Below are 139,839 nucleotides of genomic sequence, written 5' to 3'. Positions count from 1 at the left end.
TCTGCAACTGAGGCATGTGCCCTGAGCAGGAATCAAACTGGGATCTCCTGATTCATAGGTTGACACTCAACCACTGAGCCACACCAGCTGGACAGGGCCCTGGTATTATTTAGAATATTATTCCAGCCCTAACCGGTTTGCCTCAGTGGATAGAGCATCAGCCTGTGAACTGGAAGGTCCCAGGTTCGATTCTGATCAAAGGGATGTACCTTGGTTGTGGGCACATCCCCAGTAGGTGTGCAGGAGGCAGCTAATCGATGTTTCTCATTGATGTTTCTAACTCTCTATCCCTCTCCCTTCCTCTCTGTAAAACAATCAAAAAAGTATTTAAAAAAAAATATTATTCTAGCTGCTCTAACAAAGACTGCAAAGAATAACAAACAAGATAGTTTCTCCCTCTGATTTAACAGTCCAGGGATAAAAAAAATAAAAAAAAGTCCAGGGTGAACTGGGGACACATGGTGTCAAGGCCTCAGGCCTCCACGCGCTGCGCAGGGTAAGGATGGCCAATGGCCACCACACAGCTCCGCTTGCGGAGGGCACGCTTCCATCCACGGGTGTCGCTCAGGAGTTGTCCGCTTACTCACGCTGGCAGGACTTAGTCACGCAGCATGTACAGCCGAAGGAGAGGTTCTTCTTGGGAGCCTTGTATCTATAATAGTTAAATTGTGGGTGTTCTGGTATGCTGAGAGAGGACAGAATGGATATTTGAAGGAAATTAGCAGCTTCCACCACAGCTTTTGTTAAAAACACTTGCCTCGCTCACTGCCTGGAGTATCCTCTGTTGCATCTCATTAGCACACGTCAATCACCGTGAACACCTTTGATGAAAGATGATTATATTGCAGTAATTCTGAAAAATGGTTCCCTGGGGGTGCGCTGCTGGCGACACACACACAAATACTGCTGCCCTTTGCCCTTGTACCCACACTCCCCGGTGGAGCTGATTGCAGACTCGCTCAGTTTGCTATGCCAGTCGGCCAAGGTGTACCTTTGAGACACCGCCAGGGACTTGGCATGCCCTCTTTGCCAAGTATCAAAGGTTTGCCAAGCCTCTGATTTGGGGGGTATGCCCGTGCCTCTGCGGGAGCGCCAGGGACTGTCCGGGTGGCTGAGGCCTCTCCACGTGGTCCCTCATCCTCCAGGAAGGCAGCAGCGGCTTGCTCGCCTGATGGTGGAAAGGTTACCAGCAGCAAGAAAAGTGCTGCACACCATTTTACTTCCCTCATGCTACCTGATAATCTGCCAATTAGGAATTCTTTTAGATTCTTTTAGCATTCCCCAGGGCTATCCTCATTCATCCCTTAGTAAAAAAAATAGAAGTAATCTGCTTCCAAAAACAGCCAATCAGGGAAATGTCGAAGTTGCTTGGACAGAGTGGGAGGTGGAAGAGATGAGTTTGGACAAGTGGGACTGTGGGAGGAGGTGGAGCTGGCCAAGGTGGGCAGGAACCCCTGTGGGTGGGGAGTGGCTACGGAGAAGGCAGAGCTGGTGGAAGGGAGGTGGGAAACGGTCCGTGAGGCTAGCAACCAGGACAGGAGCTTCCTTCAGCATTGCCTCTTGGTTCTGTTTGCCGCTCTGGCTCAGCGGATTCTTCACCTATTGCATCAGGGCTGTCAGAGGAGCTAAGACTCAACTCCTGACTCTGGGCCAGGTAGCGCTGGCGAAGTCACATGTCTTCCAAGACCCAGTAACCGCTTCTGTACAAAGGGAGTAATCCTCCTACCATACTTCCCTTCCCAACACTGTTGTAAAATGAAGTGCAACATCGAGTGTGAGAACTTTCTGTGTGGAACATAACAGACAGAAGCTATCATCGACAGACTGGGGGAGCTCCCTGCGTCTGTGTGCAGCTGGTATAGGCCTGGGCTGTCCCAGAGGCACTGATTGAGTTGAGAAAGGCTCACAGGTCTGGGCCAGTGGGAGCCCCCTGATTCAAAGGTCATTCCTTCAGCAAACAGAGTCTAGTGAAGGCCACAGAGTCTGGTGGGAGGGGTTAGGCTCCTGCTCAACAGGGGTAGGGCCTGGGCTTTCAGAGCAGACACCTGTCCGGAGAGGCAGAGAAGGAGAAGGACAGGTGTCAGGTATATAATCAGAGAAACGCCCTGGGCTGGGCCACTGGAAGTGTGGGATCTCTAGGCTGCCTTTGAAGGAAGGAGCTCAGGACATCCCAGCTCAGAGCTTTTGACAGAGACCCAAGAACCGTGGCAAGGACTGGTTTTGTCTTGGATTGCAGGAAGCCGAATAGCCATCCCACCGAATCTCTCTCTGCTTTAGACCTGGTTTGAGCTGGTGAGCTCACATTCAAACGGCTTGGCTTTCTGACCTGGCCAGTGTGGCTTTGTTGGTTGAGTGTCATCCCATGCACCAAGAGGTTGCCGGTTTGATTCCCAGTCAGGGCACGTACTTGGGTTGCAGGCTTGATCTCCAATAGGGAGCATGCAGGAGGCAGCTGGTCAATGATTTTCTCTCATCAATGTTCCTCTCTTTCTTTCTCTCTCTCTCTCTCTCTCTCTCTCTCTCTCTCTCTCTCTCTCTCTCTCTCTCCTCCTCTCTCTCTCTCTCTCTTCCTCCCTCTCTCTCTCTCTCTCTCTCTCTCTCTCTCTCTCCCCTTCTGAAGCAGGAATTTTAGGGGCACATAGGCAGACTTAGGGATTTTTTAGAATTGGGGTCTATAGAAAAGCGCAGGGCTGGGAGAAGGTACATTTCCATGAGACAAGGAAGCCAGGTGCAGTTACATCTCCATAAGACAAGGAGGCAGCAACAGGTATATTTCCAAAGACAAGGGAACTGGAAGTAGCCAAGAAAGGTCCATCAAAGTAAAGAGAAGGAAGCCCTTCATTCATTCAGGAGAGGAAGAAAGCCCAAAGAAAATAGGGGAACAATAAGGAAGGAGTGGGGAGAACTCACACATCCCACGGGAGGTTTGACCTTTGAGCCCAGGAGTTACTATGGTAACTAGTCTAAGGGGCTAGTGAGGAATCAGAGGGATATCAGGCACCAGGATCTGCGGCCTTTATCAGCCACAGGGAAAGGGACTCAGTGGGACCCTTCCCCCTCCCTACCTGGGAGTCCGTTCTGTGGGACTCTCCCCTCTCCCTGGGCGGGAGGCTGTACTTGTTCTTTGATAAATCACCACCTTTACTGTGCCACTTTCTGTCCGTGGCTTCATTCTTCGATTCCTGCAGACAAAGAAACTGGGCCAGTCCAAAAATTCGGTATCACTTCCCTTCTTTCTCTAAATTCAGTAAAAAAAAAAAAAAAAAAAAAAAATAAAAAACAAACAAACAAACAAACAACCCAAATGGCTTGGCTTTCAGCTGTGAGTAATCCCCTGGGTGAACTAAGGAGACATTCTCTCCTATTTAGTGTGTCGTTGGAGCGTGCTACTGACATGAGGACTTTTGACTGTGGGGTAGGAAGGTGAGCTTCGCTCCCAGTCTCAGTGCCTCCGAGAAGCTTTGCCTGTGTCCTTTTTGGGGTCTAGACGGTACATTGCCTTATCTTCTCCGGGGATAGTATGAGGGGACCATGTCTCAGGGAGGCGCCCTGCTCTAGTTTATGCTGCAATTGAGAGACTCAGATGTTAACTTTATACTATATCTCTCAATATTAACAGCTTTCATTTAAAAAATATAGCAAGTGCTTATAAGAACAATCAAGATGATTCACTGAAGATTTTTCTTAATTGCTGCAGGGTAATGATCTGCTCCGGCTTGAGGCATTAGGCATGATCATAGCCATGTTTCACTGGCGTTTTAAATCCAGACTCCTGATACCCAAAGCAGTGATCAAATGGTTTTAAACCTCTAAAAATGGAGGTGGTGTGGGGCGGGGGAGGAACCTCTAAAGAAGTGCCAAGGATTTCTCTGTAGTTTGTGGACTGGAGGCCCTGCTGCAATGACTCAAATTTTTATTCCCCTCGACAGACCAAGATGTTTCCTCCCCGCTGCCTCCTCAGGCTCAGCGTCCACGTAAACAGCAAACCCTTCCAGCTTTTCCTGTGAACAAACATAAGCTCAGGGCCTCCAGCCTCATTCCCCACTTGTGTGTATGTATATATATATATATATATATATATATATATATATATATATATATATATGTATATATATATATATATATATATATATATATATTTTTTACCTCTGTGGGATCACACTGCCTCCTTTCCTCCTCGAGGGGTTTCCTTTTATTCTTGCCCACTGGAAGCACAGGGCCCGGCTGGCTGCAGCTGGGCCAGCCTCCCCAGGAGCTCTCCCAGTGCCCCCAGATCTCCCACACCACAGAGATTTCACAGCCTGTGTGTGCGCCTCCGCGGTCCTGCGCTTCATAAACAGCCTGGTCAGCCTCCGCACCCCCTCCGCGCCCCCAACAGGATGCCGCTCCGTGAAACGCTTTCTCTGAAGTAGGGGAGGGCCTAATTGTGCCCTCTGAGTTACCTAAACCACTTGAAGGGCTTGCATTTTTAGCAGCTCCGAGAAACAAAAGGGGCTTTGTAACTGGACAAACATCGCCTGCAGCGGAGTTCCTCTGGCTGACCTTTGTCACTGAGCAGCCCGGTGCCCGCAGCCTGGGCTCCTCCTCAGACAGTCCCCACGGGTTTGCTGTGCCCTGCACTTTGGGGCTGTAAATGGACTTCCAAGGTCTATTTCTGCTTTATTTCTTTTTCTTGTGTGTCTCCCTTAATAACAAAGAAGTTTTTTTTATGACGGTTCTCACCACAAAGTCAAATTCACTTTTCCCTCTTTGTGTGTGTGTGTGTGTGTGTGTGTGTGTCCCCGGTTAAATGTCTGTTTCGCTCCCTGAATGAAAGCCCTATGAGGTCAGAACCTTGTCTAGATGATCCAAGTTCTCCGTCTCTTCTGCATCTAGTGAGCTGCCTGGCACATAGTATGGGGTCAGTAAGTGTTTGTTGAATAAGCAGATAAATGGATGCTTTGTGGAGGTTTTGGCTTCTTTTTGTTTGTGTCTGGGAGGAAAAAAAATTCCTCTACCTTCTTAGGTTCTTTGACTGGGACCTGTGGATTAAACTGGGGGGGGAGGGGGGGAGGGAATTAATAGGAAAGAAAGAACACAAATGTATTTGATGTTACTATTTTGTATGCACACAGAGTTCTTCATAAAAATGGAGATCCAAAGAAGTGGTTAAGCTTTAGGTTCACTCAACCACTGAGCCACACTGGCCAGGCAAGTAACTTGTCTTTCTTAATCATCAAGACTTATATTGAGTTCATAGTCCTTTTGATGCACAAGTATCATTACCCAAGCAACTTTGCCTGTTTCTTGCTCTATCACTGCCTTTAAAAGCCAGAGAATAAAACTCTCTTATTTCTACCAATATAATATAGCTTAGGGGAAAAACCCCACCACTTCTCTGTATATGCACCTATAAAGTAGTTTCCCTGAGACTGGGTAAAAAAATTTATAAATGGGCATTTTTCTAACCGGAAAGATTCTTTTGGTGAAAAAGGGAAGAGGTTTATTTAGGTGCTGTTCACCTGAGAACATGGGGGACTCTTGCCCAGAGCACATTCCCACATCTCAATGCAGGCAGACATTTTTATAAGGAGGGAGAGGGGAAGCAGAACAAAGAGATCGGGGGAGAGGGTTTGAATTTACGTCCATTTCAGTGAGGACCTCAAAACTGGCCAAGAGATGTTCTGGTGTGCATCATCGTGGTCTTTGTCACCGGGTTCTGCCCTCGGTCACACTGTTCCTGCATCGCCTGCAGACTCGTGAGTCCTTGCCCCCCTTGCAGGTAATGGCACTGAACTTGGCCCAAACCTCACTGTTGGTAAGTCACAGGAGAACAATCTGAATCTAGTGAGCACGGTGCCCAAATCCATGCCCTCAACACTTGCAAACTTTGCCTTTGAGCTCACAAATGTACCGTCTTCAATCGAGCACCCCTTCTCCCAGGACTCCTGAGAACAGCACCGCCCCTTGCCCGGGCTGAGTTTGACTTGAAAATGCAGAGTTCTTGTCGTGCTAATGGGTGAGTGGCATGCATTTCCACAGACTGGATATTGTAGGGGGGGAGGAACTTCTCCTCCACCTTCTCAGGTTCTTAGGGCCGTGAATTAAATGGACAAAAGGCAGATTAACAGGAGAAAGTGTACTTAGATTGTGTTGATGTTAATCCTTTTATACATCTGAGGGACTTTACAGTAAAAAGGTGAAACCCCTAAAGAAGCAGTTATATTTGGAGGATTGTATAGCTAACTGCATAGGAGAAAGGGAGAAAAGAAAACACGTCTGGGAAAACAGATGACCTTCAGGGAAGATAAATGGTCCTTAGGGGACCGGTGGAGGGATGCTAGCCCTGACAGTGTCTGTGTGGGTGTGATTAGATCGGAGTTCTTCTCAGAGAGATTTATGACAACGAAGCTTTTCTGGGAGGCTCTGCTTCTAGGTAGATAAGGAATTTCAGGGACTCAAATGCCTTCAACTCAAAGTAATTCTTGGACCAAAATGGCATATGTTGGGATGTCAGAGTGTGGTCCTTTTAGTATGCCTGACTGAGTACTAAGTTTTCAAGGGACCTAATAAGTGTATATGAAGATAATCTTACTGGTAAGCAGATCCCTCGTAGGGAGGTTGCATCTTTGTGGAGGTAAAGTGTGGAGACGTTCCTGTGGGGACGGAAGGTAGGTGTCCAGTCTGGGGAGGCACAAGGTCAGGGGAGGGGCAAAGGGCAGGCTCTGAGAGGTCAGGGCAGGAGGAGGGAGGGCAGAGAGACAGCTCAAGGCTGGACAGTGCTCCCATGGGAACACTTCTCATCGCCAGGAAATGGACACGTTCAGGAACTTGTACGAGGTCTTCTGAGGAAACTGATGGAGGAGGTGATGTCCGGGGACCCGCACCAACAGACACAGACTTGGCAGCACAGGCACGAGGAAGGAAAAAAATGGGGACACCAGAACGTATTTTTTGCTCAAAAAGAACGTATTTTTCTATTTAAATTAAACAGGAAAATACGTTCTTTTTGAGCAAAAACTAAAAACTAAAAATGCACGTGATGGTTAATTTTGTGTCCACTTAGCTGGGCTAAGGGATGCCAAGCTACCTGGTACATACTCCCGGGTGTGTCCTGAAGGTGTCTTGGGAAGAGATGCACATTTGAATCAGCGGACTGAGTGAAGATCACCCTCCGGGTGCGGTGGGCATCCAGTCGCTGGGGCTCAACAGAGCAGACAGGGCAGAGGAGTGAGACGGCTTTCTCTGAGCGGTGACAGCCCCTTCTCCGGCCCCTGGGCCCTGGTTCTCAGGCCTCTGGGCCTGACCGCGCGGCACCACTGGCTTTCCTGTTCTCTAGCCGTGCAGACAGCACAAGCCGGGATTTAACCTCCGTAACGTGTAAGCCAGCTCCCGTGATAAATCTCCTCACCCTGTGGTTGGTTACTTCGGAAAAATCGAACACAATGCACTGGGCCATATGCCGTAATAAATTCCAAAGGGAATAATATCAGTCAGATTATGTTATCAGACCATAATTGCCAATAACATGAGAAGTCCGTAACAGAAGAAAACCTTAAACAGTTTCCATGCTGGAAACCAAATAACATCACTGAAGAAACTTCAGATTTAGAAAGAACTCGTCAATTTAAAAAGAGCCTCAAGTTAAGGATTTGGATCCGAGTGACAGGGGAGGCGAGGCATCACAGATGTGCACCCTCAGGGACTGAGGCGGGGTTAATCCAAACCTCGGAGATGCAAGGAGGCCAAAGCGGGCAGGAGGGTGCGGACACTGGAACTGGCCTGTGGCTGGAGAATTCTGGGGCCTGAGTCTCAGTATTTGACCTCCAGTAATGCTGCGACGTCTTTAATGAGCATGTGCACATCGAGATGCTTGGAGTGTCCACACTTTTCTTCAAGGACATGTTTTGTGAATTTCCACGGGGGTGGCCCCCAGGCTCCTGGGATGGTTCCGGTTTATGCCTGCTGCCTTGGCGAAATTATCAATGGCACCATCTTTTACTCCTTGACGTGTCATGGTGTGGATGAGAAAGGATGCCATTACCGTCATGGTCAGTTACCACTTAAGCTGGCCATGACCTGGAGGTGTTGCTATTTTGAGATAAGTGATGTATTTGTAAAATTATTAATTTGTTAATGTATTTTTATTTTTATTTATTTTTATTTTTTTTAAAGAATTTATTTATTTATTTTATTTTATTTTTTATATATATTTTATTGATTTTTCATAGAGAGGAAGGTAGAGAGATAGAGAGCTAGAAACGTCGATGACAGAGAAACATCGACCAGCTGCCTCTTGCACACACCCTGCTGGGGATGTGCCCGCAGCAACCCAGGTACATGCCCTTGACCGGAATCGAACCCGGGACCTTTCAGTCCGCAGGCCGACGCTCTACCACTGAGCCAAACCGGTTTCGGCTGTTAATGTATTTTTATTGATTTCAGAAAGGAAGGGAGAGGGAGAGAAAGTTAGAAACATCAATGATGAGAGAGCATCATTGATCACTTGCCTCCTGCATGGCCCCTACTGGGAATTGAGCCCACAACCCAGGCATGTGCCCTTTACTGGAATCAAACCTGGGACTCTTCAGTCTGAAGTCTGATGCTCTAGCCACTGAGCCAAACCAGCAAGGGCAGTTTGTAAAATTATTATTACGATTTTGTTTTGGTAGTTGTTTTGTTCTGAAGTAATTGCTTCATTTTTTACAATTTTGATTGATTTATTCCTCTCCTTTAATTCTTTGTTATCCAGCTTCCCCTTCCCATGGGAGAGTCGGAATGGCAGGCAAACTGTGAGGGACTTTGTCTCTCCAAATGGAGTGAGTTCAAACAAAGTTTGAGCCCTCTTTCTGTGAGGCCACCTCCCTGCTGTGAGGCCGGCTTCCTGCTTCAGTGCATTTTCATTTCTGAGCCAGAAAAGAACACAGCTTAAGATTCTCAACACAATGTTCCACCGAGAAACGTCTTTTCTTTGATGTGGATGCGGTCTTTGTACTTTCACCCAGGTGCAGAACTGCGAGGATTACCAAGCGGAACAGACTGACCTGACCCATCATCTAGCGCTTGAGCCTCCTGTTTTTGGAGCCCACAGTATAGTGGTTTGAGGACCTCTGCCTCCGGTTTGGGAGCACAGACGCTGCCGGATCTCCGGAGATGTCCTCGGTCTGTGGTCTGCCTGAAGCAGGCACCACTGAGGTCACGTCAGAGGAAATGTCGGCTTGAAATGCGCTCTGTCCTCCCTCAATGAACAATCCCACTTCTGCCCTGTATTCATGAGGGTGTAGACCAGTGGTTGTCAAACTGCGGCTCATGAGCCACATGCAGCTCGAGAGCCGCGGTTTGCTGCTCTGTTGACTAATGAGTTTGCCAACTACTGACCTAGACTCTAGATTCCAATAATTGCAGGCTGTGATTAAGCCCCTATCCTAGTGGTCAGCAAACTCATTAGTCAACAGAGCAACAAACTGCGGCTTGAGAACCACAGTTTGCCGACCACTGGTGTAGACCATTAACCACTCTGAAATAGGCATGACCAGTGTATTGTGGGAACCGTGAGGGCCAGACCTGCTCATGACCTCGGAGCGAAGGAGAAGCCAGGGTGCAGCCTGACCCGGCTGCACACAGCGCAGCGTTGCTTCCTCTCTGTCTGTAACGCACGGACTCGGAATTTGCTTGCGGGGAGCGTTCCTTTGCATGCCTAAAGCACCTCGTGATTTACAGCCAGAGCCAGCCTGGATTTAACAACTACTCTGTGGTGAGTGAGTGACATTAGGTTCCCACACCCAGGGATTGTAATTCAGGACATCTGAGGGGAGTTCCGAATCTGTTTCCACAAACGTCTATCTTCCTAGGACTTGGAGGTGGGCATTCCTTGGGCCACACTGCTTTGGGGGAAGGTGGGGGCCAATGCCTTTAACCCCATTGCCAGTTAATCCCTGGGAAGCTGGCACTGTGGTCGGAAGGGCCGTCAGGGAGTTCCTCCCCGCGCTGGGCCTGAGGCCTGAGGCCGGTCAGGCTCAGGAAGAAGGGCAGACAGAGCCGTTCCGTAGGGCAGGCCTGCTCTCCTCCTCGGCCAGGGTCACCGGGGGAGCAGGGTGCGTGACCACCTGGAGGCCGGTGGAGCTGAAATCCTTGGGAAGAAGAGCAGCTAAGGTTCAGGTGCTCCCCCCTGGGCCAGCGTCCTGTCCCAGCGGGTTCACCCAGGCCTCATTCAGGGACTGCTGGGTCTAGTGACACTGCTTGGTGCTGGACTCATCATGGGGGCCACGTACCAAGAACTAATATCATGAAACTTGAAATAAAAGTGTTTATGGGATCCTGCATCCTTCATGGAAACCAAGGCCATGGGAGGAAAAACCATGTTCAATGCTTGTTCATTTGCTCACCCCAGTGGCGAGGTTTAGACGTGTATGCATGTGTGTGTGTGTGTGTGTGTATATATATATATATATGTGTGTGTGTGTGTGTATGTGTATATATATATGTGCGTGTGTGTGTATATGTGTGTGTATGTGTGTGTATATGTGTGTGTATGTGTGTGTGTGTATGTGTGTGTGTGTGTGTGTGTGTGTGTGGTGTATGAAGAACAGCCACGTGGGAGCGCCCACATTTGAAAGGAAGCAGAAGCGTCTAAAGCAAGTTCCTTCCCAAAGTCAGTCCTGGCTGCTTGGCCTCCAGAAAATGACTTCGCTGTCTCAGACGCGGTGTGTGAAGCTGGAAGCAGAGGGCGGGAGGGACATGTTTGGTCCTTTATAAACGTCATGGGTTGACTTATTAATATTTACTCAAAAGCCAGGAAGTCTTTTATGGTCTTCCTGGCAGGACCCGAACAAAAGACTGTAAAAATATTGATTTAGAAACGGACACACCTCCCACTTTTCCAGGAAGACCATGTTCCCGGTTCTGTGCGTCCACCTCCGTGGCAGGTGCAGTCACGTGGGAACACTTACCTGGCAGCCTTTCACACAGATCCAGTCAAGCCATGACGCTTGTTGGTTTCTGAGAAAACGCAGCTCCCGGTGCCATTACCACTTTATGGTTTTATGCCCTTTTATAGCCTTTATGCCCTTTCATATGCATCCCCACGTCCCCAGACAACATGTAGCAAACTTTTACCTGCATTTAGGCTCCACGTGAAAACGGAAGCATCTAGTTCTGATTGGACCCTGAGCTGTTCTTTTCTTCCCTGGTGAAATCAGGGGAGGATGTGTTTCCAGATCCTCCTTCCGGAGACTGTCACTGGATGTAAAGTGTGGATTCCCACCCCATTTAACACTCTGCCCTCAAAAGGAGAATGAATCGGTGGCGCAGAGAGGTTTGCAGTGGCTTGGATAATCACCAAACTCATCACACCTTCGGAGACTTGTTTTTGTATCATTTGGTCTTTGAAATTAATCATTATTCCTGACACTGAGAGAACAAGGGAAAAGATCAGGAGGCCTGGGTGGGCTCAAGCCCCTCAGAGAGCCCATCTACAGTGTTATTTTCTCATAAAACTTCATCCCAAAATCCATTTGGGCAGTAGGATCAATACCGTCACGAGCCTGCAAGATAGACCTGCCTTAAGCTGAATTTCATGGTGCAGCGTTAGAGAAAATAGTGTTCGAGGAGACCACCAATATCATATTCTACTCACCGATCATTCAGAAGGACAGGGAATACAATGGAAAATCTCTCCTAAGGTTCCCAAGAGCTAAAAGCAGTGACAGCTAAAGGATGTGTCTGTTGACCCAACGCTTAGCCATTTCTTTACAAGATGGCCAGTAGGATTCTGGGCGGGGGAGGCATTGGAGCCCGGATGGAGGCCGAGTTCCTGGGCTCCAGCCCGAGAGGTGACTGTTGTACCGGGAGACGCGGGTAGAAATCACCTTGTGTTGAATTGCAAGTTAATCCCTCTCTCTCCTTGTTATTTAATTTTCTTTCCTCCAGGGTGACTTCAGGATTTACGTAGCATTTTATTCAGTTCATCAGCCACTTGGCTTTGCTTGTGCAATCAGTACTCGCCTCCCATTTCCCTCTGTCAGTAAACTCCCTTTCCGGAACACGAGTCTGGCAAACAAATGTTGTCACAATATGCTGGTCTGTGAAGCCGACAGCACATCCTCGCTCAATTTACCCAGGTCACCTGAGTCAGGGCCCCAGCATCGCCATGTGGCTGCTGTTCTGATTTCTTAGTTTATCAATAAATGGCTTTATTTCCTACAGGTGACTTTACCTCTTAAATGGAAAGCTGCCACAGAATTAAAGACCAGGGGCAGGGGGGAGGGGAGTGCCCTGGAGGAAATGCAGAGAGCTCAGGCACCACCGTTCTCTCCTGAAACATCAGTGTGATCTAATGCCAAGCCGAGGTTCACCTCCCTCCCCCAGCTGACCAGCTCTGACTGATCCATCACTGACTGTTCACTAAATAAGTAGCATTTGAACAGGTCCAATGCTGATGGGGAGGCAGGCTGGAACTTGTGAATAGCGCCTCTCTCTCTCTCTCTCTCTCTCTCTCTCTCTCTCTCTCTCTCTCTCTCTCTCTCTCTCTGGAAGTGCAGCTGGAAGGTCTAGAATCCTGGCTCTGCATTCAATCTGAAACAACCCATTGAAAAAAAAGTTAAAAAATATTTTTATTGATTTTTTTTACAGAGATGAAGGGAGAGGGATAGAGAGTTAGAAGGATCAATGAGAGAGAATCATCGATCAGCTGCCTCCTGCACAACCCCCATTGGGGATGTGCCCGCAACCAAGGTACATGCCTTTGACCTGAATTGAACCCAGGACCCTTCAGTCTGTAGGTCGACGCTCTATCCACTGAGTCAAACCAGTCAGAGCAACCCATTGGAAATTTAATCTTTAAATAAATAGAGAATAAATGTTGAAGATCATGACGTTTCGCTCTGGATGCACCCGCTCGGACTTCCCTTCACCGGGCTGCCCTGGCCGAGTGCCTGACCCGCACCTCCTTCCGTGGGGGAGGGGCTGAGGTGGGAAGCTGGGCCGCAGGGCGGGTCTGCAGCAGGGAAGGACGCCTCCTGGGTGCTCTCATATATTTTTTTAAAAAACTTTATTGATTATGGTCTCACATAATTGTCCTCATCCCCCCATTCCCATCCCAACTCCTCCCCACATATGCCCCCAACCCCTGTTGTTCATGGCCACTGGCCAGGCCCTTATGTATGCACACAAGTCCTTTGGTTGATCTCTCCCCTTTACCCCCACGCTCCCTACTTTCCCTCTGAGGCTTGAGAGTCTGGTCGCTGCTTCTCTTTCTCTGAGTCTGTTTTTGTTCATCAGTCTATGTTGTTCATTATTTCCTCTAGATGTGTGAGATCATGTGATCCAAGAAATACCCTTGTTAAGAACCTAAACTGCAACAAGCCATAATGGTTATGCTGAGAGGCAAATGAATCAGTCTGTAGTGAGTTCCTTTCTGGGCCAACAGTTCTTTTGAGTCCCAATTTCAATGTCAAATAGTTCCTTATATGTACATGTCAGCCATGATATTTCAGATCTGGTTGGTGGACAAATGGTGGTGATGCAGGTCCGACCGTCTCTGGTTTGGTCCTGGGCATCCTTCAGCAACTCGCAGCTGCTGTCTGCTGGTATGGCGAGGCGGCGTCGTCAGCGTCTTCCATCTCTGAACTATTTCTCTTCTGTCTTCATGGCTGGAGCTGGGTGCTCTCATATTCACAGAGGACACCCAGGGCCTCTGGGCAGGGCTGGAGGGCGGGGGCCCCCAACTCCTGGGGCCACTGGGGCCCATCGGACAGGGTGGTGGCAGAGTGTGCAAGTCCCCAGACTCCGGGGAGGGCTGCCGTCTCCCCACTCCCAATGAACCCCTGGGGCGGGGGCTGCCGCTGAGCGCAGGGTGAGCACAGAGAGGATCCCTAAGGCTTCTTGATCCCTAAGGCCGTGCACCTGCCAGCACCTGGGCGCGAGGGATGCTGGGAACCTGGGGCGGCGGTGGAGCTGCTGGGGGTGTGCAGGGGTGTGTGTGTGTGTGTCGGCGGGCGGGGGTGCAGACGGGTTCCACGCGGCTTGCGGAGGTCGGGAACGCCAGGGTGCACACCGCGAATGTGGGACGTTGATCTCTGTACTGTCAGGTAAGGACGAGAACGCTTTTTTTTTTTTTTTTTTTTTTGCATGAAGTGTGTTGCGTCGGGTTAGACAGAAACAGAGTTGCGTTTCTTGTCTGAGAGTTCACATGTGCATAGAAAGGGGTCTATGGCAGCCGCGTGGCCAGCTGGGAAGCTTTATCTCCCAGCCCCACGCCTCGCCCCAGGGCCACACTCGGCTTCGTGGCCCAGATCCTGGCAGCCGCATCGTTGCCAGCGCCTCCCGGTTACATTACCTTCGGCACAGACAGGGCATCAGCAAGAGCCCTGAGGCCCGAGGGAAGATGGGATTGCGTCTTCCTCTTTGCTCCCTGAGAACTTCTTGAATTTCCCCTGTTCCACTGAGGGTCACCCTTTTCTCACGTCTGCACCGTGGCAGTGACGGTAATGGTGGGGGATTCCCGAAGCAGCAGCTGAACCCAATCTGCAGCTTTCCCCACCTTTGCAGGCCCAGCCTCCTGGGCCCGCTCTGTGGCACCAGCCCACCGGGTGCCCCTCCTCAGCTTCCAAGCTTCCACGCTTTCAACCCCTTCCATCGGGTTCCCCAACCCGAGGTTCGCTGCCTCCACGCCGCTGTCTGAGGGCTGTGCTTCCCTCTCCTGTCACCAAGGTAACAGCCTCTGCACCTGGTGCACCGCCCTCACCTGGTTTTCTCAGGGTGGGACTTCCACTTTCAGCCCAGATGGACTAACAGGGGCTGGGTTTGATTTCTCACCTGTGTCAAAAGCTCAGCAATAACTGAAGGAAAATAACCAATGAATCGCTGACGTGGCAGTTAGTAAGTTTATTGTGCACACACCAAAAAAGTTCCCAACCCGGGAACACTCAGATCCAAGGCGGAGTGAGCCTAAGAGCTTTGTTTATTGTTGTAGAGCAGCCCTTACAGCGAGGAGGCCGCGACTGTTGACTCTTCACCGCGATTGGCTATCAGAATTATTTTTAAATCATAGGGAGTTGGCCGGTTATTACCTCATATCAACCTTGGGAAACAGTTTAGGTTTTGTTTATAATTTCCAGAGGCATAAATAAGAAATGACCCAGGTCAAGTTTGACTTGCAAAAGAAGCTAGATTAAGCTTTGTTTGTGTGACTCAACTGGTTTTGTCTGCTCAGGGGATTTTCATGGCTGGTCTTCATTTGTTTTTTATTTTAATGCCTGAAACAACCAGGAAATCCAGTCAATATGTATAAGCAATGGTTTTCAGGACACGGGAAATCCGGCAATGAAAAACAGTTCGCACCTGATGCCGCCTGCCTGCGTGGCTCGGTGGTTGAGCGTTGACCAGGACGTGCACCTGGGTTGCGGGCTTGATTCCCCAGTGTGGGGTGTGCAGGGTGATTCTCGCTCATCATTGATGTTTCTATCTCTCTCTCCCTCTCCCTTCCTCTATGAAATAAAAAAAATATATATATTTCAAAAAACCAGTTAACACCCGAGAGAAGGGAAACAATGGAGGTGTACCCTGTGATTGCTCCCCCCACCCACTGTCTGGAGTTTTCAGGGAGGGGAGCCAGGCAGACATCCGGCACAGAGATGGAGCTGGGAGTAAGCTGAGCTGAAGTTTGCAGAGAGAGCATTGGAAAGGAGAGAAGCTCTCTCTGAAAGACATAGAGAGAATGAAAAGACAAGCCAGTCTGGGAGAAAATATTTATAAAATGATGTATCTGAGAAAGGACTTTTATCCAGAATACAGTATAATGAACTCTACATCTCAATAATAAGAAAAGAGACCAATAGAGAATGGGCAAAAGATTTAAACGGACTCTTCGCCAAAGAAGATATATAGATGAGGTCAAATAGCAAATGGAAAGATGGTCAACATTAAGCCATTAGAGCTCTGCAAATTACAATAGAACTACCACTAGGCACCCCGGAATTTGAAAAGCTCCTTGAAAATGTGAAAGACCGATATATCAAGTGTTGGTGAGATCTAGAAATACTGTCACTCTCCTACCCTGTTGGATATGTTAAGTAGTACATTTTGGAAAAACAGTTGGGTAGCTTTTTAGCTTAATCATATATGTACCTACTTTAGACCTTGCCATTCCACTCTTAGGTGTTCACCCAAGAGAAAGGACAGTGTGTGTCCACACAAAGGGTTTACAGGGATGTTTATAAAGCAGCTTTGTTTGTGATAAAGAAAAACTAGAAACACCCCACAGGTGGATGAATAAGCAGTCTGTGGCATGTATGGACAGTGGAGTACTACTTGGCAATTAAAATGGAATAGAACATGGAAACATGCTAAAAGTAGAAAAATATTAAAATAATTATTCTGAATGAAGAATCCAGATCAAAAAAAGAGTACATACAGCATGTTCCACTTACATAAAATTCTAGAAAATTAAAACCAATAGATAGAAACTCAAAGCGGACCTGTGGTTGCTTGGGGCTGGGGTGGGGGTACAGTGAGAGGCACAGGAGAGGGATTGCCTAGGGATTGCTTTAGGGAGTGATGAATATTTTTATGATCTTGATTATAGTGATGCTTTCACAAGTATAAGCTTAAGCCAAACTTAAAGTGCACACGTTCAACATGTAGTTTACTGTATATAAATTATACATTAAGAAGGGCATTAAAAATTGGAAATAAAACAAATTAGGATGCTGTTAGGATGATGCCGGTTAGACAGCACACACTTTCCTCTGGCAGCTAACAAACCTATTTCTCTCCTAATCGACTGCCTTGAGCTATACTATCACTAAGTAGCTCTCACCCCGGGCAAGCAATTCACAATTTGGTTCTGGGGAGGGTGTGTGTGTGTGTGTGTGTGTGTGTGTGTGTTTATCCTCACCTGAGAACATCTTTTTCCATTGATTTTTTAGGGAAAGTGGGAAAGACAGAGAAAAACATTGATGTGAGAGAAATACATTGATTGGTTGCCTCTTGCATGAGCCCAGACCAGGGCCTGGGCCAGGGAAAAGCCTACAACCAAGGTACGTGCCCTTGACTGGAATTGAACCTGGGATCTTTCGGTCCTCAGGCCAACGCTCTATCCACTAAGCCAAACTGGCTAGGGTCTGGGGAAGGTTTTTTAATACTTCCTATTGTGGTCCCTATATGTGCAGAGAAGGAGGAATAGAGTTTACAGTCATAATCTTTTTTTCTTCTTTCTCTTATTATTGTGCTCTCTCTGAGGCTTGAGCACAGTTGTAATCTTTAAATGGAGAAAGAATGAACAGGAATGGGATCACAGCCTAGCCAGGGTGCAAGAATGAGGGAGGGTGAGAGCCTACACTGTGTGGGTCCAGTGATTATTGGCTATGCTCCCACTCCATTATCATATGGGGAAGGAAGAATGAATATGCGGCTGAAGTTATTTAGGCACATATGGCTTAGGGACCATCAGAAACGGAACAAGCTACACTGTGAAAATGCATAATTGTAGCTTTCCAGAGACAGAAGGAGGCATGCTAACCCCCAAATTGATCAAGTTTCGGCAGGACAGACAGATGCCTGCCTCCCTGCGTGACTGCCTCACTCCTATGTTTCAGAGAGGGAGAGATAGAAACATCAATAATGATAGAGAATCATTTATCAGCTGCCTCCTTCACACCCCCTACTGGGGATCGAGCCAGTACCCTGATGGGGAATTGAACCGGTGACCTCTTTGTTCATGGGCCGACGCTCAATCACTGAGCTACCCTGGATGGGCAAGTCTTTCATCTATTTTTGAGTTGATTTTCTGTGTTTAGTATAAGGTAAAGGTACACTTTTATTCTTTTGTATGTGGCTGCCCATTTCCCCCATGCCATTCATTGAAGAGACAGTCCTTTCTCCATTGTATATTCTTGGCTCTTTTGTCATAAGTTAATTTACCATGTATAGAATAGTCTATTTCTTGGCTCTCTCTTCCCATTGATTTGTGTTTGTTTTTATGCCAGTACCATACTGTTTTGATTAGTATGGCTTTATAATATAGTTTGAAATCAGAGAGATGGTGCCCCCATCTTTGTCCCTTCTTAAGATTGCTTTGTTTGGCTGTTTGGGGTCTTTTGTCTTTCCACTGAGATTTTAGAATTGTTTGGTCTGTTTCTGTGAAAAATGGCATTGGAATTTTGATTGTGGTTGCACTGAATCTAAAAATTGCTTTGGATAAGGCTTCATATTTGGAAAAAACACAGATGTGCTGGAAATTCAATGATCAAAGACACTTTATTTAATATCTGATTTTTAAATTTTAGTCAAGAACTGGCAATATTAGCAGCAGGGATGACTTAAAAAAAAAGAATACCACTATTATATTACTGGGCTTATTTGTGAGCAGATCTGGTTACTAATGATGGCATAACTCTTAATGATATGTAGGACTTTGACTTCTTAAAAAATGCTTGAGAGCAAAGTCATCTGGATTATCTGTAACATGTTAGTGTCCAGGACCTTTTGATCACTAGAAACAAACAGATGAACAAGAAAAGCATGTCTTGAATTTCACTATTAGGATACATAAATCAAAACAGCATGAGATAATTCATATTTAAGCTGGAAATCTTTTTATCTGAGTCCATGAATTTGTGAATTAGAATAAGTTGTGGACAGCGAAAAGGCATCTTTAAAAAACGTGTCTGGAATAGTTTCAAAGAATTGCATAAATCCACACCTGGGAAACGCCTTACAGTGTTGTAGAGTATATGTAGGAAGGTATCTTAAATAGTAACAAAACTTGAGATGTCAATAATAGCTTTTCCTGTTTATGTAAGATTGGTAATTTCTATTCGCCAAAATCCTATATAATAAAAGGGTAATATGCAAATTGACCCTAATGGCAGGATGATCGAGAACAACTAGTTGTTATGACACACACTGCCCACCAGGGGGAAGACATTCAATGAAGGAGAAGCTCCCCCCAGCCACAAGCTGGGCTGACAGGTGCCAGTGCAGTGTCGGAGGCCTCTCCATCTCCTTGGCAGCACTAAGGATGTCCGGCTACAGCTAAGCCGTCAGTTGGACATCCCCTGAGGGGTCCTGCACTATGAAAGGGTGCAGGCCAGGCTGAGGGACCCCTTCTCCTGTCCCCAAGTGCACGAATTTTTGTACACTGGGTCTCAAGTATATATTCATAGATTAAAATATCAGAATGTATTGGAATAGCATTACAACCAATAATCTCTTTTTAAGGCCTATTTTCTGATTCTGTAAAGATGAATATTCAAGCTTTAAAGGGCAAGGTATATGGTGGACATTTGCTATTATTTTAGTCCCTCAGCATCTGAAACCCTTCCTAAATTAAGATTCTCGACCTTAGTAGCTAGGTGGTAGAGGCTGGAAATCCCAGATGCTTGCTTTCCCAATGACCTGGGAGTCATATTTAGATGCACTTCCACCAGATTTTTTCTTTCTTAATACTCACCCAAGGATATGTTTTTATTGCTTTTAGAGAGAGGAAGGGGTGAGGAGAGAAAGAGAAACATCAATGTGAGAAACATTGATTGGTTACATCCCATTCGCGCCCTGACTGAGTATCAAACCCCCAACCTTAGTATGTGCCCTAACTGGGAATGGAACCTACAACCTTTTGGTGTATGGCATGCTGCTCCAACCAACTGAGCCACCTGGCCAGGGCCATGTGCACCAGATTTTGACTTAGGAGCTAGCTATAAGAAAATAAAAAAAGCATTAAGTGCACAATGCAGTATACAGATGGTGTGTATTCCTTTATACCTGAAACCTATATAATTTTATGAACCAATGTCACCCCAACACATCCATTAAAAGAGAAAATAAAACAAACAGCAACATATCCTTTTTCTTTCCCTCATATTATTACAACCCAAATGTTGTAATAAGTGAAGCGTTTTCTTTCTCTTTGGAAGAGTCAACTATATGATTCTTGGGGGAGGGGGGAGAACACAAAAAGTGGCTCCCTTCGGAGAGTGTGGCTCAGTGGTTGAGCGTCGACCTATGAACCAAGAGATCATGATTCAATTCCTGGTCAGAGCACATGCCCAGGTTTTGGACTTGATTCCCAGTGGGACGTATGCAGGAGGCAGCTAATCAATGTTTCTCTCTTACATTGATGTTTCTCTTTTCCCTTCCTTCCACTCTCTAAAAGAAAAAAAAAAAAATCAATAAGAAAACATCCTCTGGTGAGGATAAAAGGAATTTAAAAAGCATTGACATAGAACTTTTATAAAACTGGAATGCTGGATAGGAAAATATTAAACAAATAATGAATATGGTAATCTGTTATGAGATTATACTACGTGCATGACACAGCAATATACTTTAGAGACATTATTATATTTACTCCTCACAGTGACTTTTTATTGGTCCTTTCAATAAAATAGCAGGGGAGGGATGGGGTTGAGGATGGGAGTGGGGGAATGGCCAAATATCTTGTTTAAGGCCACACAATTCATAAAATGTGGACCTAGGAATCAGGCATTGGTTTCCTGATTTCAATGTTCTTTTTCTTTCCCTCATATTATTACAACCCAAATTTAACTAATTTTGAACTCTGAAATGAATACTCAGGAGAAAAGAAGTATGGGTGAGTTGGAAGTAGTAGGGAGGAAGTAAGAAACAGTTAAAACTATGTCTTTGTTAAAAGAATTAAGAAATTGACAAAGCACAGTGCTAGCAAGATGTTTTCACCAATGAGTATTTATTAAAAGCCAGGGTGCACCAGGCACAATTCTTGTCCAGTAGGCTGACAGACACAAATGATGTAACCAATTCACTTATTAGCTTATCTGATTAAATAAAATACATTTCATAGAAATGATTATAAAATGCATTGCAGACAGAAACGGAATACCTTTCATATTACAGATCTTTACGGTACCTAAATAATTAATAATAAAAACCAGGCAACCCTATGGTAAATAGAAGTTATCAAACCACCGGTTATTTCTTTACCTTAGTCAGCAAAAGCACAAAAGCATGCTGTCGTTATGCCGAAACGGGTTTCAACATTCAACACAGACATCTTTTTTTCCAAAGTAACATCGTCCACCTATCATCTTAAAATTTCCAAGTTTTTCATCGTGTATCAAATTACATTATATTTTTTGGTTTAAAGATTAGTTTTGGTTTCGAGTAAGTTTACTTAGTACTCTAGTCCCAGGTCTCACAGATTCTTGGGGCGGGTGAGAACTAGTTCAATTACATATTATTAGAGGGACAAAACGAAATGTAAACGGGATGGTTTATTTGCTTTGCCCAATATTTTTTTGCCAGTATTCAATTGAGAAGTTAAGATACACAGATGGTTTAAACCAGAACATAACAGTAGAAGGGGGGGGGGGGAGAAGACAAGATGCTGGGGTCATTTCTTCGAAGCAAGCCTGTCCATCGGAGCTCCGTATTGCCTTCCGGAGAGTTATGGCTAAGTCCTCAGAGGGCCCCCTCAGGCTGTTGGCACATGATCTATCCCTTAGCTGGAAGGCTGCGGTGCGGAGGGCGGGAGGGACTGACAAGGCACGTTGTGGAGTGTTTGCTGACACTGCGGCCACGAACCACAGCCGTGTAAGAGTGTCCACCAGGCCCTCCCGGGATGGGGCTGGCTCCCTCAGGCAGCAACACGGGACACTTCTGCCGAGAGTCAAGGTCAACTTTCATTGCACAGGAGCCAGGATTACCCTCCCTCCCCCCGCTGAGCTGGAGACCTCCCAGGGCGCACGGGGCTGGGTGCGGGGTGCCTCTCCGCCGCTCGCTCCTCCGGCCAGCAGGGAGCGCTCGCCGGGCGCCTCCCGGAGCACCTTCTTCAAAGGGAAGCGCGAGGTATCACGTTGGCCCACGCAGTCTGGTCTGTCAGTCGCCATTCTCAAGCAATTTCTGTAAGTTGTTCTGTATCTTGAAATAATAACAGAGAAGCTCCTGTTATTAAATAGAACGGAGTCTCCAGCAGGACACGATCTCACTCCTCTAGGGGAAATGGTGAACAACACAGACTGATGAACAAGAACAGACCCAGAGATAAGGAGTCATGGGTCAGGCTGTTGGACCTCAGAGGGAGGGTGGGGATAAAAGGGAGAGCTCAACCAAGGACTTGTGTGCACACACATGAGCCTAACCAGTGGTCAAGGGCAATGGGGGTGGGGGGTGGGTGGGGTCTGACTCCAGAATCTATGCTCTTCCTTCTGTACTGATCCACCACAAATGCCAATTCCAGTCCTAAGGAAATAAGTATTTCCTTTTTTACCCACAAAAGGCATTGCCTTCGTCCTCCACATTCCTACTTCATGTCTTCCCTACCTATCCCACAGGTCCAAAGATAAAAAAGCAGGAGTGGGAAGACAGAAAAAAAAATGATTAGATGCCACATATGAGTGAGGTCATGTGATACTTGTCTTTCTCTGGCAGGCTTATTTCAATTAGCATAATACTCTGGAATCTTAAGAACAAAGTACACTGATGAACAAAACAGATCGAGACACTGAAACAAGCAAGAGACTACCGTATTTCGGGAGGGTGGGGAGGGGAGGGAGAGACTAGCCAATGAATTTATATGCATTTGAGCATAGCTTGGCCTCTTAGCTGAGGGGCGGGGCTCTGTCTGAGCTCCTGTTTTTCTCTCCCTCCTTATAGAATGTGGTGTCCTCGCCAGGCAGGCAGGAGAATGGGAAGAAGCACAGGTGAAGGCAGCAGAATTCTGTGTGCTTCTGGTCCAAAGAATACTGGCATTTGCCAGAGGTAGCAAAAATATAACATCAAAACCAGCTCACTCGGTCAGCAGAGAAGCCCAAGCACTGGTCAACATGTCATTACAGAGAAAACTAAAAATTACCTCAGGTCTCAACAACTACCATTGTAGAAAGGAAAGTAATTCTGGTTGCTAGCCCATACCTTCTCTAGGCTGCTTTAGATTTAAAAGAGGAAGAAAGGTTTCCAGTCAGCCCGTGGATACAGTGAAGCGACAGGAAGGATCTGGCATGCCTTGGTTTAAGGACGGGAGTCTGGGAACACCTTTGCTCTCCATACTTCAGTGCAGGGGTCCTCAAACTTTTTAAAGTGGAGGCCAGATCACGGTCCCTCAGAGAGCTGGAGGGCCGGACTATATGAACTACTAATTCCTACTGTAACACCTCGGCTGCGCTCACTGCCCAAAAAACCTGGCGGGCCGGATCAGACTCCTCTGCGGGCCGCAGTTTGAAGACGCCTGCTTCAGTGGCTCAATGTCAGATCACGTTTGGTAAAGCAAAACAAACAGTTTGACTCCTTTGTAGTTCATGTTTCTCCCCAAGTAAGGGTACCTGCACGATCCTGGAAAGCGCCTGGGCATGGGTGGGATTGAACTGAACACTGAACTCCTCGAACCCTTTCCTTAAGGGCTAGGGCGAAAACAGATTTTCAGAGGGGAAGGGATGAACACGTTGACGGGAGTAAGAAATGTTAACCAGGCTTCACTAGGATATCTCTGGCATGCCTCCCCTTTTCTCCCGTTCCCTCTCCTCCTGAGTTCTAAGAATGCCACGGGCAGGAGGGCAGGCCTGCCCCATAGCTGTCCTACAGGAAGGTGCCTTCCGTGGTGCAGGTACATCCGTGGTTGGGCTAAGGCTGGGCTCTGGGGTGCAGGAGGGCAGGGGCTGCCATGCACAACTCTGACATCACAGATTCCCGGTCTGCCCACGTCCTGGCCTTGTCTCCCTGCGCAAGTGAATAGAAACGTGGCTTCTTCTCGGTCACGTAGGAACAGTGACACCCGTCCCGCAGGGTTATGACAGGGACTGGATGCAGTGGATGGCCACTGTGGGCCTGGGTGGAGGTGGGGCTGCGCTCTCGGTTGGGACACTCCCTTCTGGGTCTCTCCCCCAGAGATCACTTGTCACCGGGCTCTGAGGCACAGAGGACAGATTTCTAACCAAGGAGGGAAGCCAGAAGACAGAGCAACGGGGAAAATGAGATCGGGACCTGTTTCTTCGTGCAAATAAAAGACGGTCTTTCACGTTTACCATGCACTCCCCCGGGCTGGGTTTGGCCACCTGGGCTGCTGGCTGCACACACCAGAAGGGTTTCAGTGTGTAGCCACTGATTTACGGCAAGTGGCAGGCACCACCACACCCGCCCCAGCTCAGGAAGGAAGTCACCTTTTCTAGTTTCACGATGTTGGCGGTGAGCTCCCGGCAGAGGACCTCTGCGTTCAACTGCCCCTGCGACCCCAGGCCGGGCGGCGCTGCATGTCTGCGGGACAGAGAGGAGCGTTACCCGGGCGGGCAGGCCGGAGCGGCCGGGACAGATGTGGGAGAAAAGCCCCTGGCCTGTATCTGAACAGAAAACCAGGTTACAGCCACAGAGAGGGAGCATTTCACAATTGTTAACGCCAGGAATCCACTCCGGACTGGATGCTTGTGGGCTAATTCTTAGCTCAGCCGGAAATCTCTGAAGCTGTTTTTGTGTAAGTGGCTGCACTGTGCCTCGGCTTCCAAACAGAAGCCAGACATTTATTCTCACGCCCATGGTTTCTTAAACCCCTTGTACTGGCCTCCAGCAACCTCTCTATCCCCACGACAGCACCACTCTGCAAGAACTGTTGCTCTTCTCAGACGTAGATGTAGCCACTGGAGGGCTGGGCAGTGTACGGTGTTTGTAGTCACACAGACTGCACGCGAGTCCTGATTCTATTTTCAAACTGGAAGACAGGAAGCTAATTATCTCTCCTGGTCTCAGTTACCTCATCTGTAAAATGGGAATAGCAGTGAGAAGGTACAGGGAGAGGGAACTGTGTATTTGTGCATGTGTATATCCATTCTATTAAGAGTCAACAGCACATGGCGTGTGCTCTGTGTAAAGGAATATCCCCACTTTTAGGACATCTGCTCAAAGCACGTTTCCTAATGTGGAATAACACTTTATGTTACTTTTCAGGCAGTACGTCAAGCTCCTCACGGGACTGGGTTTAAAGGAAAGGGCTCGGTGTCTGAGTAGGTTCAGTTAGGTCAGGCATGTAAAATGACTGCGACAGAAAAACTTCCCCGGGCACCATCAAACGATGACTAGTCACGTGGACCTGTACGGGGAGGAAGAGTTCTGAGCGAACAGGCCGGCACACAGTTGTCGGCGATCGGATGGGCGGAGTTCCTTGAACTGCTTCTCTCCTATTCTCTCAATGTCTTGACTCCCTCCCCTTCCAGCTGCACTTTCATATTTTAATAAACGGGCCAAGGTCACAACCGAGTCTCCGGATGAAAGAACAAGATAACGTACACCTAGGCTTGTTTCTTGCCTCATCACTGCTACAGCAGCTCAAGAAATTGCACAGTCAGGTCATTCATCTCTGGGACTTCCCCACCTCTGCATTCCCCACGTATACACTTTAAAATATCACACAAAATGTACGCTTAATTAATATTTGCTAAGGAGGCTGCTAAACTCGGGTCAAACATCCCACTAATCTGAATGGCAAGCAGATGCTAGCACAGGCGGGGCGGGCGGGTCTTACTCTGCGTGATGGGTGTCCATAATGGAGGTCAGCGACCCCAGCTGCTCCTCCAGGGTGTTAATTCTGTATCTCATGTAGAAGGTCGAGAGGATTAGAGCGCAGACACTGCAAAAGAACACAAGAGAAATCTCAGTGGTCAGTGGCCAGGCCCTGATGGTCACAAAATAATAAACTCAAGAGACAGCCCTGGTTGGTGTGGCTCAGTGGTCAGAGAGCCGGCCTACATGCAGAAGGGTCTTGGGTTTGATTCCCGGTTGAGGGCACATACCTGGGTTGCAGGTTTAATCCTCCGCTCATTTTGGTGGCAACTAATTGATCTCTCTCTCTTACATGCATGTTTCTCTCTCTCTCCCCTTCCCTCCCTTCCTTTCCACTCTCCTTCTCTCCCTCTAAAAACCATTTCAGGTGAGGGTTAACAGGACAAAAATAAAAATAAAACAATAACTCAGAGCCAGCTGTACATTCTTCGAGGCAAAGTATTTTCTAAAACAACTTGACCAAAGATATTTTAAAAGAGATCTTTCTTCAAAGGTAGATGCTTGTCACAAAACTTCGGAGTTATCAAGGGATTTAAAATTCTTTGGCCCAAATTCCTCCCTTTACAGGCGATTCCAACAGGCGTTCCGGGCGGCCCGAGACTCCTCCTTCCCCCCGGCGCTGCCTCCGGCCCCAGTGGCCCCGCCTGCGAGTGCCCAGTCTTGTTCTGGTGACTCCCGGACTCCCTGCTTTATCTGGAAGCCAAACGGGCCTGTCCTAGTGTGAGGAAGAGCCCAGAAACGGGTCCGGCTATTTTCAGAACCACTGATTACAGACTGGAAGTGAGGGGGAAGTTAAAGAAGTCAGAGCCATGTTTTCAATCAAGGAGATGACATTTTCAAGTTGTTTTGGTCTTTAGCCAGAGAACATGGGTTGGATGGAAAATAAACAATCAGGACAAAGATGCTTCATTGTAATGTCCCAGCCAATAGTATCCACTCAGCCCTCAGTCCTCCGCTGGATTTGGCACAATCAGTTTGCTTTTTCCTTCCTCCCTCTTTTCACTTTATTTATTGTTTGTTTGTTTGTTTGTTTATTTATTTATTTAAAAAGAAATCTTCTGAGCTTTGGTGTATCTTTTTTTTTTAAAATATATTTTATTGATTTTTTTACAGAGAGGAAGGTAGAGGGATAGAGCATTAGAAACATCGATGAGAGAGAATCATCGATCAGCTGCCTCTTGCACACCCTCTACCGGGGATGTGCCCGCAACCAAGGTACATGCCCCTGACCGGAATTGAACCTGGGACCTTTCAGTCCGCAGGCCGACACTCTATCCACTGAGCCAAACCGGTTTCGGCCCTCTTTTTACTTTAAATGAGAAAGGGATGAACATGACAATGTGACCGGAGCTTAAGGGGAAAAAAATGTTGCCACAGGAGACAAAAACTGGGAGAAAAGATTGGGGTCACATTGGACACAACTGAGATTTACAGAGGCTCTTGGCAACATGAAAAGATGATTCTTTTTAAGAATTGAATCATATATATATATATATATATATATATATATATATATATATATATATTGATTTCAGAGAGGAAGAGAGAGGGAGAGAGAGACAGAAACATCAATGATGAGAGGGAATCATCGATCGGCTGCCTCCTGCATGCCCTACACTAGGGACGGAGCCCTCAGCCCAGGCATGTGCCCTGACCAGGAATCAAAACCTGACCTTCTGGTTCACAGGTCAATGCTCAGCCACTAAGCTATGCCATCTGCACAAGAACTGAGTCATTTCCTGAAGCCACTTCTAGTAAATTCATTTACTTACACAACTGCATAGAATATAAGAATATGGCGGAGATTCGGATGATTCTGAGACTTCACTTTGTGTAAGATTCCATTGGATTCTGACTGACCTGTTGGGTAGGAAACAACAGTTTTAAAACACCTTCTTCCAGCAATATTGCTATGGGGAAGAAGTACTTGAAACAGATAATTATTCCAAAGTATAGAAATCAAGGCAAATACTAACAGAAGCTTCCTGGTGTCATTTTAACCAGTAGCTACAATTCCTTCCAAACATTCCCTTCAGTCCATATTACTGAGGGCCTCCTCTGTGTTGGAGGGAATGATCTAGACATCATCTATATGGTCATGAACCATCTAGACATCATCCTTGTCCTCACACCAGGACAAATGGTAACTGGTTATTAGGATAACTTGTGGCCCCGTGCATGGATTCGTGCACATTGAAAGGAAATTAATTGGAAGAAATATTTTAATATTGCTATTCGCCATTTCTCTATAATAGAAGTGTCAGAGATGAGAGAATATTAGCAAAATGTATATGAAAATAATATATAAATTGATTAATAAATAATAACATGATATAACAACAAAGACATGATATGATAACAACAAAAACATGATACAAAAACAATGCTTGATAAATTGATTAACCTTATTCTAATATCTCTCTGTATACCACATTAGGAATAAAAACACTTTCAGAGTGCTTGACTAATTTCCCTTGTGATAAAGTATTTACAACTTTAAAGTCACACGCTCTTCAAATTTGAAAAAAAGCAACATAGAACTGACCATGTCCAAAAACAGGTTCAGGTAGGAATATTCCTATCTTTGTCTAGAGTTTGTCCTTGTGACTTATTAATAGTCATGGCAAATGCTGGCATTACGGGAAACCATCTTTGGATTCATTTAAATGGGAGGCCAGTGTCAGACGGGGACAAATCAATTTTTGGAACCAGAACAACCCCTTCTTCCGCAGATCCTGTTACTACTTCAGCTTCGATTATGTTAGGTCGAAATCCTTTGATAATAAATCTAATATCATTATAAAAACCCCATTTACTATTAATATTTCTCAGTAGCATGATGACTGCACCTACTTTCAATTTTAATTTATGGCACAGCATTCCCAAAGGAGTAACACTATTAAGGAATTTGATGGGAAATTTTTCCTTTTCAGCATCATCCATTGAATCGATGGAATTGTCACTCAAATAGGTGTGAAAATTTCCATCGAGTACATCCAAAATTTCATTTAACTTATGAATTTACTCATTTTTAGGATAAAGAATTGTACGTTTAGATATATTTTTAATGCTATCTATAGATATACTATTTCCAAAGGTAGCTTCAATATTAGATCCATTACAAATCATTTCATGGGGGATTTCAATATCCATTCCTAAATAAAAACTATCAGGTTTGCCATCACTAATAATCTTTGTTTATCATTGATTAAAAAAAATATGCTGGTTATTCTGGAAAATTTATATCATTTGGACTAACTTTGCCTTTGCTACAACATTGAGTAAATTTTCCATCAGATGGTTTTTCATCGGAGAAATTTAGTGATAGGCAAAATTGACATTTAACAGTCATTCTACCACAACTATGTTAAAAAACAACCAAATTCATGATCAACAGTGACAGATTGAAACACACATGTGCGATTGGCACCAGTTAGAGATTTAGATGTATTGCACATGTGTGAGTCAATTGTGTGTTTATTTTTGAATTGCCAGTGTGTGCCATATGTACCAGTCGGACAGCCAGTCACTTAGCCTTTATATATCTATATCTATATATATCTATATCTATATCTATATCTATATCTATATCTATCTATCTATATAGATTAGTACATAAAAAATTCATTAATTTGAGTTTTAACAGCACTTTTTTTGAATCACTCAAAGTATTCTGAGTAACAGAGAGGCCTCCAAGAAGGCTGTTCACCTTTATATCCCCCACAGTAAAGCAGAGGACTGAACAATGTTTGTTGAGTGAATAAATAAATATGCAAAGACCTACAACAAGAAGGTGGGGGAGGAAATATTAAAGGCAGCCATGAAATGAAGTGTGAGGGCCCTTTAAAAGTTACAAGCAGATCCTCCACCCCTGCCCCCACCCCCAATCTGCTCCTCACCATGTGCAGGGAGACCCTTGGCTTTGCCTTCAGGTGCTCTGTTCACCTGGGCATCTGCCCTCGTTGGCTTTGCTTCTCCCTTGGAGACACCGAGGACTGTCTGGGATTCCGACACGTGGAAATCTGTCAGGTCAAATGGGGCTGGGTAAGTTCTCTCCTCAAAACATTGAAAACGTAGCATCAATCACAAAAGCAAACCAAGTTCTAAACATGCACAATGACCAAGTACGTAAATGGATCTTCTCCTAAGTTGGTTGAGTAGCTGGAGAATACAAGCCAATGATGGAGCAATCCTATATAATAAAAGGATAATATGAAAATAGACCAAACGGCAGAACAAATGGAACCGAACAACCAGTCTCTATGAGTTGTGCTGACCAGCAGGGGGCATGCATAGAAAATGGCGGGCATCAGCCACGATGGGATGGTGGAGCAGGTGAGCGGTGGCGCCGGTCACTGTCATCGGGGTGAGCTTCTGGTGGTTGCTGAAAATTCTTTATTCCCACACACTGCAGTTCTGCCCGGCACTCACACCTGCTGACAGTGCCCAGCACTGGTCCCCATGGCTCAATGACATCAGTGGGTGTGAGCAGCAGCTGCCACCCCTGATCACCCCTGAAAGCTTCTCCACCTCCCCCAGATCCTGAGGGGAGATTGGGGCCGGCAGCTGCCCCTTGCACCTGCTGCCGGTGATGGCCCCACTCACACCAGCTGCTGGTGCCGGTCCTGATGGCTCAGCATCAACAGTGGGTGCAAGCGGCGGCTGCCAGCTCTGATTGCCTGAGGGTTTCCCCACCTCTCTGGGCTCCTGAGGGGTGATCAGGGCAACAGCTACTGCTCGCACCCTCTGCTGGCGCCGGCCCCAATCACTCCGCACCTTCCGTGGGTATGAGGGGGACGGCGCTGTCAGTGTGTGCGAGCGGCAGTGCAGTGGTGGTGGCAGCGGCGGTGGGAGTGGGGTTGCTGGCAGACGTGACCGGGGACAAGGGCAGCAGTGGGAGGGGCCGGGCGGGGGTGCAGAGGATGAGCCAAGACCCACCCCTGTACCTACTGCAGCCTTGTGGCCCACAGTTCCTCTCAGGGTGCACAGATTTGTGTAGTGGGCCCCTAGTTACATAATAAAATAAGGATGGTCTGTCTCTACCCTAGGGACTCATGGAGATGATTCAGCTGTAACAATTGATAATATTCTTAAAAGAGGGAAGGAAACAGTATGTTTCTCTCTTTCAATCAACATAATATTATGCTGATGTATGGGACACTTATTAAATATGCATCAATGGAAATGGAATTTTACCACCCTAGGCAAATCCGTGTGCTGGAACGTCCCCCCCGATTCCCTTTCCAGTTGTTAACTAGGAAGACAACGGGTGCTTTGTTGTTGTTGTTGGTTTTGTTTTGTGTTTTTTAAGGGGCGGGGTGAAGATGTTTTGTGGAGAATGAAAAGTTAGTCAAGGTACAGAACTTTCCAGACCTCTGGAGTTCTCGGACTCGGGTGTCTGCGAGCCGGAGCTGCTGTAGCCTCCCAGGTCTTGCCTCCTCTGTTGAACCACTCCATCCAGATCGGAGAACTCGTCGTTGAAATCCTGCAGGGAAGGAATGAAATGGAGAGAGGCCATTTCCCCTCGGAAGAAGGCAGGCCTGTGTGGGCCCCAGCCTTTTCCCTTGGGCCTGACCTATAAAATACGGAAAGGAAGGAAGGATTTCCCCAAACTACTGGGATCTTCCCAACAGGTCACTGGGCATCTGCTTCCTGAAACCGAGATTCTTCCGGGCTGTTAGAATTCTATCAACAGAGGCCAACTTGCTTGAAACAACTAACGTCTAGAGAAAACACTGGAATGCTGATGACTGAAAAGCTGCAGAAGCTGCGCTTAGCACTTTATGATGAGAAAGTGACGGAAGTAGACGCACACAAAAGAAAAATGTAGACAGAAAGATCTAAATGCATGTTTGAATATGCGGACTCAGAGAAAGGCATTCTTCGATTATAGTTTAAAAAAACATTGGAAACAGACAAGGGCAAATGGCTTTAAGCAATTAGACCCTGAAAGGAAAACTTTGGCTTTTCTTCCCTTCCCTTCACTAAATCAAAACAGGGTCAGCAATATTACATGTAATGGATGATATGGGGTGAGAAGTGGGGGAAACGTGGAATGTCTCCCTTTGGGTCCCAGCCATTCCCCCCACGTGCTTCAGAACCAGAGACCGGGCTGTCACCGAAACACCCTGGGAGGAGGGCACAGCAGGCTGAGCACTCCACAGTCTAGTCAGCTGTCAAATGAAGAGACTTGTCTTGCAAGCAAGTTACTAACCTTCCACCTTCAACTAGCTGTCTGGGTCATTTCAATTTCATGCCAGATTTTTATAGGGAGTGAAAATGGAAAAAAATTCAATTTTTTTCCTGTACATGAATGCCTGTCATGTACGAGGCAGCAGGCAAAGCTCCTTCCACAGAGAACTGCACTTACTCCTCACCACCACTTCGTGGGGTTGGCATTGTGCTAGGTGAGGACACCGAGGAGGGCAGGTACAGAGCCTGTCCGAGGGCATAGCTCAGTGGGGTGGCACCAGATTTGAGATGTTGGATTCTAAGTCATGTGTGTTAAATTCTATTTTGCACTATTTTTTAAAGGTTTTAGAAAAGGTTTTATAGCCAAAACCAGTTTGGCTCAATGGATAGAGCGTCGACCTGTGGACTGAAAGGTCCCAGGTTCGATTCCGGTCAAGGGCATGTACCTGGGTTGCGGGCACATCCCCAGTAGGGGACGTGCAAAAGGCAGCTGATCGATGATTCTCTCTCATCGATGTTTCTAACTCTCTATCCCTCTCTCTTCCCCTCTTTAAAAAAATCAATAAAATATATTTAAAAAAAGAAAAGAAAAGGTTTTATAGAAGTTTTTTTTTTTAATTTGAGATAAAATTCACCATTTTAAGTGTACTATTCAGTCATTTTTAGAAAATTCACAATGTTGTGCAACCAGCACCACTATCGTATTTCAGAACATTTCTGCCCCCTGCCAAAAAGAAACCTTTACCCCTTCCCAGTCACTCCCAACACTTCCCTCTCCCGCGCTTCTTGGCAAGCGCTGGTCTGCTTTCCATCCATATGGGTTGGCCTATTTGGAACATTTTGTGGAATCTATAATAATAGTGTGGCCTTTTGTGTCTGACTGTTTTTCACCTGGCATGTTTTCAAGGATCATCCACGTGGTAGTGTGTAACAGTAATTCATCATTCCTTTTTAGGAAAAGAATATTCCATTGTGTGGATAGATTACATTTTGTTTATCCATTCATCCATCAGTGGGCATTAGGTTTATTTCCACTTTTTTGGAATTATAAATAACTCGATGGCTGGTGATGGCTTCGGGCACCGGTGGGGTCCCTCAGCCTGGCCTGAGGGGATCGGGCCCAAACCAGCTCTCTGACATCCTCCGAGGGTCCTGAATTGTGAGAGGGTGGTTCTCGGGTGATGCACCGGAATCGGGCTCCCTCCTCTCTGGATCTGGGATGCGGGTGAAGCAGTTTTGGGGCCAACAGTGCCCCAATAGCAACCCAACCCAGGGCTGAGTCCATGAGGACTGGTCAGAGCGTCTGCCCCCTAGAGGTCATTGCACGTCATAGCTACCAGGTGAACGGTCAAATGGTCAGATGGTTGCTTACGCTTTCATACATATAGATAGCTATGATCATTCTTGTTCAAGTTTTTGTGTGGATATATTTCCAATCCCACTACTTTTTGAATAGCTCTAAAAAAAAAAAAAGATTTGTAGATCTTGAAACCATGGGCTTATACCACTCCACCAAAGGTATTTCAACATTTAACAATAATTAATTTGGGAATAATCAATTGAATTATATGCCTAGGACTCTCCTGGGCCAGCTTACACCATCACAGTTCTACATTGTGTACAAATGGGGGGACTTACTCCCCACAGGAGATTTACTTGACAGTCAACAAAGTCTAAAGGAACCAAAGAATCTCTACCTTTCACTTGGGCATTATAGCTTTCTTTATTGATTTCAGAGAGAAAGGGAGAGACAGAGAGAGGTAGAAACGTCGATGATGAGAAGGTCTCATTGATCGGCTGCCTCCTGCATACTCCCAACTGGGGATCAGGCCTGCAACCTAAGCATGTACCTTTGACCAGAATCGAACCCGGGACCCTTCCGTCTGCAGGCCTAGGCTCTATCCACTGAGCCAAATTGGCTAGGGCGATAGCTTTTTCTTTTTTTAGTTATTACTCATCATCTCCATTAAGCTGTCAAGTCTTTGAAGGCAAGAACTAGTCTAGATTTTTCCCCTGATGTCCTGAAAGCATGTCCTAGCACGGACCCTTCAACACAGAAGACATCCAACTGTTTGTGGGATGAATCACGCCCCACCCCGAATAGATGGGTGAATCTTCTCTAAAACAACGCTCACAAGCCAACGCAGCAAGGCTTTATGAGTCTCTCTGGTGACCAGTTATCCCAAGGCAGCCACTACCGGGTGTCTCTTCCCTTGCAGGACAGCCCTTCGATTCCTTGAAAAAAGTTTATGACCCCCTATGGCCACCCTCTTCCTCAGGACACACATGCCCTGTTTCTTCAGCTTGCCTCAACTCTCACGGTCCTAAGTTTCTCCTGCACCCCGGTCACAGCGGAAGGGTACGTGCAGTGGCACCATGTACTCCCTTTCTTTTGCGTTTAGACACCACGCAGGCAACTCACCAGAGGCAGCGACGAAGGGCGGTCTGCCCGGAAGCGGTCTGCTCGGAAACTGTTTTCGAGAGAAGACGGGTTGGGACTGTTGCCAACACTTATATTCTGCAGCGAATGAGACAAAAGGAAACACCGGGTTAACTGCGGAACCGTGAGAAGCGCGGGAGACAGACAAGTCACTGGGGCTCGGCAACGTACTCACATCTAAGTGTCCGCACACGGATTTGAGTAGCTTATAAGTGGAATCTCTGGAGAGGAGGGAGACAAATATGTACTGAAAAACAACAACAACATAGTAATTAGTAACAGACGCTGCCTGATGAGAAACGAGTATTCAGAATTCAAACATTTCTTTGTATATGTATATATATATATTTTTTCATTTTGAATGATATAGACCATTCTCTGGTCCATACCCTCCTTCTGCTCACCCACACATTCCGTTCTTATTCCAATCCTGCACTAAAGGAAATGTACTCCCCAGCAATAGCGACAAAACCCTCAAACTCAATTGAAATCATGGACAAACATAGAGAAAAATGAAGGCTCCATTACCCCGAGAAAGGTGCCCTGAATCAGCACCGGAGGAAAAGATCTGGGCATTAAAAAAAGGCTAGTGATGTTTACTAGGCCCTCTCCACCTCCTTTGTTGTTGTTTTTTTTTGTTTGTTTGTTTAGGTATCTAGCAATTCCTGAGGGTCTGCTTTTTCTGCGCTGACCTCGCTTTCCACTGAAAATTTCCCGGGGGCTCTAATAGGCTGGTTCTTTTTCAAGCCACTTCCCGATCCTTCCTTGTACAAATATGGAGATTCCTGCAGAGGGTGCTTATAAGTGAGTTATGGGAAAGAAGTAAAAATCAGAGCCAGACAAGTCATTTGGAGACCAGTGACGTAAGGAAAAATGATTTTACCCTAAACAGTGTGTTGAGAAAAATTATTAAAACTCACTCTTTCTCCATGTATTTGAGCCACGGAATTTTTCCAGCCTCACTTTCAAAATTTTGTGATTACCCCTCTCATTCACCCATGAAAATAAACTGATACAATTCCCAATATAATCTATATATATATAAATGTCCAAGCGACGGGCCAACTGGCCAGTAGGTATGATGTGCACTGACCACCAGGGTGCAGATGCTCAACGCAAGAGCTACCGAGTGACAGCAACTTTGCAGAGTGCCCTCTCGCACTCCTGGAGCCCTGAGGGGTGTCAGACTGCTGGTTTCGGCCTGATCGCCACAGGCCAGGCTGCGGGACCCCACTCACTCCGCAGATGCCCTTTGAGCCCTGGTGCTGCCCCAGGTGCGGCTGGCCATGGAGGGACCATAGGAAGTTGTCTCCAGGGCATGACTGGCCCGTCTCGCCCAAACCCACCCATCAGCCACTTTCTAATTAATTTCCTTTCAATGCGCACAGATCCGTGCACCAGGCCTCTAGGATAATATAATACAGTTTTATAGCCCAAAGTAGTTAACATTATAGGTTCTGGCATTAGACAGACCCAGTTGCAAATTCTGAACATGGAATAGGCCACATTGGGCAAACTGCTTACTTAGCTTCAGTTTTCTTACAATAATGTCTACCTCCAAGAAGGAGGTAGGGTAGACTAAATGGGAAAACATAAGGAAAGTATTTAGCATATGCCTGGCACGGAATACTTAATGCTTATTAGCATTAGTTTATCTAAATATCCCCCCACCCCCCCAAATAGGTATTAACATATTTCCTAGCTCATCTTTCCCTCTTCAACTATCCAGTGTGGTCACAAATGGAATGTGGCTTTTGTGCTTTCATAGAAATAGTAGGCAAAATATTAAAAAATAATCTCAAGTAAAATATGGGTAACCAAAATATTCCACTCCCTCTCTCTTCCCAGTTGAAATAAACACCTCTCAGTGCAGATATTTCTGGTTGCACATGACTGTGGCATCACAACAATCAACAACAGCTTGAGAATTCCCGTACAGAGTGGGACAGAGTCCAGCTCGTGTGGCTCAGTGGCTGAGTGTTGACCTATGAAACGGGAAGCACCTGGTGGACTCGAGATCCAGTAGAGGGTGTGGAGGGGGCAGCCGATCAATGATTCTGTCTCATTGGGGTTTCTATCTCTCTCCCCCTCTCCCTTCATCTCTGAAATCAATGAAAGTATCCTATATAATAAAAGGCTAATATGCAAATAGACCGAATGATAGAATAACCCGTCGCTATGATGTGCACTGACCAGTAGGGGGTAGATGCTTGATGCAGGGGCTGCCTCCTGGTAGTCAGTGCACTCCCATAGGGGAGTGCTGCTCAGCCAGAAGCTGGGTCACAGCAGGGGAGCACAGCAGTGCTGGTGGGGGCCTCTCCTGCTCTGCAGCAGTGCTAAGGACCCCTTGGGGGATGTCCACCTGCTGGCTTAGGCCTGCTCCCTAAGGGGTCCCGGAATGCAAGAGGGCACAGACAAGACACCCCTCTCTCCCAAGTGCACGAATGTCATGCACTGGGGCCTCTAGTATTTAATAAAAAAAGTGGGATAGCTGAGGCAGCCTGGAAGCCAAGAGGGGCCAGGGACTGGTCTGAATTTGCGTGCGCATAACAAGCACAAGTTTTAGGCATTTGGGATGCCTTTGGAGAGATCCCAGCTGAGGCTATGGGGAGGCTGGCCACCCCACTGCAGGGACTCCTCAGTGTCACCCGCCCCACCCGGTCAACAAGGTGGTGATGGCTGTTGTTTTAAATCAAGTTAAAGACACTGAACATCGATTTAGACTGACCTAAAGGATTTAGGGAAAGGGAAGTTGGGAAGAAAATTTTTTTATTTTTTTTTTACCTCGGTAAAGCAAATATAATTAAGTCAGCGGGAAATTAAAAATTGGCAACAATTATATTAGAAGAAAATCATCTTGTGAGGGGAAGCAACACTGCAGGAATGTCTAAAGGCTAGGATTTTACAAACCAGTCCTACATGTACTTGGTGATTCCCTGTGAGGGAGAATGATGTTTATGGTCCATGCTCTGGGGCATACTCACCCTGTCTGTGACCGTCGCTATAATCAGGGCATTTGGCACCAGAAGGGCAGTTTTGGTTTTCTTTATCAGGGTGACGGAGAAAGCAGGAATAGAGATCTGAAACAGAAGCCCTGCATTAACACGCTGGTTAGGACGTCACAGAACAACACTTGAAGTTTTCCTGTTAAGGGAAAAAACAAACCAGCAGCAGGCTCTCTGGGATCCATGAAAAGTCCACCCGAATGGAGTGGCCTGGGTGTGTCTCTGATCTCCTTACGCTGTTGTTAATGCAAAGCCAGAGAACAAATCGGGATCATCAGTCCTACAGAACAGCTTCCTGGGAAACCTTTATCTTTAGACTTGGGACCAGAATGCAAAATTTACCTTCACGTTAACAATAAGCCCTAGGCTCTAACGAAGGTTACTTTTGCAGGGTCATCTCCCAGACCCCACGCTCCTGTCTCAGGCACCTGTGGGTGGGGGAAACGTTGGAAAGCACTGATGTGATAGAACTATTACTGGACAGAAAACCTGGACTTTGAATTCTCGGTTCCGTTACTGTCTGCATGACCTCCTCTACATACGAGTTATCCTTTCCAGGCCTCAGTTTCCTGACATGTAAAATGGGGTCAGCTTTATCGACTTCCCAGGATTTTCTGTAGATTAAATGAGATAACGTGTCGGGAAAGTGCCTAGCACGCAATGACACTGTCCTTCATTTCCTCATTTGCCTCACGTAAAGAGGACGAGTGAAGTAAAAGAACTCTTAAGTTCTGGTTCAAACCACAATGAGTAACAATATCAACTGCAGCAGCTACGATTGACACCTATTTACAGATGAGAATGCCACTTAGTTAGGACCGTCCTGGGAAGCAGATATTCTAAGAGAGAAGGACATTTGTGTAGCGAGGCATGTGACTTGCTTGAGGACCTAAATGTAATAAATTACCAAGACAGAATCTGAACGAATCTTATCCTAAGGGTAGTTCTTTTTCCGTACAATATGCTACAAGAATGTGTCCGATGCCACAGAGAACAGTCGATGCTCTCCTGATACTTTCCTGTTATACCTGTATCCCCTCAACCCTGTTTGGTTTTCAGGGGTCACGTCACTTTGATCCCTGGGAACAGAGACACACACACACACACACACACACACACACACACACACCCTGGTAAAAAGAATGCGACCTGAATCTCTCTCTGGGTGCACCACTCACCTGAACATATATTTTGCAAAAATGCTTTATGTATTCTAAGAGGTTGACAAGGTCCGTGGGGAAGAGGAGTTCCTATGTTAACGCTGGCAGTTTAAAGGGAGGAGAAAGCCACGCTTTCTATGCTGAATATTGCAGTCACACTTGGGTGGAAGTGTTCTACTGTCCCTCCAGTTACAGGATGGGATGACTTTGAAAAAAAGGTGTCAAGATCTACTCAGACAGATGGCGATGTGAACATGAGCCCAATTTTGTTTCTGAGCAGCGCTGAGGGGCTATCACTTTGGATTTCTTTTCATCATCTAAGGCCGTGGTTGGCAAACTGCGGCTCGCGAGCCACATGCGGCTCTTTGGCCCCTTGCATGTGACTCTTCCACAAAATACCACGGCCTGGTTGACTCTATTTTGAAGAAGTGGCATTAGAAGGAGTTGTTTAAAAAATCGTTGTACTGCTGATAGTTTGGCTCTGTTGACTAATGCGCTTGCCGACCACTGATCTAAGGCATGGAACACCCTTACGAAGGAGTTTTCAATCAGTTGCTCCATGAGTATAAAATGAAAGCCTTTCGGTTCGAGCCTAGGGGGAATGTGATAGACACATTCGATTTTACAAGCATCGGGAAATACCAGTGGGCTAAGAGGTCCTGATGAAAGGAAGACTACACTTTATCAATATTTTTTTTCCAGGGGAGGGTGTTTCGGAAAGTCCTCTTCCTAGAGAAAATCATGGTTGCCTTTAGTTCCCACGGGATGGTGCTGGAGCCAGGCCTGCTGGCAGGGAGGCCACTCCGGTGCTGTGCCCCCGCCCGGCTGATTTTCCATCTCCTGCCTCTTAGATACAGCACATGCAAGAGCAACCCCAGCGTGGCAAGTCTTTAAAAACAGGGTCACTCCTCTCACCTTTTCTTTGGTCAGTTGTCGCACAGGTGGAAGCAGGATTTTGAAACCATTGGCAGAATCATATTCGTTTGAGACTGCAATGCTGGCTTTGTGAGTTCCCCTATCCTTCACAAAGGACCACTAGACTTTCCTCACCAGTGTCTTCACTCCTTGCTGCTTCGGGGAGGTGGTGGCTCCCTGCATTCCCCACAGCCATCTCACCACCTTCAGCTGCAATGTGCTCAGCCCCACCCTCGGCCCCACTCCATGGACAAGTTCTTAAGAGTCCAGAACTCTTAGAAATAGGGTGGCATACTGCTTCCTATCGCTTCCCATTATAATGATTCAGACAATACTGTGCATCTAAAACAACTCTGTGTAGTAAAGGAGCAATACAAAAATAACATCTGACCTAATAATAGCATGCTAGTTTGCTGACTCAACACCAACAAAATAAAGAAATTCCATTATATTTGTTAAGTGGTCTTTAGCTAGAAGACTGCCCGTGGCTTTGAGGGAGAATTCTTAAATAAAACATACCTGCCACTTAAAAAGAAGTTTTAATCAGCTACTTCATGAATATAAAAGCTGCTTACTCATGATCACAAGTCAGAATGCCTGAAACCTCGCTGTGGTCATGCACACCCAGCACGGCGTTTCCCCGGCTCCTTATTGGGCTGGCCTGAGTGTGACAGCACAGTTCAAAGGGCAAGCATGTCCACGGCATGGAATTCTCTTCCTTCTGATGCCACAGTCCCAAGGTCCTGGTTTGAGAAGGCGGTGGCTTGGGAAGCCGCCAACTCCTTCAGGCTGTTCTCCTTAGTGGCTCAGTGTGTCCCGGGCCTCTGCTCCTTCAGCTCTGTACTAATGGGGATGCCAAGGTGTCAGTCAGCACCCCCTGGGGATTGTGGGTATATGACTCTCAGAGTCAGTCATAATGCTGCAATTCCTGCTCGTTCTGGGCTGGCAACAGTGCAAAGTGAATTCTGAAAGTAGCTTTTTCTAGATGGCTAACTCGTATGAATACAGAGAAAAATCAGTATTTCTTTAAAAAATTGTTTGTTTAGCCGAAACCGGTTTGGCTCAATGGATAGAGCATCGGCTTGGAGACTGAAGGGACCAGGGTTCGATTCCGGTCAAGGGCATGTACCTTGGTTGCGGGCATATCCCCAGTAGGGGGTGTGCAAGAGGCAGCTGATCGATGATTCTCTCTCATCGATGTTTCTAACTCTCTATCTCTCTCCCTTCCTCTCTGTAAAAAATCAATAAAATATATTTAAAAAAATTGTTTGTTTAATGTACACATCCTTAAAACTGATTGTGGAACACTTTTCATAGGAGTAACATGTTCTCTGGGGACACCAGCCGGGTAAGAAGGATTGAGGGCAGGATTGTGGGAGAGAGGGAGGTGTCGGCATTGAGGACCTGTCACACAGAACCTGTCATCGGTGGAACCACCATTAAGAGTATAATCATGGCACAATTACAACTATTGCTACACCGAAAGTAAGTCATAGCCACAGGGTTAGCTTCCTTTCTGAAAAACGATACCAACCTTAGTGTCTTTCCCAAAGACCTTGGAATGAAAGCAAATCCAGTTTTCTGATACAAAGAGCTTCCCTTGGTATAAAATTTCTTTCTGCAGAGCACAGGTAAAGCCTGAGGAAACATACACACGTGTTACATCATGTGGAATGTACATCGAGGACGTGAATTCTGTACAGATGGCTGGTGACTCAGGGATGGGCAGAGACAACCCACTCCCATGCTCACAACATCTATCATCTCCTTTCAGTCACCTTCCCTGGGGTAAAAGTATAGAGATGAGGGTTTGCTTTTTCTTCTTCTTCTTCTTTTTTTCATTCAAAGTTTTACACATTTTAGCACGAAAATCAAACCGGAAAGGCAAGCCTGTCACTGAAATGAGGGTCAGGAACGGTGTTTCAGGGGTCTCCTCTCTGGAGGACGGCGTGTCCCTGTGTGCTCAGCACTCCTGCCTCCTGCCCTGGGACTGTCACCAGTGACGCCCTCTGAGATAGATGGCCCCACTGCCGGTGCAGCACGGGCCCACGCCTTCCTGCTGGAACCAGCATCTCGTCTTAGCGCTGTACATGGAGGGGCTGGGATGGAGCCCTGGTGAGCCCCCACAGCGAGTCAGCACATGTCTGTCCACACATGTCTGTGTGTCCTTTTAGCCTTCTTTTGGTGGCCTGTCTTGCTCCAGGCTTGTGATCCTAATCTCAGGACGATGCAAACACAATGCATTTCGGCAGCAGCTATGGAAGGCGAAGATGTCATCCTGGAATCATCTTGGATTGACTCCACATCAAGGTGGGAGGCTCAGGTTCCCATTCTACTCATCTTTCAAGAGCCCCGGTGAGAGCTGCAGGAAGCTGGTGCTGGGGCCGCCTAGCGGCTTTCAGAAACCACCCCTTGGAGATTCAGCCCCCCCAGCCCTCTTCCGCCTCCCAAACCAATGAGCATCTTTTCAACTCTATGGCGCTTAACAAGCCAATCGGGTCAGAACTTACTCTGCCTCAGTGGTTCTTCAGTCGGGACTTCGAGGAACAGCTTGTGGAAGTGCAAATTCGCCTTGTACTACAGAGGGAACAAAACAGAGGCATGGCCGCTCTCAGCTTTTTTGTGGAACATCATACATTTTAACTTCAATTCAAATGGCACAATATACCTTCCCTCCCTTATTCCAGCATCTTCATGAATTCCCTCTCTCTGACCTTACAGTCTCCAACACAACCCTTCAGCGAAAGGCAGGGCACCAAGGGTTCCTTTGCCAACAAGACCAGAGACCTGCTGGTTGCATTTACAGGATAACCAGGATGCAGTGGGTGGTCAGCCTTCCCCAGGTGCTGGATAAGGATGTCCCGTGTAAGAAAGGAGAGGGATGCCGAAACCGGTTTGGCTCAGTGGATAGAGTCTGAGACGTTGAAAACCTCTTCATTTTTCAAGGCATCTATTTCTACAACTCTGACAACAATGTACAGGCCAAGTTTCACGCTTTGCAAAATGCTTTCACAATCCACCCCAGGATTGCCCGGGAATTGACACCCAGGTCAGGACACTGTGCCCCAGAGACACTGGGCTAACTGGAAACAGCTCTCAGGCACAGAGCTGGGTCCTCCTTCCAAGCACCACTCTGCCTGACAGATGCTTTCCGTGGGAAACTCTTAGGAGCAAAACAGATCCTTGATGTCTTATTATCCAAACTAGGTGTGATCCCAATGGCAAAAGTGGCCCTAGTATTGCTGTCAAGAAGAGCTTCAGACAGGCCGTGCAGAGGACTGATAGTCCCCACAAGTTACTATCTGTACTAATAACCTATAATAATAAAAGGGTAATATGCTAATTAGATTGGGTTAACCGGATATCTTCCAGTTGTCTAGTCCTCCTTCAAAACAAAGCCACGGAGGCGGGGGCCGAGGCAGAGGTGGTTAGGGGCAATCAGGCAGGCAGGCAGAGTGGTTAGGGGCAATCAGACAGGCAGGCAGGTGAGTGGTTAGGAGCCAGCGGTCCTAGATTGTGAGTTGGACATCCCCTGAGGGGGTCCCAGATTGGAGATTGTGCAGGCTGGGCTGAGGGACCCACCAAATTTTGTGCACAAGGCCTCTAGTTATATATTTAAATATCTCATATAATAGGTTACTTCATGCTGCCTCCTAGGAGTACACCTGCATCCAGGAAGTTACCTGATTAAAGCCAAGTGTGCAAGGGGGCTTTACTGAGGTTTTGTTTTTAGTGTCTACAGTGAGCGCCACTTGTTTTAAAAAATATTCCAGGCCACGGACTCTTCAAACATATCATTGTTATAAGAGGATTTTAAAAAAGGGTAGTGGGACTGATAGAAATGAAAAGCAATACCCGGCTCTTGAGTGGATGTTTGAGAGGGGAAACAGAAAAGCCTTTATAAAAAGTGTTCACTACTGGGATGATTGTGGACATTTGAAAATGGACCTTACATATATATTTTCCCACTTACTATTTAGTTGAATTTCTTTGTAATAGTTCTTAGGAGACACATATTCAAGTATTTAGGGACGAAGTGTCAAAAGCCCCACTGTTGGCCCAGTAAGTCGGTCACACTCTATGGCGCAGGACTGGGCCTCATGCCTGGCTGGGTATATTTTAGAGCAGAAGCAAGTCATGACCCTGCCCACAGGTCTCTGTGTGCAGCTGAGTGGCCTCTGCCCCCATACTCCTTCATTTTAATGCAAGGAGGTCACACCTCTCCTCGTCTTGGCCAATTATGAGACAAGCACCGATCCCGGCTGGGGGTGCCTGTGGACCCCTGTCAGTACCACTCAATATGTGTTGAAAGGTCAGCTGTACATTATGATATGGATGAAAAATCGACAAAGGATCTGTGGTCTGTCCTCCTAAATTCTCTACAACCAATACCCATGAGGTCCTGCCAACGGGAAGCTGCCTGCGTGGGCTCTTTCTTCCCATGGGCTTCATGCCTGTCGCCCTGGAAACAACACGCGTCTCCCTCCCGCTTACCTGGCTGGAAGACGAAGACTTTTTCCTCTCAAGCTTAGAGTCATTTTTGCTTTCTGTTTTGCAGTCGTTCTTATCACTCGCTAAAGAGACACCATCGAAACTGGATTTTGACCTGAGGAAAGAAAACCCAGGGAGACTATGGAATGAATTTTTTATGCTGCTCATTCATTTCACTGTCATACATCTTGATTATGATCCCGTCTCACAGGAAGGCCTGCCGCTCGCCTTTCCCTTCTGGCTGTCAGCACCCGTGTGCTACCCTCCCCCGGGTTTACAGAGCAGATGCTGTAGGGCTGGGATGGCTTCAGCAGACTGGAATCTCAGACTGAAGACATGGCCATTTGTAGAAGAGGAACGTAACCACCCAATTGCGAAAATAACTGTATCACCTCAAAAGTATTTTAATCAGTATAAGGAGTCCAGGAGGCAGATCATTAAACAAAATTGCAGAGCTATGGTTCAATCAAAAACATTTTTTGTGTCAGAAATCTATTAATATTTAACAGGTGTCCATTAAGTGGGGCATTGTGTGAAATGCCTGGGACACACAAGGCAGTCTTTATCCTTAAGGAGCCTGTGCGCAATCAACCACCCAAGTCCTCATCGCAAGAAAAAAAAACACGTAGCTAGGCATGAGGACAGATGTCAACCAGACTTACTGCGGCGAGCATTTCACAATGTAGGCAATACCGAATCATGTGGTACACCCGAAACTAATATAATGTTATACATCAATTATGCCTCCATAGAAAATGGAAACAGATTAAAAACAAAACTTCTTAGCAGGGCAGTACAAGATTTAGCACCAAAACAGTAATATCCAAGGTGTGAGGAAGAGGGAGAGGGACAATGAGTCCAGCAGGAGGAGAGAGGAGACCAACAGAACAAGGTGGGCTTAATGCGCGGTGCTAATGGGATCGCGGGATTTGGGTGTGAGGAAAAGAGACTACACATTCCCGAGTGGGAACACAGTGGGAGTGAAAGTATGACACAAAAGAACAGGATCCCTCCCGAAGGTCGTCCTCGTCCAGGCTCTCCCTTCAGTACATGTGTGACTATACATGGCTTCAGCCCACAGCTCAACACAGTCATCTCAGAGTGGGCGCACAGGTGATTTTTAGAGGTTTGTGGATATATACATATGAACAAGTTTTATGATAGGATTATGCAGTTTTTCTTTTTGTTTACTGGGGGGAAAATGGCCCATGAAATTCATGATTTCACAATATGATTCCTTGGAATGCGGCACAGCTAACAATTTTTGGTTCGGAGCCGGTTTAAGAAGAATTTTAAGCAACCTGAGTGGCACATGGGTGTGGGATGTTAGGCTCGGGCTTTCTCAGCTGTGGGAAGACGGACTATGTGATGTCCCAGGCCCCTGCCAGACTCAATTTGAATCTGTGATGCTCAAACCACAGGCAAGATACCTCTCAGCCATTCAAAGGACATAGATTTGGATCCAGGCACTGGCCACTGAGCCTATACACAGATCGAAATTTCCTTAGAATTCTAGGGATTACTTGAAAAAAAGAAAAAGAAAAAAAAAAAGACGAGTAAACATTTGTACTGTACTTGAAAAAATTGATTTTTTTCCCCAAATGTCAAATTACCTATTACTTATACTACTCACTAATTTGAATTTCTCAGTTCTGCTGATTCGGATGAATAAGTGTTAATGGAGTGGTCAAGGGCATGGGCAGACCTTTTGAAGAACTATGGTTGGGAAGCCCATGTGACAAGCAGGGCAGCTGAGCCCTTGACAACGGTCACGAGGAAGAGCAGAAGGGGCCGATCCACACAGAGCACCCATCTCTGGCCCGTCTCCCCCATCGTGTGGGGGCGGGGCGCATGTTCACACAGCATTGCTTCGGTCTCCTCAACCCTGTTATTCTCACCTCCCACGAGTGACTCTGAGCAGGAGCAGCGCAACATGCAACTGCGGGGCCCCTTAATGCAAAACCCAAGGATTTCCAGGCAGCGAGAGCCGAGCCTGAAACCCAGCGCTGGGAAGGCAGCACCTCCGGGAGGGAGCACACGCCCTGTGCTGCTGAACCAGCCTGCCCCGGCCAGGAGGATGGCTCTCTCCGTCGGAAGCCTGGGGAGGTTGGAGTTAAACCAGCGGTGCTTCCAACGAGCATGCATGCCGCAGCCAGCCGACACCGACACCGAGAGGCACAAGAAACAACATGCTCCCTGCCGCGGAGGGATGGACTCATCTGGCGAGGGACCCAGGAGGCACCGACAGGAAATGGCTACGGCAAACAGGGGCGAAGGGAGAGGGGAGGCCAGGCACGCAGCACAGCTGGCCAGGGGGCCGGCGGTGACCGGGGACCCCGGGCCAGAGCGGAGACGTAACACAGGGTCCTGCATGAAGGACGGAGGTGGAGAGAAGGCCTGGGCTGGGCAGCTGGGGAGCAAAGGGAAAGCAGCTGTCATTTCCCCATCCCCTCGCAGGGGCCGGGGGACGCAGCAGGTGGCCGTGCTGACGGACCTCACAGCCGGAGGAGAGCGGCCGCTCGGCGCCTCCGACAGACCCGGGGCCACACCAACCGTACGTGACCACTGGCTTCACTTTCTCTTTGCAGGGCCAAAGAGCCACGTTCCCACTCCTGCCTCCCATGTGAGGGAAAGCACACACTGGTGCCTCCGAGAGGGATGGGGACCATAGTTCCACATCTCAAAACGGCCGGTCCCCCATCCAAGTGTGATCCCAGCCTGTCCAGCCGGCCCGGGGGCCCCTGGTGCGGTTCCCCTCCACTCTTGCTGGTGGCTGCCAGGAGAGGGAGATGGCAGGTGTGCACACCCTGAGGCCGAGCAGACATCCAGTCGGGGCGGGCCTCCCCGGGTGCTTTAAGAACCTATAAGAATCTAACGCGGAAGGAGGGGCGCCCCGGCTTTACCAGTCGGCAAAGCCAGTGCTCTACCGAAAGGGCAGACCCTGCAGCAGGCTGGGTGGGGAGGAGAAAAGAGCTTCTCGGGAGAGATGAGCAAGGAAGGCCAGCGCCGGTGCCGGGAGGGATGTCAAGGAAAAACACCCGCTGCTTCCTCAGGGGAGTTATCTGCCCGTGGACAGCCCTCACGCACTCTGAACCACCACCCTAAAGCCAGGATCACCAGCCCCTCCGCCCCAAAGGGCAGGAGAGCAACGGGGGCCGAGGACTCACCGCAGGCAGACGGCTCTCTTCGGGTCTGGGGACTCTGCCTCGCTGGAAGGGGTGGGAGGAGGCGACTGGGCTGTGGGCGACCTGCAGACCTTCTTCTTCTCCTCCACGCCATTCTCAGCCTCGGAGCTGGAGAAGATGGAAAAGCGCTTCACTTTAGGCATCCAGCGCGGGGGAGGGCGGGGGGAGATGGTGAAGTCACCCCGCTTTTTCTGGAGGGCGGGAGGCTCCTCTTCCGTCCCCACCAACACACAGGCTGAGGTCAACCTGGGCGGCTGCGCCCTTTCCAAACCTCCATTGTAAGCCTGCTTCAGCAGGCAAACAGCAGACTCGGGCGAGGACACGCTGCCGCCCAGGTCTGCTCCCGCCCGGCCCTGCCCGCCCGCCGCACAGACTGCAGATCACCCGGAGGCTGGGAGGGCCCCTGCCCTGCGCACACGCACTGCCAGCCTCAGCCAGGTGTGAGCCTTCCTGCCGGGAAAGCCCAGGGCCCTTTGTTTGCCCGGCTTGTGTCACTTAATCACCTTCTGTTGTCCTGGGCCCCACTCAGGGTTGTTGTTAGTGAAGCAAGCACCTCTTGGGCAAGTGGCAGTCTCACCTGTGTGCACAACCACCCACCCAGGCCAGGAGGGCCTATTTCCCCAGGTGGCAGAGGTGGAATCGGAGGCTCTCGGATACTAAATCACCTCACCCAAGTTTGCAGAACTAGCATTTGTCTTGAGTTGGGATTCAAACTCAGGTCTGTCCATCTCGTGGGCCTTCATGTACATGTGTGTTCTCTGTCTCTCTCCCATGCATCCATCTCCCTACCCCTTCAGCCACCTATCCATCTAGCCCCCTTATTAGCTCTTCAGTGCAAGAACTCCAGGGAGGGCTGGGAATCTGACTGATTTTTACACTGACCCAGAGTCTGGGACACCGGTGGTATATAATCCTGATCAATAGGGTTTTGGAAGACTAGGTTTGACCTTGGCGAAGAGGGACGAGAGAGGAAAGTCAGGCAAGAGGGTCCGCACACCGAGATACTGTGGATGGAGGTCAACCAGTGCGCAGGGCACGGGGGTGGCCCCTCAACCTCAGGAACAGAAGACACCATTTCCAGCGTGGGAAGGTGAGAGGCAGGAACCGGGGGAGGGAGAATACACGTGTTATTCGTGGGTGTCAGCCTACACAGCAAAGAACTCACAGAACATACTTCTGAGAATGTGAGAGCCTCATGGTGGCCGAGGGAGCATGAGGGAAGGCACATGAACATCGCACTGCGAGGGCAGCTTGGCTAATTTTCATCCTAACTTAGCACTCCTTCGGCATCTTCACCTGCCAATGAGCAAGCAGGCAGGAGGTGTTACTGGTTAGGTTAGGCTTCGTGGTTGCCGGTTTACCGCATTTTACTGCTCGTGAAAATTCCATTGTGGTGTCAAAATCAAGGCCAAGTGTGCCTGGCAAGGTAGCTGTGACTAATCCTCACGGAGGGCTGATGCTCCCATTTTGTAGCTGGCCCTTCTCCTTTCCTAAACAGATACCCAGGCGGGACCAAGGCCCAGCCCCCTGCTTCATCAGCTCTTTTCAAAGCACTGAGAACTCTCAGAAAGGGGCTCCGTCCATAAGCAAACTGCATTGTGTGACAAAGAGAGACGTGGAAAGCCTTGACACAGTGATAGGAAAACCCTGCTCTGGTTCCAAAGAGAGGACTTTGCTTAAATTCAGCATCAAGTTTAAAAGAATCTTAGACCTGCCAAGGGGCCTTCAAGTCCATCTCTGCCTTCTCCCTCTCCCCACGGCACACACAGCACCCTTCCCTCTGCAGCACCCGGCAGACACCCACGGAGAGTCCCTCCTGAAGGAGGGCGACGAGTGTGTGTGGAACTTCAACAATCCCTCTCAGCTGCTGTTCAAGTATTTACTGCATTTCAGGCCGGGTCAGACTAAGACTCTCCCGGGCAGAACCTGTATGCCCTCAGCAAGAGCCGTCCCACCCCCACAATCAAGTGGGGCCTCTCTGTTTGGATGGAGCCCCCCTGGTACACAGTCTGGCAGAGATAAGTTGCCCCTTGCTTAGCCCAGCACCAAGGTGCCAAGAAGCAAAGCTGGCGGTGTTCCCGCCTCTCTCGGCCTCAGCTGGGGCAGGGTGCTGAGTGCTTTGCTGTGCGGTGGTCCCGTGTCCTAGGGCCTGGCTCAGCGCTGAGAAGACGCAGTGCGCACCTGCCAGCCCACCACGCCGTGCCCCTTAAGGGCAGACCACAGGGGTCTGCTCAAGGTAACCGGCTTCTTTCTGTCCACCCCACTCTTCCTTAAACTTGCACTTGGCCTCCAGTGCTGGGTCTGTCCTTGAAGGCCCTGGGGTGGTGGGCACTGGCTCCACAGAGCCGTCTAACCCAGTGGTCTCGGCTTCGCTGCTGCTGGCGTGATCGCTCACCAGGCCCCGAATCAACCAATGCCTGTTCTGTTAACTTTTTTCTCTCAAATGGCTTCGCCAACTGCTAGACTAAATAAAGTCCTTAAAAGCAGGGAACTTCTATCTCACCCTCCTCCCTCCACTGCATTAGCTCAGCCTTTTGCTCATGGTGGTCATTTATGTGCGGTGACCGACGTGGGATTCATTCTGCAGCGTCTCAAAGAGTCGGTGAAGTTCATCTGGGAACCGATTCAATTTTAGTTTAGTTTGTTTTTTACTTAAAGATGCTACGGAAACTGAAGCAAGCTAATTCCTACCAACAGGAGAGATTATCCCGCAAACCCCCCACCTGCCAGCAGCAGACGAAACTGTGTACGTCAGACAGTGGAGACTCCTGTCGGAGGGGCCGAGTGTGGGAGGGGGCAGAATGCTTTCTCAAGGCCTCACTGTCAGGGAAGCTGGTGGTGGAGATGAAATAAAAACCATGAAAATAAAGGAATCAGTTAACCTAAAAAAAGAAAAAAATACAGTCCTCCTCTTCCAACAATGTTTTTGGACAAGTCCCCGCTGACAGGGCAGGATGCTTGGAGCTGGGCCAGCGGGAGAGGAGTGAGGGACAGCTACCAGGAGCCACGGAGCAGCAGGCGATGCTGGGACACAGGGCCCACCTTCCCCTGGCATGGCAGGTTCTTCTCCCCCCTCCAACCCGTTGCAGCATCCGTATGGGCCCTGACAGCTTCCCAGTGGGAATCTCAGAGCCGCGAGACAGTCATGCTTATACCAACCAGCCCGGCGCGCCCACCAGGAGACCGCGTTCCTATTCCCAGCGGGGAAGTGCCGGCTCCACGGAGACAGGGCCCCGCACTGCCACACCATCTGCAAACACACCGCAGGCCCGACCCGCCGACGGCCAACACCTGCCAATCCCCAGACCTCATGGAGCGGATGAGACCCTGATTGGGATTCCACAAAGACTCAGAACTGGAATTCTTATCTGGGTCTGCGCTCATTCCTCCCAGAGAGGGACTGTTCTCCAGACACATCAACCCCTCGCCGCCCCTCCCGCCGAGACCGCGCTGTGTGCAGGCAGCATCACACGCACGTCGAGTGAGCAGCTAACTAGGCACAGAGATGACTCAGCGGCAGGGCAGGAGCCTGAAAGCAAGTGCCCGGCCGAGGCTCACCCCGGAAGCTGTGCTCCTTTCTAATTACAGCGGCCAACACCCGTGTGTGAGTCTACCCTCACGTGAGCGTAGTCTAGGCTGAGGCATAAAAAACGTCCCTAAACTCCCTTAGGAGAGCCCGGGCTGGGGTGGGGTGGTGGTTTTACATCCATGATCATTTCTAAAACTCCGGCTCACCGTTTCCTAAGACCACGGGCTTGACCAACGAAGGTTGAGAGGTGGCTTGAAGGCTGGATAGGTTTCTGTAGACCTCGGTGGGATGCACTCCTCGCCCTGGGACCGCCGGGATGCAGGCCAGGTCTGCAAGGGGCCAGTGTGGCCGAAAGCCTGCTCTGAAACAGGGCTGCATGTGGGTGTGTCAAGGCCTGGGGCCAACAGACTCTGGGCTTTAGGTGCAGCCTGTACAGCGGCTCCACGGCAGGCAGGCCAGGGCGGCAACACTTGGGAAGCAAGGAGATGGGCTACAGGGGCAGAGGAGGGTGCTGGGGGCCGCTGGGCAGCAGCCCCAGGTCGGAGACATCGATCACATTGACCAGAAAAGGGAAGCAGAACGGGGTGCGTAAGGTTCAGGGGTGTGATGGAGACCAGGGCCTCCCCAACCCCTCTCAGAATCTCCCAAACTCGGTTTTTAAGTCAGGAAGAACAGCCTTTTCACTCACTATTCTGACACGATATACATTTTACTTTGTTATCTGTCTACACATGTATTTCTGAACAGGTACTAGAAGCACAAGCCCACCGTTCAAAAGGTACACACAGAAAAATAAATGCCCCTTTCTGCCTGTGTTTCACGGGGCCCCCAGGTCTCTCCAGAGGTACCTGCTGTCGCCCCAGCCCTTGCGTGTCCTTCTGTGAGTCTGTGCGCATGAGTGTGTGTATTTTTAAGCTCAAATGGGAGCCTGCTAGTCTCTACCTGTTTTGTTTTGTGTTTAACTTACTGTATCGTGTTGCTTTCCCCACCACCACGCACAGTTTCCTCATTCTTCGTAGTGGCTGCATAGAGTTCACTGCATTGCGTGGCTCCTAATCTAACCAGTTCCTTATTGATGGGCATTGAGGTGGGTGTCAGTCTTGCTACAAATAGAAACAGCACCACAACAAACGTCCTTGTGTGTTCATCATGTGTGTGGAAATTTCCACAGGATAATTTCCTGGAAGTGGGACTGTGTCAAAATGTACATAATTGCATAAGCCAACCAGAGAAAGACAAATACCGTATCATCTCACCTACTGTGAAATCTAACGAACCAAATAAATGGACTAACAAAATAGAAACGGAAGCATGACTACACGGAACTGACTGACTGACTGACTGACGGCTGTCCGAGGGGAGGGGGGCTGAGGGGACTGGATGAAAGAAGGTGCAGGGATTAGCCAAAGAACTTATGCATAACCCATAGACATAGACAATAGTGTGGTGATGGCCAGAGAGAAGGGGGTCAGGCGCTGGGTGGAAGTGGGCGAAGGAGGGGAAAATGAGAGAGATGGGTGATGGTGTCAACAACAAAAATAAAGTTAAGTAAATCAAGAAATATATGCTTTTAAAGTGTTATAGTCATCACTAAGTTGCCCACAACCGTGATTACACATTCTTACTAACAAGGTGCTCAACTTAAAAAAAAAATCCCTTTATAGTTTTGGCATTTGCATTTCTCACCTTATGAATAAGATTGAGTGTACTATTTTTATATGTTCAAGATTTTAAAAATGTTGTTTTGTAAATTAGCTACTTGTATATACATTTTGCCTATTTTTCTAGTGGGCTGTTGATGAAAACATTTAGGGAAAACAATTTTTATCGTAACTGCAATATTCTTGGCAATACCCTAGAACTGACTTTTTAAAAGAATAATCTTAAGCATTTAGAAGAAGTTAAATAGATGTTAGGGGTCAGTATAATGTTAAAATAAAGCGTTAATGATAAATTAGCTTTTGTTTTCTTTGATAGGTGTATGGCAGATAGAGAGAAAAAAAATACCCAAAACCCTGTATTCTTTGGCTTTAGCAAAACCTATAGTGGAGCAGGACAGGCTTCCAGTGTGAGATGGAGAATAGGAACACAGCGTCTTCTCCTCTTTCTGAGTATTTACTAAAGAAGCAGTAACCCTCCTGCTACCTCACTGGCGGGAACCGTAAACAGAAGAGTGAAACTTCTGGGAAACGGAAAGTAGAAACTAAAGTCCAATTTAACTCTTGCAGCAAAGTAGAGGAAGCCGTAGCTGAGAACAGGGGCACCCAGGACAGAGAAAAGTGATGTCTGTCAGATTCCATGAGGGTCCAAGGGGAGGATGCTATAAATTGACGAAACAGCCGATTACATTGAAGGTGTTGGGTGAGAAATCTCCGACTGCCTTACCCACTCTTGCCAGGCCAGGTACATAGCCTCTGGGGGGAAATATCAGAAGGGCTGTCCATCAAAAACGGAACAACTTAGGTGCAGAAAACCAGGTATCTGGCATAGAGGGTGGAGCCCCAGAGTAGATCGCTTCTCATCCTCGTTTTGAATGAGGGTGTCTTCAGGCCAAGTGCCAGCTCCCATCCCATGTTTCTCCAAACCTGCTCTAGGCCCTCATTTATTCTAACTATGAAATGACAACAAAGCACTGCCAGATATCTGAAGAAAATCTGAAGTCTTAAAGAAAAGACCTAGCTAAATCAACAGAAGGTAAAATTCTCAGGAAACTGACTTGAGAGAACAGGAGAAAACGCAATACAAGAAAAACGATACCACCAAGCCTTCGAATTAATATCTTCAGAGAAAGAAGGTAGGGCCCATACATCGGATTACAATGCTGTGGGAAAGGAAACCTTCCTTAACCCCTCAGTTCTCTGAGTCCAAAGCCTAATAGTCTACGAGGCACTTTGTGACTTCCCTGTACACCCACCCTGATCTCTCTGCTCCTCTTCTTTCCCGTCGCTCCTGGATTCAGATAAGGGGACAAATTTGATGGCAGACTGCGCTGGAGGGATGATCCAGAGATACCAGCCAGTGCTGTTCCCTCTGCCTGGAATGCTCTACCCCAACTCTCCCCCTTCTCCCTTACAATCATGTGGCCCTCTTCCTCTTCTCTTCTCAATCAGACCTATATATTTAACCAAGGGGTTGGAAGATAGCATCAAGATACAGAAATACAAAAAAAGTGAGGGCGAACACGAAGACATGTTTAAGCCAGCCATTTCCATATCAAATGAATAAAAATTTTAAATAGAAAAAAAGGAGATGGTATTATTAAAGAAAAAATATGAGCCGAAAAAGAATGAAAGAAAGGCAGAGGTTACTAATATCCTAAAAAGTGTGGAGTCAAATTGATTTAACAAGATATTTAGGTTGATGTATTCTTCAAAGACATAAATGTGTGACAATAGGAAAGAGTGATTTGTCAATTTAAAACTGGGAGTGGGGAGAGGGAGGCAGGGAGTTTGCGTGAGTTGACTCTTATGTTCCATCAAAACAGGAAGTTGGGAGATAAGCTTTAAAATTAGTAAGAAAGAGCAGGATGCATATATTTTTACAGATTATAAAAATCAGGTACAGTTAAACAAAGCTACTGGGACCCAGATGGAGAATGGGAAAGGGGATTGAGTTCATGATAAACTTTAATGTACTATATTATTTTGGTAGACATTTATAAAACATATTTATTAATATATTCATAGAGAAGATGTAAAATTCAGAGTAGATCCTAAAAACTATCTTCAAATGGTTGCGTTCCTACTACGTGTAGATAATGCCAGATGCTGCGCTCTCAAGGGACTTAGCCTCTGCTATTGGTTTATCACATAAATAAAGCATAAGATAGGTTGTAAGGGGCACCTCCCTTAAAGAGTCTTGGGAATTCAAGAAATCTCTTCTACTATTGATAGTATTTGTAAAAGAGCAGAAACAGGGACATTTTGTGGAGGAAACAAGCATGAGAGGTGGGTCAAGATGTCTTGGGAAAAAACAACAAAAACCAGTTCCTTGCATGGAAAAATGAAAACCTTCCATTATGAAGAAAAAACTATGAGCTGGAAAATTTTTTTCATGAGTCAATGGTGCCACCTCTCTACCCAAAGAAACACTGTATTTGTGCAAAGCTTCTTGCGAAGGATTGACATTTGAGCTGGGGGCATACAATCTGCATGAGTAGAGATACTAAAAGGGCACGGGGGTGGGGGGGAGGAGGGGAACCCACAAAAAACAAAACACAAGGAAATGCAGAAGTGAAAACATGCAGACAAGGAAGAGCCACATGCACAAGGAAACTCAGCACTTTGGTTTCATCAGGAGTCCAGGGAGCAGAAATAAGGTTGTCAAGAAGTTTGATTCCTAAAGAGAGAGGGCGATTTTCATACTTCCTCGGTTCACAGTAGGGATTGATAGAAAGAAGACTTTTAAACAGAAGGAATGGAACCATGGGATATTAAGTGCCCACCTTTCCCCCCATATACATCACGGGGGCGGCGGGGGAGGGGCAAGGGGGCCTGATGAGATGTGTGCTTCTTCAAATCTGTGTACAAAAACAGCAGAGGTTGGGGGAAAGAGGCTGGATTCAGATAAGCGCACACATTTGATGGCAAGAAGCAGAGACTGCACTGGAGAGATGATCCAGAGATATCAGCAGCAGGAGTACAGAGAGCAAGCAATGGAGAGGAACATCCAAAAGACAACCTCAGGGTTATCTGGGGGATGGAGAAGGCAGCCTGGCCATGAACAGTTTCGGGGAATACAAGAGGAGACGTGGGAGGGATTTCGCTAATCTATTTCAGCATGATAGACTTACACTGTTAGCAGGTGGTAAACTGTGTCCAAAACCAAAAGAGCCCAAAGAACAACAAAAAGAATATCTGATTTTGCAGGGGAAGGGGTCTGCCAGTTGGACACTATTTCTGTTGATGGCCAACATGGCCATGGCAAAGAGCAATACCTAAAGCTCAGCTGGACACCAGGGCTGGGCCAGGGGCTTAGAGCAGGCCGCCCCCGCCCCCCACGCCTCTAGTAATCTGGTCCCACAGAGCCCCCACTGTGCTCATGGGAGTGGACAAGTCACTGCTCCATGAACAAGCACGTGATTCATTCCCACCTTATATCTATTCCCGATTCTGTTTTCTAAATCATTGCTTTTCTTTCAAAGCCTCAGGCAACTCAACCCTCCAAAGTGTTCACATGTCAGGATTCTGATTCTGAGAGAATAGAAACCCAACTTTAACGAGCTTATATTAAAAAGAAAACACCCCCCACAAGGGCTTTGTCCCCGGTATAAGATGAAGTCATCAGAGAGAACAGCTGTGGACGTTTCCCTTTGACCCCTGGAGCACACAGCAGTGACCTCCAGGGTCTCCCTCTGCAAGTCTCTGGGGCATCAATGCCTGATTCATCCTCCTGAGACACTGCCTCCATTATGTCAGGCCACTGGTCCAGAACCAACAATGGCTTTCCATTGAGCGTCGCATTAAGGCAGCTGGAGAGGAGCCAAGACCCTCCAGAGTTTTCAGTCTCCCTCTGCTTCTCAGAAAGAATTCTCCAAGCCAGCTATGTGGGTCTTCTCACCATGGCCTTGCTTACACCATGCGCCACCTTGCACACTGGCTCTTGTTCTGGCCTGGAATATCCTCTCTGAACCTTCCTACCTGCCCACCACTATCCACTGTTCCATGCCCGGTTATATACCCTTCTGATATTGGCCCCAGTGTCTGGACATAAAAAACTGTGCAACTGCTACTTGTGGGTCAGGCAACGTTGAGTGTATCTGCAGCACAGGACGAGACTCAGCATTGGATATGGGGCTTGGGGGTGCATTTTGTCCATCTCCTTCCCAAGCTTCACCGGTTCTTTTGGAAGAAGGCCGTGTTGAAGGTAGGAGAGGGGAGAAAAAGGCCGTCTTTCCGCTGAATCACCATGTGTGCAAATTTAGTTCTCATACTGATCATTAGTGAGATGAGCAATAATTTGAAACCATATGGAAACTTGATCATACTGTCTCCACTGTTGGAAGAAACAATTGAAAGCAAAATCATAATTAAACCAAAACACTTCTCAGCAGTGGTCTTTTGAGACCAAGCATCATTAGAAAACAATAAAAGAAAATGCATCAAGGAGGCAGTCACTGACTTTTCCAATTCCCAAAGTGTGAATTGATGCTCTGATGTGAGTGCCCTTTTGTTATTTACAGCCTCAGCACACACACATTATCGGGAATGTTGTACTGTTCACTGCTAACAACATTTCTAAAAATATATATTTAATAAGTCCTTCAAGCCAGAATATAATTTTCTCAGGGACAGGGACTTTAATTATTATTATTTGTATTTCTATCTTCACTTGTTTTTTTCTTCTTCTTCTTTTCCCCCCACTTCTTTTCCAAAGTGGTTCTTCAAAACAGCTTTCAAATCAGCAATTGCTGAAAGTCAAAATAAGTCACTTTTAATATACCTAAGATATTTTAGAAGACATCTATTTAATTGAGGCATTTGGCCTAAAGGATGTGTTTGGGGAAAAACTAGATTTTAAAAGCAGAATGAAAAACTTACCAAAACAGAAAGATAGCAGAGAAAAAGACGTGAAATCCCAGAAAAAATATTTAGAGAAAGTATAAAACTAACTTCTTCAGCTATCATGGCACATATTCAAAATATCATAAATTTCAAATAAGATTGAAAAGTACCTCAGACACTTTAGAAATAACTAGGAATGAAAACCTAGATGATGGAGAGCAATTGGATCGCAGAATATTTTTGGGGAGGTAATATAGAAAAAGAGTATTCCATGTGATCAATCGAAATACCATTTGGAATTAGGGATATTTTTGAATGATAGAAAGAAGCAAAGATGTTTACATAAACCAAATTTGCAAGTGATCAAATTCACAACTATGCTTACTGTCCACAACAGGAACACTAGAATTTAAGAATAATTAAGAAGTGCTTTCGCCTAGTGTTGGGTAAGGCCAAAGGAAAAATCTCAAATGGGAATCTGGTCTATTTTTAAGGACCTCTCCCTATACCAAAGAGATCTCATACTCATGATAAATAGCCAGTTGGGCCAGTTGGATGGAAACTGAGGACTATGCCTGTTCCCAACAGATTAACAGTAGAAATGAAGAGTTTAAGCACACCCAAAAACAAAACCCACTGTTACATCAACCCCGCTAAAGCCCAGAATGAGCCAAGCCTGTGAAGCTCAATGACTGAGCGTCAACCTATCACCCAGGCAGTCACGGTTCGATTCCCAGTTAAGGCACATGCTTGGGTTACGGGCTTGATCCCCGGTGTAGGGTGGCAACCGATCAATGGATCTCATAATAGACGTTTTCCTCTCTCTCCCTCTCCTTTCCTCTATAAAATCAATAAAAATATATTTTTAAAAAGCCCAGAATAAAAAAAAAAAAGTTAATGCCTCCATTTGAGAATTTTTCAGAACTAAGTGGGGGCTCACTTTGGAGCCCCACTTTAAAGGAACAGAGGACCAAGGCTAACACGACACTGGGAGGACAAGGACTTCAGGCAAAAGTAATCAAAAGGCCCCGAGTGTAAGGAAAGGAGAAAGGAGAGAACTAGCAACTCGAATATCAGGAATGCCCAAGAGAAGAGGTGTAAGAGATACAAAACCCGGAGAGGTGAGCAGGATTATGAGGATGGAGGGATAAGGGTGCATCGGAGCAGAGGGGTTCCACATAACGAGAGGAAACCATGGCGGGGCCCACTTAGTTCCGGGAGGAGGCACAGGTGAATGAGAAGGATACTCCTGAGAAAATTACTGTGTGTCTCCTGATAGATGGGGATGGGAAGAGAGTGATGTCAGAGAAACCCAGTCAGAGGTACTTGTCCAGGACGGAGAAGGAATGAGGACCAGATGGCAAGTGAGAAAGGGAAAAGGGAGGAAGGAGGCGGAGACACCCCAGTAAACGTCATGGGCAGCAAACGTCATGGGCAGAATGTTCTCTTACGTGAACACATCTCCTCTGGCTTTAAATTTCACCTCTTGTTACCATATCTGTGACAGCTTTTATTTGAAGAGAGAGAGAGAGAGAATGTGTCATGCCAGAAATACATGCATTTAGCCAGAAGAGAATATTTAACCTATGAATAGCACAGTAACATTGAAGGCTTAAAACAATAACACACACACACACACACACACACACACACACACACACACACACACTAAAAAAAACAAACCAGGGCCATTAGAAACTTACTTGAGAAGTGTTTGCTTTTGTTTTGAGAACCTCCCCCTCCGTCTCCATGGAGACGAACAATGCTACTCTGGCCTCCGCTGTCGGAAAAGGCATTTGGACCTAAAGCATCCGGAAGGTAGGAGCTGCCTCCTGCCACCCTGCTGTCATCTGCGATGACTACAGTGCGTTCTTTCCTCTTATACCTCCATTTCCTGGAATGTTGTCTTTCTGCTCCGTGTGTGTGTGTGTGTGTGTGGGAGGGGGGATCAAAAGCCAGACAGCTACAAGATCAAGGTTGTGGGCAACACTGCCCAGTTAAAATAGCACCAGAGAGCACTCCAGAAACCTCTTTCTCTTGTTCCTCCCTCCCCCCCGCAAACTGGGCAGCACTACTTCCTCCGCCTCCTGTGTTCTGACGTCACGGTTCCGAGTTGCTCGTGCGTGAGGACAGCTCAGCATGCTCATTGGGCTGCACACGGGGATCTCCAGACGTCAGCGTCCACCTCACGCGGCATCGCCCGCCGCGGTCATGCTGGGCAGGGACGTATGCACGCCACTAGCACACGTACACATTCTCTTTGCTTAAATGCCATGTATTATTAAAACCCAGATTCCTTTCTCATGAAAAATTAATGGGATTCAACTTCTAGAGAAGAGTACTGTCACTTTAAAAAAAATAGGTTCTCTACATGTTAGAGAAAATAGTTTTCTGTAAAAGGCTTTGGTTTCACCAAAACATGTCCAAAGTAGATACATCTTCTTAAGAAAGGGCAGTTCATGCCATCTTTTGGCAAAAAATGTAAAAAAGACCACATGTTTAGTTATTTCAAAGCTGTAAGATGTAAAGTGTTAAGGTAACCTACTTATGAGAGTAAACCTACTATGTGTCTCTCTTTTTAAAAAAATGTATATTTTATTGATTTTGTACAGAGAGGAAGGGAGAGAGAAGAGAGTTAGAAACATCGATGAGAGAGTGTCATCGATCAGCTGCCTCTTGCACACCCCCTACTGGGGATACGCCCACAACCAAGGTGCATGCCCTTGACTGGAATCAAACCTGGGACCCTTCAGTCCCCAAGGCGACGCTCTATCCATTGAGCCAAACCAGTCTTGGCCCTACTACGTGTCTCTTACTAGTATCTGTTTTTCCTTGGACTCTATCCCTATGTTTTGTACATATTATTTTCACCGATATGGAATTATCCAATATTTATATCACAATTATATAATGAATGATATATAGTATACTATCATATTATTTATGTTATGTGTTATATATTATAATTGTTATTATAGGCATCAAAATATGGAATAATTATAGAGCTAACAACTCCAAACATGCAGAGAAATGTTTATCCTGTTATTTTTTAAAGACAACTAACTATTATAGTAATAAAAAGATTCAGTGTGTAAGGAAGAAGAAAGGAAAGAACTGGACAGAAGAATTAGAATGAATGTAAAGTACACGTGACAATCAGTACCTCTTTACAAGGACCTAAGCAGTAAGCCTAAATAGATTTTTAAAAATATTACACCTAACATCCTTACTCCCTGTCCTTCATTTCTCCCCTGGCAACATGTGTTTTCGCTACGTGTGCCGACACTACATTCCCTTGGAAAACACCTATGCATTGCAGTTCTCATAGAGCATGCACACCCACACCTCCTCACGCCAGCCCTCACACCAGCTTTATGAGGCAAGTGTGCAAGGCAGGCCGTATCCCTATTGCACAAATAAGCAAATCAAGACGAGAACACCGAGGGACCACTCGGAGGGACTGGAGCCTCCCTTACCCTCACACTCAGACTGTCTCCCACCCAATCCAGTCAGACCCCAAGACCTGCGGGTTTTACCTCCTTAATATTTCCCACGGATGCCCCTCCTGTGCCTTCCCAGTGCTGTTGGCTTGGCGAGGGTCCTCAATGTAGGGTCCTCCTGTCTGGACCACAGCACCTCCCACCTCGTTTGAGGGATATGCGACATTTCCTCTTCCCTTCTTACCTCCTCCCATCTGAATGGGAACTCACTTTGCCCAAATCTGACGTGATATTCACATCCTCTCCCAGCCTCACTGTATAAAGGCCCCCTGGCTTTCCGGTGTCTGTAGATGAGTGCGGGGGGCCAACCCTGGGCTCAGGCTGCCCACGTCCTCTCCCCCAGCCCTGGCAGGCACTGCTCATCTTCCAAAGGTTAGCTCTGGCTGGGGCCTCCCACCAGAAAGCCTCTCCCATCCTCTTCTGTGCCCTGAGGACTGAGCCCCTCCCTCCCCCCTTTTATGCTCCACCTCACTATCCTAAGGTCTGACTGCCTCGGCAACTGTTGTACACTTTAATGTGGGCTTTGGCTTAAGTATGAATGGGCTACTGTTTACTTGTCTCCCCCCTTAGACCACAAGCGCCTGGAGGGCAGGGTCTAAGTCTAATAGCATCTCTGTATCTCTAGGGGGGGAAGGCGCTCCCCTCATTTCCCTTAAGGACTCACGTTCTTGACACCAGCTCCCTGAGGCCAGGCGTCCTGATTTCCAGCCCAGAGCCCTTTTTGGCGACACCGGACAGTACAAGTAGCAACAGGAAGAGATGTACTTCACTCGAAATTCCTGGACTTGGGAAGACTGGCAAGGGAAAGGCCAGAGAAGTTTTCTGAGTGGGGTTGGACTGTGCTCTGGCAAATTAAGACTAAGCTAGTCAGGGGCAGTTTTAGCGAGGCAGTGGCCCACCTTTCCGATTCTTCCAGATAAAGATCGGACAAGTCCATCCCGCAGAAGTTGTGGGCAAAGAGGAAGCATTTCCACTGAGGAAGCATTGTTGCTTCTTCCCACGAAACTGGGTGAAAGGTGGTGCCGTGTGTCTCACGGAGGCCACAGGAGCTCCTGGTTAATGCCGGGAGGGGCCCTGGGCTCAGCTGGCTGGACCATGTACCAGGGCAATGCTGAGTGTAGATTCCTAGAAACCGGAAGAAAGCAGGACTGCTTTTCTTCATGTTACGCCTCTGGAAGGACACAGGTAAGGAAGGCTCCAGGAGAAGCAGCTCCTCCACAGCCTGTCTTCCTCAGAGCAGCCCAGCGCCTGGTTTCTGGGAGTGGCATCTTCACACGGGATGCTTATCATGTTTCAGTGTCTTAGTGAGAACCCCGCGTCCTCGCCTCCACAGCAGGGCCTCCCTCCCACAGCACGTGTGAGTGAGGGGCCATGGATAGAGCTGCTGCTCTCTGACACATTAAACTTGAGTTCAGAAAACACATCCTGTTTATTTTTAATTAATGTTGGGCAAAGGAGCTTTCGGGGATGTGCCCATTTTCTTTATGAGCCATGCAAACTAGGTGACGTCGATGAAAGGAATATTGGCAACGTTTGAAGATCAGTCCTAGGTTTCATCGGAGAAACTCAGACTGGTCTACTGATTTGAGATTAACACTTAATTTATTGAATACATCATAGCTGACTGGGTAATTAAAGGTCCCCACTTAGTTTCATAAACGATTAGAAAAATTTCGAGCCACTTACTATGATAATTTGAATGAGCTACACAAAGAAGAATGATCTACTCATGGCCAGTCTTGCTGCACCTGGATCCCTGCCCACTCCTCCCACCTCCTATTTATTTGGAAGCAAATCCCCCCATTATCTCTGCATCTTTAACTATTGCAGTAGGTAGCTCTTGAAGGCAATGATCCTTTATTTATTTTAGAAAAAGAGATAAACATAATACCAATATCAAACCCAAAAAGGATTAACAATTGTAATTGATTGAAAAAATAAGTGAAATCTATTGCTCTGCAGGGAAGGGATTAGAAGCGGTATTACTGTTGCGGAGTAGCAGGGCATGCCTCCTCAGAAGAGGCCACTTTGTATACTGATTATTGTGAGCTGTAGTCACGTGAAGAGCAGAAAATGCAGGGAAAATTGCAGGCTTCCCCTGACCTTCCCTTCTCTGCTCAAGGACAGATCGGAGGATCTCAACTGTCAAATATCCCTCTCCCTGGGAGTTTCATCAACCAGAGAGGAATGAGTCATCACAGGACACTAGACTATAATACCACACCCAGACAAACTTCGACACCAACGATCAGTCCTCCCGTCTAGTCTATGGGACCTTCATCTTTCCAAAACATCCTTCACTTTCCCCTGAGAGACCTACATCCTCCCTCCTGTTTCCTCGTGAAGATGGTATTTAATCCTAATGCCTGGGAATTATTCATTTTTCCCTGGGTAGCTCCCGTGTCTACAGGAGGTACACATGCTCATAAACGTCTGTTGGTTTTTCTCCTGTTAACATGTCTTTTATTAGAGGAGTCTCAGCTAAGAACTCAAAAGGGTGGAGGAAAAATGATTTTCCTCTTCTCCAGTATTTAGGATTACAGCGGGCTAACTCATCTCTAGGCACACGGTTGGATATCGGAGTGCCCAGGATAGGATTTGGGAGATGTCACGTTCCCCGCAGCAGTTCACCTGACTGTGGCCAGCTTGACAACAGGAGGTACCCCCTTGGTATCGCCACTTCCTTTTATTTGGGCACCCAGCTGCTCTGACTACTCTGAGCAGAGGAAGAAACAGACATGACATCCCCTAATCTCAATTCCTGGGCCAGATTAGGCTTTCTTGGGGATGAAGGAAAAGAAAGTCACCATTACATGGGTCAACGCGAAGCTAGTTGTAATTGTGATCAGAATGTACCCAACCGGATGAGCTACCTTGACTCTAGATGGGATGATGGAGCCACACCTGGGTCCTGCCTGTGCATCTTCCCAGCTCACACCCAAGGGACAGTCTTGACAGAAACCTGAGCAGACAAAGGTGATAGCTCAGCCGCCCATTTCCTCTGGCCCATCAATACTCTGTGTCATCAAAGCCTCAGGCTGTGCTGGTCCTTGCGGTCGTCTGGGCTTTCCCACAGACATGCTCACTTGCCTGTGAGAATTTGCAGCTTTAGGTCAGACCTCATGAGCACAGAAAAGTGACAATTCTGCACCTATCTAAAACAGAAAGCAGTATGTGGGTGTGAAACAAAATACGGAGTTCTAGGTGCAAAGATCACTTCTCTCAAAAGATGAGTTTCTCAGAATCTGTTCATTACACGTATCTGCTCCTTATCTATGCAAGAGGTTCTTGCCAATTTGTGGAACAAAAACCTACAGAACTGTGTTCATGAGAAACAGCTCTGATGTAACAATAATTCCTCCCTCTCCTTGAATGGCTACAGACATCAAACAAGCAGCTTAGAATAGGCATTGACGAAAGGTCTTTTCTACGCTGGAAGGCCAGCTGTTATTTTTAAGGCAGTTATCTGCAGAGTATGGTTTGCTCAATAGTGGGAGATAATGGCGAGGGGTCCCTCTTTTGTAGCATACCTGAACTCCCATATCACGACCCCTGCGTGCTTCCCAGCCTCCACCCACTATGTTCCATCTCTATTTCTTGAAAATAATATTTGAAAAGGTTAAGCCAGGATTGGGGGTAAGGGTGTTGGAAGGCACCTCTATCTTTCACTGATGTGAGTGTAACAACACAAATGCATGAAGTCACTGGTGGCTTCTTTCCATCACAGCTGAGAGAAAGCTGGTGTTAGGGAGGAGGACAGCAAAGGGAGTGTTTAGGAAAGTCACCGACAGTGTCAGCATCGCCCCTGGGACAGCAGCAGGTGACCCGGTAAAGGGAGTCTCTGCAGATGGAAGAGAAGACATGTAAAAGAGGATGTGGGAGGGCCCTTCAGACTCAAGGTTCTGCCTGAAGAGGCTCTGTTTACTTTGAACTAACTAAGGGGCCCCTTGGGTCAGGACACAAATAAGCAGACTGAAATAACTCTTACCAAAACCAGGACTTATAACACAAACAAAGCTGAAGAACTTTTCTCTCCTTCATGATGGAGAGAAAAGCTCATTTTTAAGTGTGTTTGAGCCGTATGCTTTCTGGTAAGATCAATCGGTAAACCCCATAAATTTGTGGTTCTCAAAGTGAGGTCTAAGGACTTCTGTCAGGCAACCACCTGGGGGTTGGAAAGAGGGGTTTATAAAAATGTACATTCTTAGCCCTATTTCAGACTCTTTAAGACCTAAGTCTTATACCCACTAAAGTCTCAGAACTACTGAGGTGAGTATGAACCGAGTCAACGTTATTGGGCCAAGTGGGAAGCCAATCAATCACTTTCGCTTCACCCAGAAATTTTATAATGAAAGTGGTAAATTTGTCAGCAGAAACTAGCACTTCTGGAAAAACAATTCCCCCTAATGATGAATATATAATGCATGACATGTCTATATTAGTTAAATACACTATCCAAAATCAAAATAGGAACCACATATGAGTTTTCTTTGGGAGCTACAATTACTGGTGGTTTTTGTTTTATTTGCTGCAATGATTGGTAGTTGTCAAGGTTACTACAATGGGATTCTTATAATCATAGATGTTAATTCATCTAAAAGAGGAAGGAAAAGGACATTGGCTCTGGAATACCAGTTTAGCACAATATTTAAAACTAGAGCAGATTTCAAGTAAATGTTTAGGGGGGGGGGGGGATTTCAAGCAGGAGGTTCACACACACACAAAAAAAAAATCTGGAAGTTTTATAATGCATACATTTGAATGTACCGGAAATGGATAATGCATTTTAATTTTAAATAGGGTTTTTAATGAGTTTGTTTTAAAATTATGACAGATGTAAATACTCAGGTAAAGAAGGTGGTTGAAGATGAGATTAGAGGTTAATGCTAAATTAAAATCCTACAGTTTGAGACTATATCATGAGTCTCTCTTCTATCATTTAGCTTTAGGATATTCTTATGTGCTTATGCTATCAGAAAAATTTTAGACTCATTCGATAATGTTTTCTTGTAATCACTGAGGTCTGTTTGGTTTCACTGAACTTACGAATTAAAGAACACAGTGGGTGACCGTTGACATAGCAGCATTTAATATTCCTTATAGACTTCATCCTCTAACATACTGATCACTTTCCTCTTCTTTGATACCTGGATCCTTCAACGCCCATATAGATGACATCCAACAACTTGCATTCACTCCAGTGACCTTTACTTTTATTTTACATGTGTCATGGTCAATGCCTGGCTTTCTTCATTGCTCAGATGGCTTGATGCAGAAATGCTCCCCCAATATGACAGTTCTAACCTCCCACTGGCTGCCTAATCTATCCTTCTTGTTCCCACCCCTCACCACTCCCACCTGAGTGCTTTTGGCCCCAGAGACAGACAACAGTCCTTGATGTTTCTATGTCCAATCCCCTGGGTGTGTTCCCTGAAGCAGCTCTGACATTATATGTGATTGATCACCTTCAGTTTCCATGTATGCCAGGCTTTCTGCACTCGTCACAAACACAACAAGATCAGCTCAAAGTTAACCTGTTTCACTTCTAATCCCTGGATTCTCAGCACTGTTGAGGGGGACACTGTGATGGTGTCTGTGCTGTCCAGCTGGGCCCTTAGCATTCCTTGAACATCATCCTTTCCTACTCCCTCAACTTGTATCCCAAACACTCTCCATGTTCCTGATGGGGACGGTGGCAGACCACCCCCAAATATGCCAACGTGGCATGTTGATTTTTTTAAAATTAAAATTACGTGAGAAACAGCCAGTGCAAGAACACTGTGAACCTCTTTCCTTTCCTTGATTTCTCCTATTAATCTGTCTTATGTCAGTTTAATTCCTAGACAAGGCATATGAACCTAGGAGAGTAGAGGAAAAGATTTCCCTCCCTAACAGTTCTCAGGCTTCTAACCAAATACAACTCATCCCTCTGAATGAAAGGCGCCCTGGAATGACTTTGCTAAAAAAACTGAAAGTGGAAGTATTCAGACAAGGGCAAACACAATCTTCCCCTGACCTACATGTTCCTGTGTCTGCATCAACTGCATCTATACGTGTCTCTAGTTTCAGAAGACAATGTCTCTTTCTTTTGATGTTCAAGGCCATTTTATGGCACCTCTGGGCTTGTTCAGTTATTCCATCTTTGTGCTACATCTTCATCTTTCCCCTTTCACCTGGCTTTTTCTCCTAGTTTACATATAGCCTAAGATGGCTCTCTCTCATCTAAAAACCAAAACTTCTTTAACTTCATTTCTTCTATTTACCCTCCTCTCTTCCTTCACTTCTCAGCCAAGTCTCTTGCAGCCAGTCTGAACTGCTCTCTCATTTCCCAATAGAGCCAGGCCTCTGTTTCCATTGCTCCACTAACATTTTCTGACCAAGTTCACTGACCATCTTTATATTGGTAAGTGTTTAGGGCCATTTCAGTTCTTTTAATGCTGCTATTGGAAGAATCAGCCACCACTGAGTATGTCTTGAGAGTCTCCTTCCTTTGTTTGTTTTTTTAATTTTGTTTTGTGCTGTTTATTCTCCACCTTTGTGGCCTCTTTTTGACCTTCAGCCCAACGTAGAATCATTCCTAAATTCTCTCTTTGGTCCTCTACTCCTCTTTCCATAGGAAAATTCCATCCACTCTCATGATTTTAATTATATGATAAACCTATATGTTGAAAATTCCCAAATCTATTTTTCAGCTTAGACCTTTTCTGGTATCAGCAACCAATTCCCCAATTCTTCAGACTACAACTGGGTATCCAACAATTCACTTCACTTCACTTCACTTCATTACCTGGAGTTAGCACAGACCCCCCAGGTTCAGGGCTCAGTCCTGCAAGACTGCCTCCACTCCAGACACCAACTGCAAGCCCCAGGCCAACAGACTATAAATCAGGGGCTCCCATGACCTCTCCCACCCTCATCAGTTTCCATAATTTGCTATAACGACTCACAGATTTTATGGAAATGCTTAATTTACATTTACCAGTTTCTCATAATGTCTACAACTCAAGAGCAGTCAGATGGGAGAGACACATAGGGCAAGGTATGTGGGCTTGTGGAGCATTTATGCCTTCTTTGGATGCATTATCCTCCAGGCACTTTTATTTGTTCACCAATCAAATATTTTTCAAGCATTTTTATAGCACTTAAACTCCAGGCCACCTCCCATCCCAGGAAGGTAGGGGTGGGGCTGAAAGCTTCCAACTTCTAAACAGGATGGTGATCAGCCCCATCTTGAGGCTATTTAGGAGCCTAACCCTCAATCACCTCATTAGCATATACTTAGGTATGATTAAAAGAGGTTATTTATGAAAAACAAAAGACAGTCCAATCACTCATGAAATTCCAACTTTAAGAGCTCCTTGCCAGAAACTGGGGGTAAAAACCAAATATATTTCTTCTTATAGCACAGACTTCCACATCAATTTTGACTTTTATAAAAGGGGCTCATCATTTTAATACCCAAATCTCCTTTTCCTCCCATGTTCTATGGCTTAACTAATGGCATCACAATCCACGCAGCCTTCCTGGACAGAAAAACAGTCACTAGCTTCCTCCCCCTATCAATCCAATGCATCACCTGGTCCTCCAGTTCCATTGTCTTGACATTTCTCAAACCTATTCTCTCCCCAGCTTTCCTACTAAAGCAACCTCACTTGCATTGTCTCATAGCCAGTTAATCCCTGCTTCCTGTTTTGTTCTGAAATAATCTTGAACCTTGTTACTGGAGTCATTTCTAAAAAAACAAAACAAAACTCAAACTTGACTCTCATATTCCTGGGTAAACCCTTCAGTGGATCCTTTGTCTTATAGGTAAGTCCAAGCTCCTCCTCAAGGCACAAAAGGTCATCCTCTGTGACCTTTCCTCTCCAATCTCCTGCTCCTGCCTCACGCATTGTCAGCTAGTATTCTACATTTTATGTTCTAGCAATGTTAGTTCTCCACAGTCACCAGGCTGTGTCACATAAACTTCCTTTTTGGCTATTATTTCTGGATAGAACATTTTCTCTCTCTCTGTCGCGCAAGGAAGGGGGGTGAGAGGGATGCTAACTCTATTCCTCCTTTGAGACTTAGGTATTATGTATTATTTCCTTTAAGACGTCTTTACTCAATTCGACACTGGGCTAGTTTCTCCTCCATTATTCTCTTTAAAATGCCTGTACATATTCTTATTTACCACAATAAATAAAATTCATATTTAATATTAAGTTATTGCTCAAATTACAGTGAAATATGCTCTTATGTTCTTGAGAGTAGGGTCCATGTCTAATACATCCTAATATTTTTATAGCATAGTACAGAGCCTAACAATAGTAGGCCCTTAAAAAATGTGTTAAATTCAACTACGGATGTAAATAAAAGTATTTTAAGGAATATAAAATGTACTTTAAAAATGCTATAATGATTATTAAGCTGAAGTGGTAAGCTAGTATCCCTGACTTCACTTAGAAAGAAAAAGAATTGTTAACCTTCAATCGTATTCTGTATTCAAGTGCAATATACAGTATGATTATTTTCAGACCTCAATTATACCAGAGAAACCTGCAATCCTACTGTTAATGAGTCTGGGTCCCATTTGTGTGATGGGTTTTACATTAAGTTATTTGATTAGACATTTCTACTATGATTGGTCCAGAAGGCACGCTGGCACTGTCCCCTTCAGCCAAATAGCAAGGTGGGGTTGTCTGAATGCGACAAGAATGCTGATATGTATCTATAAATGCGTAAGAGGATAGGTTAGGTATGTTCCCGCGGCAGTCCTACCTCAAACAGGTATAGGTTTACCCAGGGAAAGAAATAAAAGAAAGGAAAAATAAAAGAGGCCAAAGCAAGTAAGAAAGCAAGGATCCTATTCATATTCAAAAGGCTTCCCTCAGTTGGTTCAGTCTGATAGAATTCTTTATACAAAGGCTACAGAGGAGTGTGGAGAAGTAGGGCAGTTTCTTCAAAGACTTGCACTCTTCATGTTGGAAGGGATCTAACAAATCAGGTCATTCAGCCCTCTCTCTTTACAGGGGAGGAAACTGAAGACCAGACAGAAAGATTTCCCTGAAGTTTCAAAGAATCAGTAGTAGAGCCAAAGCCGGAAGTGAAGCGAAGAAAATAAAGCAAGGAGGAGGATTCTGAAGGGCTCCAGATCCTTCCTACTCTGCTCTTGCTGCTAGTCCTCCTGCCCCACCAGACTAGCCACAGGAGACCCCTCAGTAGTCATCAAAAAATACGAATTTGAACTTTCAAGCAGCCTATCCTGTTCTTCCCTCCCAGAATGATTTTCTCCATCCAGCTGAGGCCAAGTACTTTCTTCCTCACCAACCTCACTTTAACCATCATCTCCTAGCTCAGCTCACCTTAAGGAAAAGAATTGCTACATCTCTGTTCCCATTAGCAGCTGATAACTACTGTGGAATTCTTAAAACAGGGCATTAGTTGTGTGTGTGTGTGTGTGTGTGTGTGTGTGAGTGAGTGTGTGTGTGGGCCCTGCTCTCCTCTCCCCACACTGACAGCTCGTAAAGGGCATCACCCCCATCTCTTTAGCCTTGTCTTCCCAGCACAGAGGCAGCGGTAGCGAAATACTTGTTGAATTACGCTGGGTTGGAGAAGAGTGGAGCATATCATATAAAATTTATGGAAAAACACAGTACGAAAATAAGATCTTAGATAAAATGCTATGCCAATAAATCCACTCTGACCCAAAGTCAAGAACAGGGAACAGGAAGATATGCTAGAACAAGCTGGTATGCTCAGGACTTACCAGTAAGTAGACCAATCAGTTCACCAATATTAACCAGCAGGTGATTCTCAGATAAAAACCAAAAACTTCATGTTGGTAATCAATAGCTACCATGTGAGAAAGTCAGGAGGAGGGTCGTGCATATCCTCAAATTATTTTTTTTAATGCTTATAATATGCTCAACCTTACCTCATTATGATATAAACATTAAAAAATGATTTTAGGGCAGAATGATAATTATTACATTTTACTCTTTCCAAAATGAAGTCAATGGTATTTAAACTATTCATATATACCTTATTCTACCAAATTAGGCTTCAGGCTGCTTCCAAAATTGAATTTATTCTCAAGGGAAGGGGGTTTGCCCAGCTTATAACTACTCAAAGAATGGGCTCCAGGCTTTGAAAGTAACTCTGCAAGAAGAGTTTCAAAAAGATTTTGTGCAACTCCAGCATTTTTGGAAAGATTCTTGGGTTCCTTCAGTGACTATTTAAGAGACAACACTCACATGTTTTTGAAACAAATCAGTCACATTACTTCATCGAAACACTCTGTCCTTGTGCAAAGCACTCTGTACTTGTGGTTTATTTTTGTTGTTGTTAATCCTCATTTTTCCCCCCATTGACTTTTAGAGAGAGTGGGAGGGTGGGGGAGAAACAATGATGAGAGAGAGACACATTGACTGGTTGCCTCCCGCATGCACCCAGGCCAGGCCCAGGGATCAAGCCTGCAACTTAGGTATGTACCCTTAACTGGAATCGAACCTGGGACCCTTTAGTCCGAGGGCTGGTATTGCAACCATTTAGCCAAACAGGGCTAGGGCTGTACTTATGTTTTTAAAAACTGTAATTTATGAATGACTGTTGTGTAAATCACAGTATAAAGCTGCAACTGAAACAATTACCTTCCCTTAATTGTCAGGTCTGAGCTCAGATGAATAGAGAAGTATCCAGAGAGACACCAGTATACATGGAACTAGTATACACAGAGAAAGTACCAGTGCCCACGTGATGGCTAAAGGTGCTCTCTCTGCCCAGTCCCCTAGGGAACGTAGAAACCCTTCCAATGCAGAACTGTAGAATGGAAGTGAGGCTTAGTTTTGTGGTTAAGAAAACGGAAATGTACACGTTAAGAGATCTACTCCAGGATGCGTGCACACTCATGGGAGTGAGCCACTTTGCCCTCGGTATCTTTGGTCCTCCTAAATCTAGTGAGGTCACAGATGGGTTATTTTAGGAGGCACAACACTTCAGCATCTGTTAGGACCTTGGGCAAGTCACCGTGTCTCCATGATGCATCACATGGGATAACAATGTCTACCTCATTACATGCATACATGTAAAAGCACATTGAACAATGTCTATAAGCACAGGGCAATATTACCTCATTTCGTCTTAGCTCTGATATAGTTTCTGGAGTTACCTACTCTTTGTGAAAGAAGATTAAATCTCAAAATAGTCCTTTCCTCTACTCTGTTTTCCTACTGGCAAAGACCTTAAATTCTTCATCGTGGTGACTGCTAACACTCAGCATGGTGCCCAGCACACAACTACTCAGTGACTTCAGTTGAGAACTAGAGCAAATGGCTCTGGTCATTATCAGTAAATTCTGGCTTTTTTTCTAGCTCATATAACATTCATTCTTTTCTCATAAGCCTGACATATTGAGGTTTTAGAATTTGAGTTCATAAAAAATATGATTTTTGGGTAAAATTTCCATAAAAGACTCTGATTAAATCAAAGGAAAGCATAAGGAACCTACCAACTTCATTTCAAAACCAGTCCAGATTTATATACTATTATTATCAATATATTATTAAAAGAGAAAGGGAGAGAGGGAAGGAAAAATATATTCTCTTAAAAAAAAGTCTATCTTGCCGAAACCGGTTTGGCTCAGTGGATAGAGCGTCGGCTTGGGGACTGAAGGGTCCCGGGTTCGATTCCGGTCGAGGGCACGTATCTTGGTTGTGGGCACATCCCCAGTAGGGGGTGTGCAAGAGGCAGCTGATCGATGACTCTCTCATCGATGTTTCTAACTCGCTCTCTCTCTCCCTTCCTCTCTGTACAAAATCAATAAAATATATTAAAATAAACCTATCTTACTGATTTTTTACAGAGAGGAAGGGAAAGAGGTAGTTAGAAATATTGATGAGAGAGAAACAGCCATCAGCTGCCTCCTGCACACCTTCTACTGGGGTTGTGTCCGCAACTAAGGTACATGCCCTGGACCGGAATCGAACTTGGGACTTTCAGTCCACAGGCAGATGCTCTATCCACTGAGCCAAACTGGTAGGGGCAAGAAATATATTCTTGACAGTTCACATAGGCTCTTGGCGCACCATGTGACAGGTTATATAAAGCATCTAGCACAAAACTTACGTTGTTAGAATCCAATGAATTATAGAAACAGTACAATGATAAAAGTGGTCATGATGATCTAGTTTTTCACTCAGTTCACAATACACCTTTTTATAGCAATATACACTGGGGGTTTCAAAATGATTCATAGGATCACAAGATAACTGTTTTCAGATAATAATCCTTAATAGTAGAGACATAAAAATTAGTGTAATTCTGAGGTTCTTTGTATTTTTTAAGCCACTGCACATGAATAACTTAGAAGATAACAAATATGGAAATAATCAGACATTTGATATAGATGGATCTTAAGAAAACCCCAACATTTGTACGCAGGTCACTATCTCCACTGGGGAAGAGGAGGCAGGTCAGCCACCCATCTCAGTGCCTGAAACTTTGCTGACAGGACACAGAACAGCAGAGAGAGAGAGGGAGAGAGGGAGAGAGGGAGAGAGGGAGAGAGAGAGGAGCATCTGCTAGGGCAGAAGCAGATCATACAGGCTAATGGTAAATCCGCATTTTTAAGATTTCTCTTTTCAACATATAACTCAACATTTCTCCCTCTCTTTTCCAACTCATTTCCTTTCTCTCCCTATTTCCTTATGGTCTTTCCCCTCACATTTCCATTTCTCCACTTGGGTCTCTTTTTGAACAGGTCTTCACTACTGTGACCTCTATCTAGTTATTCATAGGGCCCAGATATTGCTCTATCATCGATCAGGGGCCTGTCTAGGATCACCTGGTGAGAAGAGTGGGACAGATGAGATAAGCAGATGAACTGATAACTTGAGTGGCTCAGTCAGAAATCAATCCCTCCATCAACATGATGAGTTCACTCTGCTAAGGTCACCCTAACAAAGCTGCGTTCTGATGGATTTGTGTCTCCTTCCATGTTAAAACCATGTGGGTTGTTTGATTGGTAGATAGCTATTCTGCAAAGAAGTTTTGGGAAAAGTGATTTATGAGGATAACGTCCACCATTCATTGAGCTCTCTTATAGTATGCGGTCAGGTCCTATTCAATCCTCATGACAAGCTCATTCACGAAGGTGGGTGTACTAAGGAAAAACAATAACAAAGCAACAAAAATTTTGTAATGTGTAAAATATGTCCCAATAGTGTAATCTGCATCTTGAGACATCATGTCCCATTATGAATGCAGGAGCCTGGGGCACATGTGGAATGACCAATGAGAGCGGCGCATAAATTAGCCCATCTTAGGGAATGCAGTTTCCGTTGGTTCTGCTTCGCTTCTAAGGGTAAAAAAACTGAAGTTTGGATAAAAATACTTCCTTTTGGGAGAAAGAGTAGTCGTTAAGGTGACTGTGGAGGAGTCTCTGTCCATCGTCTTTGCTTTATGCCATTTGAAAATGTCTTTAGTGCCTAAAACTGAGCATCTAAAGAATTAGAAAGAAACTTAAAAAAAAAAAAAAAGGGTTCCAATGGGCTTTAGCAAATGGAAAAAATACTCAGCCATTTGAAAATGAGGAGCCAAGAGATAAAAGCTCAGTGCCAGGAAGAGGATATGAAATCAGTGGATCACAGATGTAATAAACATGGTATTAGTAAGAAAGATACAAACAAGCCAGCAGGTTAGTTAAGTAGCTTTGGCATGAGACTCTTTTAGCGTAAACTAAACACCAAGATGCCATGTTGGGTTCATGGCAGGGGTCAGATGCCGTCACAGTGCCCTCAGGCTGAACTGATGGGATGAAGGCTCACTGAATGCAACGCTGGTGCTACTGCAGTTTAGGCCTTTTGAATGTTGACTATTTAATTACCTTAAAAATATATATATATATTTCAGAGAGGAAGGGAGGAGAGATAGATACATCAATGATGAGAATTATTGATCGGCTGCCTCCTGCCCATCCTCTACTGGGGATTAAATCTGCAACTTGGGCATGTGCCCTGACTGGGATGGAACCATGACCTCCTGGTCAATGGTCAGCCACTGAGCCACACTGGCCTGGCAAGTTTAATTACCTTTTATGCCAGCCTCTCACCTCTATCCCACATCATGTCTCAGATCCTCAACAGTAAGGCTTAACACAGCTTAGGCTTATGGATAGTTGAGGTGTCAGGCACTGGGCAAAGTGCATTTCTTACATTTCCCATTTAATCTTCAAAGCAAGCCTATGTGAAACAGCTAATATCAGCATTATCCTTTCTAGTGATGTACCTGAGAGTTGGAGGGGCTCAGTAACTTGCCAGGATAGCACTTCTAGGAGACAGGAAATCCCACTTTCCTAGAACCTACATTCTCAACTTTATATACTACCTTAAGAAATAAGTAATTTTCTCTGACAATAATCTCTAGAACTGACTTGGTTCATTGAATTACTTTTCAAAACATTTAAGTCAGCCTTAGTCAGTTTTGCTCAGTGGATAGAGCATTGGCCTGTGGACTGAAGGGTCCCAAGTTCAATTTCAGTCAAGGGCACATGCCTTGGTTGAGGAATTGATTCCTTGTAGGGAGCATGCAGGAGGCAACTGATTAATGATTCTCATCATTGATGTTTCCATCTCTCTCTTTCCCTCTCCCTCTCTCTCTGAAATCAATAAATATATATATTTAAAAAGCAAAACAAAAGATTAAACCAGAACATATTTCATTTTTCTCCATTGTTTCAAACTCCTCCATTGATTATTTTACTTTAATATAATTTTTTCTTGCTATCCCAAATTTCATATTTGAAAGTGCATGGGTAATCTGTAAGTTAGTGACCTGACAATTAAATTATTTAAAAAATTTTTTTTAAAAAAATATATATTTTATTGATTTTTTACAGAGAGGAAGAGAGAGGGATAGCAAGTTAGAAACATCGATGAGATAGAATCATCCATCAGCTGCCTTTTGCACACCCCCTACTGGGGATGTGCCCGCAACCAAGGTACATGTCCCTGACCGGAACTGAACCTGGACCTTTCAGTACGCAGGCAGACGCTCTATCCACTGAGCCAAACCGGTATCAGCTAAAAATTTTTAAATTATGTTACAAATACACACAAACTGAAAGATAAATAATACATATTATAGAGATCCTTTTGCTAAATGGGCATTTCCAAAGTTTGCAATTACGTAAGCACTAAAAAAATCAAACTACAATATATACAATAATTATGTTTTTGCTCCTCTAGCTTCCAATTCGAGATCCCACTTCCAACCCTTATTCTGCTTGTCAAGTATCCCCAATATGCCATGTACAAAGACAGGATAGTTGGATAATAAATGCTTTCACTGCACGTAATTTATTTTTACTTGAATTCATGATTTAAAGTTAAAGGATGCCCCTAAAATTGTTATTATGTCTTGATAATACTAAAAAAGCTTCCTTTCAAGGTAAATGTTTACATTGCCCACATCTATCTTCTCTTTTTCCACGAGTATAAATTGGGGTTGAACACATTTCTAGAATTCTTACGTTCCAAGTTATTAAAATTTAAATCTTAAAAATTCAATTTGCATGTTATGTACAATGCAATTCATTATTTGAAATACGAATTAAAATAATTTTGCCCAGAAATATATCAGCATTAGATTTAGATATTTTTGAAACTGATTAAAAGTAACTTGGCTATTACTAAATCAGATCCATAGAGCCTCTAAGAAGTAAAAGTGCATCTCATAAAATGTGTGTCAAAAAAGTTAGGCTATGTTAGAACTGTCTATGTACTGGGAACAAAATTCAGAATGAAAAAAGTAATGAAAGTGGGGAAAAACCAGGACCTCAAAAGAAAATAAGTTGCTAAATGACCAATTCTTGGTAAAAAAAAAAAAAAAAAAAAGAAAAGAAAAAAAAAAAAAGAAAAGAAAAAAAAAAAAAAAGAAGGGGGTATCAAAATGCCCCTTTGGTGATCAGTAAATCTGCAGCCTCACTTCTAGCACAAAAATGAATCACTAAATCACAGCTCTCACTTCTAGCACAAAAATGAATCACTAAACCACAGCTCTCAGGCAAGTAAATGAACCTAAAAATTCCACCTGCTACTGGTAGAAAACTTGATGAAGACATTTAAAAAGAGTGGAATTTCCCTGAGAAAGTTAAGCTGAGGAGGAGAATTCAAGATGGCTGCTCCGGTAGGCAACTAGCCGCAGCCGCACACAACAATTTCAACAAAATACAACTAAAATATAAAATGGACATTACCCAGAACTACAGGAAAGTTGACTGACTGGAAATTCTACAACAAGAAGCAAGGAGAAAACCAGAAGGAAGCATGGAGGAGCTGTAAAAGCCCAAGGTACGGAGACACGCGGCGCGCGCAGTGAGGACAGAGCCGGAGAGGAGGGAGGCCGAGTGCCTGGCTGGCGTTCCCTAGCAGGAAGGAGAGAAAAGCTCCGACTGTGCTGGGCCCAGCTCCAACTGCTCTGAACCCCAATTCTAGGCCAGACCCCGGGGACCCAGGCTCATCCAGAGGGAGCTGGGCTGTAAGGCGGGACTCCAGGGAAGCGGCGAAAGGAGGTCCCGGAGGCGCGCACACTGTGCGCAGAGAAGGGCCGGCTGGCTGTGCAGCGGGATTGCCCTGATGGGAAGGAGAAAGGGGCTCCAGACTGCTCTGAACGCCACCTCCAATCCCACTACCAACTGAACTGAACCCCAATACCGGACTCATTGGGGGAGAGCATAGACAGTTTGGCAGCAGGCGAAAATCGAGGGCACCTTTCTCTCAGAGGCGCTCGCAACAAGTACTGAAGGACCCTGAGTCTCAGGAGTCGCATAGGGCGGGGCTGACGGAAGCCAAGGCTGTAGGCTCCACCCTGAAACTCCGCCCCATCAGAAAAGCTGCCTGCGAAAATGCCTAAACCAAATAGATCACAAACGAAAGAAATGGAGGACAAAAAGCGACTGGATATAGAGTTCAAAACCACACTTATAAGGTTGTTCAAGAATCTCCTAGAAAAGGCCGATAAAATAAACAAGACCTATGAGGATATGAAAAGGGATCAACTAGAAATAATAAGGGATCAACAAGAAATAAAGAATACATTGTCTGAAATAAAAAATATTTTATGGAGTCCTAAAAACAGAATGGAAGATCGCAAGAATCAAGTCAAAGATTTGGAACATAAAGAGCCAGAAGACACTCCTCCGCAGACGCAAGAAGGCCAGAGAATCCAGAAAGTTGAAGATAATGTAAGAAACCTCTGGGACAACTTCAAGAGAACCAACATCAGAATTATGGGGGTCCCAGAAGATGAGAGAGAGCAAGATATAGAAAACATACTGAAAGAAATAGTTACAGAAAACTTTCCCCACTTGGTGAAAGAATTAGACTTACAAGTCCAGGAAGTGCACAGAACTCCAAACAAAAGGAATCCAAAGAGGACCACACCAAGACAAATCATAATTAAGATTCCAAGAGCAAAAGACAAAGAGAGAATATTAAAAGAAGCAAGAGCAAAGAAGGTAGTTACCTATAAAGGAGCACCTATACGATTGTCAGCTGATTTCTCAACAGAAACCATGCAGGCCAGACGGGAATGGCAAGAAATATTCAAGGTGATGAATAGCAAGAACCTACAGCCAAAGATAATCTATCCAGCAAAGCTATCACTCAGATTCAAAGGTCAGATAAAGAGCTTCACTAATAAAAAAAAGCTAAAGGAGTTCATCACCACCAAACCAGAATTATATGAATTGCTGAAGGGGGTTCTTTCAGAAGAGAAAGTAAATAAAGATAAAAATTATGAACAACAAATACGTAACTATCAACAAGTGAATCTAAAAACCAAGGAAACTAAAAAAAAAAAATCTGAGGAACAATATTAACTGTTGAATATAATAGAATCAGAGGTATGGAAGGGGAGTGAACTGTTTATTCTCGGGGAAAAGGGAAGAGGGGGATGTGGGAAGAGACTGAACATAAACTGTGCACCTATGGATGAGGACAATGGGGGGTGGGGAAAGGGCAGAGGGTCGGGTGAGAAGAGGGGGAAAGGAACATTTGTAATAATATGAACAATAAAAATTTATTTAAAAAAAGAAAAAAGAAAGTTAAGCTGAATGTCAGCTATAAGCATATTACATACCTTAATTAGGGGGGTTAGGGTATAGGGTTTCAGCTCCCCCAACTCACCAACAGGTGGTTATTGAGAGTAATTATTTGATATTGATAGGTACTCTGAAAAATTCAATAAGGGACAATATGATTGGAGTTTGCAATCCATTTAGAGGAAAGCTGACTAATATACAGTAAACTAGTAGGTGAGTTAGCAACTTCAGTGTTCTTATTTGTAAAACTGAGATAATGGTGTCTACCTCATTCTGTAGGGAAATGAATGTAAAGTGTTGGTCACACGGCTATCACACAGTAAGTGCTCTCAGTAAATGACAGCTGTCCCTACCCAGGAGGCCAGGTTCTAGGAGATGAGTCCTATTGGGTGCTGTTAGAGCTGCAGGGGAACGGGGAGAAGTAAGCCATTCGGACACTTCATAGAAAATGTCCTTTGCGACACCTGAACTTCAACAATTTTGAACTGAGTGACTATTAATCTAAGTTATGAAGTTCAAAACAGAAGTTAGACTGGGATTCTAAGTGTAACAGTTTGGCTACACAAAATGATTTCAAATAGGGGATTATCCTACCAGTATATCACTGTGATGATGTATTTACCTCCCTCTTCAACTTAGTCTTCCGGTACCAAAGTGAGTCTAAGAGCTCAGAGGAAGAGAGTACCTAGTCTCCAGGAGGCCTGGAAATGGCCACTTTGTAGGGGAACACAAACAAAAAAATCTAATAAATAAAAAGAAATTTAACAAGGACTGCCAAAGGGATAAACATCCTAACTGTGGCGATTGCAATAGGCCAGACGTTTTAATAGCATCTCGTTTGTGTGTGTGATGTGACAGGACCACCCAAGTCCCTAGGAGGACAGTACTGTCCCGGTGTGCCTCCTCTCACAGCTGCCCTGGGAGTTCCCGCAGGCAGATACCATGTCACAGACATCCCTGTGTTCCCCACTGTTATTGAACACATAGGAGGTACCCCTTTATTTGTTGAACTGAAATGAATTTGAAACTGGCTGTTCCAAAGGAAGCGCTATGTTGGGACCTTGAGCTTCAACGCTTACCATCAACAAAAGTATTTTCCCAACATCTGAAGCATTTTGAGTTAAGAGAATTAGTCCAAATGCTATAGTATGTTTTTCAAACATTCAAAAACAATCTCCTTCACTGGATCTCCAGATGACTAGGAGTATGAAGATTTGGAAACTCAGTAGCTATTTGTGTAGACTTAAGTCATTTTACTTTGTGAAACTACTGAGTTCAAAGTCCTGGGTTCCAGTCTTGCTTGTGCCACTCACCACTCCTGTCACCTATAAAATGGTGATACGACTATCCACAGTACCTCTTTAGAGAAGTAACGTATATAAGAATGATTAAGTGCAAAGGAAATAGATAACATTTGAGAGTTCATTTTTTTGTTGAACTTGAATTTAAAAAAATGTTTTTATTGATTTCAGAGAGAGGAAGAAAGAGAGAGAGAGAGGTAGAAACATCAATGGTGAGGATCATCTATTGGCTGCCTCCTGCACACCCCCCACCGGGGATGGACCACGCAATCCGTGCATGTGCCCGCACTGGGAATTGAACTGTGATCACCTGGTTTCGGGGTTGACACTAAACCACTGAGCCACTACCCCCGGGCGAACTTGAATTGTTAGCAGAGTTTGGGGTGAGGAAACAAAAGCATTTTGTGAAGGTTATACTGATAGCAAGTTTTCTCCATCATTGATTTGTGCATAAAGAGTAAAGAACATCAGCTTAAGCTGACAATGTTGGGAAGGCCAAGGAGAGAACAGTCAAAGAAAGCGACAAGTAGATGACCAAAGTCTTTGAAACAATAAACGAAAGCAGCTAATAAAGCTATTCTTCCAAAACGTTAACCCAAACGTCAACAGACACTCAGATGAAATATGCTTTTCTAAACAGAAGACTTTATGTGGATGGAGCCAGGCTGTGAATTTTAAAAATTAGTCAATGCTGAAATAGTGAATGATGGAGATCGAATCTTCATTAAAATAAGTTACCATCTGCGCCAGGCCGAGTGGCTCTTTGGCTGGAGCATCCTTCCAGGCATCAAAAAGGTTTTGGGTTCAACTCCCGGTAGCGGGTTTGATTCCCTGGCCAGGGAGTGTACAGAGGCAACTGATTGTTTCTCTCTCATATTGATGTTTCTCTCTCTTCCAAATCAATAAATCTATCCTAAGGGGAGGATTAAAAATTTTTTTTTATCATCTTTTTATATCAGTATCAATAAAGCATTTTTGGTATACCCAACAGCTTGGTGCCATTTTTAAAATTGGGCTGATTTAGATATATCTTAATATATATCGTATTCAGATGTTTATCTTAACGTCATTTAATTATGCTAAGCAAACGCCAGAAAGATGCTTTTCCTTCTTAGAGGAATGTCTGGCAATAGTAATCATGTAAATAATCATGCTTCTGGGATTAAAAAAAAAAAGCTGTGCAGGCAAAGACAAGTTTCATTACAGAAAGCTAATCCCTGAGACGAAAATATTTGAGTTTTCAGTTTCTTAAACCAGAAGAGCGTGTAAGTCAAACAATGTGCAAATCCTATTATGCACAGTAATCTTCTAGGAGGAGTCCCAACCCGATATTGAAGTGTTTTATTAGATATTCATTGTACTCCTCGAGGCAGCTTCTACACTCTTTCTCTCTCTAAAAAAAAGAAAAAAAGAAAAAGAAAAAAGAAAAAAAAAAGTGTCTAACAAGTTTGTGTTAAGTACCCAACCAAAGGCAGGCAGCCTTGGAGGGGGAAGATAAAGCATATTTCATGTTTTCCACTATTTTCAAGAGTGAGGGACTGGGGGGGGGGGGCGGGGGGAGGGAAGACACACTCAAAGTCTAAATCCAATGGCGAATACACCTCCCAGAGAAATGAACAACCGGTCACATCCACAAGACAGCTGCATGGTCCCCCGCGCCACGAAGAAGTGGGACAAATGGAATACATGTCAGCTCTCCGCTTCTCTAGGGGCTCAGAGACCCGGATGGGTGCCGCAGCCCTCCCGGGGGGCTCACCGAACACCCACCTCAACTTTCTGCTCCAAGAACGCACATCCCCGTCGGATGGCAAGCCCCAGGACCTTCCCGGAACGCCGCCCTGCCTCTCCTCCCCAACTAGAGCCGGAGAACCAGAGAGATCGGGCGCCCAGAGAGCGACCCAGCCTCCAGCCCGTCCGCCTAAAAGTTCCCCAAACTCTCTGCACCCCAAACGCGCCCCTGGCGCGGAGGTCGGGGCGGCGCGCGCTCCCCGCGCCGGGGCCGGGGCTGAGAATACTCACTGGGCTGAGCCCACTCTGCTCTCCCTCTTCCCGGGCACTTTGGCAGGCTTGGCGTCGTCCGCATCGGGCTGTAGCTCGGTCATCGGGGCCGCGGCCGGAGGGCACCTTCAGCCCTCCGCGCGCCTCCGTCCCGCCTCCGGGTCCTCCTCCCGCGGCGGCCGCCCGCCCTCGGGGGCGCAGCAGGCCCAGCCCCGCGCCGCCTCCCCCGCGCCCGCCGCCCGCGCCCCGCGCGCATCCAGGCCGCCAACCTGGACACGTCCGAGCGGCCGCGATTGGCCCGAGCGAGCGGGGCAGAGCCGCGGGGGAGGGAAGGGGAGGGCCGGGGCGGAGGACAGCCTCCTTCCCCGCCCCCAGGGGCGGAGGGAGAGGAAGAGGAAACCTGTGGAACTAGTCTTGCTTGGGGAGGCAGCTAATGATGGGCCCAGCAGGTGAGACATTGGCCTGGGGAGGCACCCTGCTCTGTAGTTAAGTTCCTGATTCAGAGGGGCTGTTTGCAGCCCGCACCGTCACCAGGGGATTGACAGGTGATCAGCCAGCTGCAGGCGCAGGAAATGGATACGACTGAGGGAGGCGCTCCCACAGATGCGCTGTGTGGGCTGGCTGTTTCCTGGCCTAAATTATTCACGTAGGATAGTGCCTCGTGGAGGAGCGCTTCCCAGGGCCTTCAACAATAGCTTAGTTCAATGGCAAAGGCAGTAAGAGGCGGCTGCCTTCCACTGGTTGTCCGGTTGACCATTCCTAGCTCTGTTGGGGAGAAGCTTACATCGAAAGCTCCTAACAGCTTAGGTTTTATGCACCCAGCCAATACAACGAATGCCTCTGCTTCCCGCCTCTCGGTGAGGTTTTGACTTGCTGGGTTTGTCTGAACCATCCATTTGTTCACTGAACACATTTCTGAAGCTACAACGTTCCAGGCATTCTTCTAAGCATTCCCTTATATAGCAAATAGCTTATGTGTTGTTGGTTTTCAGATCTGTTACAGGGTGGCCGAGGGTAAGAATAACTTGTTGGAAGCTCAACTCTAAAACAATTGTTAAGTGGCAATAGTAGAGCATGACATGGCTGGGGGTGGAAATATTATTAACTCTTTGCTCTGGGGCTGCAGTCCTTCGTTTTTCTTTTTAAATTAATTTTAGACTTAAGAGAAATTATAAAGACTATGCAACCACAGTGTTTATAAAAATGTATATATGTGTGTGTGCATAAAAGAAAAACCAGCCCTTCAAGTGGCCTCAAATGTTTTGGAGATGCATGTCCTTCAAAACTTATCAATAAGTTTTCTTATTTCCTCTCCATTGACTAGCTTATGTCATTAGAAAACAGAAGTACATTTTTATAGCCTCCTTGATCCAGAATTGATTCTCACAACACGTGACAAATAAGTGAATGAAAAATGTTTATGTACAAATTCTACAAATACTGTCTATGTTTTCCTGTTTGTTTGTTTGGTTGGTTTGGGTTTTTGCTTCCCGACCACTGAGCCCCTCCTGCAGGAGCCCATCTGGGCCGGCCATGGAAGGCTCTGGAAGCTTGGAGTCCATGCTCTTCAGTACCCAGTGCAGGCTCTTCCTGGGAACATTATGGCTTCAGCCTCCACATCCTTTCTCTAGCTCCACCCCCTCCTCAGTTGGGGATGGGCTTGGAGTTCAGAAGAGGTTGTCACCCTCCCAAACTCTGTGTAGCCACTCTCTCTTTCACTCTCTGGTGCCCTCCACGCTGTCCCCACGACAGAACTCAAGCCAGAACTGACTCTTTCTGCCCTCCAGTAGTTTTTTTCATAGCAGAAAAATATATGTAATATTCATCATTTTAACCATTGGTATAATTCAGTGGCATTAAATACATTCACATTGTGTGTAATCATCAGACTATCTATGCCTAAAACTTAAAAAAAAATAAAAAAATCCCCAACATAAACTCTGTACCATTCAACAATAACCTCTATTCTACTTTCTGCCTCTATGAATATGTCTGTTCTGGGTACCTCATCTAAGGGGAACCAGACAATAGTATTTCTTCTGGGTCTGGATAATTTCACTAAATTTCATGTTTTCAAGGCTCATCCAAGTTGTAGCATGTGTTATTTCTTTTTATGCTAAATAACATTCCAAATTTATGTACATTTGTTTATCCATTCATCTATTGATGAGTTGTTTTTGCTTTTTGGCTACTACCAATGAATGGAATTCCTGGTCATAATGGTAATCCTATGTTTAACCTTTGACATATCATGGTCAGGCCTCTTTTACCACATGAGTTAGGGCAAGTGTTCCTCAGCATGGCTTACAGCTTAATTAATAAGTGCTTCAGCCCTGACCAGTTTGGCTCAGTGGATAGAGCCAAGGTCTGGGGACCGAAAGGTCCCAGGTTCGATTCCGGTCAAGGGCATGTACCTTGGTTGTGGGCATATCCCCGGTGGGAGGTGTGCAGGAGGCAGCTGATCAATGTTTCTCTCTCATCGATGTTTCTAACTCTCTATCCCTCTCCCTTTATCTCTGTAAAAAATCAATAAAATATATATTTTTAAAAAATAAGTGCTTCAATTCCCCTGAAACCTGTTCTTTAGTGTATGGCAGTGTTTCCCAAACTTTTGACATATGTGTACCCCTTCTATAATTTTCGTAACGCTGAGTACCCCTCGTACTAATGAGAATGTAGAATTAGGAGTAGCTAAGCACGGTGCAGTGCATATCCCCACCAAACTCCGGTGCAATGCATATCCCCCCCAAACTCTTCCCGTACCCCTGGGGGTATGCGTACCACACTTTGGGAAACACTGGTGTATGGGATGAGGACTCCAATAGTACGATCTTAAGTGAGAAAGGAGGGGAAGGCTGGGGAGTGGGAAGGAGCCTGTGGGGAAAGAGCAGAGGGTCCTTTCCTGGAGTGAGGGGGAGTCAGAAAGGGGCAAGTGAAGGACATTATTTTACACAGTGACATTTGCCTAAAGTGAAAAGACATTGTGAACCAGCTTCCCAATTTGTTTATTCTTGGGGTTATTATACAATAAAATGGAGTGCCGTATTTAAAAGGCAGCAGCAGGCAAACGGTAAGAGAAACTTCGTTGTTGTGTGAGAAAATAGAGACTGAACATTATGTCTAAAATACATTTTCGGAGGCTCTTTGATTTTGCCCCAATAAAAAAACCTTTACCTTTCTTCCTCCAAGCCTACGGGAACATAATTTCTTATTTCTAATATCAAAAGTAGTCCCGGCTGGTATTTTCTTGCAGTTATTGAAGCAGACCAGTAGAAAATGCATGCCTCAAGCATGGCTTTTCAGGAGGCAGGGGTTTCTTTTAATGGCTTAAAATATTGATCAAATATTGGTCTCTTTTTAAGATTGATCGGATACGCTATGCATCTGTCCGTAGTCCCGGTGGCAGAGTTCAAATATGAGTTTGGAGATTTGAGTGGAGCTAAGGTTGTAACATATAGTTAAGTAGTTACCTAATTTATGACACGTGGCAGATTATGTACTTATCTATAATAATAAAAGCATACTATGCTAATTAGTCTGGATGTCCTTCCAGACATCCTGCTGGACGAAGCCGGGACTGCGAGGGAAGCCTGGGTCGCAGGTGCCTGCCAGTGGCCAGAGGGAAGCGGTGCTGGCAGCCAGGGGAAGGAAGGCCTACACTTCTTTTTTTTTTAATATATATATATATATATTAAAAAAATATATTTTATTGATTTTTACAGAGAGGAAGGGAGAGAGATAGTTAGAAACATCGATGAGAAAGAAACATCAATCAGCTGCCTCCTACACACCTCCTATTGGGGATGTGCCTGAAATCAAGGTACATGCCCTTGACTGGAATTAAACCTGGGACCTTTCAGACTGCAGGCCGATGCTCTATCCATTGAGCCAAACCGGTTAGGGTGGAAGGCCTACTCTTGCACAAATTTCGTGCATTGGGCCTCTAGTTAGCCAATTTAAGTGCATGTAAAGTGTTGTCACATGCCTATACTGGTCATGCATATTGTCTAAGGACACGTTTTAGAAGATGATGCTCTTATCAAGATGGAACCTGGGAAGCTCAGTAATAGTTTAACTATGCATAATATTTCATAGATCAATGTCATAAGTCAGAGAATTCCAGGAACACTCATCACATTATCCTTGTTTACAAATTAAGGTCAACATCCAAAGGAGGAAATGGGGGAAAAAATGAAGAGTTCAGAAGATAGCTATATATGGTAACACTGAAGAACTTAATTATAAAACTTTAAAAAACATTGTGAGAATGAAAGTTGAGAAACATTACATGAAGGGGACCTTTTTTGAATGATTTCTATCAAATGTGAAAGTTTCCCAATGAATAAACATTGGGATGGGATTCTATAAAAGACTGTGGAAACTTTGAAAACAATACTTAAAAAAAAGCAAATAGGCCCTAGCCAGTCTTGCTCAGTGGATAGAGCATCAGCCTGAAGACTGAAGGATTCCAGCTGGGTTCAATTCTGGTCAAGGGCGCATGCCTGGGTTACTGGCTCAATTCACAGTAGGGGGAATGCAGGAGGCAGCCGATTAATGATTCTCTCTCATCATTGATGTTTCTATCTTTCGCCCTGTCCCTTCCTCTCTGAAATCAATTAAAAATATATTTTAAAAAGCAAATAGAATAGTTCTGCACCACTTTTTCCCCAAGCCAAGTTATACTGCAGATGGGGAAATCCAGGGAAGAGGCAAGAACTAAGCTTACACCTGCGTTGGGAAGAATAGGCAAGATGGCAAGGGCTGATTGGTCTAGGGGCAGATGGTAGCTGGGAAACACTAGAATAAGTCTGATTTTGTGAGAAAGCAGAAGCAATACAAACTCTTCTAATTCAATATGTATTTTTTTAATTAAATAAATGATGGCATATAAACAGTAAGTTAAAATCTACCCAAAGTTTAAAAATATATGTCTATTTTCTGTATGGATGTCATAGGTCATATGTGAAGTGGGGAGGCCTCTGAGACCATTCAGTACTGTGATTTTCCCCCCACCAGACTCTGAGGGAATCCAGGGCTCTTTGAGCTAGTGAGGGCACGAGCTTTGTTTGAAATAAGGTCTTCGGACTCCACTGCCTACCTCTAACCACTAATCCAGCATACTAACCGCTTCAGTTAGATGCCTTCCGCTAGGACCTCTTTCATATGTTGCCGTTCTGTTTTAGTTTCTGTATGAGGATAGGGGAAAGGGTTGCCTGCCACACACTAAACAAAATTTAAAGAATCCAGCCCTCACTGTCCTTCTTCAGAAAAGAGCCTGAGCTTCCGAGAGCTGAGTGACCTGACTAGAATTACAGCATCCCATGAGGATGAAGGCCCGGCTTTCCCGACTTCCAGTGGGGTGCTTGTAGGGGCGTAAGAGAGTGAACAGAACAAAGCCAGGTTTGTTAATGTCAGAGACGAATGACTTATAGGGGAGAAGGGTGTGTGTGTGTGGGGGGGGGGGGGGGAGGGTTGGCGAGAGCCCAGGATCCTCAGATACACACATCACACTATCAGGGAAGGACGTGGTGGAATACAGAGCTGTCTTCAGAGCTGCACTTTGGCAGTTATCTATTGCTGCACAACTAACCACTTCAAAGCTTGGGGGCCTAAAATAATAATTTTTTTTCTCTCTCATGGTGTGATGGGTTGATGGGGCTCGGCTGGGTGGTTCTTACTTGGGAGTCACCATAGCAGCAGCAGCCCGATGGCACCCTGGGTGGGAGTCATCTGAAGACTCGGCGGAGCTGTCTGTGCACTCCCCTCTCTGGGAGGGCTGGCGGAGCTGGGCACTGGCTGAGCAGTTTAGCTTCCCCGCATGGCTAGCTTAGGCCTCCTTAGCGCATGGTGGGCTCAGTGTGATTAGACCTTTGACTTGGTGTCTGGCTTCCTCCACAGCGTGTGTTCTGTGCGAGGCTTTCTAAGAGGTGGACGTGGGCATCAGGCAGTTCACCCCTGTTGTATTCTGTTGGTCACAGGTGAGCCACTGGGCCAGCCCAGGCTCAAGGCCAGGCGGGAATACAGGAGTGTAGTTCCTTGGGGACCGTCGTTGGGGTCCAGCTATCACAGTGCGAGTAACAGGTTCCGCCCTCAGACTATAGGTGTTTGTCCATGGGCATTTTCTAGCAGCTCCGTTCTAAGTGCCTGAGATACAGAAGTGAACAAAACAAACAAAACCCATTCTGCAGGGACCCTTGCGTTCTAGTAGGAGAGAGCCAACATGTAAAAAGCAAGCGCAGAACACAATTTCAACAGACGAGAGACCGAAAGAAATAAACCAGAAAGCCAGGGAGACGGGTGTGTGTGTGCGTGTGTGTGGGGGGTGGTGGTGGTGGCTGGTTTCACACAGGAAGGAGAGGGAGGCCTTTTTGAGAGGTGACAGCTCGGCTGAAGCTTGAATGAGGGGAAGGAAGAAGTCACGTGAGGTGTGATCACAGGGCTTGGCAGCCAGAGGGAGGAGGATGGAAGAGGAGGAGGAGGCAGGTCGCAAGACGGCCCTGTTCTCCACGGTGCCTAGAGCAGGAGGCGGGAAGAGAAGGCTGGTGGGAGATGGCCTCACAGAGCTGTTAGCTGTGTCCGTTTGGTTATCATCTGTCCTCTCTTACAAGAACGGAGCCTTTGCAGAAACAGGGGGCGTGTCTGTCCTGTTCACCGCAGTGCTGGTTCATGTTAGACGCTCAAGAAATACTTGTTGAAAGGATGAATGAATGTGTCGCTGGATGGTTTTTTTCCAACCACTGCTTCTCAACCACACTCCCCTGGAACCCGAGTTGACTTGAGATATTCTAGTGTTGAATGCGCTTGGTCTTCTTTTGTGACTTGCAGGGGAAAGGAAGAGAATGAATGAAAAGGAAGTATTACTCACACGCCTTCATCCCCACCCCACCAACTAGAAAACGGGAATCTTTGGCTCATGCTCCTCTGTCACTTGTCTGCTAGCTGACGGCAAATGCTGGAGACGGGTCGGCGGGTTCCCTGACTCCCAGACGGTCCAGCTTCGGAGCACATCCAAGAAGCACTGTTTATAACCCACAGGCAACAATTCAAAGCTATGGGGTCTCCGTGGTCTCTCAGAGCAGCAGGCACACAGTGACTTCCTCTTCGTGTTTTGGCAATTGATGATCACATCGCCCGAGGAGGGCTGGTCTTGCACCTCACACCCTGGACAGGCCCGTGTCGTGTACCTCCCTGCGGGGTGTTTGGACAATGCAGTCCGCGTAGTGCAATGATCACATTGTTTCCAAGCAGTTACAGTTGTAGTTAATTGTTCAAGTACTTTCTGCATGTGACGGTTTTCTTTATATCACGCATTGCATGCTTTTTATTGTTTTCTTTTTTTCTGATTTTTCATTCGTGTTTCTTAAAAATATATTTTTATTGATTTTTCACAGAGAGGAAGGAAGAGGGATAGAGAGTTAGAAACATCAATGAGAGAGAAACATCGACTCAGCTGCCTCCTGCACTCCCCCTACTGGGATGTGCCCGCAACCAGTGTACATGCCCTTGACCTGAATTGAACCTGGGACATTTCAGTCCACAGGCCGATGCTCTATCCACTGAGCCAAACCGGTTTCGACTTTTCATTCGTTTTTACATATTTTCATTTTATCGACTTTTCATTCGTTTTTACATATTTTCATTTTATTACTCCTTCTTGACAGTTCCTGTTAGCATTTTGTTATCTTTTCTTCCAATCTATCCTCTATGTAGCACTATTCACTGGTGAAAATTCTCCAACAAATAAGCTGGCAAAGAAGGAGCCCCAGAGAAGGGAATGCAGAAAACTCCTCAGGCAAAGAAAGTTTTTCTATTTCTCTAAAGTAGCTTCACAATCTTTTGGTTGAATCATAACTATATCCTTCATTTGAGACAAACTGAACAGCTTGTCCATGCTTCCTTTCTTCCTTCTTCCCTCCCATCCTCCCTCTCTCCTTCCTTCCTCCCCTTCCCTCCCTCTCTCCCTCTATTCATCCCTCCCTGCTTCCTTTTCCTTCTCTTCCCTTCCTCTTTTTCTTCCCTTCCCTTCCCTTCCCTCTTTTCCTTCCTCCCTTCCTTTCAATTAACATTTTTGTTTTTATTTTTGTTCTTTGATGCTAATTGTGTGCCAGGCTATATTCTGAGTGATGGAGCCATAAAAATAAATAAGCACCTGCTTTCTCTAAGTGAGCTTTCAATCCAGTGAGAGAGAGCTCAATAGACAGATATTCACAAAACATACATATGCAGAACTTTCACATTCATATGTCACAACCAAATACTCAGACCAAATGACATGGTGATGTTAAGTGATGGGAAGGGGCAGGAGACGACCCTGTGATACTTCATTTTCTTCTGTTTTGGATCGAACACAAGCCACCACCCCCCTTTACCCCCGCACCTCCTCACCAATCTTCACAACTTGTTGAAAGGCCCAGACGGAAAGTCAGGAGAGCTGGGCTCTGGTCCAAGCGCTGTGCTCTGCGCTGGAATGTGAGGCTATTAATGGAATACAGCACTGAAGCGCAGAATGCGGCCTCAGGAAAAGACCCTGGAGCTCATGGGCGTGGCAATGTCACTTTCTGCCTTACCCAGACTAGCTCTCAGGATGAAGAAAAGCAGCCCAACTTTTCCCACAGGAATGTTACATCTACCGATTTGCAAAATGGAAATTTCAAATGAATTTTATGTGGAGAGAGTAATTATTTTAAAATAGATTCACTTGTGAAGCTCAGTGCCTTTACCCCCTCATGAGCTTTGTGCTTCTTTGGGGTTAGTTCCTACTTTTGAAAGCAAACCAGATGTACACAGAATGTTTCCCTGTGTGTTGAGATCATGAACCAATTAAAAATCAGAATTTAATTTTGATCAGTAGTCAGGCAAAGAAATGAAGTTAAAAGTTCATCTTTCCTCCATACCAAAAAATATATATAATAAGTTCTGAAATAAGAGACATAGTAGAGGGAGATTCAAAGGTTAAAAATTCTTGCGGGGGCCCCCCCCCCCCCCCCAGCCTTTCTCCCAAAAATGATTAAGAAATGCCTGGTCCTGTGGAATCCCAGGTCCCCAGATCCCAAGAAAATATTGTACACATCTATAATAGACAGTGCGAAGGAGATGAGAGCTGGTGGGAATGGACTTGGTTCCTAGCTTCTTAGATGAAACCCCTACATGATCCCACAGTCTCTGCTCTGCTGCCCTTGTCCCAGGCACCGCCTGCGATATCCTCCCAGCAAGCAGCGTGTGTCTGAGCTTGACTGGTCTTGGCAACAGAAGAGCTCTGACCTGGGAGGGACTGGGTGGGGAGAAGGATGAGGGAATCCTAATCTGCATCTCCCTACCCCCTCTAAGCCTTCATTTCCTCCGGTCAGAAAAAGAAAGGAACGGGCGGTAGTATCTATCATACAGGGGGATTTAAAGAGCCAATGTACATAAAGGAGTTAGTACAGCATGCCAGGTAATAGTAAGCACTCAGTTTGTATAAACTGTTGATTACCATCATCACATTAATATCGACCGGAATAATGTTTTAACAAATGGAGGGGATTGCCCTCCCTTAGTTCATCAGCCCTCATTATTTAATGGTTACACCCCCCACCCAACCCACCATAGTCAGACTTAAAATCCCTTTACATGCTGTATTGTGTGGTGGGCAAGGGTGAGTAACACTTGGACACTAGATTTAAACTTATGATCTACCACCTATGAGCTGTGTGACCTTGGGGAAGTTTCTCAACCTTCTGAGCTATAGTTTCCTCACTGTGAAAAGGGAGAGAGTAATAGTACCTATCTCATAGAGTGGTTGTGATCATTAAATGCATTAAAACATAGAAAGACACCCTAACCGGTTTGGCTCAGTGGATAAAATGCTGGCCTGCGGATTCAAGGGTCCCAGGTTCAATTCTGGTCAAGGGCATGTGCCTTGGTTGCAGGCACATCCTTAGGAAGGGGTGTGCAGGAGGCAGCTGATCGATGTTTCTCTCTCATCAATGTTTCTAACTATCCTTCTTCCTTCCTCTCTGTAAAAAATCAATAAAATATATATTTAAAATAAAAAAAAAATATATAGAAGGACCTTTAAGAATAGGGAGAAACTAATTTCATGATATTAGTGGTTAGTTTCTGTCATGATGCTGCATACTACTTTCCTCTTGGTTTACATGTGTACAAGCTTGTCTCCCCACTGAGATGGAGATGGTGTCTTGCACATCTTTGCAATCTCTCAGTGCCAAGATCGGTGCTTAACAATTCTAGACGCTGAACAAGGCCAGTTGGATTGATTTCATTTTCCTAGTCAATGACTTTCAACATTTTCCAAATTTCCCCGGTTAATAACGCCATAAAGTACAAAAGCTAAGCCTTCCAAGCCTTTTCCTGTTACTCAAGAATTCCAGGCTGGCATTTACCCCTGGATTCCTTATTGCTTTTAGGAATAAAAGTTGCATATGCTGCCGATACCAGTTTGGCTCAGTGGATAGAGCATCGGCCTGCAGACTGAAAAGTCCCAGGTTCAATTCCAGTCAAAGGCATGTACTTAGGTTGCAGGCACTTCCTCAGTAGGGGGTGTGCAAGAGTCAGCTGATCAATGTCTCTCTCTCATTGATGTTTCTAACTCTCTATCCCTCTCTCTTCCTCCCTGTAAAAAATCAATAAAATATGTTTAAAAAATATGTTTAAAATATGTTTAAAAAAATGATTGAATTCCGTAATTAGTTATTTCTTTGTTGTTCTTTTCAGAGATTGACATCAAGCATAGACTGATGCTCTATCCTTGGTATTATGTGGTTGACGCAAACAAGTAATTCTAAAATGTGCTTTCTACTCACAGTTTCCCATCTCCATTGACACTGGCACCTTCAACATCTCCTACGAGCCTTCAGGATCAAAAGTAAGGCTTTTTAACTCATTTTACTTCCCTTTACACTCCCCCTTCGATTAAATGTTACTATCACAAAAAGGACCAACGCAAGATTTTATTCCCTTGGGTTGTGTTGAAATCTTGATATTTCCTGACTTCAAGGGAAGTTGCTGTTGTGTTTTCATTTCCACCCAGACAGTTTCACCGGGGGGCTTCAATAGCACCAGGCCATTGTTTTCAAAGGTATGGTATGTAGAATGTTGTGACAAGCTTTCTAAAAATTTGGACTACAGCCGTCGGTCATTAACATTCCATCCTCTTTTGGCAAAGTTGTAGATTTTTTTTAAATGACAAATTTCAGCTCTATTGTTTTAGGATGCAAATATTATTGAACATCTAATTTTTAGGGAAATGATGCTGGCATTCCACTGTGAACTTGTAAACTGTTCTTTCGCAGAGAGCCTCTTCCTCAAGAGCAGATGTCTATATATAGACAGTCTCTCTGATCTTTGCGAAGGTTTGGAGACTTGTGTTACTCAAAGGTGAATATTTCCGTGCATCAAACTGTTATATAAAGCTGCTTTAAAATAAGATGAAACTCATCATAGGGAAGTTTTGATCTATAAAATTACAACAACAAAAATGTAACTTTAATTTACATTAAGGTGAGTTTACTTAACTTGTGTTACTTTTTCTTCTCCACCTGCTGTCTCTCCGCCTAGTGTCTAAGCTGTGTGGGGGCTGGCTCATTGTCTCTTGCTGAGCCTCTATTTCTAGTTCTTATTATTTCTTGAACAACAAATGATGACAGAAGAATGCTACACATTGTAGGTAACATTCAACTTAGAAATGCATGTGTTATAAGTGGCATTTTGTATTTCATTATAAGATTCAGAACGTATTTTCTCATGTAAAGAGTAACATGAAAAGAACTTAAGTTTCTAGGTTTACTCATAAAGATTACTTTACCCCATATTTAGAATTCTGTTGTTTTAGCTACCGTATTTTTCCGTGTATAAGATGCCCCCATGTATAAGAAGCCCCCCACTTTTCCAAACCAAAATTAAGAAATCAATATTTTAAACATTTTGCTGGTTTTCCTCTTCAGGCCTTCTCCTCCTCCTTCTCCTCCTCCTCTTTCTTCTTTTTCTTCCTCTTCCTCTTCTTCTCCTCCTCCTCCTCCTCCTCCTCCTCCTCCTCCTCCTCCTCCTCCTTCTTCTTCTTCTTCTTCTTCTTCTTCTTCTTCTTCTTCTTCTTCTTCTTCTTCTTTTTTTTTTTTTTCTTTTTGCATTTTAAGGAGTTGTTCTTCCTGTTTTCTCCACTGTTTGATCACACATCGTGGGAGGAGATCCAAATTGTCTCTCTGCAGCTCTGTTTCCATGCTCTTTTGCATAGCTGTTTACATTCAGTTTGAATTTTGCAGAATAAGACAATCGCTTACTGGTATTTACCTTTTTGTTTTTTGACAAGTTTATGGGCTCAGGACGCTCTGGTCCCTTTTGCATCTGTGCACTCTCCACCTGCACCTCCAATTATGGCATCAGCTGACGTCAGTAACAATAAGGCTCGTGATTGGAGGAAGCCTGTCTGACAGGGTGTGGGCAGCTATGCACCCTGGGGCTCCCTCCTCAGCTGACTTCCCTGTATAAGATGCTCCTCAATTTTAGAAAAAAATAGCGTCTTACACACGAAAAAATACAGTATTCCAGAAGCAAACTTCTGGGTAAACTTGGGAATCAAATCATCATTTTATTTACTTTTATGAAATCATTTGAAAACTGGTTTATAAAGTGAAGGCTCTGCTTACTGTATGGTGAATTTTCCACTGAATTCAAAGATAGGTTTCCCTCTATGTAGCCTCCTTTCTGGGTACATACCGGGTTTCCCCGAAAATAATTACACCCTCTGAAAATAAGACCTACTTACAGGTTTCCTTCTGAGTGAAATATAAGGCATCCCCCTGAAAATAAGGTCCCCCTAGGCTGTCTCAGAATGCTATTGCTAAACATGAGAGATTTGGTCCACTGATTCTGAAAGAAATGGAGTCACAAGAAATTCACCAGGAAATTCAGGAATTGGATTGTCATGATGATGTTCCAGAAGATGATGGCATGATTGTCATTGAATAAATGAGTAAATTCTTGATACTGTAGGATTCACAGTTTGTCTGGTTTGTGTTGACAACTACCGTACTACTGTACCATATACAGGAAATAAGTTTCCTTTATTTTCATTTAACAATAAATGTGTACCGTATTCTTCTTCATGGAAAAATAAGACATCCCCTGAAAATAAGACCTAGTGCATCTTTGGGAGCAAAAATTAATATAAGACACTGTCTTATTTTTTGAGAAACAGGATATTAGTCAAAGGGGTCAAGGACAAAGAGGAACTGGCCCCTGAGGGGTAGATATTTCTTCTGCGGGGCTTTGGGGGAGACTCTGTCCCAATTCCTGGCTCTGTGAAAGCCCTCTCCTCCCAGTAAATGTCGACTCAGAGAACTTCTAATTTCTACATGTGCCTTTCCCCTTTTAGCTACACATCCCGTATAATTGCCTCAGGCCCTTGAGGAAAGTTGTGAAGGAAAACCCTGGAATTCATTTTGAAGCTACCACAGATCCACAGGCTGTTATCTGAAACCCAGGGGCCTGGCATGCTTTGGGATTCAGGGATATTTTTGTATTTTCAAAAGATAATATGACACATGTGCAGCATGTTATAGACTATCCCCAGCTTGTAATCCAACACAGTAACATAGCTTCACTAAGTGTGTGAACATTCCCACTGAGTGAGATGGACAGATATTGCTTACAGCCTCACATCTCTTCAGGCCAGGTGTTGCTAGCCTATATATAAAAGCCTAAACCACCATTACGAACAGTTGACGGCTCAACCAGTGGTCCAGTCGCTATGATGCGCACTGACCACCAGGGTGCAGACGCTCAACTCAGGAGCTGCCCCCTGGGGGTCAGTGCGCTCCCACAGCAGGAGTGCCGCTCAGCCAGAAGCCGGGCTCATGCCTGGCGAGCACAGCTGTGACACTTGTGTAACCTAATGGGATTACAGTGTCTGTCCCTGATGTAAGACCTGGAGTCATCAGGATTCTCTCAGGAGCTCTGAGCCTCGCCAGCCACGGAGACATGGACTACTCAGGTCATATGGTTGGAAAGCTGTATAATAATGTAAAAGATCGTTGTTCCATTCCATAGCAAAGGTCTCTGTTTCAGGACTAGGGAAAGCAGACCCGTGTCCAGAAGTTGCCATAAAACATTTCCTCTTGCTCGGGAAACTGAGTACATGTCTCTCCTGCTGCTGTTGACTTTTCGGTCCTGGAATTGTTCTTTTTCTTCTAGCATTGATTCATCCGTAGGCTGCTAATAGATTTTTTTTTTTTATTAGTCTTAGTAATAAAAGAAGCTTTAAAAAATGAAATGAGCTTTTTCCAATGCTGGTTTATTTTCCATGAAGGATGTTTGTGAATTCTGTATAGCCTGGAGCGGCTAGGGGTTCAGTGAGGCTGACCGGGAATTTCCCCAGAGCGCTCTCCTCTGTCCAGCCAGGCCTTTTAGCTACGGCAGGTCATTTCCCCAAATCACGTGATTCAATTCTAAGATTGAGATTAAGGCAAAGTGATTGTATCTTGAAGTGTGCTGATTAGGAAAGTGATTAGAAAAGGAATTTCACTAATTATAATTCATAAGCAAGAAGAGATTGTACTTAATCAATTGTGCATTACAGAATTTAATTATGAGACTAAATGTTAACTATTTAAAAAAAAATCCTCCTTAGTTTCTTTCTTAAATATATACCAGTCTTGTGTTTCCTTTCTAATTATAAAATATTGTTCTTTCGTGTTTCCAAAGGAAAAGCATCTTCTAACCATAAAATAGATATAGAACTCTGAGTTATAAGAATTGCAAGAGCAAAAGGCTGATTCTGCATAGTTCACTTTAGAAAAAAGGGTTTGGGGCTTTTTGTGTGTTATTATTGTACTTTGCAGACCCACAGTTATAACTTTAATGCCGTGATCCCAATAGTATTCTAAATATTCTTTAAGCGAGCCTTAAGCTGTTAATTTGGCGGTCTCATTCTTAGTAAGGAAAAAACCCGTATCTGGGCTCTCCAAATGGAGAAAAACCCTGACCTTTATTTCATAGAATTGGAGATGTGTGTGAGTCTCCTCTATATGTCTGACCAAATCACCCTACCAGGCTCCACCTTGGATGAGAGCAGGAATGATGACTATTTTAGTCACTTGTGTGTAGCCAGGGTAAAGCCTCCTGAGTTAGATATTCAAAAAAAGAATGCAGAATGTTGAATGAATCGAACAAAGACTTGAATAGCTTAGGCTACAAGGAAATCATGACTGTTCTAGGAAGCCCAGCTGATCTGGTTAGTCCGATGGTTCAGAGTTCTCTTTTATGATGATCGGACTGTCTGTCATCTCTTCCCACTCATTTGCCCCACTTTAGCTCTTTAGGCCTGTAGAGCTGTTCTGCCACAGGACAAACCGTTAAATATTTGAGTTGACCCTCATGCCCAAATCCCTCCACCTGGCCTCAGAGCTTTGCTTCTGAGACCAATATTCCTAGTTTTACAACTGACTTAGGTTCGAGTTCCCCTCATGCTCTCACACGCTCACTTCTGAGCATGCTCCCGATGAGCACCTTTGCATAGTACCCAGGGGGCGTCAGGCCAGGCCTGACCTTCAGAGAATATGAACTATGCATTCTAGAGTCTCTTTATGCCATTTGTGAGGAAAGTATGTTTTTATATTTTTGAGGATTTTTTAAAAAAGCTTTTCAGAGAGAGCTTTTATTTTAGTTTTAACAAAATCCTGCCTCCATAGGAGGCAAATTAAATGGGAGATAGTTATTATCTAGGAGATAGGTTAGCCACTAATGGTTCATTTGTTGTGTCTTGTTTCCAAGTCGACTTATTTGGACAAGTAAGTTATTAAGATAATTTGACTCTTTGTGAAGCTTAAACCTGGAGATTTAGAAGGAAGGTCCATTCCCTGGATGATCTGTGCCGGGACGGTGTCTTCCATGGCAGCCAAGCCACGCATCGGGCCCCAGTCTGATTCTGGGAACTAAGGTTTCCCCTTATGGCTGTTGATAGTTAAGGCAGAACTTTGAAGATTTTATAAGGCTGCTTCTAAATAAGCATTTACTATCTATTTTCCCATAGGGCTAAAGGTACAATTATAAAAAATAATTTATTGATTCTCATGAACTTTGGATACTTACTGAAGGCAATTTAAAAAAATCAAACTATTAATGTGAGAGACGCAAGCACAGTAGATACAAACCTGTTGAAATTTTTATTAGAAATAATCTTTTAGGGAGACAGTATCTTACATTTGGGTAACCAGAGAAATAAAATTGTAAAAGAAAACAACTTTTCAATTATTTTTTAAAAACTTCTCAGTTATTTGAGTCCTTTGAGATGGCAGTCAGTTTCTAATTGACGGTGGAGGTGGGAGTGATGGAATGAGGGGAAAGGCGGAGGTGGAAGCCGGTGGCTGAAAGTAGGGAAGGCAAAGAGAGAAAGGGGGCCAGGAAGGGGCGGGGCCAGTCAGGTGGAATGCCTCAGAAATTGTAAGTAGCCGCAGGGTCCTCACCTGTTTCCTTACGTGAACTTTTAGGATATATTTTGTAACTCCCTGGTTTAAGTGAAACAATGCTTATGTAACAGACGTCTTATTGTTCTGGGAAAAAGGACGTCCCTTCCGCTTTATTTTTCAGTTATATTACAGTTAATTTGTGATGGTTAATGGCTCCAAAAAGAGCTGAGACAGCAGCGGATCCTCCTACCTTCCATGAGATAGATGGCGATTCTTACTAAGCATTGGCAGTGGAGAAAAGGACTAAATTGGGGCACTCCTGCTCAGGGTTTCTTTCTCAAGGTTAACCTCTTTGATCTGGCCTCATAAGGACAGTTCGACTCGTAAGTACTGTTCAGGGGTGTGTCCTGAACTCTGCTCTTGGTGACGACGATTTCATCATCTGTACATCTATGAGATTCTTCCTTGAATGCCAGGGCAAAGGTAAAAGTCAAAGACGTTTTGTATTTCATCTACCCTTCCTTTTACCTTTCCTTTAAAGGACATGCTGGTGCCAGGAAAGCCCCAAGGGTTCGCTTCCGCTAGCAGGGCTGGGGAGCTGAAGGTCGTGTGAATGGTGGCAATAGACAAAAACTCCCAGGACCACTTCAAAGTAACCAGGCCTAGCTGGCCTGGAAGCCATTCCTTGGACCAGTCCCACTTGCCAGTGTCCTGGGTGTCAGCAGACTTCCGACTTGGGAACCAAACTGTGTGGTGTCCTCTTCGCCTAGGAACCCTTCCAGAGCCTCTTAGTCTTCTTCTTCTTTCCCTCAAGGATCTGTTCTCATCAGATGTGGTTTTGGGATCTTCATTTTCCACCTCTGAGCAGAAAAGAGTTAAGATAGGCCTGAGACTGCTCTTCTCAGGAAGACCTGTGTGCAAGGTTGACCATCTAGGAACTTGGGTTTGGGAGTGTTCCCACTCTTCGCCAACTGATGGAGGTTGCTCACTGAGTGTAGACCAAGCAAAATTATGTGATTTATGCTGAACATTTGCTTTCCTTGTGGGAGTATATATTTGGTGCATGTACAAGTTTAAGGTGCTATGTGCACAGCTTCCAATGACAACCTTGAATTTGAAGTCTTGGCCTACTTTCCCTGGGCAGAAACTTGGTACACATTTTGCTACATTTTCCTTGTGAAGGAAGAATGTACTCTCTGTGACCCTTCGTGGAAAGGACCAAGCATAAGGAAGACACCACATAATGATGTTTCAGTCAACGACAGACTATCTAGACCACATGTGTCAAACACAAGGCCCGCGGGCCAAATCCGTCCCGCCAGGCCTTGCAATGTGGCCCACACCGCGCTGTCATCACTGCACTCCGCTGCGTTTCCATCACAATGACAGTTTATGACTGTTCAGTAAACCATTCGGCCCGCGATTTAGGCTGGATTTTAGATTTTGGCCCCTTCTCTGATTGAGTTCGACACCCCTAATCTAGACCATGGTGGCCCCATAGGATTCTAATGGAGCTGAAAAATTCCTGTCGCCTAGTTACATCGTAGCAGTTGTAAAGTCAAGCAATGTATTACTCACACATTTGTGATGGTGCTATTGTAAACAAAACGACTGCACTGCCAGTCATATAAAAAGTATAACACATACAGTTATGCACATACAGAACATAATACTTGATCATGATAAAAACAACTATGTGTTTACTATATTTTTTTGATTTTTTAAATTGATTTTTTCCCCTTCTTTTTAAAAAAATATATTTTATTGATTTTTTTACAGAGAGGAAGGGAGAGAGATAGAGAACTAGAAACGTCGATGAGAGAGAAACATCGACCAGCTGCCTCTTGCACACCCCCTACTGGGGATGTGCCCACAACCAATGTACATGCCCTTGACTGGAATCGAACCTGGGACCTTTCAGTCCGCAGACTGACGCTCTACCACTGAGCCAAACCGGCTTCAGCTTTAATTGATTTTTTAAAGAGAAGAAGGGAGAGAGATAGAGAGCCGGAAACATTGATGAGAGAGAAACATTGACCAGCTGCCTCCTGCATACCCCCCACTGGGAATGCGCCCATAACCAATGCACATGCCCTTGACCAGAATCAAATCCGGGACCCTTCAGTTCACAGATCGATGCTCTATCCACTGAGCCAAACTGGTTTCGGCTATCATGCTATATTTTTAATCACTATTGTAGAGTGTACTCTTTCCAGTTACAAAAGAGACAAGTTTTGGATCCAAGATGGTGGGAGAGTAGGTAGAAGATACATTCACTTCCTCCTAGGACCATATCAAAATTACAACTAAATTATAGAACAATCAACCTGGATAACCATCTTAAGATTAGTTAAACAGAAATCTTATGACTAAGGATATTCAGAAGAAATCACATGGTGACTGGTAGGAGGGGAGGAGACGCAAAAAGGGCTGAGCCCATACCCACATGTGATGGTTGAAAATCCATAGGAATACCTCAGCTGCAGGGGTTTCCCCTGAGGAGAAAGGGGTCTCAACCCCAAGCTGGGCTCCCTAGCCTGGATCATGAGAGCCAGGAAAAGCAACCCACATAACATCTGGCTGTGAAAATCACTAGGCATTTTGCCTTCCCCAGGTGACACAAGAGAATGTTGGAAATTCAGATGCTCTCTCATTTGTGATCATTTGCCCTGAGCTCCTGTGGAGGGACAGTAGCTTTATATAATCTGCTGTTGATTCCTTCTGGTGTGGTTTTAACTTCAGATAGTGTATTCTTCATTTCTTAATGGTTCTTAAGGTTTTTATGTCCTTTTTAAATGTTTATTATCTCTTTGTTGAAGTTCTCATTGAGTAAAACCATTCTTTTTCTAAGTTCATTGAACATCCTTATTATTGTTTTGAACTGTGTATCTGATATATTGCTTGCTACTAGAACTGATAAATGAATTCAGTGAAGTAGCAGTATACAAAATAAATATTCAAAAATTGGTTGCATTTTTATACACTAATAATGAACTACCAGGAAGAAAACTGAAGAAAACAATCTCATTTACAATTGCATTAAAAAATACCTAGGAATAAATATAACCACAGAGGTAAAAGACCTGTTCTCAAAAAGTTATAAGACACTGAAGAAAGAAATTGAAGAAGATAGAAATAAATCAAAGCATAATATACCATGCTCACAAGTAGGAGGAATTAATATCGTTAAAATGTCCATACTACCTAAAGCAATCTATAGATTCAATGCAATTCCTAATAGAATACCAATGGCGTTTTTTTTCACAGAACTAGAACAAATAATCCAAAAATTTATATGGAACCACAAAAATCCCCAAATAGCCACAGCAATCTTGAGAAAGAAGAACAAAGTTGGAAGTAGAACAGTGCCTGATATTAAACTATATTACAAGGTCATAGTAATCAAAACAGCTTGATATTGGCATAAAATTGATATAATAGATCAATGAAACAGAATAGAGAGCCCATAAATAAATTGATGACCATATGGTCTTTTAATATGACAAAGGAGGCAAGAACATACAATACGGTAAAAACAGTCTATTCAATAAATGGTGATGAGAAAGTTGTATTGACACATGCAAAAAAATGAAAATAGACCACCTTCTTATACCAAATACAAGAATAAACTCAAAATGGATTAAAGACTTAAATGTAATACTTGAAACCATAAAACTCCTAGAAGACAACATAGGCAGTAAAAGCTCTGGTATTTCTCTTAGAAATACGTTTTCTTATACATCTCCTTGGGCAGGGAAACAAAATAAAAAAATAAACAAATGGGACTACATCAAACAAAAAAGTTTTTGCATAGTAAAGGAAAACATCAACAAAACAAAAAGACAACCCACTGAATGGATAAAGTTATTTGCCAATGATATATCCAATAAGGGGCTAATATACAAAATTTATAAAGAACTCATATAGCTCAACACCCAAACACCAACAATTTAATTAAAAAGTGGGCCTGGCTGGCATGGCTCAGTGGTTGAGCATCGACCTATGAATCAGGAGGTCACAGTTGGATTCCTGGTCAGGGCACATGCCTGGGTTGTGGGCTTGATCCCCAGTGTGGGGCATGCAGGAGGTAGCCAATCAATGATTCTCGATCATCATTGATGTTTCTATCTCTCTCTCCCTCTTCTGAAATCAATAAACAATATATTTTTAAAAAGTGAGAACAGGATCTAAAAAACATTTCTCCAAAGAGAACATGCAGATGGCCAATAGATTTGAGAAGAAGCTGAACATCACTAATCAGAAAGATGCAAATTAAAAATCACAATGAGATATCACCATACACCTATCAGAATGGCCATCATCAGTAAATCAACAAACAACAAGTGTTGGTGAGGAGGTGAACATACAATATGGTAAAAACAGTCTATTCAATAAATGGATTACAAATTAGTATAGTAGTCATTATGGAAAACAATGTGGAGGTTGCTCGAAAAACTAAAAATAGAACTACTGCTGGACCCAGCAAATTTCATTTCTGGATATTTATTTAAAGCAATCTAAAAAACCAATTCCAAAAAATATATGCACCTTATGTTCCCTGTAGTGTTAAATACAATAGCCAAGATATGGAAGTAATACAAATGTTCATCAATAGAGGAACAGATTAAAAATCCGCTCCTCTATTGCCATGAAATATTACTCAGCCATAAAAAAGAATGAAATCTTGCCATCTGTGACAGCATGGATGGACCTAGTGCTAAGTAGAATTAAGTAACACAGAAAAAGACAAATACCATATGATTTCACTTATATGTGGAATATAAAGAACAAAGTAAACAAACAAACAATAGAAACAGACTCTTAGGTACAGAGAACGTTTTGATGGCTGCTGAGGGGAGGAGAATTGGGGGCTGGGTGAAAAAGGTGAAAAGGTATTAAGAAGTACAAATTGGTAGTTACAAAGTAGTCATGGAGATGTCAAGTACAACATAGGAAATATAATCAATAAAATGATAATAACTGTGTTTGCTATACACCTGGAACTAATACAAAATAGTGTTCATTGTAAATTGTAATTAAGAAAACACAAGTTTGCTGTAACCAGTGTGTTATGCCAGCACATCTTGTGTTTACTCCATCTCTTCATTGCATCATTTTCTCTAGTGCTTGATTTAATCTCCTGTTGTTTTGTACAGTAACATGTGATCCAGGCTTGTAGAAGCAATAGGCTATAGTATATACCATACAGCCTAGGTGTGTAGTAGGTTATACCATCGAGGTTTGTGTAAGTGCACTCTGTGATGTTTGTACAGTGAAATTGCCTAATGACACATTTCCCAGAACGTGTCCTTATTGTTAAGCAGGACGTGATTATGTATGGATTTCTCCAGACTCTGCCTACATCTTTTTCCCTGTGACCCAGCATTCTGTGTCACTGTAATAAGCCTTAGCCATGTGTTCAACTATACGTTGAGTTCCATGAATTCTTTTAGCAGCTCTGAGTGTGGGTAGTCTTAGCCACCCAGCCACAATTCCTTTCCTTTCGGTACTCATCTTCCTATATCCCTATTTTAACCCTGTACAATTTCAGTGAAAGGATAAAAGGGAAGTGTTTTTGAGAAGTTAACTGGCAAATAAAGACAAAATGGGACTACATCAAACTAAAAAGATTTTTTATTATTGATCTAATAAAAATGTGTCAATCTTTTAGAAATCAGGAAGCCAATTTATCAATTACCAAACATTATTTATATACTTTGCACTTAGGCAATATGAACTTTTGGAAAAAAAAAGGAATGCGTTCTTAGACTCACTAGCTTAAAAAAAAAAAGCTCTATTTAGATATAATTTATATACCATGAAATTCACTCTATTAAAGTCTGCAATTCAGTGGTTTTTAGTAAACAACATCATCACTAATCCCAGAACATTTTCACTACCCTGAAAGAAACAATAGCCATTAGTCAATTTTTGTTGTTTCTTCCCCTCCCAGTCTCTGAGAACCACTATGGTCTACTTTCTGTTGCTATACATTTGCCTATTTGGACATCTTATCTAATAAAGGATAATATGCAAATTAACTGTCACTCCATCACAAAGATGACAGTGCCCATAGCCACAAGGTGGCGGCACCCAGTCTTCTCAGCCCTGCTGGAGTCCCTCAGACCCAGGATGGCGGCTGCTGAGAGCTGGCAACGTGAGCAGCCTGGCAGAATGCTTACTTTGTCGTGGAGGCGATGAGGCAAGCGTTCCACGCTGGCTGCAGATGGGCCTCTGGCTGCAGAGAGCCTCTGGGCAGCGGGCGCGGAGTGGCCAAGCCGCACAGAGAGCTACTGGCACACGGATTCATGCGCAGGCCTACTCCATTTATATAGATGGAATCCTGTGGACTTTTGTGACTAGTTTCTTTCATCCATGTTGTGGCATAGAACAGTACTTTATTTCTTTTTATGGCCAGACAATATTCCATTCTTCAGATATACCACATTTTATTTATCAGTGGATGGACATTTGGGTTGTTTCCACTTTTTAGCTATTATGAATAATATGTTTTTGCATGGACATGTGATTTTAATTCTCTTGGGTATATAATTAGGAGGGAAATTGCTGGATCACATGGTAACCTATGTTTAACTTTTTGAGGAACTGCCCAACTGTTTTCCAAAGGGGTGGCACCATTTACTTTCCTACCAACAATGCATGAGGGCCCAGCTCCTCTACACGCTACTCAACATTTGGTTTTTCTGTCTTTTTTAGTATAGTCATTCTACTGTAGTAGGTGTGAAGTGGTCTCTCACTGTGGGATTTTTTAATTTTATTTTTAAAGAAAATATATTTTATTGATTTTTTTACAGAGAGGAAGGGAGAGGGATAGAGAGCTAGAAACATCGATAAGAAAGAAACATCAACCAGCTGCCTCCTGCACACCCCCTACTGGGGATGTGCCCATAACCAATGTACATGCCCTTGACTGGAATAGAACCTGAGACCTTTCAGTCCGAAGACTGATGCTCTATCCTAGGGGTGTCGAACTCAATCAGAGAAGGGGCCAAAATCTAAAATCCAGCCTAAATCGCGGGCCGAATGGTTTACTGAACAGTCATAAACTGTCATTGTGATGGAAACGCAGCAGAGTGCAGTGATGACAGCGCGGTGCGGGCCACATTGCAAGGCCTGGCGGAACGGATTTGGCCCGTGGGCCTTGTGTTTGACACATGTGCTCTATCCACTGAGCCAAACCGGTTTCTTCTCACTGTGGTTTTAATTTGCATTCCTGTAATGACTTATCCTATTGAGCACCATATTGCATCTTATTGGCCATTTATATGTATTTTTTGAAGAAAAAGTTATTAAAATCCTTTTCCATTTTTAAATGTGTTGTCTTTTTTATTATGGAGTTGTAAGAATTTTTTATATATTCTATATACTAGACCTTTATCAGATAAATAATCTGCAAATATTTTCTTCCATTCTGTGGATTGTCTTTCTTGATGGTGCCCTTTGTGTTTAATTTTGATGAGGTCCAATTTATTTATTACTAGAGGCCCAATGCACGAAATTCGTGCAAGAGTAGGCCTTCCTTCCCTGGGCTGCCGGCACCGGCTTCCCTCCAGCACCCAGAACCCGGGCTTCCCTGCAGCCCCGGCTTCATCCGGAAGGGCATCTGGTCTAATTAGCATATTACACTTTTATTATTATAGATTTATTTTGTAGTTCATGCTTATTAGTTTAGACACATAATAGGAAGTGTCATATCCTGCTCTCATGGCAGATTTTAATCATCCAGCTTACTTTAGGAGGTCTACCTTCCATAGCCCAATGCATTACTCCACGGTGGAAGGACATGGGGGTGGGAGGAGCTGGGGTAGAGCGAGCTAGAAATAACATGGGCGTTAGACTCTTAAGATCGAATCCCGCTCTTCCATCATGGGAATGAAGTATTTAACCTTGCAAGGTTCAGTTTTCTATATGGAAAGCGAGGTAATAACAGTTCCTATTTAATAAGTTATTGTGAAAAGAGCTTAACATAATACCTAACACACAGTAGATGTCTAATAAATGTGAAGCTGTCATTGTCATGAAGAAGTTGTGAATCAAATCTGGACTTAACCAAGAATTAGCTAGCAGAACTAAAGTATCACTCTATTCCTAACCGTGCATTTCTGGAAGGCTGTTGAAATTATATTAGCCTATAGCTCTGCTTATGGTTATGTAGTCTTCGAGACCATGGGAAAACCTGATAGGCACACAGTAGAATAATCTTATTTCTTTTGAATTCAGGAATAAACAAAGCTGTTGCTCTTTGGGGTCCAAAAATGTCCTCTAGTCCAAAAAACTGTGCTGTTGGCATAACTGAATGTTTCATCACAGTGTGTGTTTATTATTTATACTTAATGAAGGCCATTTATATAACTACTTGGACATTAGCAAAACTTCTTCCCTGTCACTTAGATGTAAGCCTTTAAGAAAGGTCACCTGATATTTCAGTTAAATATTTACCATGCTTTATAGCATTACCTTGGAACTTTCATATTAATGACACAATCATTTGGTGTTCACAGGTACAGAGGAGTTTAGGGCTATAGTGAAACAGACTCTGTTTTATCATTGTAAACCGAGATATTGGTGAAAGTTCAAAGTCACATCATTTGCTGAACCTGCTACTGAGTGGTAGGTGGACTGGTAAACAAAGTACCTTCCAATAGAGATGTGCTTATTAATACTTAATAGAGATATGCTTATTAATAATTAATACTTAATAATTGTTTTAAAAAACATTTATTTAAACAACTCTAAAATTTTGTCACTTTCTTCATCATCAAAAGTTAAACTCTTGGTCAGTAACTAACATAATTATATTTCCTAATGTGGACATTAAAAATTTAGCAAATATTTAAAAATACATTTTGAAAAATAGCACATACCCGAGTTTCCCCGAAAATAAGACATCCTCCGAAAATAAGACCTAGCACATGGAAAGATAAGACATGCCCTGAAAATAACACCTAGCGCAACTTTGGGAGAAAAAATTAATATAAGACACTGTCTTATTTTCGGGGAAACAGGGTAATAATCCTATGCTGTGATACATTTACTTTAGGTTAAGCTATGTGGTTTTCTACTTTTGTTCTCCTATCTTAATTCGCAATAAAAAAACCAAACACTTGGGGATTGTAACACCTTAGGTTAGGGGGATACAAAATAAATATTTTCCACCATAAATGTGGCAATTCAGTAGCTGATGTAGAAGAAAGATATTGCCACTCCTGGGAGAATAATAGTGGAAAAAAAGTTAATCATTACCCAGGTTGATAACATAATTCGTGAGATGACAGCCCCAGTTAGAAGCCAGCCAAAGGTGTTTTAAGTAACATTATGTAGTGCTTACATATGCTGGGCGGTTGTCTAAGCACTTCACCGGTGTGGCCACTCATTCAAACCTTACAGCAGTCCAGTGAGGCAGCAGCTGCCATTCACCCTTCCACAGGACAGGAAACTGAGGTACAGACATGCCAAGCCACTTGGGTGAGAGGGGGGCCCGTGCCGTCTGGCGGAGGAGGCGTGGTCTTTGCTATTTACTTCTCCACTCCAGTAGGAATTATCAGCAGAGTAGCTTTTGGGTTTCTGGAATCTCATTTTTATAGAACCTCTAGAATGTGGGATATAATGTAGATAAATAAAAGATTCAATACCTTTTTCCTCTCTTTTTAAGAATGAAAATAAAGATGCCACCACCTTGATTTATGTTTCAATTCAATGTTAAGTATAGTATGCTATTACTCTAGTATATATGATCTATATGGTCATCTTGGATAATGACCATATGGATATTCCCCCCAACCCCCAAATTAGTGTGTCGGGGATAAATTTTATTTCCATATTTCTCAGGAATCTGCCATTTTGGAAATACCGTTTCATACCATACTAATGGGTTCTTATTTAGCTTTGTTAACCGTTAGTAAATAATGCCCCATTTCCTGATAAGAAAGACTGACGAGAATATTTAGAAAACTGGTCTAAAATGCATCTTTAAGTAACAGCAGCACCTGGAGCTGATTCAGTTTTGTAGGGCTCGAAGCATATGTAATAGGAGTGGCGTCTTTAAGAAAAACAATGCAAAACTAGGTGACTATTGACTAAGAAGAGGTTTATTCAAGCGATAGGTCCTGAAGTTTCAGCTTTATTAGCTTCATGGCAAATTTACCACTTCAGAGAGCAACTAAAATAACATTTTAAAAATACTGTAAGAATAAGAATACAATAATACCTGAAAAGAATTCTTAATTTTTTTTCCCTCCCCGAGGAGCTTATAATTGAAAACTTTATGTATATTCCCTCATTTTGTCCCCCTCCCTCTTTTTCATTTTCCCAATAGGAATAAAAGTCCTGTTCCCATAGGAAAATCCTGTTCCCCATTGAGAGCCTATTTTGTGAGGTCTGGAGAAGGTGAGGGTCAGTAATTTTCTCCAGCTCACAGACGCCTGTCAGGCCGCCCTGGGCACTTTCCACTATCCTTTCAGTAGATGAAATTGGAGAAATAATCTTTTGGGTCAGATATGAAGAAGTCTCTTCTCTCTTCGTATCTGACCCAAAAGAGTATTTCTCCAATTTTTCTTTATTTTTGTTTTACCGGAGAAGACACAAAGGCTGGAGAAACTGACAACAAAGGCAAAGCACAAACTCTCCAGTTCCTGAGGAGGAACCATTGTTCAAGCTTGCACACCAGCAGCGTCACTGAAGAATGCTTAATTTCGGTACGAGACAGACTTGACCATTGGAACTATTTTTTTTTTCCCCTAGAGATAATAACTCTCCCCCCACAGAAGAGTTGTTGTTTTGAGAAAATGACTTCACTCAGTATTGGTGTGTTTCCCCCCACCTTATTTTCATGTCCTGTAAGGTCATCATAACATGGACTCAGCCATGGGGAGAGATGAAAGAGCTTGGAGCCATTGGTATCTTCATGTTTGGATCTCAGGGCCCTCTTGTCTCTACATGTGTTCCAATGTAAAGAGAGAACTTTGAAAGTTTCCTATTCTCCCCCCTCTCCCCCCTGTGTTTAGCTCTCACTAAGTCACTTAGAAGTTATAAAAGAATGTACGGGGATGTACGGGGATAATTAAGCCAATAGGAAAAAGAGTTGGACACAAGGTTGTCTGGCTTGTGACTCCCGCCTGTGTTCCTATGGCAACACTTCACGTACCTTATAACTCTACTGAAGGCTAACAATTCTTGAGCGCTCTCACTTGCCAGCCCCCAGGTATGACCCTGACCTAATCCTCAAAACCGTCGTAAAGGGTAGGTGTGATCTGTCCCACCTTACACGTGGGGAAACAGAGGAGCAGGAAGATTTGATAACTGGACTAAGGTGACACAGTAAGGGCTGGAGGTGTGACTCAAATGAGAACTCCAAGAGCACCGCCCGCTCACTGCATCCCACCTCTCAGGTGAGAAGTAAGTGGCAGTTGGGTGTCAGTCCCGGCGGTGGTGGTGGCCAGCTCCCGAGGTGGCCCCGTGTGACTGCCCTGTCTTGGTGTTTGCACGCTGGCGTTGAGAATCCAGCTGCACCCACAGGCTGACCTGTGGAAGCCACAGGATGCCGCAAAAATGCACCCGACTGTGATTAAGCACTGTCGGAGGGAAATGCTATCCCAGGCGGAGAGAAAACAAGTGTGGAGGCGTGAAGATATGCCAGTGTGTGGCATGTGTGAGGGATTATTTGTGAAATTAAAAATCAGTGCTTTATTAAATTAAATTCTTATTTCTTTCATATCTAGTTTAATTCAATTTTACAGTAATTAAGTTTATTTTAAAACTTAATTCAATGTGAAATTAAGTTTTTCTCTTACATTTATGGAAACAGAAATCTCAGCCTATATTGCTCCTTGTAGCCTTTTAATCGTGTAATCCTATCTCTTTTTCCTAATGGTGAGGATAAAACACTTGGGGCCAATAGCAGTTCAGATTTCATAGTAAGTCACTGTGGAGCAGTGGGAAGGACCTGGCTTATGAGTCAGAAGGTCTGAGACATTACCTGAGTTTGCCACTAGCTGTTCTGCATCCAGCAGGTTCTTGACTTGTGTGCCCTGACTGTTTGCTGAGCTTCGGGGCCTTCCTGGAGTGAGGCCACAGCTCCCCAGCAGGGTCAGGTTTGCTTGCCAACTCATGGGAGCTCTTTATCTATCCATCACCCACCACCACTTATTCATCTGCTAACGTTTATGGATGTGGACTTCCTGCCAGGAACTGTGCTGAGTTGGAAACAACAGGCAGCAGAGGGAGGCAGAGAGACAAGTCTAAGGATGTGTGTGCTTTAGCCTGTGCTTTAAACTCCTGTAATGGACAGAGGCAAAGGTCTAACATGAGCCCAGAGGGAGGGAGGCGGGTGTCAGGGAGGCTTCCTCGAGGCAGTGGTGCCTGGCTGGGTTTGGAAGGACAGCTCAGGATTACTCTGCCCCAGTGCTGAAGGTGTGAAGCCTGGAACTACGGGCATGGCTGGCATGTGGGCTTCCTAGGGCACAAAGAGGGCGAGGGATGGGGCCTCTGAGCTAAATGGACACGTGTCCGCGGCTTCCCGGTTCCCACTCCCAGGCTTCCTTCCCCTTTGACAGGAGTGCGTTTGGAGAGAGGCTTGTTCAGGGCGCGCTGTTCTGCCCTGTGGGTTTATTGCAGAAGTAAGACAGGTTTCTTTTTCTCCAATGCCATCCTGGCAGCTGTCAGTTTTTCCCATTAGGCAAAGCTTATTTTCTTCCACTAGCATTTGAAATGTGCAGTTTATTTCTAGATCTAAGTATTGCAGCACGGGGATTAAGACGGGCAACATGCTGCAGAAAATTGTAGTTTGGAAAGTTAGACTAATAACTTAACCGTTAAAGTGCATGCCCATTGCCTGCCTTCTATCGTAGCCTGGGCGTGTAGATGGAGCCCCTGGAAGCAGGAGCCAGGACTTCGGCCATTTATTTATTCCACAAGAGCTTTAGGGGATACGTGTATCCCCCTGTATTTCTCTGTGGATCTCCCCTCACTGCCTTAGAATTACCACAGCGAGCAGCAGAAATATTCTGTGTGCCAAGCCCCTTATATATGATCTTATTTAAAACTCACCACGATTCGGTGATTATTCCCATTTTGCAACCGAGGAAAGTGAGGCCTAGCGAGATTGCAGAGCCAGTGAGTGCTGAACAAGATGTGCACAGCAGACAGTGCTCCCTGCCCAGCGCATCCTCGTACAGAGATTCCAGAAAGAATTCCAAAACTATTTGTTAAATGAAATCACCCCTCATACTTGTCAATTCACCATTTCTCAAAAGTACATGGGACAAATATGTACTTTTTTGTTGTTGTTAATCCTCAATCAAATTTTTTTCATTGATTTTTAGAGAGAGTGGAAGGTAGGGGGAGAGACAGAGAGATAAACATCAATGTGTGAGAGAGAGATACACACCAACTGGTTGCCTCCTGCACGCTCCCTGACCGGGGCTGGGGATTGAGCCTGCAAGTGAAGTCTGTGCCCTTGACCAGAATTGAACCAGGGACCCATCCACTGAGCCATACCAGCTAGGTCTCCCCTTGCCTTTTTACAGATACATTTAAATGAAACCCACAGAACCACTAGTGAGCCTGGATAAAACTGAGAGTCCCAGATAGGTCCCTTAACTTCGCTTTTTCAAACAGAGTAACATGTCTACTTCCCAAACCAGTGTCTGCTCTCTGGTTGTAAAGTCACCCTGGGTAAGATGAAGAAACAGAATCTAATGACCCTTGAAGATGGATTTGAACTTTGGAAATAGGCCAAATAACTAGAAGCCAAGCCAAGTGGATAAACTGGTCAATGGGGTGGCGTTAGGCTATTTTGTTCATGCTTCTGGCTATGCATTCACTCCTTGAACTAATCTTATTGCTCTATAGCAACAACAGGAAACTTATTTTTCTTTTCTGTTACTTGCTTTCCTCATCTAAACAGGGCAGAGGATAATCTCAATAATCCGTCTACCGCAGTGAAAAGCCACCAAGGTGGTCAGGTAAAGAGTTCCCAGGAGTAAGCCCATGTGCAAAGAGAAGAGTGTTCTTATTATTGCTGCTGGGTGAGACAGAAACACTTATTCATCACACAGGCACTTCTCGGGAGGGGTTCCCAATTTGGCCTCACATAACTCCTCATAATTATACATGGGGGCAACGCCTAGAGCTTTCAGTTCAATTACACCTGGCTGGTTTTGGTTTTGTTGAACACAGAGGAGAGGGAGAGGAAAACAAAGAGAGAGAGAAAGAGAGAAGATATGTAAATGAAACTGATTGATTTTATAAATCTGTTACCTTAAATAGCTCTTAAACTCATCCAAAATAGATTTCCAAGAGGTTTTATAATGTAATTTAAAAAGTGTGTCAAAGATTAAAGCATAGGTTATTCACTTATGTTTTAAAAAATGTATGTTTTTTTTTTTTTTTTTATTGATTTCAGATAGGGAGAGGGAGATAGAAACATCTATGATGAGATAAAATCATCAATAGTCTGCCTCCTTCACGCCCCCTTCTGGGATTGAGCCTGCAATTTGGGCATGTGCCCTGACAGGGATCTGAACCATGACCTTCTGATTCATAGGTTGACACTTAACCACTGAGCCACATTGGCTGGGCAGGAACTTTTTTAATCTGAGAAAGGCTGATAAAATCTAAAATGTTAAAAGCATTCCTTTAAAAGTCAAGAACAAAACAAGAATGCCTGGAATTACTACTAATTCTCAACATTATAATGGAGTCCCTTGCTTGTGTAATGAAATGAAAAAGATTTAGAAGTAGTAAAGATCAGAAGAGTAAAAATAAAATTTTATTATTTCAAATAATATTGTCTACAAAGAAAATATCATAGTCTATAGATTGTTAAAATTAATAAGAAGACTTAGCCAGGAAGACTTAGCTAAGACTTACTCAGTTGAATGTAAGATCAATTTAGAAGTTTAACTACATTTTGTACAATATCAACAAAATAAAATGCAATTTGAAATATATTTTTAATAGCAATGAAGGTGTGAAGTACCTAGGAATAAATCTAATAAATGATGTGTAAGATGCAATTTAAAGAAAAGTCTTACTCCAAAAGCTTAATCTAAAACTTAAATGGGGTGCTTGAGCATTGACCTATGAACCAGGAGATCATGATTAAAATTTAAATGGAAGAGCAAAGGGTCAAGAGTAGCCAATCACTTCTGAAGTAGGTAAAAAGTCTTATCAGATAATAAAACTTCCTATATAATAAAAACTTAATATGCTAAGTGTCCAGTCATCTGGTTGGCCGTTCAACCAATCAAAGTGTAATATGCTAATGATATGCTAAGGCCATTCAACTGCTCACTATGATGTGCACTGACCACCAGGGGGAAGACGCTCCAATCAGTAGGTTAGCTTGTTGTTGGGGTCCAGCTGATGGGACTGAGCAAGACAGGCCAGACACGCCCTGGAGCCCTCCCACAGTCCCTCCCTGGCTGGCCAACCTACCACATCCCTTCCCAGCCCCTTATAGGAGCTGCCCCCTGGTGGTCAGTGTGCTCCAACAGGGGGAGTGCCACTTAGCCAGAAGCCAGGCTCACAGCTGGCAAGCGCAGTGGTGGTGGAGGAAGCCTCTCCCACCTCGGCTGCAGGCGGATAGTAAGGAGTGAGGGGTTCTGGACTTCGAGATCCCTGGACTGTGAGAGCTTAGGAGTCAGTAGGTGGACATCCCCTGAGGGGTCCAGTACTGTGAGAGGGCACGGGCTGAGCTGAGGGACTCCCTTCCCCCTAGTGCATGAGTTTTGTGCACTGGGCCTGTAGTTTATTATAAAGTGATGGTCATGAAGACAGGGATGTATGACAGAGCTAGCATTGCAGATTAATGGGGAAAGGAAAGACTATTCAATAAGTAATGTGGGACAATTTATTATCTATATAAACATGAAAAGGATGCCTTTATCCACACCAGAGACAAAAATAAAGCCCCAAGCCTTTATAGGATCCTCGTTTAAAAGGAAAACATAGTTTTAGAAAAAATACACAAGAACATGCTTATGACTTCAGGGTAGGAAAGGATTTCTTAAACAAGTCACAGAAATTACAAGTCATAAAATAAATAACAAATGGATAAGTTAAAAATAAAAACTTGGACATGATAGATAATACCAACAGGCAAATCACATGCAGGAATAAATATTTGCAACACATATAACTAACAAAAGATCAATATCTGGACCTTTTAAAAAACTACCTAAAAATAGAGAGTCCAAAAGGTCATAAGTCCATAAGCAGGCGTTTTACAAAAGAGAAAATGAAAATGAGGAATAAACATGTTGAAAAGATGCTCCTCCTCTATGAATAAGGGAAATGCACATTATATTCACATTGAGATGCCATTTCACACCTTTCAGAGTGGAAAAATTAAAAAGTGGGACAATTGTGTTGAGGCAGCGGAGTCACTGCTAGTGGTAGCATAAATGGCCCAGAACTTTGGAACACAATTTGACATAAAGTTAAACATGTACATAACGCATGACTCAGCAGGTGCTCTCCCAGGCACATACTTATAGGCCTGGGCAAGGTATAGTATTACTCGAATGAGTGAAACACTGGGAATAACCCAGAGGGCAGCCAGAATGTCCTTCTAAAGAGACACCACATCATGACACTCTCTTATTGTGAACTCTCCAGTGGCTTCCATGGCAATGAGAATAGAACTCTCAACACCTTCAACCTCTGCCTATCTCTCTCATTTCACTGGGTGCCACTCTCCCAGGTTCCTCAAGACTCAGATCTACCCTCCTCAGGGCAACATACTCCATATTCAGCATTCCATGTTTGGCTCTTTTTTCATCCTGTAAGTTGACCTAGATATCATTTCCCTGAGGGTCATTACTTACCACCCCATCTAAATTAGTTTTCCCCATCTCATTCCCCATCACAGCCCTGTACTTGTTCCCTATCCTATATAATAAAGAGGTAATATGCAAATTGACCCCCACGCCCTCACAAGATGGCTGCCTATGACTAGGCTGGCAGGGGGGTTAGTGAGGGACGACCAAACAACTGAACAACAGGCTGTGTGGGCTGTTCAGTTGTTTGGTCTCCCCTCACTAACCCTCCTGCTAACCTGGTCATAGGCAGCCATCTTGTGAGGACGTGAGGGTCAACTTGCATATTGCCTCTTTATTATACAGGATGCTGGTGAAATTGTCCTGGGCTCTTTTTGAAAGAGGCTTGAATTTAGTTGATGTAGGTTTTTATTTTATTTTTATTCTATTTATTTATTTATGTTTATTTAACTCATACATGTTATATTTATTTATGCTTAGTGAAATGTCAGGCAAAGACAAATATCATATAATTTCACTTATATATGGAATCTAAAAAACAAAATAAATGAATAAACAAAGCAGAGAATCTCATAGACACAGAGAACATTTTGATGGTTGTCAGATGGGAGAGGAATTAGGGGAATGAGTGAAAGAGGTGAAGCATTTAACAAGTGCAACCTGGTAGGTACAACATAGTCATAGGGGTATAAAGTATAACATAGAGAATATAGTCAGTAATATTGTGATCACTATGTATGGTGACAGGTGTTACTGGATTTATTGAAGGGATCACTTTGTATGCTATATAAATGTCTAATCACTAGTTGTACACTTGAATTGAATATAATATTGTATTTCAACTATAATTTAAAAAGAAAATTATTATGAATGGCAAAAATTTAGACTGTGCAATTAATTAATTAATTTATGCATTTTTAGAATTATATTTTTCTGGTCAGAGATTGAGCTCCAAAAAGAATTTACATTATAACCTATGAAATATATGACTTAAGCAGACAGAGCGATTTGGGAAATACTCAAATTCCAGCAAAATATGAAAACAATGCAAGAATTTTTACATTTTCAATTACAGCAATTATGCTCTTGCTCAAACAACCATAATGCAAGTTAGATAGACTCATTTTAGTGGTGGATGGAAAAACCATGCAAACTTTAAAACAGACATTAAGCAACATTTTGTATAAACTCAGACTCTTGGTCTCTAAAAATTGTTTAATTTGTCCTCATAACCTGCATTCAGATACATGGATGCCATGAGATGAGATGGGATCTCTTTGCTTTCTCTTTAATTTTTAAACATTGTCATTTTGAGCACCTTGTTGTGTAAATGACTTAAAATGACAGGAAAGTAAGACCGCCGAGCCCCTTTCTGGCCATGGTGCTCTGTGAGGGGCAGCTCCAGGAGAGGGGGCCGCGCCCTGCCTTCAGCGGAGAAGTCTGAATGGCAGGGGCAGGTACATGACAGTTCACACCGAAGTCGGATGAGAACCTTCCTTGTGATTGGTTTCCTCTTGCACCTGATGTTTACCTTCTATAAGCCGCTGGAGAATTACCATGAGACAAACTGCATAAAGAGCTAACAAGTGAATTTTCATTAAAAGCATGCCATGATCGGAGTGGCGCTGATGTAGACATAACTACTGACAGCTAAAAGGGATATGTCCTGAATCTGGTCAACGCTGCTGAAAATCACCGTGCAGTAAGAATGGTTGAGCCAGGGCATAGGCAGTAAGTAGTTCTATTTCAAAATCTAATTTAGGAAACCAAAAAGAGTGCACTATCATAATGTTTCAGTCACTGCTATCCGAATAATAACGCCGGCAATTTGGACCCCTAGGGAAGGTATTTGGTTCAGTTCTGGCTTCGTTGAACCTGAGAGGAGTCAGGAACGGAGGAAGTGTACGGCTGGCCAGCTGCCTGGTACGCAGAAGTCCTAACGCAGACACCACGGTTCTTTTCTCAGAACAGCGGGAAAGGTCTGTGTGTCCACGCACCCCTAGGCCCCCTGGCCCCAAGGCCAAGGCTGCCTTCCCTTCCCCCTTGGCACACTGCCACCCAGGGACTGAGGCCAGAGCTCTCTCAGGTGTGCCTGTCAGGCACAGGAGCCGGCCGCCGGCCGGACAGACAGACAGACAGACAGACAGAGGGACAGCGGGCGGTACCCACCTGAGGAACACGGAGCCGGGGCTGTCGGGGGCGCCGGGCTGGGCCTCGCAGGCCTTGTCGGGGCTGCTGGGAACGTCAAACTTGAACTCCGTGTCGCTGGAGGACCGCCTCTTCTTCACCATCCTGCCCTTGTCCGCGGCCAGGCCAGGGGGCAAGCTCAGAGGCTCATGTCTGAATCTCCCCCCAGACCAGCGTGAAAAGCTGGTGTCCCTCTCCCTGCTCAGCTCCGCGTGGCAGGCAGCGCTGCCTCTGACTCCTGCCCTGGCTGAGGCTCTTTTTTTTTTTTTTTTTTAAAGTTAGTTAATGAGTAACAGGCAAGTATGACAGGGTGGTTTTCAGCCGCCCGCAGTGGCTTTAAAGGGAAATAAACGTGCTTGGGAAACTCGGTTTACTATAATAACAGGGGCACCGCACGGCGTTGGGGATGTAGGCAGAAACGTCTGTGGGACAGCAAAGGCTCAGAACAGTGAGGGGCAGAGAGCGGCGGTGTCTCAACATGAAAAGCAGAGGCTCTTTTTCTCCTTCCCTGAGCTTGCACAACGGGGTGAAGCATGTGGATGTCGTCCTGCCTCTGCACAAATAGACAACTAGCCCGCTGCCTGCCTGTTGCATCTGGCAAGATGTGCAGGAGGTTCAAGACTGGGCTGCGTGGTCTCTGGGACCTGGAGGGTTTGGGGGTTCTTAGGGAAGTCATCTGTGTCAAGTCAAGGGACCCCGAGGGCTGTGTGTGTTGCTGCCCTGCAGGAGGCTGTGACCTGTATCAACACAACAGCGAAGGCAGGCAAGACCAGAACTCCGGGGGGCCAGGCTCCAGCACCAGGGCTGTGCTTGCTGCGTGGGCAGCCATGGGTGATCCCAGCCCTGCTGAGCTGGCCTCCGCCATGCCCATGTCACAGGATCAGGAATAGGATGGAATCATATAGGAAAATATGTTGTGGAAATGTGCAAATAGAGGTGGGCAAAAGTAGAATAATAATAAATAATATTAGAATAAATCATGTCCCAGCCTGTATGGCTCAGTGGTTGAGCATCCACCTATGAACTAAGAGATCAGGGTTCATGCCCAGTCAGGTCATGTGCCTGGATTGCAGGCTTGATCCTCAGGGGCCAGGGGGAGAGGGTGGGGGGGGGGACGTGCGGGAGGCAGTCAATCAACGATTCTCTTACCATTGATGTTTCTATCTCACCCTCTCTCTTCCTCTCTAAAAATAATCAATAAAAAAAGAATAAGCTCCATGTTTTGTGTACTCACCCCTGCCCATCTGCTTTTGCCCACCCCTGTATTATTATTATTATTATTATTATGATGTATATATTTTATTGATTTTTTTACAGAGAGGAAGGGAGAGGGATAGAAAGTTAGAAACATCGATGAGAGAGTACCATCGATCAGCTGCCTCCTGCACACCCCCCACTGGGCATGTGTCTGCATCCAAGATACATGCCCTTGACCGGAATCAAACCCAGGACCCTTGAGTCCGCAGGCCGACGCTCTATCCATTGAGCCAAACCGGTTTTGCCCACCCCTGTATTATTGTTGCTGCTATTTAGAACCCGTTTAAGCAGGGAGTTCAGGAAGAGCATTTCTTTCTGTGTTGTTCTTCAATCACTTAATATTCACCCAACAAGGAAAACACCCGTGTCTCTCCACCCCGTTCCCAGAAGCAGTGAAAGATTCGGTCCAAGTCGCTGCACTCTCTCGTTTCCCTGGTGATGAGTCAGTGGCGTTGGAGAATGACTGCCTTAAGCGGGCACACAGATTCTGATTGTGGAAGGGAGCAAAGTTTTCCTGGAATATCAAATCTTTAGCCTTGGCCTCTTGAGCACTTTGCTCTAACCAGCTGATAACCAGGCAGGGACAGGTTTGTGCTGCTCTGTGCGCAGTGGACTCTAAACACACTTTTGAAATTAAGTCAAGTGTCTTGCGGTGAGATTTCACAGGTGCCTAATAGGGTGGCCAACTCTCCCTGTGTCTGGGATTTTCCTGGTTTCACGCTGAATGCTCTGTATCCTAGGAACCCTTCTGTGCTGGGAACACACACTGGTGACCCCCTGCACCCCGGTGCCATCTTGCTACAATTCTGACGCACCCAGCTTCTCTCCTTGTCCTTCCTTGATAGTGCAATATCTGCATTTCTCTTCCCCCCTTAGTCTATGTTGCAGTTGTATTGGAAAAACATTAAATAAGTTATAATGTGTTAGATTAAACAGACTCATCACCATACCTCATATCATAGCAATACCCTGCAAGGCAGTTTCTGTTCCTTGTAACCAAAAAATGTCTGATCAGCACAGATATTAATAAATCATGAAATATGATGTTGCTGTCTCCCAGGGAAGGCTGGATTTTAACTGGAGGCAATGCTTAATTTAGAACAAAATGTTTGTAAAGGAGCACATTCCAGGGTCAGCAGCCAGTCTTTGGAAATATTTTTTTTTTTTTTTTTTTTTTTTTTAACAGAGAAGCTTTCTTAGTCCTCAATCAACAATATTTTATTAGCCAGGCTCCATGCCAGCTTCACTGTGGAACTAAAAAAAAACTTTAAGAAACAGGTCCTTGCTCTAATAATGTAGCTAGGAAGAGACAGTGTGCACATTTGAAAAGTTAACTAACAATGAAAAAGGAAAGAAGGCGGTTCAGTCAGGCTAGTATTTCTTGAGTCTGTATACCTAATATCTTTGAGACTACGTGGCATCTCTGCTAGATACATAATGACGTCTCATTTAATCTTTGCCCAAAGTACATTTTTACAGATGATTAAAGCTATATCTTTAATATAACTTAAGCGAGTTGGCCCTAATCAGCACATTGCGGATGGATCACGAGAATTCTCATGTTTCCTGTTCTAAGGCTTGTGGCCAAAGTATCATACTTTAAAAAGATATTTGCTTGTAAGAACATGTAATAAATAACTTCAAAATGCAATGGGTATTTAATTTTAAAGTGTGCCTTTAGTATTTATGTAACATTTTTTTTTTTGTACTCGTTCAATAGAAACTTATCTGGCCACTGGGTAAAGCTAGCAATGAAACTACTGGTCCGCAATATGTTAAATGGTCATAAGAATGTGGTCACGACAGAACTTATTTATTCATTCAATACCTGTTAGCTGAGCATTGACATTCAAAAAGAGGCAAGATCATTTGAGACTGGAATGGTTTGGAAAACCTAATGGAAAAGATGGAGTCTGAGTTGAGCTATGAAGAATGGGGAGTGTTTAGAGAGGCAGAAGGGGAAGGGAGTGGGGCTCATGAAAAAATAAATAAGCCTGGGCCAGGTGTGTGTGTGAATGGGAAGCTGTGCTGGGGAGGGAGGGAGTAGCTGGTCATTTAGGTGGAGGCTAAATTACTAAGGACACTGAGTGCCAGTGGGTAGGTCAAGCTTTATCTTGTAAGCAGTGGGAATGAAATGATGAGGTTTGTTTGGTGGCCGTGTGCATAATGCTTTGGAAGCAGAAAGAGGCTCTTTCCTGCAGTCACCTGTTGATGTGGTCATTTCATTTAGGCAGCAACTACCAGTTTGTGGGAAACAGCTCTGAAGGAGTTGAGACAGTATTGACTCAACTCTTATGTAAGATGTTGAGTTAATTTCTTATCATAAAAAATTGTGTTAAAGAGGAGATTGCTGAGAGTCTAGCGCAGGGGTCACAAACTCAAATGCCTTCAAGGTGCAGGAAGGTAAGTGAAACTGTGAGATGGGGAGAGCCACCAGCGCAGAGTGGCCAAAAGCTGCGGTGGCCATGCCATCCCCAGTGGCGTTCGCATTGAAACTGCAGATGCTGGTGGGAGGGGGTACCTAGTGTGTGCTCTGAGGGCAGGAGTCACCATGCCTTGTCACCGCTGAATTTCACTTCTGGTTAGGGGATGCCTGTGCTAAATCTTTCAAAACTTGCTGGTAGTTATGTTCAGATTTTATGTTCAAACGGGAATAAGATCCTGTCTGACTGCTTTCTTTTTTTTCTTCTTTTTTTTAAATATATTTTATTGTTTTTTTACAGAGAGGAAGGGAGAGAGATAGTTAGAAACATCGATGAGAGAGAGTCATCGATCAGCTGCCTCTTGCACACCCCGTACTGGGGATATGCCTGCAACCAAGGTACATGCCCTTGACCAGAATTGAACCCGGGACCCTTCAGTCCCCAAGCCAACGCTCTATCCATTGAGCCAAACCAGTTTCAGCTGACTGCTTTCTTTCTTTCTTTCTTTCTTTCTTTCTTTCTTTCTTTCTTTCTTTCTTTAGTCTTTCTTTCCTTCTCTTCCTTCCTTCCTTCCTTCCTTCCTTCCTTCCTTCCTTCCTTCCTTCCTTCCTTCCTTCCTTCCTTCCTTCCTTTCTTTCTTTCTTTTTAAAAAAAATATATTTTATTGATTTTGTACAGAGAGGAAGGGAGAGAGATAGAGAGTTAGAAACATCAATGAGAGTCATTGATCAGCTGCCTCTTGCACACCCCCTACTGGGGATATGCCTGCAACCAAGGTACATGCCCTTGACCGGAATCGAACCCGGGATCCTTCAGTCCCCAAGCCGACACTCTATCCATTGAGCCAAACCTGTTTCGGCTGACTGCTTTCTTTTTAAGACGAATGGCAGTAGATGGCTGTGTAGCAACTCAGTGATGTAAATTGGCTGATGCTGGCACAGAGCTGCCATGGGGAGACCCTCCCCCTTCAACCATTTAGACATGAACTGTGCTTAGTGCATTCCTAGCCTTTGCCACAGGTTTCATTTTTATTGTGTAAAAGGGAAAACAGAGCCCAGGAGATCAAAGATAAACAACTGGAGTAGGACATTTATGTAAATATAGCTATTAAAGGAGCATACTCTTTTAAAAAGAATCATCTATGATAACAGCTCAAACACAACCAAAATAAAGGTAGCAGAGACCTTTTACATCCTTTGATGGAAACTGAGATAAAAAAAAAACCCACAACACCCATAATCAAACAAGACAAAAAACGACAACGAGCAGGCACTTTTAAGTAAGATTACCAATGATTGCAATATGGCATTTTTCCTGATGCTCTCCAATAAGTGATGATGTTACATTTTTATAAATAGAGATTGTAAAAGAGAGTCTGCCACAGAAAAGAGAATAACGAATCTGGGCTCTCCCACTTGGTACGTTCAGTTAGATGTTTTTCCTCCTCTACCAAAGGAAGAGATGGATACTAGGCTAGATTTGGCCTGCTGACATGTTCCTTTTGGCCTTCACCGTGTTTTATAAGCAGATTTTTAAATATGTTTCATAGAAAACCTGGCCCTCTGGCCCTGCCTTGAGATCAGATCTGGCAAGAAAGAGTATGAGTGGCAGTAGCTGGCTGCAGCTGATTGGTGTGCTCCCGGTGACGTGGCCGACCTCTGTAGTTGCCTTGGGGCGGTCCCCCTCACTGCCCACTCTGCCTGCTTTGCGTCACTTCTCTAGCTCTCATTTTCCTTTCTTAACTCCACTCATGAAACTGTGACTGTAAGATTCTTTTTTTTTTTTGTCTCCAGTGAAACAAGGTTCATAGATAACTCCAAGAATGTAATCTTGTGCAATGATGATAATCTTTGGATATTACATCCAACCATTCTGAAGTCCACAAATAAGGAACTAATATACCCACTGCTGCCTAGATAGGGGTTGGGGAATTCATGCCTGCATATGCTCCTCCTCCTGCTGGAGGCGTGGGCCTTGGAATTGAGGCATAAGACCAAACTGAAAACACCAGATAAGAAGGGCTTTAAAATTGGGTTTTACAAATATACATTTCCACTTATAAATAAACTGGATTTCATCTACAACTAGGTAACATCATAAATAATGGCGCCTTTAGATTTATCTGCTGGATTATGCTGTGTTTAGGATAGTATTAATAGAATTAGTTTGCTGGTGTTGCTCAATGGTTAGGACATTAGCCAATGCACTGAGGAGTCTCAGATCCAGTTTCCAGTCAAGGGCACATATCTGAATTGCAGGTTCTATTTGGCTTATTCAGGAGGCAACCAGTCAATGTGTCTTTCTCATATTCAAGTTTTGCTTTTTCTCTGTTTCTCTCTCCACCCCTCCCTTTCACTCTAAAAATCAATGGAAAAATATATCCTCTGGTGACCTTTAATAACAACAACAAAAATTAGTTTGTATACTATAAGCACATATTTTTGCCGTTTGGGTAAAGAAGCATAGGGTCTGGTGAAGTTACCTGGAGATTCAGACTTCATCATGGAATGGCCATACGTGGAAAACAAGTGTTGGGGTGAATGTTTATATTCCCATGATCCTGGAGTGATGTTGTGGTTTAGAGAGTGGGCTTGGGGGAGGGGGGGGTCAGGTTGCCTAGATTGGAAGGGTGGCTTCATTATTTCCTTTCTGTGTTATTTTAGAAAGGCACTTATCCTTTCTGAGCATCTGTAAAAGTAGTATTAATAGTGTCTTCCTCAAAAGGCCACTGTGAGGACTTGATAATATAAAGTTTAAGTATGAAACCTGAACATAGTAAGCATCCAGAAAATACCATGGATAATGAGGAAGAGGAAGATTATGATTTGAACTGGTTATATTTTCCCTAAAATTGAATGGAGTCTTATCTATCTATCTATCTATCTATCTATCTATCTATCTATCGGGTCTAGTAATAATTAATGTCGTTTTTAAACATTCGTTTAAAATCTTGCTTGGCGTTGACTTGTATTGACATAACCTTCAAACACGTGGTATCTACAGAACGTGTGAAGTGCAATTAACAAGTTTTGCTTGAAAAAGTTTGTGTTTGGTTTGGTTTTTGTTGCAAAACTAGGGCTAAGAAGATGGCGGATGAAGAGCATATTCGGCACTGCATGCTTTACGAGTTCCAATTAGGAAGAAAAGCAAGTGAGGCTGCAAAAAACATCTGTAGTGCTCTTGGTCAAGATGCAGTTAGCGCCAGAAAATGCCAGCGTTGGTTTGAGAAATTTCGCGAGGGAAATTTTTCGTTAGATGACAAGAGTGGTCGAGGCCGTGTGTCCAATTTTGATCAAGAAGCTCTTCAAGCTCTTTTGGTGCAAAATCCTCAAATTACCCAACAAGAGCTTGCAACAACTTTAAATTGTTCACAGAAAACAATTTCCAATCAATTGCGTGCACTTGGCAAAGTCCAAAAGTTTGGAAAATGGGTTCCTCATGAGTTGACCGACAACAACCATAATCAAAGAGTCACAATTTGCAGTTCGCTCCTCTCTCGTCAAAACCGTTTGCCGTTTTTAGAGCAAATTGTTACCGGAGATGAAAAATGGGTGCTGTATGTTAATTTGAAAAGGCGGCCTCAATGGTTGGACAAAAATGAGGCTCCACAGCCCACGCCAAAACCTGACTTTCATGCGAAAAAAGTGATGTTGTGTGTTTGGTGGAATTTTAAAGGAATTCTTCATTATGAACTTTTACCATCTAACCAAAACATTACAAGTGCAGTGTATAGTGCCCAATTGGAAAGGTTAGCCCAAGCTTTAAGAGAAAAAGAAGCCGCGCTGATTAATCGGAAGGGCGTAATTCTTCACCACGATAACGCACGACCGCATACTGCAAGAATCACTGCTGAAAAACTGCGCCAGTTGGAATGGGAAGTTCTCCCTCAACCTGCATATTCTCCTGATATTGCCCCTTCCGATTACCATTTGTTTCGTTCTTTGCAAAACTTTCTTCTTGGAAAAAAGTTTAATAATGAAGAATGCCTCAAAAATGCATTGACCGAATTTTTTTGCATCAAAATCACAAGAATTTTACAACAGAGGGATTAAAATGCTTCCTGAGCGTTGGACACAAGTAGTAGAAAACAACAGCAACTATATTGTTGATTAAATTTTGTTGTATTGTTTAAATAAATTCGATTTAAAAAAGTATTAGAAAACGACATTAATTATTAAAAGGCTAATATGCTAAGTGTCTGAGTGTCCAACCAGTCACTATGACATACACTGATCACCAGCGGTTGGTCACTCAATGCCGAAGATGCTGTGATGTGCACAGAGAAATGGCACTGCAGACCTGGTACACACAAAGCAATACTTGGCTTCCCCCATGTGGGACACAGGCCCCGCCACCACCCTTGAGTGACAGCCCACCAAATCACAGCTTATGCTGCTGAGACCACATGGTGCAAAATGAGGCCTACAGTTGCATAGCAACTCCTGGCTTCCTCTCCCTAGTGACGACTAGCCTCCTTGCAGTTTCTTCAGCCCAGGAAAATAACTTGCTTTACAGCCAGGTGCAAACATTTCACAAAACATTTCACACTTCAACTAAATGTCTGTGAAGCATTTTCACAGCTTCATCTCATTTGATCCTCACAGAAGTCTTAGGGTAGGTAGATAGGTTACTCAATAGAATCCTGTTTTCTTTTCATTAGCCAGAAAATGGAGAGTTACAAAGCTTAGAAACTTGATCCAAATGAAAATAATTAGACCTTGAAAAATGACTTCAGTTTTTTCACTGTGCAGAATATAGTTAATATAACACTGCTGCAGTTAAATATTTTATCCTTTGTTCTCCTTGCATGATCTATAATAATAATATGCTTCATGTTGATATTTATTGCTATGCTGCTGACAATTACCTTAAAGAGAAGTTGGGGTGCTTCACTGGGCTGGAAAAAGTTTAGCTACATCAGAAAGAAGGTCTAATTAAGCAAGTTTATTCTCTTTCTCTATGTATATAAAAGGCTAAGTTGACTCGTGCATGCACAATACATATAAAGCTCTTGCTGGTGCCAATCACACACATGTGTTTCAATCTGTCATTATTGATCATGAATTTGGTTGATACTTCTAGTATAGAAAAAAGGTGAATAGCAATATTAAAATATTTCTTCCAATTAATTTTTTTCAGTGTGCATGAGTTTGTGCACCGGACCACTAGTTATGCTATACTTGAGAGATAGGATTTTCTTTCTGAACTTGACATCAGCTGTGTGTCTGCATGTGGCTGTGGAACACTTAATCTCAGAGGGAGAGCCTGTGGAACTCGGAATGTTGACATTGGTGTTAATGCCCCCGCCAAGCAGCCAGGAATATTCCAGTCTAAATAATTGACCAGATCATATCTAAAGTTCCTTTCCCTCACCTCAAGCTCCTTTACTCTGTGGTTGCCAGTAAATATTGGAGAGGAGGCTGGTTCCTCCCCTAAAGGTGTGAGCCCTTCTCTGAGAGGATGCAGAGACCCTGTGTTTCCCTGGACAGAACACTATTAGTATCTGCAGCAACTGGTGACTTCAGAGAGAGCAGTGCCCCCAGGAAGATTAGCAAGTTGACCCAGCTGTTTTAGTAAACACGGTCATAGCAGACTTAAGGCAATCTTTCTTTCTGTGCATTTGGTCTTTGTGATGTAAGGGAAAGAAATTTGAAGACCCATGTATTTATTCTAGTCGCACAACTCACTTGTAAAAGTCTGTTCCACTGCTCTCAATAGTATTTGCTTAATATGAGTTGAGACAGTTGATTTAAAAAATGTTGTGCGTGTAAGTTTCTGTCTATTGGTATATTTATTATTTAAGCAGTGGTGTGCTGCCAAGCTGGTTTTCCTGGGTGGGGGAGCTCTGGTCTGTAGTATTTGCCAATGTCCGGAGTGAAAGTACTCCCAGCTTGGCTGAGGTAAACTACAAATGTGATTCCACTGAGCAGAACTTTGGAAAGAAATGCTGGTAATTAGTTTTGTTTTTTGTTGTTGTTGTTGTTTTTTTTTTTTTTTTTTTTTTTTTGTGTGTGTGTGTGTGTGTGTGTGTTTTTGAGTCAGGATGAGCTGACTCCATCACACTTAACCACCCAACTTTGGTGTTTAGTAAGACATAAGAGTTTGGCCCCAGACTTAGCAGATTACAATAACTGTGTTCTTTGAGTTAAACACCATTATATTCTGACAAATTGCATAGCAGTTGTTGTATGATCTGCCTTCATTTGATTTTATACAAATTGGCAATTCTTTCCAGAGAAATATTTATGAATGTCCGATGATTTTTAAAATACCCCTGTAAAAGTTATTTTTGGTATTGTTTTTATTGTTGTAAAATATACACAGTTCAGTGGCATTAACTGCATTTCTACTGTTGTGCCATAAGGCTTTTAACACACACCATTTGTTTATAAAATAAAATGCAAAAAATGTAAAAAAGAAAATTATAAGATCATCTGTAATTTTCAGGCCCCAGAGATAATCACAGTGAACATTTAAGCATCATTAAAATTATGTTTTGCTCTAAAGAACTGCCAAAATCATTTGATAATCCTGCAAGTATATCCAACATTTAGTAAACAGATTTTTTATTATTTTCAAGGGACCTACCATTCAACACGAGGAACAAAGATACACATTTTTCTGTTCTCTCCCACCTAGGGGAGCTCCACTGGAGTCATTGACAGAAAACCAGACATATTTGGAGAAATCCATGAAACAGGTTTGAGGAAGATTTGTTTGGGAGCAGGGGTGGGGGGAGCAGCCCGAGGTCCCCTAGCCCAGCACCAGGACAGGAAGCACACCTTGAGGCCCCCTGTCAAGCCCTGCCAGGTGGGGGGCGTGGCCTCAGGTCCCCTGTACTGGCACTGGGGCGGAATGTGTGGCCTGAAGTCCCCCACCCTCTCACGGAGGGTTATCCTCATTTTGCAGAAGAGAAGGCAGAGAGGTAGAGAGAGAGAGAGAGAGAGAGAGAGAGAGAGAGAGAGAGCGAGCGCGCGCGCTTAGTGAACAGATGCCATGTCAGCAGCTCGTTCGTGAGAAAGCTGAGACTGAAACACAGTCACAGCTTACCAAGCCCACCATAGCCAGAGTGTGCATTTAGCCCGGACAGGTCAGCTGTTATTTTGAGACTGCTGGTAAACCAGGGCCTGCATTCTACATCTGCCCTGTGCACCCAGGGACACTCTGCAGAGCAGGTTGGGGTTTGGTGGTTCGGAGACTTAGATTGCTTCTCTGGCAGACTGTGTTCCATTCTTATTAGGTTCTCAAGGAGGAAGATTAAGAGTGGAAGGGAACTTTATTACAACCTCCTAACAGCACCAGGAAGTAGGTACAGTTCTCATCAGTTTGGAGATAAGAAAACCAAACTGAAGAGAAATTGTCTGTTTTCCTAGTCCACACATTCAGTTAAATGGCAGCAGGGCTGGCATTCTAAGGCAGGTCTGTGGAATCCAAAGCCACACATCTATCTACTCTTATACACAGCCTTTCTCCCAAAGGAACAAAGCACATGGTTCATAGTCCCCTCGGCCCATTTACATTTCACCGCGTATTTTCCCATCACGCCCCACACAGTGTTTGCCTTTGCAGTGTTGGTGCATTCGAATGCCTTTCTGGAGGCTTTCTCTTTATTATCCCTGGTCTGGGTTGAGCTGAATAACCTCCCCATAAAATTCTCTTTCCTTTGATGATAGGATTCTTTGAGGGTTATTTAAGCAATAGTAGTTGGAATTCTAGAGGAATGAAAAAAAATTAAAAACATGTACTTAATACTCTGCTAGTAGCTGTACAAAAATTAAACGAGAAAATAAAGCAAAAGCTATAAAACCAAAAGCCTAACACGGAGTGTCTGCTTACAAGGAAGTCAAAGAAATGTAACCTAAAACCAAACCCATCTTTTTAGATGACAAGGAACTTAAAACCAGGGCTTACAGAGCTGACACGGCAGGTGTGAACGTGTCAGTGTGTCCTAAACCCTTTTCCCTCCACGGGCAAAGACTGCGTTCTGTTCTAGACGGCAACCACGCTGGCTAAAACTTTGCTAGCACTTCTCATGTCTCCTTCCTGATTTCTCTTTCTTCAGCTTGTATAACATGAAAAACCACAAACTCTGCCAGTTCTTCTATGCAGTAACCCCACAGGCAAAATGCGCCCTGCCAGGCTGTCGCATGCAAGATCACTCTTATTTGTGCCCAAGCCCTTGATGATAAACAAGAAAAATGCCCCCAATGGGCAACCAGAGACCTCGTGCACGAAGAGGCTTTCCATCCTACAGACACCAAAGAGCCCTTGTGGACAGCAAAGAGGCAGCATTCTACTCGAGACTGTGTTTCCCAGGTCGGGGGCCTGTTACTTACGCTTTCAGGTCTGCATCCATTTTCAGTTTCTTCCCGGGGAACACAGCCTTCCAGACCAGAACTGGTGGCTGGATTGTCTGCTGGGTGCTGCTTGCTGGCAGGGCCTGCTGTCGTCTCCACATCTTCCAGAGGCCAGCTGATCTTCAGGAACTCTGTGGAGTGCCAGAAAGGAGCTTTGAGGCTACTCCTGACCTGGCCAATGACAGCCCTTTCCGCCAGTGGCCTGCTGCTCTTCTGCAGGTTTCTCTTTCCTAGCGTGCTCAGCTGGACCGGCTCCACCACACCTGAAACCCGCATCGGTGGGTCAGCAAATGACCACATAGAGGCATTGTATGGAACTCCTACGATAGCATTGCCTTCTTTCCTCAGAGCTTTATCTTATCTGGATGCTGGTGTGGGGTCACTTTTACTGCCCCCTTACTCATGATGACCTGTGCCTCACTCCAATCCCAACGTCTTTCCTCACAGTCTAGAAGCTAGTGAGCGAATTAGGTTCCACCCCGGTTTCCCCTAAATGGTCTTCAGTTTATTCCTTTAAGTTTATGACTAGACGTTATTTACATTAAACTTACCTAAGTTAACAGCTTTGATATTCGTTGTTAAATATTACTAATATTTTATCACCCTTGTCTCATCTGTGCTTTTTATAATCAGAATATGTTTTTTTTTTGTTTTTTTTTTTACAACACGTTTTATAATGTCTTCATCATGTATCTTTCCTCAGTGTGGGGGCTCAATAAATAAACCTGTCAGGCTAGAAAGTGAATTCACAGAGAAGTTGATGTTTTAAAATTCTTCCTTCTTTATAGCTGTTCATCTATGTCATTAATGCAAACACTAAAGTTGCTCATTAATTAGGAGGAGAATAAAATGTCATTAAAAGGTTCTTATTTTTTTTTTTTATTTTTTTTTTTTTAAATATATTTTTATTGATTTTGTACAGAGAGGAAGGGAGAGAGATAGAGAGTTAGAAACATCGATGAGAGAGAGTCATCGATCAGCTGCCTCTTGCACACCCCCTACTGGGGATATGCCCGCAACCAAGGTACATGCCCTTGACCGGAATCGAACCCGGGACCCTTCAGTCCCCAAGCCGACGCTCTATCCATTGAGCCAAACCGGTCCCGGCAAAAGGTTCTTATTTTGTATCAAACAATAATCTAATTGGCTGAACTCAGATGATTAAATATTTTTAAGTATGCAATTAATTTTAATCTAAGACCACTGAACACCAATAGGTATGCGAGGATATGATTTTCTTGGGCAGGAAATATTAGGATTACGTTTTACACATGAGAAGGGAGAGTACAATTTGCTTGAGGTCAAGACTAGATAATAGAACAAGAGATTTCCATGCCTGAGATTCTTGGGAATGCAATTGACTTTTATTCTTTGTGTTCCCTTTTCTACTTCTTCAGTCAAAGTTTGCTCTTTCACCCTGTGTTAGATTGAAGGCATTGATGCTCTCAATTAATTTAATGGCTTCTATGTATCCATCCCCTTTGCCTGATAACTCTGTAGTCTCTGCCCACTGTAAGTTGGGCTTGTGTTATGACTTGCTTTGGCAATGTGACAAAAATAATGCAACAGTCTGAGTCCAGACCTGAAGAAGCCTTGCGTGTTTCTGCTTCCTCTCTGGTTTCTCTGTGGTCACCATGACAGTATGGCTGACTTAGAGCAGTAGACCACACGGAACAGAGTTGATTTATTCTATTTATCAAAGACCACTCAGCTCTCAGATGACCTGTTACCTGACCACAGGCACATGACTGAGCCCACCCAACAGCTAGGTCCGTAGAACTACCTGCCAACCTATAGACGCATGAGAAATAATAAACAATTGTTTTAAACTCTCACGTTTTGAGGTGGTTTGTAACGCAGCAATAGCAAACTGCTTCATATCCGATATTCATATTACTACTAGGGTAAGAAGATAAAAGCTCTTCCCGGGGGAAATTAAATATAATATGATCTATTGTTAACTGCCTGAGCTAAATGAATGGAACCCTGAGTGTCTTCAGGTTTAGTAAGTGATCAGGGGACTTAGGGAGTGCAGTAGGGTCTCCTGGGATAATAGCCTGCTGTATTTAAGAGGGTTGTTATCATAAGAAATAAGACAGAGTAGTGGTAGGGTAGGGTAGATGACACTATTAAAGAGCTCAAGACTGTATTTGGGTAGCCCCACAAACATTCTCACACCCCCTCCTCCCAACATCTCCTTTAGTCCTTCCACTCATCTTAGTCTCCCCGCACAAAGCTTACAGCAGTGCCACCACTCACCTGTCTCAGGTCTGTCATGGAAGTCCTTCTTCTCACTACTCCAGGCTTTTGCACCGAAGGAAGAGCACACCTTCGGCTTAAGACAAAGCTGGCTTCTGATCCTGCCTCAAACCTACCGTGTTAGGTGCTGGCTCCAATGTGCTAAGGGTTAATGTCCCTGGACTGCAGTTTTCTTTTCTGCAAAACGGTGATGAGAAAAGGCCATCAGCAAAGCTCTGTTCGTTCTCTCTGCTGTTTAAACTTGCAGTTGAAGAAATAAATTAGAAAAAAATCAGAAGCTATTGTTTTGAGGAAAGTTAGCCTGAGGTCCTTTTGATCACTGGTAAAAATACTTTCTGCTGATTTAGAAACTTTGAGTTACGGGTCACAGCTTTAGTAAATATTAACCCCTCTTTTTACTGCCTTGTTATTAACAGCCACAGCAATGAAAGTTCAGGGATTTTGCATGATGTGGACAGATACAAATCACAATTGGTGACGAAGTTATAAATACAGTAATAATTTGATTATGTAATTTGGGCCTACTTTTTTAAAAGCCTACGTCCCATTCCATAGTGTGGATATGTAACACAGTCATTAGTTAGGCAACTCTTCATACACCACACAGGTACCACTCAGACAAAAAAGGGAACTTGAGGCCTTTGATAGGCAGCCCATCAACCTGAAAGCCTACTATGGGCACCTTATAAATTCAGCTGGGTCCCTCTACAATGATCTTTGGGAAAAAAAAAACAAAAAAACTAGGCCACGTTACTTTCCTCCTGGAAACCTTCAGATGATTTTCTATTTCACAAAAAATAAAATCTAAATTGCAATCTATGGCTCTGGCCAGGTCTTTGTTCACGTTGCCAAGATCATTTGGCTGATGATTCCCTGTATTGGCTTTCTTCCTGATCTGCAACGTGCCAGGCTTGTTCCTACCCCCAGGTCTTTGCATCTGTACTACCCTCCTCCTGGATAGCTGGACCTCCAGCTCTTTATGTCACCATTAACTCTTAGCTCAAATGTCACCTTCCTGACCATCCGGTCAAAAACAGTTCCATCTTGTACAGAAACTATACATCACTCTGCTTTATTTATTTATTTTTATTAATCCTCATCAAAGGATATCTTTTTAATTGATTTTTAGAAAGAAAGAAAGAAAGGATGGGAGAGAGACAAAGAGAGAGAAACACTGAAGTGAGAGAGACACATAAAGTGCCTCCTGCATACACCTGGACCAGGGCCTGGGACCAAGCTTGCAACCGAGGTATGTGCCCTTACACTCTAACCACAGTGGCTAGGGCCATTCTGCTTTATTTTTAACTGGTGCCCTGGTGCCCTGGTGTACAGACTCATGCACACTGAAAGGAAATTAATTAGAAGGTGGCTGGCGGGACAGGACTGTGTAAGACAGGCAGGACACACCCTGGAGCCAACCTCCCGCAGTCCCTCCCAGGCTGATCCCACCTGGGGTGGCACCGAGGCAGAGTGAGCAGGGTCTCTCTGGCAGGTGGAGTCCCTCAGCCTAGCCTGTGGGGATCAGACCAAAACTGGCTCTCCGACATCCCTCGAGGGCTCCTGGATTGTGAGAGGGTGGTTCTCAGGTGATGCATCCTGGAATCGGGCTCTTTCCTCTCTGGTTCCAGGGTTCGTCCCCTGAGAACTGCCACTGCCCAGTCACCACAGCTCAGCAGCTCTTGCATTGAGCATCTGCCCCCTGGTAGTCAGTGTGCACCATAACAACTTGTCAGAGCATCTGTCCCCTGATGGTTATTGTGTGTCATAGCTACCAGTTGGACAGTCAGTTTGTTGCTTAGCCTTTTATATTTATATATTTATATTTTTTATATTTTATATTTATATATTTATATATTTATATATTTTATATTTATATATTAATATATAGAGATTTTTGTTTCTTCTTCGTCTTTGTTGTCTCCTCCTCCTCCTCCTCCTCCTTCTCCTCTTCCTCTTTTTTTCTTCTTGTTCCTTTTTTTCTTCCTCTTTCTTTTCCTCCCTCTCTTCCTACTCCTCCTGCTCCTCTTCTTTTTTTCTCCTCTTCCTCCTCCTTGTTCTTTAGAGACAGTCTATTTAATAACAAGGAGTAAAACAGGAATTCTTAATTCTTTTTCCCTCTTTTGGTGACTGAACTACAATAGTCAAGTAGATAGCAGTATACAAGAATTCCCTGCAGTCTTTGATCTTTTGCAGAAATGCAAAGATGCCTGAATTATGTGACTTGCAATTATAATTTTCTAGATAGTGTGTCAGCAATTACTACTTTTCCTTCTTGTCTTTGGGTTTCATGGCAGGAAACAGAAGTACTTCCTTGATGTCATTGGCATCTTTGAGAAACATGGTAACTCAGTGGCTGCCCATGCCCGAGCCAGCTGTGGGGGACAGCCCGTATTCCAGAGTGGTGCATAAGTTTTCATCTATAAACATGGCCTCATCATTGCCAGGGGCCTTGGTCTGTTCTTCGAAAAGTTGTTGTTTTACCTGGGATTATTCAGCTTGGTGTAGGCATTGCATATTTTCTTCACGACAAAGCATTCAGTCATATCCAGAGTGGTGCTATTTGGCCAAAGGTCTCATTATCTGTGAGTGATCACAGATGAATGTAGGATTGATGTGTGCTACTTCCAGGAATTCCTCAACAAGCTTATGAAGAATCCTGGCTACTGTCTCAGATGGGGGGCATTCAACAGCTTTTTCCACACTGATATCATCAAGAATTTTGAGAGTTTCTTCAGTTTTGAAGAGATTAGTATCTGGTAGCTTCTCCCCCAAGGCTTTCTCAGGATCTTCTATCTTGCTGATTCTCTGGTGGGGTGGAGTGAATCAGTCTCATAGACTTGGCCTTCAGAGCCATCTGGATGGTAGGTGACCTAGTAACGGCTGTTAATGTGCTTCACCATCCCTGAAATAATTTCTCCATGATTTCCATGAGATCGTGATAGCTTGTATAGGCTATGTAGAACTCACAGGTGGTGAACTCAGGATTGGGAGTCAAATCAATTCCTTCATTCTGGAACTGGCATCCAGTTTCCTAAACCCAGTCAATGCCACCAGTCATCAGCATCTTATGGTAGAGTTCTGGAGCAACTCTCATAAATAAACTCATGTCCAGCTCATTGTGGTAGGTGATAAAGGGCTTGGCCACAGCTCCCCCGGATGGTGTTCATTATGCGAATTTCAATTTCTAGGAATCCCCACTCACCCAAGAAACGTCTTATAAATGTGATGATCTCAGAGCAGATGATTAATTTCTGCCTTACAAAACCATTCAGAATCAAGTCCAAGTATCTGATAATATTGTGTTTCCTTGTCTTTAAGGCCAAAGTGAAGATGAGATAACATATGCAAGCAAGGAGGCAGCTGTGTGATCTCATTGGGAATGATGTTTAGCTCACCCTTTTTGGTTTTCACAAGGTTCTGCGCACCCCAATTATGTCTCCCTGACATAGTCTGTTATTGACATGAATAAATTCTTCTTCTGATTTGTAATTCCTGTAATTGGCCATAACTTGCAAGTTGACCCCCTCTCCTAAAAGGTCATAGAAGATGAGTTTTCCCCTAGAAGCTCTTTTGTCCTGGATCCCACCGGCCACCGTTAAGGTGATGTCCCTCAGGTGGCCCCTAGGCTGCAGTTGACTTTGTTCTTGGATGAAGTGAGTGAGCGAGACATCTACATGGAACTTGTGTGGGTACAGGTCTTCCCCAATGACCTTTAGTTGGTAGACTGCTTGGCTGCAGATCTTGTGGTATTGGTTGAGTCCAGGCTCTCCTCCTCGGCACCCACATTGCTGTCTATGGTGTGATTGGAGGCAGAAGCATTGGCCTGGCTTTGTTGTTTCTCATGAGCTCCTTCTTCTTGGCGTTCTTCTCTGCTTAATTTCCTCTCAATTTCAGAGTGACTCTTTAGCTTATTTTTTGCTCAGTTTTGGCTCATAACCATATACATTCACTTCAGACCTGTGTACCAGAGCCATCTCTCTGGAGGGCCTTACCTGAACGGTCTCTTTTATTTAAAAAAAGATTTGTCACTCTGTTATTATTTTGTTCTTTTATTTATTTTCTTTGTTTCCCCCCGTGGTTTCTCCCAGCTAGAATGCAGGTGCATGAAAGCGTCCATGCTGTTTGTTTTGCTCAATCCTGTATTTCTATGTTAGTATATAACACAGTGCCTACTACCATACAGTTACTAAATAGATACTTGTAGGGTTAATAGAATAAATGCATTATTTGTCTTGCTGAGCTTTACTCCATTTCTGTTCAAAGCACATTTACAAATAAAAAGTATTGAAATACATGCAAGGCTACATGCGTATTCTTTAGAAAAATTTTGAAATGAGATTATCATTCACACAGGATTTTTTTTAATGCGAAAGAAATCTGAGAAACAAGAAAGGATAAAACTGTAAAAGTTGTCAAATACTTTTGCACAAAAGCAGTGGGAGTTAGAAATAAGTAAACTGATGATTCTGGTATGTTTTTGAAGTCATGGTTTTGGATGGCTTTCAGGAACTTGTCATTTCATTCTCTCTCATCCAATCATTCATTGCTGACCAGGCACTATTCCCAGTGGATTTCTTTCTTTCTAACATTTGCAGCCAAAAAAGAAGATGCTATGGGCAGGAGTGCTGAAACACTGCCCTGAGTCCCTCAGAACAAGCTTGCCTATCATAACCAAAATGATTTCAAGGAAAAACTGCCAAACTGATACTGAGTGACATGTTTATTTTGGTATGACATAATCCTTTTTTAAAATTTTGGGTAGATGTTGAGAAAGAAAAAAGAAAATGAGTATACTACATACTGAAAGGAAAAATACATGTTCCAGAAAGTTCCATCTTTGATAACCTGGCACCACCTAGTGGTTAATGATTCTTGTTTTAGAGACCAGTCATTTTCTTAAATGGTGGTTCTCAAACTTGCCTGGTTGTCTCAGAATCACTCAGTGACCTTGTACAAATACCCTACTCTTATAGATCCTGATTCTACAGGTTTGATATAAGGCTTGGGCATCAGAGTTTTAAAAAACAAGTTTCCCAGGAGATTGTTTTGGGTGATAGTTTTAAAACTCAGAATCACATCTTTGGAGACTAGACTTTTGTTTGTATGATTTCCTCTCCCCCCTACCCCTTTTGAAAAATATTTATCACTAGAGGCCTGGTGCACAAAATTGATGTGGGGGGAGAGGGGGTTGGCTCAGTCCAGCCTGCACCCTCTCGCAATCGGGGCCTAAAATGACAGTTGGACATCCCTCTTGCAATCCAGGATCACTGACTCCTAACCACTTTGCCTGCCTGTTTGATCACCCCTAACCACTCTGCCTGCCTGCCTAATCACCCCTAACCACCTCTGCCTGCCTGCCTCACTGCCCCTTACCACTCATCTGCCTGCCTCATCACCCCTAACTTCTTGCCTGCATGCCTGATGGCCCCTAACCATTCTGTCTGCCTGCCTGATAGTCCTTAACTGCTAACCCCTTACTGCCTCTCCCTTGGCCCCCACTGCCATGGCTTTGTCCAGAAGGATGTCTGGAAGGTTGTTTCCCCCTCCTCCCCCGACCTTTGACCTTCCACCCTGCTCCCATTCCCTCCTCAGGTCTTCGTTGCACTATTGTCTGTGTCTATGGGATATGCATATAAGTTCTTTGGTGAATCTCTTTCTAGGTCATCTGATAATGTCCAGTTTGGAAGCAGAGGGGAGGTGGACACTTCTGTGGGAAAGGGCCCATGGCTAAATACTCTTGCCTCTTCTACTTCCAGCAGAGCCTCATCATGAAGGGGTCTGAGGGTTAGGCTCAGGATTTTGCCCCGCTGGCAGAAGTGTGCTTGAGGGAAAGAGTGGTCACAGGGAGAATTTTAACCTATCCTTGATACTTTGGTGGCAACATGGAGGTTCGCTTGGCATGGGAAGCAGTGGGGCAGGGACAGATTTCAGCAGTCACTTACAGTTGTCCTGATTAGAAATAAATTTGGCCTAAACTGGGCAGAAAAGTGCTGCAGAAGATTAAAATTGGAGACCTGACAGTAAAACCACGCTGTTCCTTACTGAACTGGTATGTTACATAACCAAATGGGTTCTGGGTGAATGTCTCACTTACTTCTTGCTGCATTAACAAACCGTCCTCAACTTTAGTGCCTTACATCAACCATTTGTTCATAAAATTGGGCTGGGATCAGCTGGGCAGTGCTTTTGCTGCTCTTACCTGAGGTACATTCATGTTGTTTTTATCTTCTCGGGGTTTGCTGGTCATTATATTAGCCAGGGTTCTCCAGAGAAACAGAACCCAATAGGATATAGATGATATATAGATATAGATATAGATGATAGATATAGATGATAGATATAGATGATAGATATAGATCTAGACCTAGACATAGACACAGACAGATATAGATATAGAGATAGACATAGATATATCTGCCTATCTACCTATCTTCCTACTTGCCTATATATAATAGGAATTGGGTCACACAGTTATGGAGTCTAAAGGTCTCACCAACTGCTGTCTGCAAGTTGGAGAGCCAGGAAAACCTGTGGTACAATTCAGTCCAAGTGTGATGGCTCTGATGCCCAAGAGCAGGAGAAGATGGACATCCCAGCTCAAAAAGAGAGAGAGAAGCTGCCCTTCAATCGCCTTTTTGTCCCAATAGATTGGATAATGCCCGCTCACATTGGTGAGCTCAGATCTCTTCACTTAGTCCACTGAACCCAATGCTAACCCCTTCCATAAATACCCTCACAGACACCCAGAAATGATGTTCACCAGCTATCTGGCATCCTTAGGCCAATCAGGTTGACACAGGAAATTAGTCATCACAGTCAGAAACTCCAGCAAAGATGGCTTGTCTTTGCTCCACGAAGTGTCCTCCTCCAGAAGTCTAGCTCACCCATTTGCCACGGAGGCAGCAGGTCCCAGAAGTCCTCGTGAATCCAGGGATCAAACACACATCGCTCCACGGCCTTCTACTGGCCAGAGGGACTCACATGGTGGGTGAATGCACTCAATTTCTCAAAGGAAGGAGCCAAAATAATTATGACCACTTTCAATTTATAAGAGTATATTTTAGTGCAGTGAATGTTGGGTTTGGTTGTAAAACTAGAATTCAACTTTCTATGCGCTGGCCAGACCACTCCTAGTCTCTCTTACTAATACCCCTGGTAAATATTCCCACACCTCTATTCTTGTTTCTGATGAATACCAAAATTTTAAGCCAGGATCCTGGTAATCTGTGATAGGTTTAGTGAACCTTCTGAAAATAGAAAGATGTAAGGGAAAGCTTAGAGTCATAGAATATATTTTTTCCCAAATTCACTGGAATCAATATCTTTTAAAAACTGTAGTAAATGACTTTGAATGAGTTTTTTTTTAGAAGTGAAAGTTTTGTGTGAAATTTTTTAAGAGGGAAAGAAAGGGATAGTTTTATTTTCATAACATGGCACCCATCAATATTTCTAGGTCCATTTTGATAATTGCTCTAATAAAAATCTTCATAATAAAATGAAAGTAAGTTATGTTTTAAAGGCAGGTAGTTTTCTGAAGCACTAGTAAATAATTCAGTATCTTAAGTATCAGAACCAGCTGGCAACAACCATTTTGTAAGTTACAAACTTTCACAAAGTGATAGTTCACAGTAATGGAAATATCGAAAACACACAAAGAGAGCTTTTGATATTCTGTGTTTTTAAAAGGCAGGAAGAGAATGCAAACGCCTTGTTGGGCGAGGAATTATTCAGTCAAACATCGTGGATTGTGTGAGGAGGTGTGGCACCAACCGGCTTTTGAGGGCAGAACTTCACAGGCAGAGAAAGGAAGATTTTGCTAAAGAGAGCAAAGCCAGCCTGAATCAAACCGTTTCAGAGGCCAAACTTTCTTTTCTTTTGAACCAAGGTCCCCGACTCAGTTCTGGGCATTTCTTTCCAAGACTGCTTTTCTGGCTTATCGCACAGAGCTCTTTTTACTATTCCATTTCTTCCCTCAAACAGCTGCTTCTGAGCAATTGATTTCAGGCTATTTCAAAAGGTCATCTTATTCACTGTTCCCTCTTTTGACTAAAGCCTTTATATTCTAACACTGGGATCCATGTGCCTCAACCTGCTTTCCTCCCAGCAATTGTTTGTCTAGCTGCTCCTGGAACAAATAAACAAACAAACAAAGGCATTTCTTGTATAGTATTGACAGTGAACTGTTGCCTCATGAGAAAACGAAGATAAATCCCACTGGTAATTTGGAGCAAAAGAAACCAGACAAAAGAGCACACAGTGCAGGAATCCGTTTATGTGAAGTTGGAAAACAGCAAAGCTAATCTAGAGTTTGGCCAGGTAGGAGTTTCTTAGGGGGGGCAGGCTGGGGTGTGAACACAAATGG

At 44.4% G+C, this 139,839-nt stretch overlaps 1 protein-coding gene and 1 pseudogene across 5 annotated transcripts; both read right to left on the bottom strand.

Annotated features, from left to right (window-relative positions):
• Nucleotides 1-20,664: 20,664 nt before the first annotated feature.
• Nucleotides 20,665-117,405, bottom strand: GRAMD2B (GRAM domain containing 2B). Of its 5 annotated transcripts, none has more exons than XM_036409402.2 (14): nucleotides 117,164-117,405; nucleotides 46,868-46,993; nucleotides 43,704-43,815; nucleotides 41,720-41,786; nucleotides 40,744-40,847; nucleotides 37,114-37,209; nucleotides 34,305-34,376; nucleotides 34,112-34,207; nucleotides 30,871-30,982; nucleotides 29,397-29,519; nucleotides 27,270-27,357; nucleotides 25,460-25,564; nucleotides 24,108-24,201; nucleotides 21,618-21,873 (listed from the first exon to the last, which is right to left on the bottom strand). In XM_036409402.2, exons 1-14 carry the CDS (start codon nucleotides 117,283-117,285, stop codon nucleotides 21,832-21,834), a joined length of 1,359 nt encoding a protein of 452 aa, XP_036265295.1. In that variant the 5' UTR covers nucleotides 117,286-117,405; the 3' UTR covers nucleotides 21,618-21,831. The 5 variants fall into 5 exon arrangements, with proteins under 5 accessions (XP_036265298.1, XP_036265294.1, XP_036265295.1 ...); XM_036409403.2 differs by having other exon boundaries at nucleotides 21,618-21,867; nucleotides 117,164-117,402; XM_036409404.2 differs by lacking the exon at nucleotides 117,164-117,405 and adding an exon at nucleotides 81,817-82,053.
• Nucleotides 117,406-133,732: 16,327 nt separating this feature from the next.
• LOC118703669 lies at nucleotides 133,733-135,451 on the bottom strand (annotated as a pseudogene).
• Between the last annotated feature and the right edge of the window lie 4,388 nt (nucleotides 135,452-139,839).

This window comes from Pipistrellus kuhlii, unplaced genomic scaffold, assembly GCF_014108245.1.
Source record: "Pipistrellus kuhlii isolate mPipKuh1 unplaced genomic scaffold, mPipKuh1.p scaffold_m20_p_4, whole genome shotgun sequence".
In the NCBI taxonomy this organism is placed as follows: domain Eukaryota; kingdom Metazoa; phylum Chordata; class Mammalia; order Chiroptera; family Vespertilionidae; genus Pipistrellus; species Pipistrellus kuhlii.
Note: the sequence above shows the minus strand (reverse complement) of the source record. Positions and strands in the feature narration are given on the sequence as shown.

Bases quoted from the DNA above. Each gene is read 5' to 3' on its own strand.
- GRAMD2B (XM_036409405.2), bottom strand. From the start codon at position 117,285: ATGGTGAAGAAGAGGCGGTCCTCCAGCGACACGGAGTTCAAGTTTGAC. The intron at 43,816-46,867 runs GTGAGTCCTCGG...TTCTTTCCTCAG, and splicing joins AAGAGAGCCGTCTGCCTGCG to GTCAAAATCCAGTTTCGATG. The intron at 40,848-41,719 runs GTAAGTTCTGAC...ATGTTTCCTCAG, and splicing joins TGAAGAACCACTGAGGCAGA to GCTTTACCTGTGCTCTGCAG.